General features: G+C 43.4%; 5 protein-coding genes, 1 long non-coding RNA gene and 1 other non-coding gene across 14 annotated transcripts; 3 read left to right on the top strand and 4 right to left on the bottom strand.

Moving 5' to 3' along the window:
* Positions 1 to 19,624: 19,624 nt before the first annotated feature.
* Positions 19,625 to 75,444, bottom strand: AMOT (angiomotin). Of its 7 annotated transcripts, XM_015860445.2 has the most exons (14): positions 75,254 to 75,443; positions 73,415 to 73,479; positions 53,976 to 54,137; positions 51,674 to 52,592; positions 45,094 to 45,547; positions 43,403 to 43,547; positions 41,858 to 41,950; positions 38,370 to 38,515; positions 28,643 to 28,792; positions 26,832 to 27,022; positions 24,472 to 24,594; positions 23,596 to 23,828; positions 22,545 to 22,769; positions 19,625 to 21,561 (listed from the first exon to the last, which is right to left on the bottom strand). In XM_015860445.2, the coding sequence occupies exons 4-14, from the start codon at positions 52,543 to 52,545 to the stop codon at positions 21,461 to 21,463; spliced, it is 2,733 nt and encodes a 910-aa protein (XP_015715931.1). In that variant the 5' UTR covers positions 52,546 to 52,592; positions 53,976 to 54,137; positions 73,415 to 73,479; positions 75,254 to 75,443; the 3' UTR covers positions 19,625 to 21,460. The 7 variants fall into 7 exon arrangements, with proteins under 7 accessions (XP_015715931.1, XP_015715929.1, XP_015715928.1 ...); XM_015860443.2 differs by lacking the exon at positions 73,415 to 73,479; XM_015860442.2 differs by lacking the exons at positions 73,415 to 73,479; positions 75,254 to 75,443 and adding an exon at positions 74,856 to 75,057.
* Positions 75,445 to 75,460: 16 nt separating this feature from the next.
* LOC116653325 lies at positions 75,461 to 77,839 on the top strand. Of its 2 annotated transcripts, XR_004306904.1 has the most exons (3): positions 75,461 to 75,675; positions 76,319 to 76,419; positions 77,354 to 77,839. It is a non-coding gene; the product is annotated as an uncharacterized LOC116653325 (long non-coding RNA). The 2 variants fall into 2 exon arrangements; XR_004306903.1 differs by lacking the exon at positions 77,354 to 77,839 and having other exon boundaries at positions 76,319 to 76,608.
* A 91-nt stretch (positions 77,840 to 77,930) lies between these two features.
* On the bottom strand, positions 77,931 to 88,896 carry PGK1 (phosphoglycerate kinase 1). Its single transcript, XM_015860450.2, has 11 exons — positions 88,751 to 88,896; positions 87,549 to 87,599; positions 86,282 to 86,437; positions 86,021 to 86,165; positions 84,103 to 84,206; positions 83,694 to 83,813; positions 81,696 to 81,810; positions 81,233 to 81,412; positions 80,377 to 80,554; positions 80,009 to 80,107; positions 77,931 to 78,407 (listed from the first exon to the last, which is right to left on the bottom strand). Exons 1-11 carry the CDS (start codon positions 88,813 to 88,815, stop codon positions 78,367 to 78,369), a joined length of 1,254 nt encoding a protein of 417 aa, XP_015715936.1. The 5' UTR covers positions 88,816 to 88,896; the 3' UTR covers positions 77,931 to 78,366.
* A 2,651-nt stretch (positions 88,897 to 91,547) lies between these two features.
* Positions 91,548 to 115,634, bottom strand: ATP7A (ATPase copper transporting alpha). Its single transcript, XM_015860441.2, has 23 exons — positions 115,427 to 115,634; positions 109,750 to 109,886; positions 107,644 to 108,133; positions 106,174 to 106,902; positions 105,176 to 105,385; positions 103,973 to 104,136; positions 103,265 to 103,426; positions 102,617 to 102,693; positions 102,214 to 102,439; positions 101,533 to 101,766; positions 101,013 to 101,104; positions 100,520 to 100,647; positions 100,198 to 100,352; positions 99,741 to 99,875; positions 98,693 to 98,887; positions 98,336 to 98,518; positions 97,816 to 98,029; positions 97,455 to 97,601; positions 96,888 to 97,030; positions 96,347 to 96,550; positions 95,680 to 95,797; positions 95,042 to 95,144; positions 91,548 to 94,897 (listed from the first exon to the last, which is right to left on the bottom strand). The coding sequence occupies exons 2-23, from the start codon at positions 109,855 to 109,857 to the stop codon at positions 94,621 to 94,623; spliced, it is 4,494 nt and encodes a 1,497-aa protein (XP_015715927.1). The 5' UTR covers positions 109,858 to 109,886; positions 115,427 to 115,634; the 3' UTR covers positions 91,548 to 94,620.
* Positions 115,635 to 115,759: 125 nt separating this feature from the next.
* LOC107312769 (cytochrome c oxidase subunit 7B, mitochondrial) lies at positions 115,760 to 116,805 on the bottom strand. Its single transcript, XM_015860453.1, has 3 exons — positions 116,669 to 116,805; positions 116,331 to 116,458; positions 115,760 to 115,963 (listed from the first exon to the last, which is right to left on the bottom strand). The coding sequence occupies exons 1-3, from the start codon at positions 116,703 to 116,705 to the stop codon at positions 115,889 to 115,891; spliced, it is 240 nt and encodes a 79-aa protein (XP_015715939.1). The 5' UTR covers positions 116,706 to 116,805; the 3' UTR covers positions 115,760 to 115,888.
* A 200-nt stretch (positions 116,806 to 117,005) lies between these two features.
* On the top strand, positions 117,006 to 117,121 carry TRNAL-CAA. Its single transcript has 2 exons — positions 117,006 to 117,043; positions 117,076 to 117,121. It is a non-coding gene; the product is annotated as a tRNA-Leu (tRNA).
* Positions 117,122 to 117,667: 546 nt separating this feature from the next.
* Positions 117,668 to 126,287, top strand: MAGT1 (magnesium transporter 1). The gene is made up of 10 exons (XM_015860452.1): positions 117,668 to 117,803; positions 118,015 to 118,184; positions 118,451 to 118,568; positions 119,187 to 119,327; positions 119,874 to 120,014; positions 120,280 to 120,369; positions 121,313 to 121,376; positions 122,578 to 122,652; positions 123,244 to 123,334; positions 124,659 to 126,287. The coding sequence occupies exons 1-10, from the start codon at positions 117,693 to 117,695 to the stop codon at positions 124,672 to 124,674; spliced, it is 1,017 nt and encodes a 338-aa protein (XP_015715938.1). The 5' UTR covers positions 117,668 to 117,692; the 3' UTR covers positions 124,675 to 126,287.
* Positions 126,288 to 127,636: the final 1,349 nt, after the last annotated feature.

Below are 127,636 nucleotides of genomic sequence, written 5' to 3'. Positions count from 1 at the left end.
ATACAAGCCTGCTTCTTCTTTCCCTACCTGTTAACCAGCTCCTTGGGAGCCTGAACAAGAGCTCCTTTCAACCACGCTTACCTGAGAAAACAGCAATTTGTTTGAAATAGGTAGAAAGGCAATTCAACTCGTTTCTTTTCTCTCCTGACACTCCAGAATGAGATAAGAGAAAAGGAGAGATGTGTTCAGTTTTCTTTTTCATCCAGATGAGACTGCTGAGGCAGCAGGGCTATTAAAAATAAAATTGCACCTGGCCGAAAGGAAGGAAAGCTTCATCACAGAGAATAAATATAAAAACACTTACATGTATGACTTACTTGGAAGAACACTCTGAGGCAAGATAGGCTTGGTAAAGACTGGGCTCATCCTGCGTTAGGAAAGTCTGAAATGCTGTGGCCAGACTTCCTCAGAGGATTGCAGCTCTCCAAGTCATTATTTATGAGAGAGCCATGCAGTCACACCTTGTGTCCTCAGCATAATCCTGGAAGTATGAGCGCCTTATCTCACCAGTTTAACTCCTTTTCGAACTGACCATCCACTCGCTGTCCATTCCTGACCTATTGATTGACTGCTCCATAGGAAATCCTATAGCCCTGGCTGTTCACAGACTCAGGACACAGCTGGCAGGGTTACAGAAGTGTTCGAGTGGAATAAGACTTGGTCTCTGTGTTCCCAAGCAGCAAAAACAAGTATATTACTCAGCAGTATATTCATGCTATAAATACTCTGTTTTTTCACATTAATTTCTCCTTATTTGCCACAGCAGATAACAGAACTCGGGGCTTAGATTCATGCAGCAATAAAAAAAAAAAAAGAAATTTCTACCAGATTATAAAGATTTGTCATGTTGTCACTATGTTTATTTTCCCTATTTCTCTCCTTTCTGCGCATTGTTTTATGCTCTGCAGGGCCCTCAGGGAAGGAAAAGTGGGTATTGTTTTGAAACATATAAGGTTTTTTTGATTAAGGGATACAAAATTAATTTGTTCCACGGAGCCTAGAAGCACATTATTTGACAACTGCACTATACTGTGCAAACAGAGCACACATGGCCAGATTTATCATGTTGCTTACCAGATCCTGATCTTTTGCTACTTGGACTGCGGAGTCTCTTTTGCAATTAGAGAACATGGATTTGGCAGCACGCATCTAACCACAAGTTGCTGTTTTTTCACTTGCTTACACAAGGATAAAGCAAGGATGTAGCTACAGCTCTGAGTGAATGGAAGAGCAGGCGTGCAGCACTGACCACGCTGGTACAAGACACCACACAGACCACAGCTGGAGGCTGAACCGCCTGTATCAGTGAACTTACATCTGAGCTTAATAGCAAGCGCTGCTGTCCATGCAGCAAAGCAAAAGAGCATTTGATCCTTGGGGTATTTGTCCATCAGAAAATGGGGGGCAGAAATGCGTGCAGTTGTGCTGCCCTGGGAAAGCGTCTGCATGGCATGGTCCCCTAAGGACACCGCTCCGTCGGTCCAAGCTGGGCCATGTGCGTGATGCACAGCAGTTACACTGCCTGCTATTTCTCATTTGTGCTTTGTGTTTTTGAGTGTGACAAGGAAAAGCCCAAAATTACTCATATAAGCAGAAATGTCACTATGGAAACGAGGAGACAGTTTGGTATAGTTTGGCCACCGTTGACACAGAAGCTCCAGTAGCCCAGGAGGTGCTGTGACCCCACGTGTCTGCAGCAGAGCTCCCCGAGAAGCAGATGCACTGAGCATACCACAGAGCATAGGGGTCAGTCAAAACAAACAGCCTTCAGAAGCCTCAGGTGTCAATGTTGCAAAAATCAATCCCTTGAGGCCTCTAAAATACATGCACAGGTCGCTCCAAAAGTAATGCCTCTTACTTATTTCCATGGAAACTACAACAGCTACAGAGAGCACAATAACACTGCTTGATAGAGCAAATTCTCAGCTACAAAATGTTATTTTTCAACACAGTTCTACCATTAGCTATGTATTTTTGCCAGCAAGAATCTGTATGCCAAGCTCGTAAAAAATCTGCACCAGTGGAAGCGATACACTGTGTCACAGCTGCTATGATGGCACTTTCAGCCTCACTCTGGTTCAATAGGTCCTGACAAACTTGCTTGCAGTGTTCTTTCTGTTCCTGTGTGAGCATCTGTGGGACCCACCTGGATGAGATGAGACTTGTGCAAGCTGGATCTTTGCAAAGCAAAGGCCCCATGTTCTGTTTGTCACAGCCTTTTTAAAGGATCAGACGTATAATTAGAAATTGCATTATGTTCACATGCACACAGTGGCTGGTCTGTTTTCCGCAGTCCCAGGTAGTCCTAGATGGAGAGCACACAGATCTGTCGTAGGACTGGCAGTGATGCATCAGCTGGACTCACAGCCCCAGCAATCACTTCTCATGTGTTCAGCACAACTACTTCCACCAACCAAGTGAAAATAATGTTATGAAAAACAGCTGTGCAGGGAGCAGTTGAAATCCTGCTGCTGGTGAGCCTCAGGGAGAGCCTACCCCTCCATCTCCCTCCTCACCAAGACGGTTTCCCTCCATTTGCCTCAATCCATGCAGAGAGCTTTCATAAAGATGCTGCTATAGCCATTTTCTCTGCAGATGTACTCTCTGTGGGGTCTGACTCTGCAGTCACTTGACTGAAAGATGAGTGTGAGGAATAACACAGCGATGAGGCTCTTCTGCAGCACAGCACCAGCCTTCCCTAGCAGCCCAGACTCATACTTCATGTGGTACAAAACCAATTTAAGTTGAAAACACAACTGGAGGCTTCCAGGGCTTTAAATATCCCCCAGACACCTCCGTTCTCTTTTTCAAAGCCTGAAAGTAGCTGCAAAGACTTCTGTCCCAAAGTAAGGCTAAGACTTTGAGACATTTTTTTTCACTCATTCACTACACCCAATTCTTAGTGTATCTTCCATCTCTCAGATGATGCTTTCCAGGGAGCTCTGGCAAAAGGAGAGTCATGGATTCCTCATGGCAGTAAATAAGCTATTAAAGAGAATGAACTGATCTGTTTGAGCTTCCAGGTTTGCATTCCTCACCCTTCCATCTGTGGTCACTGTGGCACTCCCAGCTGTGGGTGAGCAGGCTGTGAAGAGCACTCAGCAACCTGCCAGGCTGGGTGGTGTTTGGAGGGACGTGCATTGTGTTGGGCAGTATGACAGTAGTTATAACACACTCCCCCAGAGCTAAAGATGAAATAATTTCCTGTATGTAATACAATCTGTGCAGGAGGAAGTTGTCTGCTTCATTAGTTGTACTGAACGTGTGTTCGTTTTCCTGCATTGTGCTTTACTTTCAAGTCTTATGTCTCAGTAAGATTCCCCTTGGAAATCATTGAAATTAAAGACCGAATCAAGAATGAATTAATTCTGGTCACTAATTGCAGTGCTCCCATTCTGGGGTCCTGGACAGCAGCAGAGAAGCAGCAGCAGCTCTGCCCTGGTGGGGTTACTTCAGCCAGGGAGGAGCTCAGCATTTGCTTCCAGTGCTTCTTGTCCCTCTGCCTCAGAGAACACATCTAACAACTGCTGACAAGTGGTCCCTGTCCTGGGATAACCTGGGCAAGCCACAGGGTCCTGCAGAGCCCTGCCAAAGCATTTATCCTCTCTGTGTCAGTCCCGCTGCTGGGCCACATGGATTGAGCCAGCAATGCTGGTGGATAATCTGCCAGTGTGGAATTTTCCTGATCTCTAACCAGGTGGAAGGTTTCTATGCAGTTCAGGTGGTAGAGGAGGAGAAAACAAATCTGTATGCTGCCCACAAAGAAGTGTTGTCTCATACCCACACATCACGTTCTCCCTGAACTTCCAAGGTGCAGCTCCTCTACAGAGGATGCGTGCTGGCGAACATATGGACTGTCAGAAGGGGGACTGAAGCTTGTAAGTGTCCAGAGGCCTGGCTCGGGTCCTGGTAGCAGCACGCTTCTCTGTCTGATGTGAGTCCTACTTGTGCAGTTTGCTGTAAAAAAAAGAAAAAGAAAAAGAAAAAAAAAAAAGACTCTATGTAAAAGAAAAACGATGTCTTCAGTTGTTTGTGGCTTCTTACTCCCATCTGCTTGGAGAATGCTGACTTCCATGTGCAGAAATTGGGACATGTCCCCCTAGGAGCTCCAGAGGTTCCTCAGGGTGTCTGTGGCAAAAAACCCAATCCAGTTCTGATGTCAGAACATTGCATGCACATGCATGTAGATATATATATATATCTACTAGTATGCGTACCTATATAGGCATATGTGCTTAGGTCTATTTTCATGTAGAGACTAAACACTGTGGCAGAGTTGTACATTTGTGATGTTCTTACAGTCTCAATATTGCATAGAGAACAAGAACAGAAACAGGAAAGGAAATGGGTTTTTTGCTCCAAGCAAATAGCTACATCTCTTGACACGTATTTAACTGGGAAACGGCAGAATGATATTAAAAGAATAATAACACAGAAAAGCAAAAGCCCATTTTTCAAATTAATTAAACTTGTGTACAGCCCAGCTTCTTGGTAGACATCCTTTGAAATGCACAGAACTATTGCTCTTCCTCAAAAGCTGAATATAAAGCACATCCTTTATCTGTGCTCTCCCAGCCCACCTGCTCTTTATGGATGATTCCAGCTGCAGCCCAAGGAATTGCAGTAAAACAGTATAAGGAGGAAAGGGTGGAGGAAAGGGATGGCTCCACAGTCTCATCCCCAGGGATATCTGAGTGTAGTGCAAGTGCAGGGGCATGAGTGGAGAAGGTGCCTCAGACCACCACTTGCTGCACCAGATAACGCTGTGGTGCTTCTGTCACTCTGTGATGCTTCTGCCAGCTCCTTTCTGGCTCAACAAATGCATATCCCTGGCCTGCAGCATATTTGCAGGGGGAAATATTGGCTTGATAATGTTTTCTAAGCGTTCTGGCAGCAGATATCTCCAACAGGGTCAGTACCCGGAAAAGGCTGTAATGATCCATCGTATATTCTGAAGGTGTCATTTGTTGGAATTGTCACTTTTATGGAGAAATCGATAGCATTTTGAAAGTGCTTTTAATGTTTTACACCACATGTACAGCTAAAGGAAAATAATGGACTTTATCCTCATTTACCAGGAATGACATGTTCCTATTGGAAACCAGAGTTTTAGAGGAACAATTTCTACATTGGATTAGAAAATAGATAATTGATATACAGATATTGAGGCATTCGATGAATATCTTATTTTCGCTGCTCATAGAGCAGTGTTATTTATTTACACCAGGCACAGCCCACACTTCCCCATGTGCCTCCATTGCTGACAGGTGCCCCAGTGGCAGGGCCCATCCAGGCCTCTGCAGCTCTGAGGGACGGCTGCCCAGAATGATCGGCACAAAAAGGGCCAGAACTGAGGTTCTGTGAGGAGAATGTGCTTTTAATTCTGCCTCTTTTTGTAACAGGCCAGCTGAAAGCCCAGAAAAGTGAATAATTAATGCGTGAGTCCTGGGAGCAACCTGGGCAGCACTTGCAAGGATTTCTTGGGAAGCCCGGTTTAATTGTGCCTGCTAGCTGTCTCTCAGCAAAGTCCCAGTGGCAGCACGGACACCTTGAAGGGACAAGGGAGCAGCTTGCTGAGCTGCTTTGATGTCTGGGGCTTGTCCTGGCCCTCAGGGGCCCCCAGGGGCTCCTGGCACACAGCCGTGGTGAAAAAGGGGGTGAGGAGAGAGAGCCAAGAGCTGCATGGAGCTTTGGAGGATGAAGAACGGAGTGGCCTGAGGTATTTCCACTGTTCTAAAGAGCAAAGCTGACATCGTTTCTCTTGTCTTTCTGAAAACTAAGGTCGGTTTTCTGTGGAATCAAATAATCATCTGGGTTGGATGGGGCCTTCCAGACCCCCATCCTGACCTACCATGTCCCATCACTAAACCACATCCCAGAAACAGTTTGAGATGAGGACTGTACCACGTCAGCATTCAGCCTGGCCCAAAGCTTTACCACCTTTTCTGTGAAGAAATTCTTCCTCCCATCCAGTCTAATCCTCTCCTGGTACAAGCCGAGGCTGTAGAATAATGTAATTTTGTTAATCTTCAAGGTTTCGACCTTCTTCAAAAAAAATTAGATTCCCCATCTCCCTTTCCTCCAAGCCAAAGTTACTAGATGCATTCAGATGAGATTCACCAATAATCTTTCTCATTTACGCTTTATGATGAACAATTTCACCTCCAGAACTCTCCTGGATCCAGATGATACTCCAGCAAGGAATCAGATGAGAAGAAGCCAATCCCTTCTGGTAGTTACACCATAGTTTACGCCACACTGCATTAAAATAATTGCACATGAACACTGTTCCCCATCCTTGTTAAGAAAACTGAAGACTCACAGATCTGCCCTTCACCCAGTGGTGCTGCCCTGCCAGGACTGTGCTGCTGGGGCCACTAGGATGCTCAGTTGCCTTGCTGATGCTGGAGGACTCTAGAGCATTTGAGTCACAGAAGGAGGGTGCACATACTGCCAGACAGAGAAATCTGCATTTCTTTGCATCATTTCAGATGCAGGGGAAGGTTCTTTGCTCAGCCTTCAGCCCCCCCTGCTCATAAGCTCTCTGGAGCCACACTGGAACAGGAATCAGCTCCCAAGAGACATTTTAAGAGTAAATAGTTCCAAGTACTTTCCCAGCAGGCAGCCAGGTCTACTGATAACAGAACAGCTTTCAAGTTGCTAGTGCTGGGTTTTAGCTGTTATTTTGAGGCTTAAGCAGTGGCTAGACATGAATGTCATAAATTCAGCAGTGGCGCTGGCATGTGTGAGCTGCTGGTGGGAGGCACCGTGGGAGCAGCAGTTTCCTCTGCTCCTGTGGGTTTCTTGGCTGGTACGATGCTGTTGCATCAATATTAACTGAGTTATAGTCCATAAATACCTACCCAGTGCCCTGGCACAGAAGGCCCCTGCGACCACGGGCATTAGGATGGCAACCTGAAGGCAGACACATTCAGAGAGGTTACAACATTCAGCAGTGAAATGGGAGCAACATCCTAAGTGAGCTGACAGCCCCAGCGCTACCTGAATTCAGTCAGTGATTATTACCAATATTCCTGAATGACACCAGTCTCCAGTCACTCTGTGCTGTTTCAGATGGTTGTTAAAACCTAGAACAAGGCTGCGTATTTGAGGCATCTTTTCTGAGGAATTCAGCCATTATGACAGAGAAGGAAACAATGTGAAGGCAAAAACACTGTGCAGTTTGAACAAGAGAATATCTGCAAGATCTGGGTAAGACGTTCACTCCCCAGCGTTACTGCAGTGTGTAGTCTCCCACAGTAACAACAATATCACTTTGTATTTAAATGAGGCTTTCTTAAAGAGGAAATCACTTTAATCCACCTTCAGGAGAAAAGGGAGGTCAGTTGCCCAGGGCTTCGTGGTGAGACTCGGCAGAGATGGCAACAGATGAGGGAGCTGGGCTGCCAGCACCAGAGCCTGACTCTTGGCTGTGTCAGCCAAATTGCTGGTGATTCATTAATTCATTCAATTTTCTTCTGAATCTTCAGCAATGATGAGCTGGGGAGCTAAGGGCAGCACGGTTCCCCCAGACTGAGAGTCTAAGCAGGTTCTTCAGTTTCCAAGCTCTTGGGCAGGTTAGAAACTCATTTTTGTTGTCATATTTAGGCCCATTAGTAGCCTGTCATATAAATTATCTCTGATCCCGCTGATGATGCTTGGTTGGGCTCCAGCTCCCGACACACCACAGCGCTGCTGACAGCCGCCTGTTATTCCCAGCCAGTTGTCAGCAGATAAAAAAGTCATTACAGATTTTGTCACTGTCATTCAGTCCAGATTGGACAAATTAGGATGGAAAATATAATGTTGCATGAAAACAGAACCACTGGCTACAAGTGGTCTTTGCTTGTGCTTGCTTTCTGCGCTCACTGTAGTCAAACCAGAGGTTTTATAGACAGATAGGAGTGAAGGCAAGTTGCAGAAAAAGACCTAGGAGTCCTGGTAGACTGGTAGCACTTCTCTGCTGTGCAGGTGATTGATAGAGCCCTGGCACAAGCTGCTCAGAGACACTGTGGAGTCTCCCTGGGGATCTTTGAAAGGTTCTGGACAAGAGTCGGGACACTCTGCTCTGGGTGCCTTGGTTGAGCAGAGGATGGATCCAGAAGTCCCTTCCAGCCTCAAACATCCTGTGATGATTCTGTGATTCTGAGTCTGGGGGCTGCCTTATGGCACACACAACCACAGGTACTTCACTCTGTGTTTCAGCTGTCAGCATATGATTGCTTGCCATGGCTACAGGAGTGGGAGGGACAAAATGAAAGCTAAAAATGATGAACGTAAACATATTCTGCCTTTTAATTTATTTGTGACCAATGACTGACTCGTCATCATAATCCACTCACATTTTAAATAGCATTTTGGCATGCTTCCCCCACCTAATACAATACAGATAATTCTCTCACAATGTACCAAAGATAATGCAATTATCATGGAGTTTCCATAGACATGTTTTATATTATCTACTTAAAATAATCCGATTTCCTTGCTGTAATGTAATCTAGCTATGACTTGGTTTGCCCTAAATGAGATATATGCTTAAAGACAACTCCAAAATAATAAACAAGGGGAGGATAAATGCTGTATCATTGCATTTTGATTAAGACAATATGGATTCAGAGGAGTAGACCTAGCACTGTGTCTGGCCTGGGGAAGCATATTTGTTAATTACCTGACAGCACAGCGTGTGAGGGCATCACTGATTTCCAGGGGCAGGGAGCAGAAGTTGTACCACTGGAAGAACACGATGAGCTCTTCAGCCAGCACACAGGGGATGAGGGATGTGGGACCTGTCAATCTCCTTCTCCCCAGGACTTTTTGGGAATGAAGTTATGAAGCCTCATTCCTGAACTATTTCTTTCTGCTCCTTACCATCAGGGCCCTCGAACCAGGATCATCCTCCTGCAGCTCTTCAGCTTTTCCTTTAGTTCATCTGGCATGGTGATAAATAAGGCTCCACAAACGCCAACGCTGTCAGTGTTGGAATAAGATTTGACAATATGGTTAGCAGATTAAATAAGGATTAATAGGACTTAGCCATTGTGCTATACGTGTTTACTATGGGAAACAATCTCTTTCACAGTTAGAGACGTAGGTGACCACATAAAATAACCTGTATCATACCCAGGAGTTTCCATGCAATGTGAGAAATCCCCCCTAAAGTCTACTCCAGAAAATGGTTTGGGTTATTTTTTTCCTTTCTCATCCTCTAACAATCTGTCTGCCACAAAATGAAGTTACAGTTGGCTGAAAACTGGATGAGCTTTCAGTATCTATCCAGACTTCCCAGCCTGATGTTTGTCCTCTGCAACCACATCCATCCATCACTTTTTCCTCTCCTGTCTTCAAAACACTACACCGTGAATGAGCAGGAAGCATGGAAATTCAGAGGATCTATAGAGGAGAAAGTAAATCCCCTATTTATTCTACAGACCAGACTGTTGTGCAGCTGGTGTGGCACCTGTTGGGGTACATCCCTGGTGGGATCTGAGTACAAGATCCTGAAGGTGAGATTCCAGGTGCAAAAGGAAGAGTGAACTTGCCATGTTTTATATTGGTACAGGTGGAGGGACAACTTTAGCATCGGTTGTACCCATTCAAGCTTCTGAGTATTTAAGCATTTAAGTAAGTAGTTGGCTATATGAACATGGATCCCATCTCCTCATCTGCTAGATTTATGGCAGTACATAAAATTAAATACATCTCCAAAGTGGCTTAAGTGCTGCAGCGAGCGGGAAGGGACATCTCACAAGCTTACGGTCTTGGCCAAACTGTGTCTTTAAGCAGATTTTATGGCCCTCAAGGTGCCTGTATACGTGTTCCTCTAGCATGGACAAAGGTCTATGAAGTCGAGAGTGGCTGAATACCCATATAGCCACTCCTCATCTCCTCTCTGTCCCCAAGGGTCACGTCTGTCCCCATTTGGTTGAGCTGCCTAAACACAGCCACCCTTCCTGGGTCTCAGTTGTGTCTCTGTCTGGCTACAGGAATTGCCTGAACATCCTCAATTAGGAAGGTACAGTTTTCTGCAGTAATCTGTTTCATGTAGTTAAACAATACACACTATAACAATCTGTTTGTAGCCCCTGCATTTACTCTATTTCTCATGCATGTTGGTTTTCTATTTTTTTTTTTTTTTGTTTTTCTTTAATATTATTTTGCCACCACTGAGCTGCAGCTTCTCTAATCTGTACAGATGAAGATGCAGGAAATCCATATTGTGTTATTAATATATAGCAATTCCCAACGCAATAGGAGCTGACACATCTTGTGGCAGATACTGTTAAAGCAGCAGAAAAACCTCACATGGAAAGCAAGAGCAAACCCTATTCTGGGAAGCTTTTTGCAAGCTACCAGAGTGAAATTCAAGAGGCAGAAGTCTCTGATGGTGCAGGGAGGGTGAGTGAAATGGTGAGTGCACCCCATCCACAGCTCATTAGTGAATTAACTGCAGCCCAGCCAGGCAAGGTGCTGCCTTTAAGAGCTGTAAGAGCTAAGCCAGCTCAGATACGCTGCTTTAGCTTCTTAAATGCCAGAGACCCGCACAAAGCATCATTCACATGAGTTTTATCTCCTTAAACTCTAAACACTCTAATAAAAACGCGATTTAAAACTTTGGAAAATAGGAAAAAGAAGCACTCAAAAGCGGATAAAACAGATTCAGCTGAGCAAATCTGCGCACACATGGAACACTCATCCCGTATGTAGCTCACTGGTTTTATCTTATAAATTCTCAAATAACATGAATTAGTGCTGAATGCAGAACAAGAATCTACATGATAAAGTGCAATAGCAAAAAGAAATCCCTAGACTCTAAACAAATCTGCCTCCTGTCCTGCTCTGTTCTGCAAACACAAGCTCGTTTCACCTTTGAATTACAGCGCCTGGTACACAGGACGTCGGGGATGTGATTTCATTATTTCACCAAGGGAGGATCATAAAACCTGCTTTTACAGCAACCATATATTGCCTGAAAAATGCCTGGAGAAGAGATGGGCCCACTGCCACCTTCCCTTCTCGAGACAATGAAATGGATTTCAGCAGGTGGAGAATACTTATTAACTTCTTCTGAACAACTGGCATGGTTGGGCTGGCACAGGGACGGGCTTAGAGGGATGCTGGAGGACACGTCCTTGCAGGCAGTGTCCCATGTTGCCCAGCTCAGATGCTCCATCCCTTCTGCAACAGTCAGCGCTGCACTTATACACCATGGGGGCAGCTCTGGGGGTGCTCAGAGCCACCGCTGCTCCCCCCACAACCTTACTAATAGCTGAGGATTGATGGAGGCACTCGGTGCACGCTGGCGGTGAGACAAGCCACCCTGAATAATTCACAGCGCCTTTTCTCCAGGCATCGAGCAAAGCACCTCTTATTTTTCACTGCTTTTTATTGTGCGTGTGAGAGACTCTAAATTACAGCTACCGGTACCTTAATTTCTTTAAAAGTAACTGCCTGTGGGGTGTGATGAATATAATTTACTTTCTTTCTTCTAAGTTAAATAATCTTTGCATTGGTGCATATCTCCAGCAGAGAATCTGACACCGATAGACGAGGAGATACTTTCCACACTTCTACAAGTGCAACTCAAATATATATTGACAGTAGAAATGATTTCCAACCTGCAAATGAGTCAGAAAGACATGAAATATGCTGACAGATGTCCTGGACTTTCATATTAATGGCATTCCCAAGCTTGCTCTCGGGAGGCAACAATGAAGAACAATGTCATGGAGCATGACGGTGTTTTCTCTGAGGTTACCATTTAATCTGGGCCAGGAAACACCATCACCCAAGACTTTGGTTTCACGTTTACATACGGGCAGAAGCATGTGGGATGGAGTAAGGAGTTACAGAGACCTGAACCTGAGTCCCTTTCCTCAGCTGTTCCCCCACAGGTGGGTTTGAACAGATCCAGGCTGTGTTCCCAGCTATGAACAAGTTTTGTTGTTGTTTTTATTATTATTATTATCAGCAAACCCTGCATCCCCTGAAGCCTCATCCTTCACAACTAGATTTTCTTCCTTGCCTCAGGTCTCATTACACTCACTGCCTCCTCCTATTCTGTTCTGCGCTGCAGGTAATTGTATCAACGTTCTTACTCATAACTGCAGCACAGACAAAATGCTGCTTTGTTCCCTGTGCTGAGGACTGACTCTGGCTATTACTTCCTCATCCTTCCTTTGATCCAGAAGGTACCACAGCTCTGGAATTCATTTGAAAGAGGCATTTCTTTCCTTAAGATACATATTTGGTAAGGGGTGGGAGATGCTCCCTTTGATGGGGCATTACCATGGCACCTTTGGGGTTGCTTCACTCCAAATCAAGGCACAGCTTGAGGAGAAGCCAAGTTTAAATAATGTTGGTTGCTCACTAGAAATGGGAGAGGAACTGATTGAAATAATCTGCTAAGATGGACACAAAATTAGGGCCAGTCCATCCAGGCTATAACTTCCATGTACACAAACCACAGACAGCACCAGCAAACTCCTACCTGCTCAAGCAGGCAAACACACATCGTTATTATCAGTAATGCAGGTGACCCACATTGCCACATCGGTCAGAACCACCAAACAGCTTTTAAAAAGACATTAGCAATTTCTGGAGCAATCCTGCAGCCATATTTCTGTGTTATTTCCTTGAGCAATTGTCATGTATTTGGGCTATTTCCAGGCTGGCAGGAGTGCTGGTAAGGCAGTAACGTAGCAGGTTATCAGCTATGCTGCTTTATAAACTCTCTGCGTTATCTACAAGCAGATCTTTATTCTGCAGAGAAGCTGGTGCATGCAGGCACAGCGGGCTGCAGGGTTATCGCACGTACCGCACCGCTGCTCATCACTGCCTATCTGCTTTACCACATGGAAAGGACTCAGCCAGAACCTTCCCATAACTTTGTGTAAAGGCTGAATGCAGACTGACGGCATCTGTGAAGATGCCACTTTTAGCATGGCATCCTGTCCACAACAGCCCTGCCACTGAACCCCACGATGGTTCTTTAGCATTGCCAGACCACAAGCCAGGCCAGACTACATGTGTGCCTGTTTGGATGGAAGAAGACTGGAGATTAGATGCAGCTTACCCTTCAAGGAAGGCTACTTCTGGATTGCAAAAGCAATTAATTGCCATCCCTTCTGAGCAGGCCATGTCCTCCTGCACCATCCATTTTGTACCCTGGGACAGAAAAGGGTGAGTTAGTAGAGGGGAGCCTGGCACTCATCCTAGTGAGAAAACATATCTATCTTGTGTATGTGTACATATATACATACATACATGCACAGGTGTCTTGAGATTGATAACCATCTTTTTATGTACTTGAATCCATGCAGCGACTTTCTGAAACACCCTGGGGGCTCATACACTCATGCTCATGCCTTTGCCTGTATGTGGCATGTGTGAGATGGGATGCTGCCTTGGTGGTGCTGGAGTTAGCAATGTCCAGACACTCTATGAGTTATGGGATGACAGAGAGCAGCATCAGCACCACCAGCAGCTCACAGCAAAGACGGGCTCTATCCCTCACTCACCGACCCAGGCTCATTTTCATGTGTTCAGGAGAAACAAAAATGCCACTTATCAGCACGGAAGCCCAGCGTCCCTCTCCCTTGTGTTCCAGGGTTAAACACACACACAGAAAAGGGAGAGCAAGAAAGTGAGTTCTGGTTTTGTTGCCATAGCAGCCTGCTGGAGTATTTAGACTGATAGCATTTGTAACAATTCAACAAAGGGTACCGTATCTTTGGGAAATGGGAGCAGATGTAGCATTGCCTGCCATATGCCGCCGCGAAAAAATCTATTGGCAGAGGAGACATCGTCGGAGAGAAAGCTGAACCACATTGTGCAGTGCAAAATGTCGCTTTCCCTAGATTACAGGGTAGGGATATAGAGCAGAGCAAATTGTGTTCACGTATATAATTGTCACAAGACATTGCTGGCAGAGCCGGGGCTGCTGCTGTGGGTAAGAAGGTGCCTTAGCTGCCCTCTGCTACTTGATGGGCTGCCACACGCTCCAAAGGAAAGGCTGCTAACATTATAAGTTAATTAACCCTCCTTAACTATTAACAAAAGAAGCAATTGCTTTTATTTCAAACCCTCGCACCCCACATGGAGGAAATCCAGGTAAACCAGGTAAATGGTGGAATACCTCTTTAAGAACAATGTTAAGAACAAAAAAGCCACAGTCTCCATCAAGCCGTGCAGCGATGGTGCGTTATCTGCTCAGCTCCAGGTTCACCTGAGGTTTCGGCAGCAGCGTGCAGAGCTGCTGCCACGTGCAATTAACACCCGCCGTTATTTTTACAGACGGTTCTCTGGTTTTGTTCCCTAATTCACACACACCAAGCAGAGGTGGCAGGTTGTCCTACAGAGCACCTCACAGTGAAGACTTCTGCTTCTTTCCCTGCCACATCCCATAGGAGGGCATTAGCCTCTGAGCAGGTTGAAGCTGGGTAAGAAGCGGCTATTTTCACGTTTACAGCCATATTTCAGCCTTCTTTGTGGCACGAAGGGGCTCACGCTCCTGCCTTGGCAGCCTCGCTCCTTGGAAGCCACAGTTCAGGGCTTCTGAATTTTAAGCTGCTTGGGAGAACGGGGATAATTAGCAATGAGGCCTATGTATTAAGAACGTGCAATTAAAACGCACTGGGCTGCAATTTATGTCTAACCCTTCTGTGTACAACAATTAATGTGGAGAGAGGCCGTGCATAGCAGAGCAGTGTGCGGGCAGGGGATACCAAGACACCAAACCCAAGCATAGGAGCCACACTGTACCCCTAAACCCAAATACCAGCTCAGTAGGAAGGAGGGTGTTCAGGGATATTCCCTGTACCTGCAGTGCTCAGCAAGAGCCTCGATGCGTTTGCAATAGCCCAGCTCTCTCCTCCAGAAGCGTTGTGGTTTCCAGCCAGCTCTGCTTATAGTTGTCAGCCTCTGTTTGCCAAGGGGAGCATCCCTGCCAGCAGCTGCGGGCAGCAGGGCAAGCAGCGAGTGGTGGCCAGGGCCGGTGTCTTGGCATCTGGCTGCTGTGAAAGATGTAATTAGCAGCAATCATCACACACCAGCAGCAGCACACTGAGAGCCGGGTGAGTCTGCACGCTGGGCAAGGGGATGTCTGCCTTCAAGTGAGAGAAGCGACAGCAAAATGGAGATGAATGCAATAAGTGCTGTCAAAGGAGACAGCACTTACTGTGTTACTGGTCATTCCTCTCGCCTTGATGCTGAATGAACCTCCAGCTTCAGGGCAAACCTCTTGTGCACCAGAGAAACCCAGTCCTGCACCTGCTGGACTGCAAACATTGCTGCAAACAAACAGAGCTGCAAACAAGCAGAGCCCTGCAGGACAAGGGCCCACCACCTCCACCGCTCCGTCCCTGCTCTGTAGCCGAGCGCCACCTGGCGGCATCCGGCCGCTCTGGTGCCGGAGCTCTTTGCTCTGTCGGTGTGTTTGTTTTTGGGTTTCAGATCTCCCATAATTAAAAAAATACGGGTGATTTCAGCCCAGCCCTGTGTCTGTAAGATAAACATCGCTTTCTTTCCCCAGCGGCCCCTACACAAAAGGAAAAGAGGCAGGAGGTTGAAGCGAGCTCTGAGATGCTTTGTTAGGGGTTTATTTGCTCTGGGCGCTGGGGGACGGCTACGGCCTCCTTAAAACAAAGGCCAACCCCACACACATGTATGGGGAAAAAAGCGGCAGTGAAATGTTTAACGTTACCCTGAGAACAATTACCGCCGAATGGCACGCCCCAATTATGGTACTATTAACTTCAGTTCTCTGGAAATACGGTGATTAATAATACTAATAATTCCACTGACCTCAAAGTAATTGCAGAACATTAAGGGAGAAAACTGTTTCTCGTTATGCAATCCGCAGTCCTTCTGTTTGCTCTGTTTTTTGGAGCCGGGCTGTCCCTGCCCTGGGGATGGCACTGGCAGGGCAGGCCCAGGAAGCATCTTTTTTTCCCCAAGAGGTGACATTCCCGGAACAATTTGGTGTTTAACAATTGGTCTATGTGAGCCATCACCCCATCCCCACACACCCTGCATCCGACAGGCTCCGGTGTCCTGCTGAACGTGTTGCATGTAGCCATGCATGCAAACCTTGCACTTCAGTTGCTTGTACTTCTCTTGGCAAAGGATCAGTGGAGGTTTCCCTCAGAAGTTTTCCTCTAACACACAAAGTGGAGATTATCTCCTTCAATCACTTCCCTAGATCTAACCATCACCCTGAAGGAGCCTTTGCAAGGCCGGTCATTTGCTGCCATCACATTTTACTCTTTCTTGCAAAGTCTGGAGCAGTGTTTCAAACTACATTACATGTACCCGCTTTGTTTTTTCTTGGGGAGCAGGAAGGGAAGGCAAAAAACCCGCTCCTACAGAGGTTAACCTTTCAATCTTTTTCTCCTCTAGGCCCCAAGCCTTGGCATACTGAGGGAGATGCATCTGTGATGCACCTGAAAGACATACCTGCAACAGCCTCTGATGGATGGTGATGTACAGGAGGCCCAGTCAGCACGTTCCCTATGGAGACAGGGGGATGTGGAAACCCAAACCAATGCTGCACAGAGCCGAGTCCAGCCAGGCTCACTGCGGGCTGTTTGGCAGCAGCTTCCTCCCAGCTGGGCTGCTACCAGGGTGCTGGTTGTGAGACGTCCAAACACTCCGCTCACACCCATTTGCAGATGGGCTGCAGTTGGTTTGCTAAATAACCTGGCTATTAGCAAGTTTCTGTAGCTGCACTGGGCTTTTGTTGTGTTTTTGGATGGCAAAACAAAAAGAACAAAAAAAAAACACCCAACATCAAAGGACCAATACCTGAACAGAAAATGTGGTCTGCTGGAGGCCATCATGGAGAACATCCACGACTTCAAGCTGCTTACATGAGGTTGGACGTGGGCTTCTGAAAAGCACTGCAGCAGCCAAAGGAGAGATGATGGGCAGAGGCTCTGCAGCCTGGTCTGATGATGAAATGAGGGAAGTCTGCAGCTCTGTGTGCAGCTGCAGCCTGCTCAGAGAGAGATCACTGACAGCTGAGGGAAGAGACTGGAATGAACACATTATCTTGCAAAATCTCCTATCGGGTGAAAACATGAAGATGGATGCCATGAGGCAGCGAGAACTACATGAGGTGATTATGTTTGGTTCATGATCAATAAGGTCTTCATATCTACGAAATTAATCATAAAACAGGCTGATCAATGGGAAAAAAAATGGAGAACGCAGGGTCTGTTTGTTAAAAACACACAGGATACTTTTATAGCTAGCTGCAAACATACTGACAGACATTTATAAAGTATCTTCATACATACTGAAACTTGCTTTTTCCTTCCTAGCCTTAATCTTCTGAAAGCCTCAAAGACGGTGCTGTTGGAAGTCAGACTCTAAAACAAACTTAGAGTAAGGTCTTTTTGAAAAGAAATGTATTTTCTTCATAAATACAGTACAATTACATTTTACAATGTCTTTTTTTTAACTTTCTAGACATAAGAATGCTAGCCTTTAAAAAACACAGTTCCTATACAAATACATGGAAGAGAAGCCCGCCCCACAGCACCCACCCCAGCCCCAGCCGTGCCAGCCCCAGAGGCAGGGGATGCCCGAGCGCCCCAGGGCTTTGCCGTCCTCACTGCCCCAATTCATGGGGCCACCATTCTGTAAGCAATGGAACAGCACATCCTTCAGCCACAGTTATCAGGACTCGCCGCATGTGTACCAGCAGTGCTTCCTGTGCTGTCCTGGCTCACGGATGCGGTCAGCACGCTCAGCGCAGGCTCGTGGAGCAGGAGGTATCCTTGGAAATGATTCTGGCCTAAAGCCTCGCAAGTTCCCTTCTCTCAGGCAGCCTCAAAACCAAAGCAAAGCTAATGCTATGGCCTCGCACTCTTCCAATTGCAACTAACATGCCTGCAGAGGCACAGAGCACATTGAATTTTAGCTCTCTGCCAGCATTTGCTTACCTCAGCCACCCCCTGCAGCCTCCTGGGGAGCAGCTCAGATCCCCAGGGGTCCCCCAGACCTCAGTGATGGCTGTAGACCAGGAGCTGCCAGGCAGGAGCTGCTTAGAGTTAACAAAGGAGAACAGGCCAGCTGGGAAGAAAAGCCCCCCAGCCCCAGCCTGGCCCTGAGCATCACATCTCAAAGGAACTGCCTGAGGAAAGGACTTGTGAGTTCGGCCATTCTGTAAGTAGGGAAAGGAAAGAGGGAAAGTAACTACGTTTGATTTTCTTGTTTTGTTCTACAAAGAAGAATATGTGGCTTTTTATTTTTTTATAAAAGCTACAATTCTGTTTCTAAGATCCGAGTTTAAGAAAAACTCTTAGTCTAGAATTTTGGTTTGCAAAGAAAGTCATTGCAATCCCTGTGTTAAAAATCATGTCCTACTAGAAACAAGCTCTACCGAAGGAAAAGGAACCAGGTGTGCAGTTTGTCTCCTTAAAGCGGTTTCTCTTTAAAAACAAAGTAAAAATCTGTACAGGGAGACTGAGGACTATAGTACACATCTTCCTCGGAGAAAGCAGCGCTATTACATTCACATGAGGGTGGCTCTGAGGAAGCCCGAGGGGAGGACTACATTCCTGATGGCTGCGTTTGTCAGCACGGGAAGATGACCTCGAACTTCCCCGTTAAAAGTTTTGGGGGTTTTGTTTTTTTGGGAGAAATCAAAACCTTAAAGCAGGGTAAAGAACCCGGCTGAAGGAATGTGAAAATGCATCATCTGCTTCCAAACTGACTGCCATTGGCATGGATCACTGCACTCCTGATGGCTTGGACTGTCAGACTGCCTGGCTGCCATGTCCAGAGGAGACAGTCACTGTGCAGAGCCTGTCCTTCACTCACAGAAGGCTCTTACGTCCTATTTTTTGTTCGTAAAAATAGGATGAGGTGGAGTTCAGTTTGAAAACACTGAGTGACAGAGAATAAACAAACTATTTTACCTTGCCCAGCCAAACAGCCAACACCGACTGTGGAAACAGTCTTATAAAACACATAGTATCTGTGAATGAGCAAAATGTTCCTAGACATTGTGGAATCGATGTGGATCAGGTAAGCTACAACTGTTTATCCAGAGCCCTGCACCTGCAGAACTTCTTTCTTACTGCTAAGAAGCACTTGTAAAAATGGAATATCATTTTTCCTGACTTTAAAAGAACAGAAAAGCACTCCAGCAATTTTTCCTCTCCTCTCACAGACACCCCAGTGGCATCCCATCTCCCTTTCTGTTCAGCCTAAGCCCAAATCGCAAAATATAATACAGAAAATGATGCTGGAATGATAGAAAGATGAACATAGTGGCCTAATGAGAAAAGCTTCTCCTGCATTTCCAGCAGAGGAGGAAGAGAAATCACTCAAAATCATCAGAGTGGGCACTACTTCATATCATGGGATGAAATTAAGAGAAATTAAACGTAAAGAAGGAGAGCAAAGAGGTTGTGAGTAGTTTGTCTAGAAAGGGGTGGAAAACTAAATCAAACTGATTATTAGAATACAGTTAGGGAAGGTCTACTGTACGCTGCAGAGCAGGGTAGAGCCATTAGGCAGAGACAGTGCAAGCCTTGAAGTGCAGCTCTGAAGCATGTCACATGGCAAAGATGGAAGGGAGACTGGGCAGCCTGCTAGAGAGGCCCCTGGTAACGCCAGGCCACTTAGATTTCACCTAAATATTGTACATCATGTGTATTTTGCCACCTGTGCCTTCTGTGGGCTCAGAGTACAGGCGGAGGGATGCTAACAAGCAGGAGATTTGCTAGAAGCGATGGGAACTGTTTGCCTTGCTTTTCCAAGTGACTACCACTGGAAGACAAACAGAACCCAACTCAGGGCTCATCGTTAGGCACTGCTACGTTACCTGTGCAGCAGGGAGAAGGCACTTCCCTTCAGCTCCCACCCCTCCGTGGTAACATTCACATTACACCTGTCGAATGGTAAGGCCATTTCAACTGGACACCTCATCAGTAGTGTCAGCTAAGTAGGAATTGAGGACATTCACTAGCTGTTGCATGATTAATTGCTGATTTTCCTTTTTTTTTTTTTTTTTTTTTTTCTGAAGTGAAATGATCTGAAATAAAAATCTGGCTAGTCTAACATTGCCCAGAAAGCAGAGGCTACCCAGGTTGCTGACCTGTGACTACTGGCTAATTAAACATCTTAACATTCAAGTAAAAAAAGATTTTAATAGAAATTAATATTGAACTGTTTGAACGCAAAGACAGTAACAAAAATACTCAAACATTTAAGTCTACTGGTCTTAGTATTTCCTTACAGCATCTGCAACCAAAGCACTGCTGCGTTCTTGCTAGTCCCCAGGGATCTGAGAACCTGACAATTAGGATGTGTAACTTCCTTCTGTAATGCCTCTGGGTCTTTATTCAAGCTGCCTTCTCCAGTTAGTTAAAGAAAAAGTATTTTGGAAGGACAGAATTTGCCACCTGAAACTTTACACACAGCTCTTGTTTAAACCTCTACCTCAGAGGCTTTGCTACGTAAAAAAGAATCTATTATCTCCCAGAACCCAGGATGTATAAAGGAGGGCATGGGAAGGATAGAGAAGCCTGCTAAGGACGCAGTAGGTTAAGTCATAACACTGGAAAGCAACAGGGCTTGCCACCTGTACTACTGTAAACTGGGGGAAGTTCCACTAACGCCAATGAAATTACAACGGCAGAAATCTGACCTAACAGATCAGGACTGGGTCAGCAAAATGTCCTTGTTTAATTTATGTAAAACATGAATGCAATATATTACTTACTATCCATGGTATAAATTATTGAACAAGTACTTACGGATAAGACTACGGCAATTTTTTTCGATGCAACTGAAAATGTGAAATGTTACATTAATCACCGGAGTCTTTTTTTTTTTAAGACATAATACAGTCTGGAAAACAACAAGTTACCGTACTGAAAATTGAAGTCTTTCCAGGCTATGGATGAGAAATAACAATTCTTACTCAGAGTGAAAAGATTAAACTCCCTTCATCATAGCTCAGGTTTATGAAAGCTTCTCAGCTTGGGAACACCTGCATCCTGAAACCATCAAGTGATGCTCCCAACTAAGCCCCTGGCTCCATCACTACAAGGCCATTCTGCCCCTCTTACTGTGTTCACATTGGACAAACCACCAACAGCTGTGAGTTGGTGCTCCTGCTTGAGAGACAAGACTTCAAAAATACTGATATGAAATACAAGATGTAGTGCACCTCAGTTCTTGACTTTTATCCAGACATTACCAGATCCAGTACTCAACAAATAAGGGGGATACTTTCAAATAACAAGCACTGTGGATTTTTTTTTCTTTTTTTTTTTTATAATTTAGAACAAATTATAAATTAACCTGTCCATACTTTTGAGACATAATATACAAGAGCAAACGGCTGAGTGTTCTTTTATTACTCAGGTACTACAATTTTTTCCCAATAAAATTGTCTTTAAAAAAAAATTCTTGCTATTGAATCCCAGCTCAGATCCGGTACGGGCTTTCAGATGAGGTATTCTACCATCTCTCCATCGGGGAGGTCCTGCCCCATGGACTGAACAGGGGCTTTTCTTTCGAGAGTGCTGGAGTGGAAGAGTGGCCCATCTATGTGATGAGGGAAAACAAGAGAAACAATCACAGCTGTAACTTCAATCACAGATGAACTGTGAGCACAGGATCAGAAAAGTGAGGTTAACATTAGAAGCCATCTTCTGTCATTGGCCAAAGGACAGCAGTTAGTATAAAACCCGCAATTCTTCAAATATTTAAGATATTTTCTGAAATTCCCTCTCAGTATCTCTCATGGATACACAACAGCATGTAAAATGGGAGAAACTTCACTTGAACTAATGCAGCCAGTGTACACTTTCACCACAAACAAAACCTGTTCCCCTGCTTCCCTCAATGTAAGATGTACAGCAAACCAGCCAAATTCACTCTTCCATAAAGAACAACATAATTGTAATGTGTCTGCAAGTAGAAGAGGCAAAGTTGTGTAATCTGCATTGATTTGGCAGAGTGGACTGGAAAACGAGCAGCTCTTGCCAGCTCAGAGCTCTGTGGGAAGCAAATTCAGCTTCTGAGATAGTCACTGTCAATGTGATCGACTTGCACCACTGCTGAAGTTGGTCCTGCAGTGGGACAGTGAAATAATGAGACAGCTCTGTCATGGCAGTTACCCTTCCTTCTTCTGTCTCCCCCTTAACTGAGGCCACTTTGCTCTGAAAACCCAATAAAACATGATGGCCAGTTTCTACAGCTCATTTTCATATGCTATTTAAAGCCCACAGACCACTCTCAACTTTCTTCAGAGGTGACTTGCATATATACCGGCTCCAACTCTTAAATCATGCTGTATCTCTCTACCCAGTGTGTCCATGCTTATCGTACCACTCTGAAGGCATTATTTTTTTCTTCAGAGTGTTTGACATTTCTCAGAACAGGGCCAGTCTTGCTTCTGAAACCCACAACAAGTAAAACCCAGCTTTCCTGAACAGAAAAAGGGACAGCAGAGCCTGCCCATGGAGCAGAACTGCTAGTAAGCCAGTGGCAAGGGCCCTTCTGGGAGAGCAGCTGAGCTTCCTTACCTGTTTTCTCAGCACTAAAGGGCAGGCTGGCACTGGGGAGTCGTCCTGGTGTGGGAGCTGCAGGAGAAGGTGCAGCTTTGCTTTGCTCGTTCCCTCGGTCAGTCTGGGTGCTGCAGTCCCGGCTGCCTGTTTTAGAGTGGGCTGACAGCAACGGGGTGGAAGGAAGGACAGGAGAGGGCGTGGAGGGAATGGATTCGGAGCGATACTCTGTTCCCAGCAGAACACCTTTGTGGAAAAAGGGAAGGAAATTTCACAATCCCAAAACACTGACTGGAATCAGTTCTGCCCCTCTCTGTACTACTTGCTCTAGGATTTGCACTTCAGCTGTCAGCTCTCATTTACCTTTCCATAGCTCCTTTCACCACTTGGTGCTGAAGTACCTGGAGAGTAGCAGTGTTCTCATGTTGCTGCATGCAAAGATTAGTGAGCTGGCACTATCATCCTACTTCCCTGACTCTGAGCAGTTGCTCAGTTGCAGATGGATAAATCTGCACACCCTGAGATCAGCTGCAAGAGATTCTCATTTACTTATCAGAAACTCAGGGAAGACTCCTGGGTCCAACTTCTTTAGAGAAAGAAAAACATCATCTAAGATTCCCTTTGATACAATTTCCTTTCTCCAAACAATAGTGCCGAGCCATTCCAGACAAAAGTCATGTTAGTGCAGGCACAGCTCTACAGGATGGCAATCCTGATCTGTATCTCAGCTGGCTGAAGGAGACTTTACACCCTCAGACAGCTGTAACAGCCCAGCTGAAAGCAAGTGCCTGGGAACTCTGAAAACCAGATCTCAAATACTGCTTTTATCAGGTACCAAACCAAGTGGGAATTAAAGCTGAACAATTTTCATGACTGAGCTTGGATATCACAGCTTCCCCAAAAATGATTAAAGCAAGCAGCTGCTGCAAGTGTGTTCCATTCTGCTTGCAGGCAGTTTTCCTGCATGCTAAGCCAGTCAATCTGTCTGTCAGATATCTACTTTCTGCTGTTCCTGCCTCCCCTATAGGCAGAGACTGGTGTATCTTAATCACCACCATTATTTAAAAATTACCTAGGCTGCCTTTCCAGCTCTTGTCCTCCCTCTTCTCTTCCAGGATGGGAGTGCTGCTCAGCGTGGATGAGTGGGACAGCAAGCCCGAGCCAGCATTTGAGATTGACATCAGTGACTTGGCAGGCCTCATGGAGGAGAGCTGGTCCGTCTTACCAGGCTCCTTCCGGGAGCGCTGCTGCAGGACTTTGATCATGGCGTCCTTCTCAATGATCTGAGCGTGCAGAGTCTTGATCCTTTTTGAAAAGGACAAAGGACAACAACATGCTTCAACTTCCATCACTTTGGACTGAGGCCTCAGCACCCCACAGCTGTGACTAGAACTCCCCTGGGCATTCAGGTAGGCATGGAGAGGACACCTCGAATACTGGCTGTTCTCTGACACTACACGGCATAGTGTATGAGGCCTCCTGTACATCTACATACAAAACTTCACTGAGACACCCCCTCACCTTTGGCTACTGGAAGCTGCTCTAAACAGGCAAGGAAGATGCTCTGAAGCAAAGCTGAGAGTTATGGGTGGGACATGAGGCCAAAAAAACAACAACAAAAGAATATTCACAAAGTCTGGGGAGTCTGCAACAAAAAATCCCTGCGATTTCCCCTGGGGAAAAACAACTCTGTGAAACAATAAAGAAGTGACTGGAACTTGGGGTCTGATGAAGACGGCCTGAAAAGAGAGGAATAAGCTAGGCACTAAATTGAAATACAGGTTTTGCATTGCTGTGCAGTTACTTCCTTGGTCAAACAAATGTCTGGCATTCTACATTGTTGTGACTGGTGAAGACACGTGAATTTCTGGTTCTGAGGCATCTACCTGAATAATTCATTTAAAATCCTTGTCCTAAAGTAGTCAAATAGGGACAAACTGCATTTTACCTTCCTTCCATGTCCAGACACCTCCTGTTGGCAAGCAGGATCTCTTCCTCCTCCTTCTGAATGCGAGCTTCCAGCGAGGTGTCATAGCTAGGGTTAGGTGAGTGGCTGATCACTGTTGTGTCCCTGGGAACAAGCAGTAGAGCAGATGAAGGGCAAACTAAGCATGCTGTTTTCCTCCTAGCGGTGCTAATTGATTGCTCAAAAGTAACAAGAACATCTACTGTTTCTGAGCCTAGGCTGGCTCAATGTCTTTTGAAAATCCCACTCCCAGGCGTAATGAAAGAAGGATTATAAAAATATGCAAATAATACTAACAACAGTCAACTTGCTGTCTATCTCAGGCCAGTCTATGATCTAACTGATGCACTGTGCTAACTTAAACAGACGGATGGGGCAAATCCAAGGGAAGAGATGGGAAAAGATAATATAAAATGTTAGTCACTTCTCTTCATCTGAAAAAGTACAAACTTTGCTTCAGAAGCAAGATTTTTTCCCCTTCTCTTCCAAGAAGTGGGTATCTGAGTATCGAAGGGAACTACGCACTAAAGTTTCTTCAGCATTTCTAAGCAACTTGATCCAAAAAACTTAAGAGTGGGCTGAAAACAGTTTAAGATCAATTAGTGCCTGACGTGTACACTGTAATGGTTGTTCATTCCATTAACCAAAACATGTCATCCTACTTGTTGCTGTACAGTCAGAATGAAGATACTGTGCTATGCTTTATACCACTGTATGATTCCTAATGCTTAAGAGCATGTTACTGACATAGCTATGTGTTAACATAGTATTAATTAAAAAAACAGTTGGAGTTACCAATAGCTGCAACTCATTGTAATTAGAAACTTACTCTCTTAGACCCAGCAGCCCTAAGAACTGACTGATAAATGTACATTTAACCCTGCAAAAGTTCAGACCAGGAACAGCAACAAATGAGTCTGAAGGGCATAGGAAGGTCACTCATCAAAGAACCCTAACGTGACCTAGATTCCTGCCTGTGCTGTAAAGCATCCTTCCTGCAACCCCGTCTTCCTAAGGGATGCTATTTTTCACCACCAAAGAGAAAGGAAAGCAAATTTGTGCACAGTGTAGATGAGGTTACCGTTGAAATTAGTGAAATCCCTTACAGCCTGTTTTTGAGAAGGCTATAATAAACTGCATGTAAACTGGCAGCGGTACTGATGGAACAGTTTATTTTAAGGGAGAAGGAGCTAGAAGGAAACGGAAAAGTAGGTTTGCTCTTTCCTGACTGGAAAGCATTCTTTGTTCATTTAACAAAACCCGAACAGGCCTAACACATCCCCTCTCACCCCATGATAAACAATAGACCAGACCTCTATTTATCAGTGCATGCTGAAAATATAACATAGCCTCGAGGGCCAAGCGGTATCAAAAGCCTTTAAACAATCACTGGGGAGGCAGAAAACAGTTCACAAGAAGCATCAATACCCCAAAATAACAGCATGCTTGGGGAGCAAGGTAAGTCTTTAACTGCTAACACAGCAGATCTGCAACTTTGCCCCTGTAATTTCAGTATGATCTTATGTGCTAGGAAGCCAGCTGCGATAACATCCCCATTTGAATCTCGTCTGTGAAACAATCTAAAATAAAATCTGCTGTTAAGAAACTGAAACTAGTGATCAATGAAATTACATGTAAGCACTACCTGAAGTTAAAGAGTTGCTCTCCAATAGCAGTGCTTGTTTACAAGCGAGCTGAAGACTTGGGCCTATTTATAACCATAATAACTGCTTCTATACAGCTGCATTGGAATGTGAGCTTGTTACCCAATTTCAGACACCCTTCCCTTCCCACTCCCACAAGAACTACTCTCCACACACAGCAGAATGTTTTGAGCAGAATTTCCTAGTAGATGCTTCTGGTTAGTAACCATGTGGAGGACAATACCACAAAGTAATTTGCAAAAACATTCTGGAGAACAAGCAAGCCATTCAGGGCGAACGATGTGAATCACCAAACTCACCCCATCCCACATGACTTCAGCAAGGACTGACTCCTGTTTGAAAAGAGAAAAAAAAAAAAGAAAAAAAACAACCCCAACAACGCTCCTCACACATCTATTTTTGAAGCAATAGCTTCTAGGAATGGCTTAGGAGAACTCCAGCCTGGAATATGGCTCTTGCATGTTGGGGAACATTCCCTTGCAAAAAATTTCTTATAGTTAAGTCACACAGCTCCCAGGCAAAACAGCCAAGCTCCACTTATATGCAGAGGTTTGAGAAGATGTGCAGACCACAAGCAGAGGTATTTTGGGAGGGTGATATGACAACACTGTTTTGTGGAAAATATGACATTCAACAGGAAAAAATAATAATCCCTGTACTATGAATAGTTTAATTTACCTCTGAGCAGCCACAGTTGCAGCTGCATCTAAAGCGAATTGTCTCATCACACTCTCCTCCAGGTATTTCTGTTCCCACTTGGTCATGTCAGCTTCCAGAGCAAGAATCCTTTCTTCCTTCTCGCGCAGGAGTTCCATAAGCGCTGTGGCATTGTATTCAGAGACGTTGGCAGCCTGAGATGTGCCCTGACGCTGATTTGAAAAGCAAAGCAAAGAGAAGTTTCAGGATGCACCTGTTAGATTCAGGATTGGTTGGTGTGCTTTTCTCTGTGGGGCAGGGGCAAGAACCCCCCAGAGTGAATGTGAGGCAGACTGCGTGATCTAATGGTCTCCTTTAGAGTTGGACCTAATACACCTGCGGGGCAGCACAGCCTCCCTATGTCCAAACCTGGAAACAAGCTCATATAGTGCAAGCCAGGCTCCTTCTACATCCAAATGTTGAAGCTTAAAAGCCATAAAATACCAAAAACTGCACCAACTGTTCCCTAGAAAGACAGTTTAAGTCACAGCACTTGTGGTAGAGCGCTTCCTGTGCTACTCCAGAGCTGGTCAATACTAACAAGTGGGTATCTGAGATGGAGAATACTCCTTAAGGCCTTTTCTCAAATGCAAAGCCACAAGAGCATGTCAGAGAGCTGGATATGCTACTCAGGTCTGATGTCTCTAACCTGTCCATACTGCTTAAATAACTCAGACTTCCTTCCAACACCATTCCAGCAAAACACGAACTAGTGTACATAATTCAGCAGAGTTTTAAAAAAATCCAAAATATTTTATAGCATGATACTGAATCAATATGATCTTTGTATACCTGTGGACTAAATAGCTGGTGGTTAAAAATAATTTAGTTCTAACACAAGATCTGGAAGACAGACAACCTTTTCTCATAAATCAATAGAAAAAAAATGGAGATTTGCTGTGCTGAAAGTTCAAAGATAAAACGGATAGTTTTATATGAAAATCTTATCTGGGATTTGTGTGATACTTGACTTGAAAACAAATGGGGCACGTAACCTGTTATACATTCAGCTCAGAATTCTTAAACCATGACGATAAAGGTCATTTTTTGCTTTGACTAAAGCTCAAAGTCAAAAGTCGGGTGTTCAGATTACCTCATCTCCCAAAGGTAACATGAAAGAAAATTTACCAAATTATGTTAACTCCTACTTTTAGGAGCACTACAAAAATATGATTGTTATGTAAATATCTGTTCTCTCACAGATGTGACAGTTGAGGACCAAATTTAACCTGAAACTAAACATGAATTAGAATATAGATGAACCATCAGGTTTGTAAATTATTCTGGAAATCTGCACAAGCTACTTCTTATTCATTTTTTTCTCCACTGAAAAAGACCCACACTACAATTCCAAGAAGATATCCTACATGAAGCTCCTTTTTCCAACAACTGCATTTACTGAACTGGTTTTGTGGTTTTGGCATTTTGTGTACTTTTTTTTTCATATAAAAGCCTTCTGAAGGGCCTTTCATTTCAGTCCAGCTGTTATTGACTTTCACTTAAAATTTCAAACTGTAAATAATACTTTAAAAATAATATAAGAATGAATATAACCAGGTTACCTATATGACTCTCTTATCACAGGATGCACAGACTGCTGCTCTTTTATCTAAATCTTCTGGTTAGAATGGAATAACTAAGTCAAGTAAAAACATAGGTCAGCATAATAGTTTTCAAGAGAAAAAAATGTGCTGATTTTACAAGATGGAAAAAACCATTGCCTTTCTTTTGCACATGCTGTAGTGTCAAACCCTACAAGAAGCCTAACCAGGGCCCAGAGAAAGACAGGATACCTGCTGCATCCGGAGAGATTCCAGCTCTCGCTCTAGCCGAGTCCGCAGCCTATGCTCCAGCTGTTCCCGTTTCTCACACGCTGCCTGCAGCTGAACCAAGGCCTGCTGCATCTTCTCTACTTTCTCAACATAGACCTGCTTCTTCTTGAGCTGAAACAAAAGGGAAAAAAAAACAGCATAAGTTAAATGAGGGGAACTTTTGGCTCCATGTGCCTTAAAGAAAACAGCACCGCCAGCCAGGAGGAACATGTCCACATTACTGCTGTCAGGGTGCCCTGGATTTCAAACAAGCCCTATGTTACAAGTCCTTCCCATGTCCACCTTCCTGCTAGGTTTATTTCTTCTTCTTGTCCTCAAGCATCTCCATGCTAGTGATGAGGAAATCAAGGTATGCCAAGTCTGTCATGGGATGTCATGATCTGGAATGCTGATACCCAGACACCTACAAGTTGGGAACAGCTTTTTCAGTGCAACACTGAAAGCTACTGTTGGTATCCTATTCCAGCCCCACAGCACTAAAATAATGAACAAGATGAAAGCATGCACTAGAGGCAGCCTGGCTTATGCTGGCAGTCCTGGCATTCACTTGTCATCTTGGCCTGCTGTGAGCTGAGGGGGCCTGCTCCACTCCTGCCACTGCTATTCATCGCCCATCTTGCAAACAACTGCTATCCTACCTCACCACAACAATGAAAACTTCCATGCTGAGACCCCCAGGAACCATCTTAGAAAGGTCACTTCACAGGTCACACAGAACAGAAATTAACTAAAATATGAATAAAATATCAGAACCAACCCCAGGCCTAACCCTGTCCCAGCGGACAGAATACTGCACATTTAGGGACAGGGTTTTCTGCTATAGAAATTACTCTAATAATTGCCATTAACTGACCTTCTGCAGCAAATCCGGGGCATTGCTTTTTTAACTGTGGATGTCATCAACTCTGAAATACGATAGTAGAAAGAAGGCAACATTTCCCAGCAGCCAGAAACAAAGCCCGGCAAAGCACCACAGCACAAAACACAGATTCTCTTACGCGGGTTCAAAGAGCTGCTCTACAGCCTCATGGAAGAAAAGTCCATTGAGGGATTTTAAAGGACACTACTTTGAGCTCAGGAAGTCCTTCTTGGAAGTGGAAAGTATTCTGGGAAAGTATTATTTGTTGGTCCTATTTTTGCATTCCCTAGGAATCTGCTGGCAGTTATGGTGCAAACAGGATACCAGGTTCGTGGGGCTTTGATTGGAATGAAACGAGCTGTTCTTACATTGTGCCTTCCCTCCGGAAAGGTCTTATCACGTGTTTCTTCAAAATTTTCCCTTTTCAGACTCCTGTTCCTTGAGGCAACCAGAGACTGCGGAGAGAGAAGTCTCCAAACACTATTAAACCCAGACATGGTATCCCTTTCTTCTCTTTCTAAAGTCAGCAGGCACCTAACCTCACAGCATGAATGCTGCTGCCCTAGAGGATTTTCCCCAAACAGCTATTTTATAATAAAAGTTACAGTAACGAGTGAGTAATCCAGCCAAAGGCCTTCCCACCAGTGCATGTACAGCAGAAAGGTATTTCTATGCTTTGATTGCTCAAGATTTCAGACTCGTTTGGGATGGGAGGGACAAAAACATTTTAAAACAACCTAATAGTCAACTGCTGCTCTGCAGAAAATCAATGAAAGTGCTATATTTAATAGATCTTTTTATTCCAGATCTTAATAACACTGATTTAAGGACTCCAATAAGTATATCAGTGTTACAGCCTGATTAACAGTAGCTCCAAGTGGTTATGTAAGAAATGCAGAAATGAGTCCGCAGTAGAACCAAGACATGGCAAGTGCCCAGCACCTTGGCATTGCATGGGATCCTGCTTACCAGCACAAGAGTAAGAAATGACCCAATCAACAGAGATATACTGTGCATCGAGCAGAATAATAAGTGAAAATGAGATCTCTGCCACTCTTCTGTGCATGGAATTAAGGACGAGGTGGAAGGACAGATCTTTGGTTTCTCACTATCTACCACAAAACACTTAAAACTCCGTTCAATCTTCTAACACAATGTAAGTATGCTTTGCAAAAGGTAGCCCACAACACCATTTCGCTAGTTTCATAATTAATAAACCTGAGAACGTATAGAGGTGGATTAGCTTTTTGGCAAGCATTCAAAGAATAGCAAGCGCCCAGCCAAAAAAGAATTAGGACACAGAAATTCCGCTGAAAGGTTCACTTTGAAAGTGCTCCCATCAGCCGAACCTGCAGGTGAAACGTTGCAACACCGGCTGTTGCCCAACTTAATTGCACTGCCTGCACATGCCTAACTCATGCACCAGACCTAAAGTACAGGCACAGCTCGTTCCGTGGCTTTTCATACAGCCTTTTTATTTCCCCTCACAAAACACACTTCATCTGCATGCATCAATAGGAATTACAAACATGAGAAAACTTAGGGTTTTTGCGTATAGTTTTTTGAACACAGAATCAACTCTGACTTTATCTATCCTCTTGATGTAAAGAGAACCAGAAATAATTCTTCCAAGCACAGCAGGATTTCATTACCATAAATTGATGGTATGATCGTTTTTTCCTAAGACAGGAATTGGAAGCAGAGCTTCCTGAGTATTGTCAGTGTGCTGCAAACATAGAGAGATGGGAGGAAGGAAAAAAGCCAGCACGCTGAGGCTTGTTCCTGGTCAGCTGCCAAGGATTCCCAACCCTCTCTCACACAGCAAAGAACCCAAACTGGCTGCTCTGTGCCCAGGGCCATGGCAACATCTACCATAGGGGAGATGGCATCAAAGGACGCTGGAATTCTTTCCTCTGCAACAGACCTTGCAGTGAACACGTGCTCTAGATACGAGTTCATTCCCGAAGCTTTACAAGGATGCAGTCACACCCTTCCATCTATAATTTTAAACAAATTTGACAAGATAGTAATTTTCCTTTTGATGGTACCACATTTAACTAAGAAGCAAGCTCATGCACACATAATGTACTGTAACTCTTTTGCCTCGAAGGGTGCTGTGAAAACACAGAGCATTTTACTTATAATAATATCTTTATTATAACACCTCTGGAAGACCGTACGATCTCAAATAACCTTGGTGCACGTCAGGAAGCAAAGCAGAGCATTTTGGCGTGACTACACTCCTTCCCAACATTGCCTACAGCATACGGCACAACTCTGTTAGTGCAGATAACTTCTTGTGGTCAGTCTATGACTATTTTAGAAAACATCTTAGCGTGGTACTGAAGGCCAAGCTTTATCAACGAGATTGTCTAATTAAACCATCTAGAACAAGAACAGTCACTCTCCAGTTCACATCTACCACGATGTTTACAGGACTGAGGATGAGAAAAATAGAGAAAGCAAGGACAAGGATGCTGCAGGAGTCTATAGTTTGCAAAAGCATGAACTGATGCAGGGAATACCCCCAGAAAGATTCCTTGGCATCCCAAGCAAGCATTTCTGTTTTCATTTAATTTCCCCCTTTTCCTTGTCAAGATTGTTCTCTGCAGTTGAAAGGCAGCTGGGAGAAGCAGGATACACTTGGGACTCAAAGGCTTCGTTGCTCCGAGTCTGGCTGACCTGAAATGCAAGCTGCTTCCAAGTTAGTCAGAAAGATTTACAGTCTGAAAATGTCTGCACACCAATATCCCTGAACTGCAGGGCTTCCAGCAATGGAAAACGAATCAACCACTACAAGCGTAAAGGAATGAAATGATTAAGCAAATGTATTCACTAAACCTAGAAAACTGAAACTTGTTATAAGAATCTTTCTGCTGAAGAAAGGATTTCTTAAGATGATGTAACGCCTGGCAGGAGGTAATGTGAAGATTTTTCTGCTACGGAGAGCATTTGCGTGGTCTAAAAACAATGGTCAAGGACAAAGTGCTCCTATCAGAATTAGATAGTTATTACTCTAACTGTCCAGCCAAAAAGGCATGAACATTCTAGAAGTCTGACAAACCCTGTTCTCCTTCACTGAAGGTAGACTTCTCAGCAAAGTCTTCAGCAAACCCACACTATCGCCATTAGGGATCCTGGTCCTCGCAGAAGAAAAGGCTCTGAAGAGCATGGATGTTTCATGCACACAGTGCAGGGAACAGGGGTATGCAAGGATGAGCAATTCTCACTGCAAGTCACTGGATGTAAGGGAGGTAGAGGCTGCAACATCCTCCACACTGGAGCTGCCTCTGCAGGACAAATGTGCTCCTGGGCAGAGCAGGTGAGGGGGAAGAAAGGAACTTATTTTGCAGAGATTCACCACTTCCAGATGCGTTACCAAGCACAGAGCTTTACTGAGGAAGAAGAGACGACTTCCTGCATAGCTAGCAGTGATTCAGAAACCCTCCCAGGCACTCTGACAAACCCCTCTTCTACATCTTGGACAGCTCCTATTTCACCAAATTGGTAACACTTGCCAGCATCTGCTCATCTCCCACCCACCACTTCTGACGTCTTCAAAGTCCTTTGTTTAATATATTCATGGTGTTTTCATTACATTCTGGATTTATCCTAAAGCTGAATCCATTCATATGCAGCTGAAAATGTGTTTCCCCACAAGAATTTGCCTGCTATGGCAGAAATGTAGTAAAGAAAAAGGACAACAAGCATGTTTAAACCACCTCTCCCTCCTGCAGTTGGAATATATTCCTCTAGGATGCCTTTGAACCCCCAAGTGTTTGAATTCAGGCCCAATAAGGCGCCACTGGCTTCAGCAAGAATGCATGCTGAAGCAATTTAGTAACACTATCCTCTTACTAGGGAGCAGTGTTTGTTGTATGGGAATGTCATAACGTTGTCTCTCCATTCATTTGTGTTAAAAGAAGTTACAACTCTCAAAGCCACCTCTGGAAAATTACTAACAGACAGAATATGAGAGGTAGAGACAAGGCAATAAAAAGCCAGTTCTACATCGTTACAAGAATACAGGTCATTAGACACGCACAGTAGTTACAGGCAAGAAGGGGAGTTTTCTCTGCTGATTACCCGTCATCCACAAGATGATGACATCCAAAAAGTTGTTCCCTTTGAAAGCAACTCTGTCTGAAGCCTGAAATATCTTTTTATAGACCCAGAAGTGATTAGGGGAAAAAAAAAAAAGAAGAAAAAAAAAGAAAGAAAAAAAAAAAGACAAGCCTTCAAGCACACAAACTCTCCTTAGGGATACTTCCCTACAAGCCACAGCTCTGTTCTGAAAGTAGCTCAGATATAGTGTACAACATACAATAGCTGTCATTTGGAATGGATCTTTCTACATCTCCTCTCAAACAGAACCCTCAGTGTTATCAGACACAGCGCACAATTCCTCCTCACAACAGCCGAGTGGGAAATGAATATAGTATCTTAGCTCTGATATCAGTTTTATGTTGAACTCTGATGGCTGAAATATCTTATAGCCTCTAAATACAAGCCACATGGAGAAAAGATATTTCATTCAAGCTTCTTCCCTTCCCCTAACTCTGATCTGCAATCATAAGAGTATGCTGATTTTTTTCTATTGCAAGGTATAGGCATGATGATGGCAAAGAGTAGATATAAATATCTTCTTGGCTGTACTCATTATTTTTCAATACAGTCTCCTTAAGGCACTCGTTAAAGTGGTGTCTTTGTAAAGCAGCGAAGAGAGGGAGTACAAGTCAAAGCACTAAAACAAAACTAAAATAGTTTTCCTAAGTTGAACTGTTCTGTTCCACGGTACGAATCAAACAGGGTAAGTAGAAATGACAGAATTCAATAAAAGCTCTGAAATTCCCTTTTTTTTTCTTTTTTGAAATGTAAAAGTAGTAGCTGTTGAACTCTCTATATCCAGCAATTGTGGTTAGGCCAAATATTCTACACCAAACTCCCTGGTGCAATATTACCAGCTTGGCAAGGACTCACAACGGGGCAGCCCTTACCCAGAGCCCCTGGCTGGTCAAGACAGTCATTTCTGCCTTTGGCCCAGACCAAAGCAAAGCTGAACTGCTTTGCTTGCCAAAGGCTCTCAAGGTGTATGCTAGGAGATGCTGGTTAAAGTACTACCAGTGGTAATTAATGATTTTACAGACATGAGCCATCTTTGACCACCACCCAGCTACACATCTGCTGCACAGAGCAGCTGTTCAAATCGGAATTGAGACCATGGTGGCAACCTGTGCTCCTAAGTGAAACATTTTAGCTGCATTAGCTGCAGATATTGGCACTGGCCATTTCTGTGATGTACGTTTTTAAGCCAATGAGTATTTTACCTCACATATATTCAATGTATCTCAAAGTTCTTGCATGTACTGGAAATAATCTGAAGTTCTGATTAAAAAAAAAAACAACACAGACATACTTCACTAGCAATAATTTTAACAAGCTGCTAACTTAAGCATTACTGTGAAACATCTGTTAAAGGGAAGAATGAAAACAGAGATGTGAAAACGGGTTAATTACTGGGTATCTTTATGTATAGTAGAGAAGTAGTAAAGTTTAAAAATGAGACATATAACATATACATACTTTGCAAGCCTGTCTAGAGGCAAATCTAAGACTGTTTTAAATACCCATGATCACTCACCCCTTTTAGCACTTGGCAAAAACAAATTCCACACTATCTAATTTTAATGGCAGATTGTTCTAAACTTGACGAGTCATTTCACCACTGCTAACAGACATGCGGAAATACTCTGAATGGCTGCTTTTACTTCCAAACGCAAAGTACCTCCAAGATCATTCCTTTCCCCATTGTTTTTAGCATTCCTTTATCTCTTCCTGCTCTCTAATATGAAATCTAATGTGTTCATGAAACTCCCAAAGCTCCATAGGAGTAGAAAAGTACAAACGTTTTATATATGGGTGGTTTTGCTCAAACCCACAATTCAGGCAAAGGCTTTTAAATAGAACACTAAGTTCCAATGCTACTGCAACGCACAAATTCAGTCATTGTGATACATGGCTTATAGATCTCATTAAAACAAAAATAAGATATTCTTTTCATAAAGGTTCTGGTGAATACAAGGCAGGGCAACTCTGCTCAATAGGAAGTCAAAACGGAAGGGAAAAAAAGCCGAAAACTCGCATTACAGGATGCAACTGAAATATGCACACTCCCCTCAGGCCTTGAGCCAGAGTGGCTGCCAAACCTTAGCGTAAGAAACTCCACCCTCTTCTGCAGGACTAGGTTTGGAAATTCCTGACAATTACAGGGACTAGCAACCCAGATGAGGCTGGCAGGAAAAGAAGAAATAATTGACAAATTGTTTATATATCTTGGTCACTGAACCCCACTGACTCGGGCTGACATTCAGATTCCTTTGTGAATGGTGCCCTGAGCACCAAACAGCTTGCTTGGATGTCTGTCAGCAAGTTACCATACAGCTCAGGGATTTCAGAAGTTCCCTCAATTTAAAGCTAATGAGGCAACAAATGCTTTCTAATCCTAAGTATTTCATTAAAAAGTGATTTGGAAAATCTGCAAAAGTGAGTTCATCCCTTCTTTTTCCTTTATTCCCCCTCATCTCTAGGAAAAAGCAGAGTTAATTCCTGCTCCTTCACTGAGACACTTCCATATTCATCTACAACAGGAAGGGTGGCACTTCCTGCACACCCTGGGATCTGAGCAAAGGTCAGATGCAAATGGCCACAAACCCTCGTGCAATCTGAAGTAGGGCATTTCACTCTGTACCAGCAAAGGTGTGTTTGGGTATTTTTTTAAGCTATTATGCAATTTGGCCACATTTACCTACCTATTTCCCTGTTCTTTGCATCAGCGCTGAAATTATTATTATTGCTTCTGAAGGCTCAAACTCTACATAGAAGTTTGACCTGGCCAACTGCTACATATGCTGACCATGGCTGATTATAGCATCTCTATACAAGTCAGCTCCAAGCATGTGAATAATTCAAGAGAACCCATAAAGTTGTCTTGGGTACTTTGGTTCGTCACATGAGAGACTTCTAGAATCATTAAGTTGATGAAGTATGAATAAGAGGCAAGGATATTCCACACATCACAGGATCAATTGACAGAAGAGTCTGAAAGAGCCAAACAGAACCATCTCACGTGTTTTCCCTATACCTACTGCTCCATGTTTCCCTGAGTCACAGAGGTGCAAGTCTGCAAGGATATGCTGCAGTCCTAATGAAATCACTGCACTTGTCAGCTGTGCATGAGGCTGAATGTGGCCAGTGATATTTAAGCATTCTTCTGAATCTGATCGTCTTTCTTCACTATTACAAACTGTTCCATGCAGAAGCTGGCTCCCCCGTTTGTTGATACTAAGCACTGGACTGAACTCTGCAAGCATTCTAGTAAGGGATGCTTTTGAAGTGGTCTTGCCAGTGGTTTGCAGCAACACCGAGGGCGGTCCAGGAGAAAGCAGTGCTTGTCTGGGGGTGAGGAAGACAGGGTGATTTGAAATTGGGAACAAAGGTGGGAGTCATCCTGTCAGTAAAATCGGGAGAAGAGAAACAGGATGGCATAAACCAGGTGTGGGGGCCTGGTAAGAAAAAAGAAACTGGACGCATTTCATGTGATGGAGAAAGGAAAGAGAGGTGGAGAACGGCAGAGAAAGACAACTAAAGCATGATGGCTGGTAAACATGCATCCATATCCTGAATGGGCAGAGCAATTCCAGGAGAGGAGATACTGAGGGACGGCCTCCGTGAAGTTGTAGAGATTAAAAGGATACGGCAAGGGGAAAAATGGAGGACAGTAGGGAAAGAAACAAGAGGTTTGGGGAGAAACTACTGAGGCAAATACAAAGCTTAGAGAAGAGCAGACTAAAATTAAGAAGGTGAGTGCGTATGTACCCGGGAGAGAATGAAAGCAGGCGAGTTATGACAGGAAGATGCTCACTTAGTATTGGACCATTCCTCCTCTGTTGGCACAAAAGGATCCTGAACAGAGAGGAGGAAAAGCAGACAAGGAGAGGGGTCTGAGGAATGTCTCCAAGATGGCAAGATGCGGGTAGATGTAAGCACAGCACTCCTGAGGGTGCTGGTAGGCAGGCAGATGGCAGAACTGAAGGAAAGAACAAACTTGTAGTGAAGGAAGTCTGTCTGGTCATGAAATTTCCTCCAGGGGCTCTCTATGGAGGAAGAGTAGGAGTAGAGGAAGCAGAGGCTGGGACAAGGAAATGGAGCCTTTGAGAGGAAAGGAGTAGGCAGGACAGGCAGTATGACGAAGAAGTGCTGCGAAGTGAGAGCCGTGTGTGAATGACAGGGACAAGGCTACAAAAGAAACTACTGTGAAAGCTGTCCAGCTAAGCTGCTCAACTGCATTATCGCCACTCGGAGAAAAGGGAAAGAAAACAACCAAGGTCACGTTATGCACAGCATATTAGAAATGCCAGGCACATATAGTGATCTGCACTGTGAGCCATGATAGCCTGGTGCGGGTGGAACACCTGGCTAGGGGACAAGCTGCATTAATTTGCTATTAATTAAAAGTCCACCCAGATCTGAATTTCTGCCAACCCCAAGAATTTGCGAGGGCTGGGATTTCAGTTCCAGCCCACTTTTATCAGTTAAAACAAAAAGAAAACAAAACGTGGCTGCTTAGATGACAGAACTTCCAAGAAAATACAGATTTGTGGCTTATCTGTGAGCAGTTCAGAGGCTTAGCTGACCAACACAAAGCTAAGCTGATATAAACAGCTTTGAAGCAAGCAGATTTCCTTATTATTTGCACAACACAAACTTATTCCCACAGTCACTTTTACTGGAATGCAGATTACCCTCGTTTCTCTCTCCCTGCATCCTTACCTCCTCCTCCAGTTTCACCACCTTGGCCTGAGCATTGTTCAATGCTTGGTCTCGGATCTCAATGTGTCTTCGCTGGTCTTCATTGGTGGAGCGTGCAGCAGCCAGTTCTATTTCCAGTTTCTCCTTTTCTCGCTGTGTTTCTTTGTCTATCAAAATAAAGTGGGAGTTATCAACAGAAAGCACTCTTCTCTACTCAACTTTCAGGAGCTCTTCACTCCAGAGGTGAAGGAAAGATGGGGCAACTTGTACTGGAACTTCTCACAAGACACAGAACGCAAATCTATTGCTTAAGGGATAGAAAGTATGTGGCTTTCAAGGAAGAATTTGTAACACTGAATAACATGCATGGTACCTTCAAGTAACTATATACCACAGTGCTAGCATGGAGGAATAGAAGATGCATCACTCAGTACAGTTAAGTAATTTGCTCTGATTATACAGATGGTTAGAAAAACTTGGCACCTCTTCACCTCTGAGCTTTCAACACTAGAAAACAAATGGGTAATCTTAATATCCCAGACTGGGGAGGGTAGATGACAAGCTTTTGTACCTGAAGACCTTGTACTCCTGTTTGTGGACTTGGTGTGAAGAAAAGGAAGGCTGTTCTGCCTGGGGCAGTTGCCCACCTTCTCAAGAGAACATGCGCTCAACCCCGCTTAGCTGTCAGCTTCACCAGAGGAACAAGCAAGGAAAACTCTCTGGGCCAGTACCTAGGCACCTGTATCTGTTCTGTCACTACTCAAAACACACCTACAGTTCAACAAAGCTTTTTGCCCAGAACTGAGAGCTCACACTTATGCTCTAAAGCCACTCCAAGCACAGTAGCTGGTCTCAGAATCATAGGAGTTGGAAGGGACCTCTGGAGATCATTGAGTCCAACCCCTCTGCTAAATCAGGTTCCCTGTAGTAGGTTGCACAAGAAGGTATCCAGTTGGGTTGTGAATAATTCCAGAGAATGAGACTCCAGTCTCTCTGGCAGCCTGTTCCAGTCACCCTCTAAGTATTTTCTCATGTTCATTATTGCCCCTCATCCTGCTGCTGGCCTTCAGTGAAAAGAGCCTGGCCCCATCCACTTGAATACTGCCCACTAGACAGTTACATAAACAGTGCTGAGATCCCCACTCAGCCTTCTCTCCTCCAGACTGAACAGCCCCAGGTCTCTCAGCCTTTCCTTGTACAGGAGATGCTCCAGGACCCTCATCATCTTTGAGGCCCTCTGCTGAACTCTCTCTAGACATTCCCTGCTCCTCATGAACTGGGGAGCCCAGAACTGGACACAGTGCTCTGGATGTGGCCTTACCAGGGCAGAGCAGGGCAGGGGGGGAGGGATCACCTCCCTCATCCTGCTGGCCACGCTCTTTTTAACGCAGCCCAGGATACCGTTGACCTTCTTGGCCACCAGGGCACACTGCTTGCTCATGGCCATGCTGTTATTCACCAGCACTCTCATGTCCTTCTCTGCAGAGCTCTTCTGCAGCAGGTCAGCCCCTACCCTGTACTGATGCATGCAGTTATTTCCTTTCTGCTGCTCTCCAGAAAGAGCTGGACATAGTGGGAATATCTATGCTTTGTGTTTTGGGATCAGGTTAACTGCTTTCAATAATAAACAAACAAATAAACAAATAAATAAGTAAACAAACAGGATAAAAAAGCTTGGAACTGATGAAATTATCACGCAACAGTGTAAAGCAAAGCCACAACACAGAGCTGATGTCCACTGCCTATGCTGTCATTCCCAGCTCATGCCAACCAGCTACAATGATAACATTAACATAGTCACTGGATACATAACCACAGAATACTCCCTGCAGTGATCTACACCCAGCACTGACAACACCAGAGAAACTACATTCCAGAAAGTAATATCCCACGACAAAGGAATGAGGACAAGGAGTGGAAGGCTTGAAAAACAGGAACTAGGTTCTGGGTGTTAGGACAGACTGCATATGGAGTACACAGGCACATTTGTGCAAGCATGTGCATAACTATATTTTCAGAACCACAATTACCCCCTTCCTTCTGCCAGTAGAAAAGCCAAGAGCAAAGCTTTAGCAACGCAGAGCAGCTAAAGATTCCCTTCTGCTAGGGAACTGATGCAGCCCACACATAGGTTACAGAAGAAACCTCTCCACCAGCAGCACCTCAGAGCTCTGCATAGCAAATTCCAACTGCAGTTCAGAGCTAACCTTGGACATAAGACACAAGGATAAAGGCTAATGCCAATAGCAGTCTATTCTACTCAGTTCCCCATCTCTCCCATCCTAGCATTTCTCCTCCACCCAGGAAATGAGCTGCTGACAGAGTCAGCACGTTAAACGTATTGCAGAAGATGGGCAGAGATGAGGTAGGGTGGCATTATGCCAGAAGGTATTAATCAGTGCCAGCACTCTCTCTGTTAATCTGTAAGTGCTTGCAGCAAAGCTTTTGGAGGTTTTATTCCAGACTTTTCTCCAAATGAGTTCTGCTTCACCAACAAGAGCCTACAGCATCCCAAGAAATGCTGGGATCGACAAAACACAGCACCAAGCTTTGCACATACATCCAGCAGTAGAAATGGCACCTAAGGCTTCACAGCTTTGGCCTTCCCACCTCCACAGGCAAACCTATGAAATCCTAAAAGCCAGAGTACAGTCACAGACTTCCCACTGCCACCAGGAAAGCAGAACTCACACGCTGACAGCTTTCTGCTTGCAATGTAAGCCACAAAGAATAAGCTAAAGACAACACAAGAGGGGGATACCAGCATCTGTCAGAGCAGAAGCAGCATGCGTTACATCATAGAAAATCACTATTTTGCAACTTCATTTTCTATTGCATTACCTTTTTATATAACAACTGTCAAAAAGTAAGCAGTGTCAGAAGGGTGGAGTGCAGTATGGAATGAAAGTTGGCTCACTGCCATCAGCCTTGAGACATTTCAGTACAAAGGAAAAGCAGCATTTCACATCTGTCATTTCAGTTTGCCCTGTGATAAACCCACTGCTGCACACAGAATTCATGACACTTACGCAGCACAGCACACTGCAGGCATTTTTAATCCCCCTTGCTTGTGCTTAACTGGATAGGGTAGCAGCAAATTAAAGAGGAAAGAGATAGGAGACCTCCAGGGTTCCAGTCCCACTGTCCCTAACTCATGCCAGGATTCCTGACAGTCTGGGAAGGTTTAATTTCAAAAGCTTTCAGGGAAGAAAATAGTTGCTCAAATTGTATTACACATTATAGTGTAAATGCTATTTTTACAATGCAACTGTACACTACATTTGCTCCAAAAGCTTTAGCAAACACCACCAAATAGACTGCACAGACTGACAGAAAAAGAATTCTTAAATTTGTCCCCCTTTCTGCACTGCCAGATTTGGACCCCCAGTGCCCCAGTTTCAATCTTGGTAGGTCAGATCTGTCAGTCTCCTACATTCATCTGCTGCGTGTTTACCCCTTTAAGAGTGACCACAGCACTCCTGGTGACCCACGATGACTGTGTAACTCACTTTGTGCAAAGAGTTGAGAGATGGTTTTCCGATTGTCTTCAGACCCCTCAAATTCCTTCTCTGCAAGCTGCTTGTTGGCTGTCTCCATACGTTCTGCAGAATTATTCAAGAAAAGAAATGCTGAAGAATCAAAAAACTTTCAAGCATTAAAGACTCACAAGCTCAGGGAGCAGATCTTCTAATTCTACACAGCCAGAAGTGAAAAGACCAACAAAAGCTCAATTCTTACATGTTTCTAATTACATCCTCTAGAAAATATTTTCAAGGAGATGGAACAGATTAAATAGAGTTCTCAAAAAATTACTTTAAACAACTGTAGCCTAATTTATTTGGTTTTTTTTTCCCTATATTTCTAGATGTTGTGATTCCCTATAGAATTCAGTACAAAGCACTGATATATTTCAGTCTTCTGCGTCACAAGTTTTATAAAGAACCGTTTCAAAAACCTCTCCAAATAAACTCATTTTTCCCACCCAAACAAATCTCCCCAAGTAATTAAAAGCTTCCCTTATAATCCTCTACTAAATAGTTCAAATAGTCGTCTAATTACCTGACTTCAGAGAAAAACATAAAATCCCAGGGACAGCTTAACAGTTCTGCTGCTGTAGGCTACTAAAATTTGTATCAGTCTATGAAAATAGAAATGAAATATTTATGCTGCATTTTATTATGAATAAAATCATTTAATGCAGGCCTTTGTGTACTGTCTTTCTCACTAGCACTGGGCACTTCATAGCCTTATATTTGGATGCGAAAAACTTCTGAAAACATGGTCTTACCCCGAGACTACAGACAGAGAAAGAAGATGACAGATGCGTGGGACAATCAAATGGCTTTTTGAAAAAAAAAACTGAACTTACATTTTACAAGACTGATTATACAATTTCACACATCTAAAACTGCAGTTGTGTTTTGCCTTTCAAACTAATGTTTAAACTTTGACTTATGTTAAGGTCAAATACCATTCAACACCACACTCCACTGCCAGCCATTGTGCTGCCTCAGCCTCTTAGCAAGAACAAGACACTAACAACAGCTCACTTTGGAAAAGAAAGGGGATCCAAAAAAACAGATGCCTACATTGATAAGGAATGACAAGACCTTCAGGAAGAACAGACACTCTGCAATTTGTATGTCAGTGCAGAGGGGTCATTGGACAGGAAATAAAGTGAACATGCCTGGCGTGGGATTAGGCAGTCAGCAAAGCATCTTCCCATTTGGATAAACTGAACAAATTGTACAAATTGTGTCTAGGATAATAAGAGAATTCCAGGCTTGCATCTGGTTTATGGCATTTGGCTTATCACGTTTCTCCTCAATGAGAAACAGGCTGGAAATAAATGAGACAACAGCACTCTTCTAAACCTGTCTTCTCATACTCTAAGCAAATGCTTAAAATCCCAGACTACTGAATATACCCGAGTATGCTGTCACATCCAATTGCAGCACCAGACGCAATGACTCCTGTGGCAACACACTGGCTTGGTGAGTAAGTACAACAGTAAAAAAAAAAAAACAACTGAAGAAAAGTTTTACTTCATTCACCTCTCAGATCCCTGTTGAAATCATGAAGCCTACGAATTTCTCCTTCCAGCTTGTTTCTCATGGCCTTCTCCAGGGCATCCCGCTTAGAGGATGATTTCTCCAGGTTTTTGTATGCCTCTGAAACTTGCTGAATTTCTGTTTCCAGCTGCAGTGGAAGTGAAAACAAGCACATACTGTTTTATCAATCCATTTTACTAAGTTGGTTGAGTAAAACAAAACAAAAAAGTCAAACTATAATTAAAAATGCTCGTGGCAGATCCTGCACTGCTGATGAACTCTGCTGATTTGTAATTACTACAGTTCAAAATTCACAATAAAACTTCCCAACGTTTTATGCTTATACTTCCACAACTTAGTTGTGTTTTAAAATATTCCATCTACTTGAGGAGATTGTGGAACAGAGACATACACAAACAATTGTACTAAAATAAGTCTTCTCCTTCCTGCTAGCCTTTAGTGTAAAGCTGTTTGATTTGAGCTGCAGCAAGCAGCTGATCACCCAGAGCAGGAGAAAATTCACTTCTAACTGTCCTTGCCAGGCACAGCTTTACACTGCTACAGAAGTGTGGATGCACACACTAAGCAATCAATAGGGGCACAAAGGGAAGTTCACTGGTATCCTTCTTTCATTATCAGGAAGCTGTCAAACATTTCTCTAAAGCATTTCCTGGCGAGGGACCTTCCAAATAAAATACAACACACTGAACATATGTCCCTGGAAAGAGGTAATGTAGGAAATAAATCAGTGTGGGAAGCCACACTGGTCATCTGAACTCAAACAAGTGTTTTAATCAGACACACATTTTTATGGTTCTGGAGACTGCTCAGTACAAAGAGCACAGGAAGGCCCACACAGTCCTAGGCTACAAGCAGCATTAGCCTTTTCACAGCTGCAAAGCAAAGCAAGGCTGACCGGCTGCGCAACTTTAAACTGCTGGTCATCCAGAAGTTATTTCTAGAAGGCTGCAATGAAAATATCTCTCACGCTTATTAGTGATGGCTCTCACTGGAATTTTTTATTACTGTTTTTAATGTATGGGAAAAAGGCTTTATCATCACCTATCCTTGTTCCATAAAGCCAAAGCTGGTAAATAGCTTGATCCAAAGAGGCTTCTAAGTTTTCGAGGCAGTTGTGCAGCATTGAGGGAGGGCTATTTAAGTGACTTCAGTGACAAAGTGCTAGTTTCAGTTCTGCAATCCAAATGTCTCTAATGTAGCCATAGCAGCAGTACTTCTCCTGCAGCATGTCCTGCCAGCTAGTTTTGCAGTCGTGCTCTCTGCTGTCTACTTGTATGACCACGTACTCAAAGTCAGTTCAGACAAACCCTTCCCACAGTCTCTAAACTCTTTCAGACCGATGGGAAAATGAAGTCTGCTGCTATCCTGGAAATAAAAACACTAGCTTTAATTTAGCAAGCCAAGCAGCCAGCCTCTTTGAGACAGCTGATGAGGATGCTCTTTTGAGCACGGTCAATTAGCTGTCAGAATAAAACTGAAGGCTTTGATTCTATCTTCCGATTAAGTTAAGGACTGCCCAAAGGGACAGGATACAATTAATCTATCTACATATAAAAGACTCTGAAGCAGATAAATCAATCCCTTAAGCAAGCAATGTAACAACTGCAGATTAGATCATTCAATTATGGATGATACCAGACACAGGAGAGTGTCTGACATTCAAGAACACCCACCTTCTGCAGTCGGGCTACCTTCTCATAACACCCATCCAGCTCCTGTCGCAGAGACCGGTTCTCTTCCGACAGGATTTCCACCATTTGCTGGGCCCTGGAAACTATGGCAAAAGGATCTACTTGCATCTGCTGATATGGGGAAGGTATCTGCTGAGCCCGGGACATCACTGAATAGGAATCGCCTTGCTGCTGCTGCGGGCCAAGGAAAGGCTGGCATAGTCGGTACAGATCTCCCTGATGGACTTGGTTGGACAAGAATGGCTGCTGGGTCCGTGGCAGAATGCCAGGATCTCCCTGGCTTGGAGTCAGGGGTTGCTGGTGCTGGGAAGGAGACAGTCTGGATGGCGGTGGAGACTGAAGCAAGGTCAAAGATCCCAAAGATGTCAAGGAAGAAGTTGGACTGTGGTGGTGAGGTGGTCTCTGTTGTAACTGCAGCTGCACATCTGGGTTTTGCCTGGAAGACAGAGAGCAGAAACTCTGTCAAAGTCACACAGACAAATGAACCAAGTGATAAGGCATGAACTGTGTAGCGCCTATTCACAGGTATTTCCACACAAAAAACCCTCATGTTCAGGGCTCTGAATTTACATTCATTTAAATAAGTACTTTAAAATCAATCTGTTACCACAAAATCAATTATAAGTATCTATCAAGCATCAACCAACACACCTGGTCAAATCAGACAGTCAAAAGACATGAAAACAAACCTGAGAGTCAGAAGGAGCCCTCTGTCCAATGGAGTAAATATGCTTGTTGTTCCTAACAGCAATGTCTAGAGGATATCAAACACAGATCCAGACATCTGCAACATGCTTGCATGAACTAACTCCGGTTCACATTTCCTGGGCTCTGGAGATCCCCATTTTAAGCTCTGCTATGTTACCACTGAAGAAACCTTCTTTAGAAACCATGGATTCACCATACTTGGATGACCTCAGAGGGCAGGCTTTGCTTCTTCCTCCTATCGCATCCAATCTCTAACTTCTCTAGACATTCTTTACACTAGAAGTTGCAATCTACCCCCTCCAAGCGGTAGCCAGTCCCTTCTCAAGCACAGAACTCAGGCTGATGCAAACCCACTCTGGCAGTTCAGCATGTTCTGGTAAAATTTCCTATCCTCTGGGCTGCAGTTGAACCCTGCAGCTGGAAAAGCATGTAGGGTTCCACCTGGCTGGAGCTGCTGCAGAATACCCCCATGGTTGTCTATGTTCACAGTAAGGACCCTATGGGATGGCTGTGCTGAGCACATCAGGGATACTGATGCTCACAGCAGCCCCCAGCACTGCTCTCCCACCAAGCCAATAGCATTAGCAACGTGTCAGTTGAAAGCAGCAGATGTGGATCTCAACTGGAAGCCAAAGGGTTACATACCGGGCTTCTCGGCCTATGTGCAAACACTCGGCATCATCCTTCCTGTTCTGTGCAGAGCAAATGCATCAACTCTTCATACCCGTCCAAAGAGGAAACGTCTGTATTACTCACATCTGGCTGCCAGTGCATGTAGGAGTCGACACGTTCTCAGGCAAGGTTCACCATTTCAGAGCTACATCTCATTTTCCCTGCTTTCCAGCAGAGAAGGTGCAGAGGAACCCCCAGGGTGACACTCAAGTTGTTTAACGGGGAAACAAATCTACTCATTCTCACACTTGGGAAGAAACAAATAATTCCTGCTCTAGTTACTGCTTTTCCCTTCCTCCCACTCAGGTGACTGTGTTTCCCAACAGCATCATCATTCCAGGAGCTGTGTTTTCCCAGGAATGATTACATGTGGCACAAGGATCTCGGGGGTCATGTAGAAGACAGATGTACAATTAATTTCCTCAGGAATGTTCGATTTAGTAGCAGCAATCTGGTTCTTCCTCTCCTGGCAGGTCAGCCCCACTTAATGTATTTATTTCGTTACTTTTATTCATCGGTTCTGACAATGAAGAATAAGGCAAAACCAACACAGGACGTTCTTAAGGTCAGCTAGTTTGTCTCAGGTGGTTTCCGACACTTTTCTCAGCTCACTCAGGTTACAAAGTTAAAACTCTGCGTCTTCACAAATTCCCCAGCTCCTCCAACTCTCACTTTACATTATGGCATGTTCCTCTGTTTGATTTTACAATTAATTGAGGACTGACCTTGTCGTGACAATTAATCTGTGATGGCCTGCAGAGGTTAGATCAAAACAGATATGTTGCCAGTCTGCCTCATAGCTGAAAACAAACCTTACCCATTTTGAGTCCACAAAATTCTTTCTGAAAACAACTTGAAGCAGTTACTCAGATAGGATTAATCCCACCAATCTGCGTGTGCTGGTAACATAAGCATTGGGACTCTTTAGAATTGGGATGCTGACAATCTGGGCTATTTCAATAAGCGCATCTCATCATCCTGCCATCAGAACCTTGCTGTGTCCACAGGACCCGAGCCCTAAAGAGAGGAACTCAAAACAAAGGAGGTCAAAGATGTGATAGTGGCAGCTAAACTCAGAAGAGACCCTCCTTGTACTGACATGTCCAATAACAACCTTTTTTTTCTTTTTTAAATCTCTTGTAAAGAGGAACTCCAGGAAATCATGGCCAAGTATTTCTAAACAAGATGTATTTCCAAGATTTCCAGCATTTTGGCATTCACATCCAAAGCCTCTCACAGCTTCAAAATACACCGATCTCACAGGTTCAAGCTACAACATGGGAGCTGGGAGCCCCAGTTTTGTTGCACTACCAACAGTTTGAGAGCTTCCAAAATGGCACAAATTCCCAGCAAGATTATCCAACAGGGCTAATGCAGCCCATGCTTTAAAAACAATATTTCCCAGAAACCCCACAGTGATGTTTCAGCCTTTTAAGATCTTGTATGAAAACCTTCACGTTCACAGAGCTTTTCAGTATCCCCACTACTTTCAACTTGGTCTCACTAAATACCCACGTATATTTTGTGGGTTCCAAACACCCAGCTCAGAGACCCCTCAGATAAACGTGAGAATTACGGAGTTTATTGAGGAAGGCAGATGAACCCAACGGCACCACCTGAGACTTTTAAAGTCAGAATCCTAAATCTTAAGGTATAAATCACTCCTGGGGTCACCTAACAGAGCTGTTGATAGAAAGGTATCAGGAACATTTCTCCATGAGAGAAACTGTCCCCAGGCAACCTGCAGCAGTAACTGCAATTATATCACGCACAAATGCAGACGGCCTCTTGAAGTACTTGGAAAACAAAATTACTCAGTATCTCTCAATTTGCTTTGCTGTCACAAAGACCTCAAACACTGAAAACAACCCTGCAATAATTCCTAGAAATGTTTAAGCTTGAGAAAATAACTTTAAGGGCCACTTCTTTTGAATGCTATGACACAAGAATCTCCGCTTCCTTTACAGTCCCTGGCAAACATTGGAGAAACACGCCACACGGGCCAAGTACAACTGTGGATTTATGGCTCTGCAACTACAAGGGTCACGTTAGCTTTTAAGTCACAAAGATAGAGATATGGTGTAAGGGCAGCTCTGCAAGCAAATCCAGCCAACAGGAGTGCTGAGGCTGCCAGGATTGCAGGAACCAAGCCATGCATAAGATCTACATGCTGAGGAGCAAAGTGGGGAGGGCAGAAAAATGAAGAGATCAGGAAAGGTCTCTGGCTTGTTAAAAACCATTTCTGCCTTCCCAGCTTCTGCTATGTCAGGATCAAGCCATAGCGGGTCCCCGCTGCCCCCAGCCCTCCCCATGAGCCAGAACAGAGTGCAGGAGGGAGCAGGCTCCGCTCGGCCAGGCGGCTGAAATCAAACTGATGTGGTTTTGTTCTGCCTCCCCACCATACCTGATTATCCCCGCTTTGATGCTGCTTAGGGGAACGTGGGACACAGAAGGGATTTACTAATTATGGGACAAACTTTCCAAAAGTTGCTGTGCAGTCAGCGGGATTAATCCCAGCAGCACTCGGTCACTTGGGCAGGGCGCTGCAATTGGAGGCAGCAAGGCTCCTCTGTGCACAAGGCTGAATCCAACCAGCCCCTTCGCCCCAGTTCCACCACAGGGGACACGACTGCAGCACGTCGAGGCCAATTAGCAGCTTATTTTTCCCTGAACTTCTTAGTATTCTTCCCTGACATTCTTAGTATTCTAGTTAGTCATCTGAAAGGGTTTAGAGGTAGTACCTCTTTGCTGTAGAACTTTCCCAAACTGAAAGTTTAAAGTTTATATTATTGCCTTCTTATTGACTCCTCTTAGACCTGAATGCTTGTGGTATCACCGGTGCTGAGGTACAATCGAGATGAAGGAGAAAATGGGATCCTGGAGCTTTGCATGCAGCCAGTCCTCTTCTGAACTTTACAATTTCCAAACAGCAGCGCAGATGCCTCTGGCATGCCCAGTATTTACATTAAACCAACATCGCTATGAACACATACGTGTTCCCAAACTTACGCCGCCCAGGAGCAGGTGAGGCAAACTGTTTGCAGACTGGTTTAAACTTACCACACAGCCCATTCCTTTCCCAGAGCGGGGAGGGCCAAGCATGAGAATGCTGTGAATTCCCCAATGTTTATCTTGCTCAACGGGTTTTATTTAACCGCATCGTTAGGTCACCCTCAAATTCCCCTGAACAATGAGGGGAAAACCCGCAGAAAAGGGTGTGGCTTCACCAGCAGAAAGAAGGGGCTTTGTTTCCTTGACGTGCAGTTCAAAAAATGCACACGTTTACCAATCCCAATTAATCCCGATAAACAGAGCTGCAGCGCAGGAAAGCTGCAGCGGCTGAGAATACTTTATCACTGCAGAGAGGCTGCAAAGATGCACTGCCCGGTGCCAGGGAAACACTCCTCACAGTCATGTGCCTTTAAAATGCTCGTGCCACTGCCCAGCTGCACCTTTGGTGGAAGTTTCTTGTCTAAATGACTGTTTCTCTCAATATGGGAGAGGGAGGGGAAAAAGAGGACTCGCTCCCTTCCTTCACTACCCTGCTCTGTAATTTATGGATTAGTCTTGCAATTGTCCTACTGCTTTAGCATTCGCTTGCAAAGGAAACTTCTTCTCTGTGTAGCTATTTAGGTTAAAAAGTAACCTCATTAGATTCCCAGTGCTTTGAAGACAAATTTCAGTTGCTTCCCCTACTGGAAAGCTCACCAGCTGAACCTTTCTCCTCCTCCCCCCCCTTTTTTCTAAGCAGCCAGGATCCATCCAATACAGACAAAAATCACCCTGTCTAGAGGAGCTGACTGTTGGCATGCTTTCAAATACCTCTCCCTTGCACAGCAAGCAGGCAACGTCTCAGACTCACTATATTTAATATCAGGAGCATTTCTGATGCAGCACAAGCATTAAGGATCTGCTTTCCTTCCCCGTGTGCAGATTTGAGGTCTTTGAATTTTCAAAAAGATTTGCAATGAGCTTTGACAATCATTACCGCCCCCCCCCCCAAACCCTTTACTTCCCCTCTTCCTGGCCTCTTTATTATTTATTTAGCCAGATCAAAGGGCCTTTTCATCAGGCTTGTATGCTGCTGAAGTCATTTCAGATCACAAACAATGGTGGACAAACTCTGAAAATAGCTCCCCATAGGACTAAGAAGATTCTGAGCAGATTCAAATTCTCCAAAGCTCAGACTGTTCCCAAATACAGGCTGGTTTCTTCCTCGCATTCCCCTCAAAACACAACACAGTATGTGCAAACACAAATGCACAGAGACCTCACCGTTTTCCTCTATAGCAGTGCCCTCCTGTTGCTCCTTTGTATTACTCTTTTAGTTTCAAAGCCAGGCCAAAATCATAATACCAAAGTTCCCTCTCCCCAGCCTTGGACAGAGATGAGACAGTAAGGAAGCAGGTAAAGGAGAGCCGTATTTTCAATCCATCTGAATAAAATTTCATCTTCACCCACGTGGCCATCAGCGTTTGGCTCTTGCCAAACCTACTTTCTAATCTAGAGGAAACCAGAACAAGCTGGGATTTCAAATTGTGCAAGGAAAATTAACAAAAGCCAAACAAGCAAGTCTGGAATGAGGAACAAAGCATACACCATTCTCCACTCCTACGTGCTGGCCCACAGAAAAATCTGGAAAACTCTAAGGGAAGCTCTGGCCATTTTTGTTCCCCTCACTATTATTGCTTTCACTCACTTTCTCCTTTCCTATGTGGCACTTAGGTGCAGCTTGAACCTTAAAAAAGAAAAAAAATCTTTTCCCTTGGCAGATGCAATTAAAGCACAGCTTAAGAACTGCAATAAGTAACTGCAAGTTTCTAGAATGAATCACACCACAACCTTTTTTTTCCCCTTTCTTTAAAGCAAGCCTTCTGCAAGGCTCTGGAGCAGCATTAAACTTCACCTTGCCATAAAAATCAAGCTGGTCTGTTGTTTTTTAGTTTTTGTTTTTTTGGTGGTGCAGTTTTTTCCTCTCTAAAAGGCGTCAGGTCTCTCTATCTAAGTCAATGAAAGAACTTACAGTTCTTCCAGACACCGTCTGCAGCTGAACACAATACGTAGTCTCATATAAAAGAGATGAGATCTCTGCTGAAAGATAATCTACCTCGGGAGTGAAAACAGTGGACTGAGTCTTATGCTTTCTTTTCTTATCTGGCTGCCATTTTAAGATCTTGCTTACCTGACTGACCCATACTCAGGGGGATGCTGATACCTCATCATAGGCCCATCGGATCTTCCCTGCTGGCTCACACGATGATCGCTATAGAAATGCCCCGAGTCCTGAGGTTTGCAGTTCATAGATGGGGTGGACACATTTTTGTAAGGATACTCCGGAGGAGGACCCCGCTGTTCCATCCCTTTCATGCTGGGCTGGGAAGGGGGCTGCACTGAGTTCTTGTAGAACTCACTGGAGCCAGAATTTTTATAAGGGTCGCTCGACTGCTGAGGAGAGAGAGGAGACAGAGGGGAGAGTGGAGCGCTTGTGACAGGCGCGTGCGCCTTGACACCGCTGGTGGCCAAGGACAGCTGCATCAGCCTCTCACTCAGGGAGCGGACGTGTCCTTGCTTGAGGTCCTTAAGTCCTTCATCCTGGTGGACCTTCCCTGGGCTCACCCGCTGAACCGTGGGCCGCCCTTCAGTCCTCATTTTTTGATTGGTCACCCCCGTTACATAAAACGCTGCCCCGACACTAGCATGCGGCTGGCCCCTGAAATACTGCGACTGCACTTTGGCTTCCTCATAGGTTGGGAGATCCTCACTGTTCTGGAGTCGCGGAGAGAGCTGCTTCTCCATGATGCTGTTGTCCACCTGTATTTCCTGGCCCTGGGGCTCCTGGCGGGCAGCATGAGTCACAAGCTGGTGGTCCTGGGAGCTCAGCCCTTCGTTCTGAGATGCTGGACTCCCAGTGCTGTTGAAAGGGGGGGCATTTCCTGTGGCTTGCTGGTGTAAGGCAAGAAGGTTACGGTTGTCATTTGGGTTTCCGTATCTGAGCTGCTCCTGCAGCAGGCGTTGTAAAACTGTCGTAGCTGCTTGCTCTTCTGAATTCCTCATCTCAAACTGTGGTGCCTTTTGGGTGGAATGTAAAAGCTGCCCTTGACCTAAGGAAAGGAGACACGGTTATTAGCGCCTGAGTAGATCAAGCAGAAGACATTTAAGACCAATAGCTTAAAATACAGAAGAAAAAGGCAGGTTAGATTACCAAAGGTTCCCATAACAATAAGGGTCATTAAGGCCCTTAGACCTAAGAACTTGAATGCTAGGGGGCAAAGACTCAAAGGTGATGAAAGGTGACTTGCAAGTTTATAGGAATATCAATCGACTGCAAGCTGCAGAGATACAGGCTGAATACCTCAGACAGCAAGGCTGCTTTCAGGAGAAAGGAGACCCATAATTCATAGCATGACGGTAAAAATGCCTGAGCCCTGTTTGTTTTGTACTTACAGCTACCAACAGTGAAATAAGTTTCCCATGTTTGCAGGCAGGCAAAGATAAAAGGGTGAAATCAGCAAATTGTCAGCTTTAAGGAAGGGGAAAAAAGAAGTTCTGTTGAGACTGCATATGGTTCACAGGAAGCAGATGCATCTCTTAGTTTAGATCAGTTAAAGCAAGTAATGAATACCTGGATAGCCAGCAGACTTTTAGAGTTAATAAATATGCAGAATGAGATCAGTACCTAGTCTCCCTACTACAGAAAACAGTACATAATGGGGCAAGTGAGGACTCTGTAACTTCCTGCTATACAAAGGTAACCAAATCCTAACACATCTAAATATCATCAGCTGAACACATGCAAATGCAAGAGGAAAATAGTTGTCTGATCTAAGGCACAGAAAAAGATCTACAAGTGACAGGAAAAAGCACTGTGAACCAATGAGAGAAATTCAAAGAGCAAACTCAATGCGCAAATTCAACAGGCAGTAACCAACAGCAGTTAGCCCTCACTCAATCTCCCAGTAGAGTCAGGAATTTGTCAAGGAAACGCATAGCCATTGGCCTTGCATAAGCTGAAATATCCAAAATGAGTAACATCTCTGAGGCATTTAACTAAAAGCAGAGCTACCTCTTAGCCAGAACAGTTCAGAACAGAGCCTGCTTTACAAACACACATTGGTGTTCTGGCACTACCTTCTGGCACCTTTTTTTCTGTACATTGTCCCTTAGGTAGTGGCAATTTGCACACACTAGCTCGTTCTGTGGCAAACCCAGGGATGAGCTGCAGGAGTCAGGAGACCTGGAGGTCTGCTTCACTCCAGGCCTCCACAACCAGCCAGTTTCCTCCCTCAGGACTGCCTACCACAGGAGTCTAACACTGGAATACAAGGCCTCAGTGGGTCAGGCAGACAGAACCCTTCCGCAAACTTTAATGAAGGGAAAGTTAAAATCCACCTCCGCCCAGGCTGCCTTATCAAACTACAAATTTGGGTTCTATTGAACGGCCAGAGAAGTGGTTCTTCTGAAATCCTGTTTGAAGTGGCACATACCTACGTCCTTCACTTTGACTTCCTTGGTAAGGAGGAGCGGTTCTGGCACATGGGGGGATACAGCCTTCCTCCCGCACGTCCAAAATTTCCACTCAGAGATGGCTTCAGTCTCCTCTTCAGTGGAACAGATCACTTGATACTCTCCTCGCTTCCAAAATAATTCTGAGGAAAGCATTGAAAACATCATTTTAATCGGCAGATGAGATCCTAGAAATAACAAACCTTGGCCCATATTTACTATTTTTCTTTGTAGTTTCTTGTTTTCTCCCAGAGCCCGGCAATTCTGATCCCTTTAGGATGAATGAGCCCCCACGTCCCTAACAATCTACTCCAGCTGCTGCTTTAATCACGACAATTTCTGCTCCAAGATTAAATGTTGCCAAGTAATGCTCTGTTCCATCTGCGCCTCCAAGTGAAACAGTGATTAAAACCCTCTAATTCTTTAACTCCATTGTTTTATTTTTTTGCTAAGAATGAAAGCTGCAGCACAGATGACGATACTCTGCACTTTCAGCTCCTTTTTCAGTGGTACTGTATATTGCAAATTAGAGCAGAAATCCTTTAACGAAAGCTGCTGTGCTTACGTGCTTCATAAACTCACTACAAATTATGCTTCAGAAATGACTGAGAATGATCAGTATATAAGCATTAGCTTTATTTTACAGACTGGGAAAGTGAGAGAAAGAAAAAGACACTGCCAAAGTCTACGCCAGAAATACACTGCAGAGCCCAGCTCTAATTCCCCAAACATTCTTTCATTACGTTACTTTTCCCTTTCTGAACATAAAGCGCTAAAGAAACTTTAACCATTGAGGGGAGAATCAGAAAAACGTGTGTCTAGGTACATTATTCAAGATGCAGTTAAAACTACTACTAAAGATGTCCTAAGTGAAAAGGCAAAGAAGCAAAAGAAGTGGAACTTACTTGTGCACACTGTGTTTGTATTGTAGGGGTAAGCAATGAAAAGTAGCAAAATTAAAAATATTCACCAGGGTGCAAATTTTTATGTAATTTCCTGGAATGCTGCAAAAAATCAAAGGAGCAGACATAGCAGAGGAATGCAGACGTGGATACTTCTGCCACCGTCTCCTTACGGCACACATACACGCCCAACAAAACTTATCTCAGATCTGCAAGTTAAATACTTGAGGTGTCAACAGCAATTTCAAGGCACATGAACAATATCTAACCAGGGAACAAGGCTGTGTTGTGTGGTGTGGTACTTCAAGATGGTGGCTGAAAAAAACTTCTAATGTCAAATTCTTAACTGGTGACTTAGCTCGAGAGGGATATATTGAAAACAGCTGCCAGCAAATATGCAGCAAAGAACCTTAAACCAGGCACTAAGATAGTGCATAACTAGAGCAGTTTCTTGCCTCCTTTCCCAGTTTTGCAACAGAGGTGAAGGATTCCTTTCTCCCCCAAACTGGTAGCACTGACTCTTCTTATTTTATCTAAAAAAAACAAAAAAACAACAAAGTCGCTCTAAGCAACCTATTTTATTAGAGCATAAAAAGGCTTTTATTATGCAATATGATGCCGCCTTTCCACCCTAAGATTTCTTTTGTCTCTTCTGGAAAAATGTAAGGGGGGGGATGTTTATTTTTTTAATACAGAGATATAACCCAGCTTGAGATTCTGCCTCAAAGATTTTCTCCACAGACAAATGCAATCTGTGCACGCTTGACTCATGTAAACACTGAAGGAAGCAGAGCTGTATGTAACCATCTCTCACACATCGTTCTACCTCACAGCCACACGAGCTCATTCTGCCCATCAGAAGATGGATGGGCACAGTTCACACTGCAAGGATCCGCTGGGAATGAATACCACCAGTTTTAACGTGGATACAAAATTCAGCTCAGAAATCCAGAGGAGGAGGTGGATGGAGATGCAATCTGAAGACCCTCTGGCCAACAAACCCAGTTTCTTTATGACACGCACCATGCTGCCGTTCCACCCAAAGATTCCCTTTGTCTTAACTGTAAGACTGTTAGCACGAAGCCTCGTGTTTTTCCAATTCTACCCTATTATTTTTAATTAACAAAGAAAATCTTGTGCAATTAACTTGGGTGGCAGCATTCTTGGAATCTGCTTTCTGAGCAAGTTGGAAACTCATGGCAGAAACCAGTTAGCAGGGCTTTTTTATGTAATGAAACACAAAAATGAACAGTCCCATCGTTTCTGAAGCCCATGTGTTATTTATTTGGACACCAAATTCTATTTGTGCTGGGCTGTTCCAGCAATTTCAATTCTCAGTGTGCCAAGCACTGAAATGAGTGAGGTGCACTGGAAAAGTTGTTATGATAGAATGGGAAAGAAATTGATAGGTTCTGTAAATATTCTAACCAGACATCTCTCTGGGTTTAGCCTAAATCTATTAAGACGGACAGGGTTGAATAGTTAACTGCACTCGGTTCATTTCTGACTACCAAATCTCTGCAAAACTACTGGCTTATGCACTTCAGGATATATTCTTCATAACCACAAAGCCTATGAAAACTCTGCTTTCCAAGTGGAACATTCAGCTTTCAAACAATTCTACTCTAAGGAGCCACCGTGATGTACAGTTCCCAGGCTGAATAGATTTGGCAGTTTGCTCCTGCACGTCATCCCTCATGGATGATAATCCTACCATTTTACCCCAATCCCTATTCCCAAAATTACCCTTGGTCTGTTTGTATCTGCATGTTCCCAAGCTCAGAAATGGTTGAACTAACACAAGACCTGCAAAGTGTTGGATGCAGCCATGCTGAGGCCAAGAATGAGCATAAAGAGGAGCTTAACAGGTGCTATTCAACAAGGAAAAGACCCATTTTTGCACGGCATTGTGTAAGAGTGGAGTAACCAAAATTTCAGTGTGAAACATCCTGCAGCTGTACACAGGAACTGTGCCAGACCATCATAAGGAAGAGAAATTAATGAAGATTTTTAAAAGATAATGTTGCCAGGCTGTAGGGAACCAAAGCAGCACATTTCTGTACAGCATGCAAATATTTTTCAGCATTATAAAAATAAACAAGCTTAGACAAGCGAGGTACTCACCACTGCTTGATGAGTGGCTATAATGCTATAGCACAATTAACCTGCATGGAGCAATAATAACCTCACAAGTGAAGAGAAGCATCTCTCTAGCCTGTGAAACAAGGAGGAATGCAAGAGTCCCTGTGAGGGCAGCCTGTATGTACTTGCCCAGAGTGACTGCTTAGCCAAGAAGCTAATTAGCTTACACATCAGGTGGGATGGAAACAGGTTCATCACCTCAAAAGCTCTGTAGTACAGTTAAGCACTTTCAATTTTATTACTAAACTTCGTGTCAGTCATATACGGACAGAACAATCCAGGGACAGTCAGATTTCAAACTTGAGCAATAGAGTAGCTTCTTCAGTCAGAAAGTTTCAAAGGGGACCAAAGGTTCTGTTAAGTAATTCTGTGTTTCACAAAACATACATGTAATACTAAGCCTAGCTGCCAGCAGGTGATGGGATGCTTATCAGTTAGATGAAGTCTTAGGTTGTTGTTTTTTTTTAGGTACAGAGTTATCATTGAACACTGTAATAGAGAAAGGGAACACAAACCAGAGATAGAATGGAAAGAACAGCCTGTGAAGTCCTTGAGCTGAGTCACCCATTGTTTAACAGAAATATGCCCTCATACATGAGCTGTGCAAAACTCAGCACAGACTGCCTGATTCTGCAGAATTCACAAGACCACTGGAAACGTGGCTCTTCTGCACACAGTCCTTTTGAATGGTTAGGAGCATTGGATTCACAAAGGGTGGGGTCCAAAAATGATTTAATGAACAGCGCAGACTGTCACTTCATGCTCTTCCATTTCACTGCAGCTCTACCTTTGATGGTTGGACTAGATGATCTCGTAGGTCCTTTCCAACCTTGTGAGTCTATGATTCTACCTAAGGAGGAGGAAGGCAGAGCACATGCTGAGATAGTCTCTAAGAATGAGCGTTCCCAAGGCCAATACCCAAACCCACGAGGCAGAACACAACAAATGCCACAGTTCTGATAGTGCCTCGGTACCTCCTCCAAGCCAAAAAAAGCTCTCAGGCTCCAGCTATAAGCACTTCCGCAGCTTTCACTCAAACATCCCATCCCTGCTTGCCTGGATCTGCTGACTGCATCTCAGGTGATCTCGGAGGGTGGCACCGAGCAGGTGCATGGAGCAGAGCCAGCATTACTCATCTTCATACCAGAGGGACAGAGTCACTGGGCAAACAAGAAAAACTTCCTTCTTTTAACTTAAAAACAAGAACAATGGCACCCGGAGGGGTGCAAATAAATCCACATACCCTTTAAATTAGCTCATCTGGAAATGAAAGCGAGAGGCTACCAGAACACCCATGCACTGGTCCCAGCTCTAATGCCTCTGAGCCCACCTTGGCCCTGCCTTGCCAAAGCCACCACCCATTCCCCTCCAGTGCTTGTGGGGCCAGGCCCTGGCCACAGAACAGCACAAGGAAGCCTGGCAGGCTTTAAAGAAAAGCAGCAAGTCATTTGGTCTTGGAAAGAAGTCAGAATACCAACAGAGGAAAAGCCCCTCAAAATAACAGCACCATGGAAAAATTCAGAAGGCCTTAGAATTACTGCTGTCTCGCTGGAAAGTATAAATTTCTTCACAAAGAGGTACCTATAATCTTAACTGACATAATTTAGGCTTGGCATTAGGAAAAAGAAAAAAGAAAGAAAGACTCACAGAAGCTGGTATAAATAGGAATACTTCGTGCCTTGAGGCATTTTGATAAGAACATTAAGGAACGTCAGGATGCTCAATACAATTCTGAAAGTGGAACTCATAGAGACACTTTCTCTGAGTACGCTGCTCTAACAGGAAAACCAGCCTAGGTACATTCATCCAGCTGTACTAGGAATATTTCTAAGTGAATACACCATACCATCCCCTTATTTAAACTGCTATGCAGCACTACCAGGCATACAGACACCTATGTGCAGACTGCCCTTCAGCAGCACACGCTGCCATTTCTGCATATTTCATGAGACACCAGCTCCAAAAGAGGCAGCAGGAGCTCTGCTGTTAGCTTCATAAAGGCCAAGATCTCACCTTCTAGATGTCATCTCGATAAAACCATCAGGCTTACACCGCTTTAGTCACACCAGGTCTCATTTCAGAGGTCTGCCTCCCAGTGCACACCAAACAGGATTCATCTGTTTCAAACTTTACAGATTTCCAGTAATTACCCTTGTCGAATTTAGGATTTGTCATAAACCCAAGCCGCAATTTTAATTCAGCATAGAGCTTTGTTTTGTCTTTGTAGAATGCTCTGCTTCTCGCTCCTGCTAGCACTAAGGCAGCGCCCTGCTTCTGTTGTCAGCAGCCCCTGTCCCACAGCTATCCCAACTATGCCCTGCACCATTTTCATTGCATTGTGTGGTTTCTCCATTCCTTCGTTGATTTAGTCCAGGCCTCTCCTCAGGGCCCGCAGATAATGGAAACCATGTGAGAGTAGAATGTAATCTTCAAACATGAAAACCAGTTTCATGTGCATTATCAGAAGTGAGCAAAATGTTGACAGTGCATCATTTGTCCCTACCGATAGGATCAGGCTGCTTTAATTGCTGCAGAGATTAAAAAAAGAAAAAAAAAGAAAGATTACAATCGGCATCTGCATTAAAAATGAAGGCAAAAATCAAACCCAACAGCTTCAGCCCTGAAAACAGGAGGAAAACACTCCTCCTACAGCTGCGGCCCTTTGATGCTACTTTAAGGCTGTTTTTCCTCAGATGCCAGTTGTGACATCTGCAAATCTGTGTCACGAGTTGATACAAATAAAACTTGCAGGCAGAGGAGGGTGTAGGGAAGAAATCAGCACCGCCTAATGCCAGCATGGAATTTACTGGCTTTTTCAAGCATTACAATTTAAACTATGTTAAGCCCATTTTTAAAAGGAGGAACCTCTTCTCATTTTACAAAGCAGTTCTAGAGAATTCAGTGGGAACAGTCATGGAGCAAGGAAAGCAATCATTCTTCCAAGGGTTGCCTATTTTTCTTACCAAAGAAAAACAGCATAACCTCAGCCCATGTCCAGGCTGCCACTTACTTGACCAAGCTGGCAATGCTGCTCTGGGATGCTGTAGGAAGGGAGCAAGCCCTGCTGCAATGCAGGGACGAGCCAGGATCATGGAGCAAGCCCATCCTGTGACCTCAATGGATAAAAGACAGACTGCCTTTTTGTTGTTGTTAAAGCAAAACCCAACTGAATATCCAGACCACCACATTTTTAGAAAGCAAAGGTATTATAAAAGAGGTTTGGGTGTTGTTCTTTTATCATAACCACTTAGGTTTTTCATGCATACTTTGTAAAAATCTTGAATTACTTGTAGGATAATTAATTAAGCCTCACCACCACACTGGGAGGCAGATATTACAAAGCTCATTTCAGCACAGTGCGATTGGCTCAGCCCTGGCCTACATGGATGGTTTTGCTGCCACAACTGTGCCACTCCAAATGTGTTGGTTTGTTTTTCCATGTAACTATTCCAGCAACCACTCTAAAGCAGATGCAGCAATGCCAGGAAATAATGGTGTTGAGGTATATTACTCAGCAAAACTACATCCTTGCTAATATAAACTTCATCACTGCTAGAAGGGTTTTTCATAACGACTGAAGCAGCAAATGTTTTAAGTACAGATTCTGCCTAAACATTAAACCATGGACATCCCAGAATCTGTTCAAGCAGAAGGCAGGGAGCTCTAAATGTTCTCTACAGCAAGAAGATGCACTTGCAAAGTATTCCTAGTGGCTGCAGAAACAGAGTTGGAGCGATGCATTATTTCCCTAGTGAAAGGCACACACACATTCCAGTTGCAGTGGGGCAGTGTTAGGAGCTAACAGCACACTGTGGATGCCAAGATTTTTCGTTTATTTTCTTAAGAAGGATCCAAGTGCTTCATTCCTAATCATAATCCAGCAACAGGAAAGGGCAGGTGTTTTCATGCACCTTTGGAGTGCTTTTCCTCCTACTCTCCAAGGTTTCCTTGACTTACCCAAGGGTGGAGAGGACAACGTAACTGCTCACAGTCTCCTAAATCCTTATTATTCTGTAACAAAAAAGAGCAACACTAACATAGAGAGGATACTACAAAATGTTTCGAAGAGGAAAAAGGTATTTTATGCTTAGACAACCGACCTCAACAAGTCACTCTATGAGATAACAAGAGTGAAAAAGGCAGTAGGTATGATGGGTGTTGTCCACCCATTCCAGAGAACCAAGAATGCAGGTGGTGTGTCAGTAAAACATGGGAAGATTCAGCCCTTTGAAGAAGAGCACTTGGTTTTCCAGTGCCAGCAGTAGAGCAGCTGCTCACAACCAACCATGACAAATGGCAACTACAACCTGTGATCCTGGAGCCTTCAGCATAGGTTCTCCCTTTGCTTAAGCTATGTGCTCACATTGCCACTATTCAACTACAAGATTTTGAAGCCCTGAGAACTTTGCTTCCATGGGTCTTTTCATTTCCATCTTTGTTTTCTGCTTTGTGCAGAACCTTTTCTTTCCATTCAACTATTCCTGTTTGCTCACCAATTCAACACTGATGAACCTATCTCCCACTTAAACCAGGTGCTTGGTTTGCCCTGAGTGGCCATTTACATACAGATTCACACAGGCAAGTTTGAAATATATCATTACTTAAAAATTAAATTTGAGTATCTAGGTACATGCAAATTATAGCACTACTCTTTTCACCTACAGGCGTAGTAAGCAAGACAAATACTATACTGCATACTTGGAAATGACTTGCTCCTAGGGCCTCCTTCACACTATTCCCTCACACAAAGTTGCCGAGAGAAGATCACACATATGAGATAAGTAGAAGTCTGATAGAAAAAGCAACTACATGTCGGAAAGCAAGAGAATAAAGAATCCCAGTAAGCAGAAAACAAGCTCACAGAAATTGCTTGTGGCCCAGATTCAGCACAATGGACTAAATCATTCTGACAAATCCTCTACTGCTTCCTGTAACTTTACAGCCCCGGCAATGGGCAATTTGGAACACTTCTCTGAAAAACCAAGAGATCCAAGTTCTCCCTTGTCTTTCAGGGGAAAGAAGAGGAGAAAGAGAGCCTTCAGCCTCTTTGCCAATCACCAAGAATGGCCGTTCTCACACTATTCTAAACTTCTGGTCTCCATGGAAGGGGGATACCTACGAGCAAACATTGGCAAGTAAGGCCATTCCACTCCCGCTATATTGTCCACAATAGCAAGGAAAGAAATCTGTAATGCTGTTAGGAAGTTTCTGTTAGGAAACCCTTCAGAAAGCTTCTTCACAAGCGGCTGAAAATACCCTGCAGTTTGGGAACGCGCAACAAAAGTTGGATGGGGGAAAACAGGCATCTTACTTTATTCTGAAAGCATTTACACTTCACCCCAATGCGGGAACGTCTAATAATCCAAGAATCTTTTGCCAAGAACAAGGTCAGAGTTTTCTAATTCAGAACAGAGCCTAAAACACACCCTATTCTGCCCTGCACATAATTTATCTCCTAATTTACAGGTGTTTGGAGCCAGGTTTTAGTTAGTTTAATACAAAACTTCAACACGTAAGAACTTTCTTATACTGGGCTTCGTCCTTCCATCAGGTTACAGTTCTGCAGCCCTTTAAGAGCTGTCAGTATGAATGAAGCAAGAACTGCAATCCGGAGCTGTGCCCCAGGAGAGGTATGAACAGACAGACCTATTCACAGCTACAAGGATTTTACATTAACATACACTTGGACTGTTGATAATTCTGGAATTAAAGACTTATTTCTGTATATACATTGATATGGCAACAACCAAAACCTATGCCAGATTTTGCTCTATGTTAATAAAAGAAAGCCCTTAACGAGCTGAAATTTTACTTCATTATAGTGACAGCAAGCCAGAGCCAGGGGCCAAGACATCATGTGCTGGATGCTGTGCAGAGTTAAATAGTGCATGTTTTTCCAACAACAACAACAAAATCCACACACACACACAAAACAGCAAAACCAAACAACCCACATCACACTCAACTGGAAGCTTAAAAAAAAGAAAAAAAAGAAAAGAAGATAAAAGAGGGAGAAAGGTTTATGTTTGGAGAGTGTAAGGACTGCACGTTCTCAGTTTCATTGTCGTGGTTCAGAAAACACAGCAGTAAGGCAATGCAACCTCACTGCTAAATAAACCCAAAGAGCAGCCGGTCTGCTGGCGGACAGGAGAAAGAGAACAAGAGGACTATGAAGTTATCTGTAGATTCTTTTCTACAAAGTGAATGGCTTATGCTAATCAGGATGCATCTGAAATATATCATCGAAGCCTTCTCGTACAAATATAGCTCTTATTTATCCAGAAGGATCCCCACCAGCTGGCAATGTTTGCATACAATGTTAAACCCAACTTGAAGAGCTCATGCATTATGAGTCATTTCGCATTTAAAAACATTAGTTCTCTTTGCTGTTACTGAAGATGGAGTATCCCATGAGAAGAATTCCTGTGGAATTCCACAATGCACCACGCTTCCGTCCTACTTCCTCCAGCACAAAGAAGTTGCACGTTTTTGTCAGTTCTTTTTTTCCCCTACCAGAGCTCTGCCTACAGAATACCTTTGGAGAAGGAACAAAAGGGTTTGCACCAATCCCTTCTATATGAATCAAATATTTACGCTATGCCCTCTTCAAGCACTTTCATCTAGTAACCTGTGGAATGTGATCTCCTGACCTTAACACTCAAGCACATCTAAATCAGCCGCCCTTTGAGCTGCATTACAGACTGGAGGGAATTTTTATACATTTGTATTACAGGCATATGAAAACCTTGTGGTGCATCTGTGGCACCCTGCAGTGCAAAGCGGGCCATGCATTAGTCCAGAGTCACTCAAATATGCTTTGCGAAAGTGCAGTCCTCTGACTCCTCAGAGTTTATGGCACAATCCGATGTCGTGCATCACCACAAGCAGGTAGAATAACGACCATGGGATCAGTACATTAACCAGCCGTCACAACTCAAAGATGCTTTGTGCAAATAACACCAAAATTATGAGGTCTCGGCACTGCCAAAGAAATCCACAGCCACACATCCCAACGAATGGCCCCTGCTGCCTGTTCGTAATGCAGTAACAGCGAGCTCAGGGAGACCAGGCTCCTCCTTCTCTCCTCATGGAAATCCTTTCCTTTTCTCAAGGACAGCAAAAACAAATCATTCTGTGTTGTGTTTGAGGTTCCCATTAAAGTTTTAAGGATAGAGGTTATGTTGCAACTAAGTCTGGGAGAAAAAGAGGGAGATCAAGCACTCTCGACAAACCCCCAACCCTGACTTCTACCATAGGACTAATTTTTCCAGGGCTAGCCATGAACCAACCCACTGCTAGGAGCAGCAATCAATGAGAGAGCCCTGGTCCAAATCTAACCCAAAGATTTAAAAGGGTCGTGGACTCATTGATAAAGTTCATTTTTTTCTACTAGCCCCGAACAGCCGTCGTGGTGTTGCCACCACTCATGCAGCTGCAGCAAGCATAAGCTTGAGAAAATAGTTCTCATGACCCCACCTGCGGATTGGTAGAGAGACCTGGTCACCAGAAGAAGTCACAGGTGGCAGAAAACAGCGAGACAGCAGCCAAAACCTGCGTCCTGTCCTCTGATGGAGCCAGGTTGGACACCCACCCCAGGGCGGCTCTTACACCTCAGCTCTGAGGGTCCATCAGCTTCTGCCCTCCCTCCCAGGGTGAAACACACACCTTTTCCACTCTCTTTTCCCATCTAAGTTTCCAAAGAGGAGAGGAACAGGAAAAAAAAGAAAGAAAGAAAGAGGACCAGGGAGCAGAGCAGAGCGATATTTAGCATTTCCTGTATCATCGACAGGAACAACCCACGCAGTGGGGAAGAGCATGATGTCAAGGCTGGTTTCACTATATAAACAGCCAGATCCTCCCGCCGGGGGATGCTGCGTGCTTCCATGGGGAACAATACAACCCTCCCTGCAAAGGAGGAGTCCAACTATGAGCCATGTGAATTCCGCAGGTTCTTCCTTTGCACAAAAGCCCATCAGCGATGAAACTCTGGCCCAGGGGAAGCAGGGACAGAGACAGAGCTGGGGGAGAATGAAGGATCAGAAACTCACAGCGGTATTTCCACTTGTAAAACAGCACACATCCAGCTCTTGGCCCCTAGAGAAAGGAATATGCTCCAAAACATGTTTCCCTGTACAGACTGGGCCTCCTTCCAGTTATTATGTGCACATGTCCCTGCTGCGTTTTCAGCCTAACTTGAAAAACACAAAAAACAAAGAAAATATCTTCACGTTCACTCTGTACGTTGCCAAGCTTGTTACCAGCCATGTCCAACAGGCTGATAAGATGTGGATGCACCTTAATTACAGGCCCAACACTTCCACACCTTGTGGCACAAGGAATAAGGCACTTAATGGAAAACAAACTCCAGCACGGAATGAGAAATCCCAACCGATGGCAGCAGCCCTACTCACATGCATGCATACATCAGAGCACGTACATGATTCTCTGCAGAGCACCACAAGCAACGACAGCCTGGACACGTGGATTACAACAAGCACAACAGTGACTGCCTTCTGAAAAGAGCGCCACAAGAAACGTGGCTGAGACAGACACACTTCAGTGCCTCCCAAAAAATTCTGCTTCATCCGATTACACACAAGCCCACAACTATTAATTTTAATTAATATTTAGTGACAGTGGTGAAATTGTAAGTGTATTTTTTGTGTCCGTTTGCAAGATGAAGCGCAGTCTTTGCAGGAGAGAAATGATTGCCAAAAGCCCACAGAGCCAGTCTGTCTCCCGGCTCTGGCTACAAGAATGAAAGCTGAGTCCTGTGCCATGAGCGCGTCTCTTACCTACTGATCTGCTGAAAACAAAAGGATTTTCTTCTTTTCAGAAACCGGACACTTGGAGCTCGCTGGGGTGGCCGCACAAAGCTGCCCTGCTGCCAAGGGGATTCTTTTCCTCGGCTTTTTGTTGTTGTTTGGTTTTTTACCCCGGAGAGTAAAGGGCAGAGCGGTGGATTCAGCAGGGGCAAAGGGTGGAATTCGAGACCCAACGGGTGAGCTGCAGGGCTCTCTCCAAACGACGTCGGCTTCAAGGCGCTTTTGCTTCCAAATCCTTCTTCATCCTCAGTGTCAATAAAACCGGAGGGAGAAGCAAACTATTTTAGCGGCACAAATATACCGGGCTCCGCAGGGGATGGGACGTGATGGGAGGCGGATCCGCAGCTCCACTTTTCTTTTTATTGCAAACGAACGCGCTCACAGCCCGGCGACCGGGACGGCGAGCCAGCACTCGGCGCCTCGAGAACTGCGGGACGAGCGAGCAGGACAGCCCCGAGACACGGGCTGCGCTGTCAGCGGGGAGCGGGGGCCCGCAGCATCGCGGCCGGGGCACACAGCGGGGCACACAGACAGCCGGGCTCCCGCCGCTCCGCGCCTCGTCCCCGCGGTTACCTGAGCCGGCCGGGCAGGGCGGGGCAGGGCAGGGCCGTCCCGCGGTGCTCGCACGCAGCTCCGCTCCGTGCCTCTCCCGCCCGTGTGTACGCGGAGCGCCCCGCGGGCGGCACTGCGGATGGGCGGGCAGGAAACACGGCCCGCCCCCGGCCCGCCCCGCCCGGCCCAGCGCTCTGTTGTTCGGATGCCGGATAGTGGAAAGTGAGGGCAGCATACGTGGCTAACCGCGTAGAGGCGGGGTGTTAAAGGAGTCCCCCCTGTATCGCATTCCGATTGTTTTGAGGCTCTCTCGGCGCATCCCAGCCCCACACGGCCAAACCTGAGGGCAGGTATGAGCCCTCGCCGTTTTCCTCCATAGGAGTAACCACACAGAGATGGTTTGCACTGAAGGCTTCAGCTCCTGGAGACTTTCAGCTTAGAACATAGCGTGGCTTTACACACACATGATCCGGCTTCCCTTGTGCTCATTTCCCCACGAAGGGATAAAAGCGGCTGCCAGGCTGGGTGCAGTGCCCCTGCTTTGGAGGACCTCATGCCATAGGGCAGCATCATTCTCATGACACCAAGTCCTGCTGCTGCGTGCCAAAAGCCCTGCTTATGAAATGGGCTGAGCACCTTTACCATCTCTGAGACTGATGCTGTAAACATGGGCAAATCTCAGCCTTAAACAAGACTCATAACAAACTGGTCCTGGTTTGTGTACAAGCCATGGTACTCCTTCAGAAAGGAACCAAATGGGGATGTGAAGCAGGCACAGCAATCACAGCAGGCCAGGTACATTAAGGCCTGACTGCAAATAAGAAACCCGTTAAGCAATGCCTGCACAGTAAGGCTCGGTCTGTCAATCTCATCCATTTCCAAAGGACTCTGCATGCCAAAAGTGTCCACACGTCAAGTCCCTGTGCTGCAAAACTTGGCCTGCTGACTTGAATTCATCCAGGCTCTTCGTGTGAGAAGAGATAACCCGGTCCAGCCACTGACCCTTCAGCTGTGCAAAGGAAATGAGTCCTTTCCAACATTCACAACTCTTACCGTTCTAAAGAAGAAACTGGAAAGAAGTTCAGGAAGTCAAACTTCAGAAATCCCAAATGCAGCCAATATACAAACATTGATTCTTTCCCCCTGGAATTGATTCCCATGCACTGGAACGCTTTGGTGGAATAAATGCAGAAACACACGTAAACAACTCATTAACATCACACGACCTTACAGCTTGCAATAAGAGAAAGAAAGGAAAAAAGAGGACAGAACAAGTTAATGAAGCACATATTTGCTAGATGCTGTGGGGTGGATTTGTAAGGGCATTACACTGCTACAGTCAATTAAGGAGTTATAAACTATGCTTCAATCACACATCCTGCCTCCCTCCCACACGCCACAAGAAAAAAGAGCGGGGAGTAAAGAGAGAAGGTAGAGTCATTGGGAGATGGAAATATTGCTTCATTCAGACATTGAAGAGCAGCTAGCCTTGCCCGAAGCACCTTAACCTCAAGTCATCCGCTGCTGTTTATTCTACAGAGCACTAACTGCTCGTGCTTAACCCACACAATTGGAGATAACAGCTTTATCGGAGCTGGAAAAGAACGAAGATGCACAAAATGCAGATCCTCTCCCTAACAATCCCGTCCCCCTGCAGCTCCCTGTGCCAGGATCCTGGCGCACACCCGGCTGCCGCTGGAGGAAGCCAGCAGTTTCCACACACACATCACGCCACAATGTGGGAATTCAGGAAACGACACAAGAAAGGGGTTCCTACTAACTGTTCCAGAGCACTCGGGCCAATTTATGCAATCACACGGAGGTCACAGTCAATGTGTTCAAAGGCACAAAAGAGAAGCGTCACAACGGCAGCTATTTCTAAGTAGGAAAATCAATCTGGAGCTCACAAAGCGCTTGGATGACCTGGAATTGCTCCACCTACAATTTTTTAAGAGGTTGTCCTTCACATTCCTTAGAATTCCTCCATCTTAAAGTTCCTCCCTCCAGGAATCTCTGCCGCTCTGCGTCCTTTGTCCACAGCAGCTGGAGCTCAGGAAGCTGCTGACATTATCCCTCGTGTACAGACAGGAATCGCCGCCCGATTCCGCATCCATTCAGCACAGTGAGAGGGGTACAAATTAATCTCTGTTCATCCCTGGTCCTGCACCAATTTAACGGTGCTTTTCTTGTGGCATGTAAAAAATAAACTCTTAACAACACTGAGAAGTGCCAGGGAGCTGCTGGGACCAGACGGGGCATTCCCTCTGCCACCAAAGCTAAAGAGATCTCTCCTTAGATTCTGAAGAAATGAACGAAGAGATTCCCTAAACTTCCAAAGGATTTGGATCACAGTGACGTGCATGAATAAGGCAGAGAGGCCCTGCACTTCTACACAGTCTTTGCTCTCGATGACTAAAGAAAGTATGAAGTCACATGAGAGAGATGTACAGCAGGTTCCGCACAAAAGCACTTAATAATCCTGATATGACCACAACAATCATGAGGGGAAAAACAGGCCTGATTTAACACCAAATATCCTAACCATTTTTGTCTCCAGAACTAATGATGGTGCCAATAACCCCCCACAGAGACAAGGGAGGGAGGCAGCGTCCCTTTCTGATCTCAAGTTTTGCAACTCGTTTTTGATAATGCCATCAGAATCAGACTGAGACATGGAAGAGGCCCAACTAAAAGTAACCTCTGGTTGGAAGAAATCTCTCATTGCTTTGGGAGGTCCTAAAATGGGTCTGAGCGATATGATGAACACCACACAGATACCAGAGCTCTGCTGTCTGCAGGAGCGGGGCCACCTCCTTCCACTAGGCAGAAGCTGAATAGTAAACAGATCACTTTGAACATGAAATAAAGAGGAGGGATAAAAGGAGAGAGAATGCTATGTAGAAAAAAGGGCAAATGCATTGGAGCAAAACATAAAATTCTGTTCAATAATTGCTTCAAAAAAGTGGCAATTACAGTTTTTCTGTGTATAATGCTCTTCTGAAAGCAGTCTTTCTCCTTTTAGTGAGCTACAGAAAGATTCGTAATTAAAGGCGGCAGCAAGATACCAAGTAACAGATAGTTCATTAGCATTTTATGTTCAAAAAACCTAAAAATAGTTTTGCAGAAAATCTGATTTGATTTTACACTATTTCAGATGCTTCTGCAGGATTCTGGAAGAGCACCAGCACTCTCTGCTGGCCATCTTTGTTCAGTAGTTAACTACAGGAGAAATGAGGCAAGAAAATGAACTGTTGGTTTTTTTTTAATGTGAAATGCCATTTTTGCTGTAAGAGGATGATTAATGAGATCCCTACCAACTGAGCAAACAGCAACTAAGAGCTAGTTATGTTTCTGGAAACAATACGGTCATTACTAAGTAGAGTATTTACTATGGTCAATCATCGTTTGCTGGAATAAATTTCGCTGTTGCAAATAAACATCTGATGTTTAATGCTTTGCTTTGCAGAAAGCACTTCTGCTGAGCTGCAGCACAAAGACAAGCTGGCGTGAGAAGTTCCCATGATGCCAGATCCCTTCCTTGGCTCCCTCCTGACTTTCCATCAATTTTAGAGCTATGCCAAGAAAAGCAGCTCTTGTTAAAGAAGTCCTAGCACAGCACTGGCATCTTCCCCTGAAGCTACCGTGCTTCAATCCAGGCAACCCTGCTCTGATTCCATCCTTGTTACACCCCTCCCCAGGAAGACTTCATTCCCTCTCCTCACACACACCCACACATTGCCTGCACCCTGTGGACTCCCTCACCATCCATGCCAGAGACTGCATGGGGCAAACACACAGGTAGCAAAAAAATATGAATAAAAGCAAAGCCAAGTACCTAAGTGACAGCTGTCCCAGTTTCCAAACTGCACAGATCAGGCATCAGCAAGAAGGGTTAAGACTGGCAAATTGAATCCATGTGCAGCTCATGAAAGTGTGGGAAACAAAAGAGACAATGTGAGTTAAGGACAGAGTATTCATTAGCAAAGGGCTCAAGTTTCTTGGCTTTTGCTGCCCTGCTTCCCAATGGCTATTTTTTTCAAGGTAGCTTTTTGTTCTTTAGTTCTGTGGAAAGACATTATGCTCAAGCTAACTAACAAACTAAGGCTCAGTACATGTGGAACTGCTTAGAGTTATTTGTCTTTTTAATTCCTGGGGACATAAGAGCAATGTCAGAGATAGTTTTCTGCTGGGCTACAGTGGGCTTTGGTCAGAGCTTTATACGACATAGCTGATCCAAAGACCCCCACCACTCATTTATAAATACTCATTTACACTATGGTATTAAGTAGGGAAATCTGATCTGGAGAAAGAGGTCCCAGACACTCAGAGCAGAGCCTAGGGCACAACCCTATCCACAGCCCACTGAGTGATAAAGGAGCACAAGGGGCATCAGTGAGTATCCATGGTAGGTCTGCACCCATCCACCACTTAGGAGACACTCAGAGAGAGCATGCCAGCCTTGTGGTGCCAGGGCTTCAGAAGCAGCTCCATGTCAGGTAGGACATAAATACCATGTTAGGATCCCTTATTGAGGTCCCTACAGATCAGATGAGTACTGAAAACTGAGCCTCCAAGTCCATTCCTTGGGTCCCCAACAAAGCTGAATTCAAGTAATCTGTACAGGGGAGTTGATTTGCTGGTGGAGTTCTGGAAAAATAGAATTTGAAACGGTAGGCTGGAAATTGAAACTAAGGTTCTGCTTCGCTGTTTGAGGCAACAGATATTTATCTACCGAGTTCAGCAAGCATGTGCTGCATTTTCTTTTGACTGTTTTACTTTATGAAGTAAAAAGTATGAATAAGGGTTCCCAAATCAGAGCAACAGCTGAGAGCCCTAAAAAGAACAAGCATGGTGGAAAACAGCAAAGTTTTAACACAATCGTAACAAAGTCAGAAATAATTGTTCTAATGCATTCGGTTCCTGACAAATCTCAGCTTCAGAAGCGCTTTGCATCCACTGAGAGTCCTAAGGAACTTTGAAAGCGTTCAGGGATCACTGACATTTGGCAGAGCGGGGCCAGCAGCAGCAGCAGCCAAAAGCCAAGCAGAGCGCCCTAAAACACCGAGTGAGGAACAGAGATTCCTGCCTAAAGGATCAGAGCAAGTTTCCCATCGTGCAAAACGGCTAAAGGTTTCAGACCTCAAGTTTTCTACTTGTTAAGGAAGTTAATAATTTGAATATGACAGGACTCAGCAGGAGATCATTGATCTACATTAAATGAGAAGATGCTAAAAGCCCCAAGAACTTGAGTAACTGTAGGAAATTAGCATGTTTTGGTTTTTTTTTAATATTAATCATACATGCCAGACTACTCTTAAACATTCTCTTTCCACATTCATATCCACACCTTTACCTTTGTACCATTCGAATTCTGTATTCAGCTCTGTCCCTTGATCATTAATGCAGACTCCTAAGCTTCAGACTTCAAAGAAACGCACGCGTAAGAGTCACAGGCGCAGGACTGGAACAGCGTCAAAGCCTCCCTGTGCAGGAACCTCCATCTTCTGTTTGACTTCACTGTACAAATACTTCGTTCTATCAAGACTGAGAAATTCAATGATTTAAGTAGGGCTTCCCACAGATTAAGTTAATAAGGGAATCCAACAGTGCCTCATCTCCATCCGCCTTCCAAACACTGGTAAATGAAAGGAAATAGGAATGTCTCCTGGGGTAAGAGAAAGACGTGAGCTCTCTACAAATGTGCAAGGGAAGAAACCAAAGGCTTCTTTGTGCGCATATGTACTTTTCCAGGAATCCTCTCCCCTCGTCTCTCCCATAAGTGGCACCAAGTTTTTCTAAGAACGTTATCACATGCAAAGGCAAAGCCTTGTCCAAGCAGCATAGGTTTAGTTTTCTCCCTACATCCTTCTAGACCTGCTCTTCCAAGGTTTTCTGTCAGCCATCTGCCCCATACACTGTTTCTAATGTTATACTTTTATATACTTCCTTTGATCCTTCCCCCTTTTTTCTGCTCTCATCCCCCCACCCTGCAGCTCCCAGTGCTTGTGTACCCCACTGCCTTACTGCTGTGGGTGTCCTCTTGCCACATGGAGCCCATGTCCAGTATCACCAGTGCTTCCCAGAGCTCCAGCCATCCCTTACTATTCTGAGCTCCATGTATATAAAACAATTACAGTTAACACAAAACATCTGGGTTTTACAAACAAAGAAATTACAGCACAGGTAGATCAAAATCAGACCTCTCCTAAGCCCAAAGGGACTCAGTTAATGTAACCTGCAGTCAGCAGCCTCTGAGTTTGAAAATTAAACCAACATCTCGTGGTTGAGACTAAACCCCTGCACAAGACAATCCAAAAGGAGTCTGGCCATTTTAGGTTTGTTCGTAGCTGCTGGTGTATTCCCAGCTTTCAAGGAAATTACCCAACACCAAACACAGGTGCGGTTTCTTTAGTGGTAAGAAAGCTGACATAGCTCTTCAGATTCTGCCATTTTCACCTACAAGATGGTCTGCTCTCACTCTGAACTAAGTTGTAGGATACAACAGTGTAATGCAAGAAGCTGTTATGGATGCACTTCAAATGCCTTATGACGACCCAGAAAACATCAGGCTAAAGTAGCAGTATTGATGGTAGAACGTATGATGACTTATGGAGAAGGTGAACTAGAAAGTCAAACTCAGAAACTTCTCTGCTAATGAGAACATTGCAATTAGGTCATCGCTAAACACTGTGTAACTAGGAATCAGAGCACAAATATTGCCACAGAATAATTAATACGTGACAGCAAGTTCTTGGAATGAGAACAGGGATTTCTCCCACATAGCCCTACTATTGAATTATACAGATAAACAGCAGCCCTGAGATAGTCAGCTTCCAAGGAGGCACGCAGGTAAAACACAGAGATCCAGTTTAGTATGAGCCTAAACTCCCAGACATGAAAGTTCACACCCAACTTTAATGAAAGATAGTGCTCAGAGTGAGTTCTGGGGTCAGAATTCTATTTAGGTCACGTATGAACTTGATCCAGGACACAACTTACTTTAACTATCTTCAGGACTCGAGTTTGAGCAGTGTTTCTAATTTCCAGTAATTATTTCTCTTTTGCTAAAAAAAAAAACCCCTACATTAGTTCCATTTTGCTCAGTTCAGACTGTGGGTTATGGTAGCTTGCTAAACACCAGACCTTTATTCAAACCAGAATGCTTTTTGTCACAGACACCCTGAATCTCTCCCTCTCTACAATCCTACACAGGCACCCAGCAGTACCTGCTGCTGGGGCACACAGGTCAGGAGGGCAAAGAGCTGCAGGTTAATGGGATGCTGCTCTGATCAGGGAGGTTAGGTTACAAGGCCGTGCCTTTGAAGACCGGCTTCTTCAGTGTGGCCCTTTGGTTTACAACTGGGATTTCTTTTAATTAGATTGTATTCCTAATTATTTATGACCTATATTATCTGCAGAAGCTGCCCAAAGCCAAAAGATATCAGCTTTAATGAGGATAATTGGAATAGGTTTTTTTCCCTTCTTTTGTAAAGCACCTTGGGCCTTACTGATTAGAGGTGCTAGGACAGGATTAGATGTTAAATGAAAAACTATTATTAAAACGTGGAATAAGAACGAGGACTGAATTAGAATGGAATTTTCTATTTTCTGTTGCATGAGGGATGAGCAGAAGATCATTTATTAGAGGTGACACAGAAACTTAACCTGAAAATCAAATGGGCATCTTCTTGATGCTCCTCGTGGTAAAGGACTCCAGGCAAGGATGCCATGGGCATGAGCCTGGGACCAGATGTTTTAAGAAGTAAAAACAGCCCCCCAAGTACCTGTGCCATGGGAACACCAGGAGGTGTCCTGGCACATAGGGGTGGTTTCGCTGGGTTCTGGCTACCTACAACATCAAGCAAAAGCAACAGCCGCCAGGTTCCTGCGTGACTGCAGATTCAGCCTTCCGTCCCTCTGCTCTACCAAAAAGATATCTTGGAATTGGCACAGATGGAACTTGTGGCTCTGCTCCCACCATATGGTGAGTCTCGCTGAGAATATTTATAGGCCAACCTGAATCAGCCTGCCTATAAAGGCCCAGTCTTTTTTACCTGGGGCAGCGCAGGGATGGTTGAACCCAGACCTCAGGGGGCTGCTGGGGGATCATTCTCTCTCTATGGGGCAGGGACACAGATACAGAGCTCCCAACACTTCTGGGATCATCACTCATAGATCAACATTTTCTTCTCTCAGGAACCAAAGTAGGAGGATTTGGAGTCCTTTCTGCTTAATTTGGGGTTCGGGCAGAGGTGGATCAGCAGGAATGGGAGCAGTGGGCCAGGCACGCACTGAGGCCACAGGGCTCCTGTGTGGGACTACAGGAGCAAAGTGTCCCCTGGCGCTACATGGACCCAAAAACAGACATGGCAAGGGCCAGCACAGCTCTGCTCTCCCCTTCACACACGCAAACCCCTCTGACCGCAGAGCAGGTACTCACGGCAAACCCTCATAGCCTTCTCGAAGCTTTCCCAGGAGTCTTCCTCAGGACTCGCGGGGGCCTGGGGCTGAGCCCCGGCTCTGCCTCCGTCCCCGGGAGGGGCCCGAGACGGGGCAGCGCGGCCACAGTACCCTCAGGCCGAGCGCGGGGCGGCGGGCAGCCCCTGAGGGAGGGATGGAGGGCAGGAGGGCCGCGGTCGTGAGGCGGGAGCAGACTCCTCGCTCCCCCTTTCCCCCAGCGGCCTCTCCACCGGCGGAGCCCCGCGCCGCTCCCCTGCACCTGCCCGAGCCCGGCATCCCGGCGGGCAGGGCGGCCGCGGGCCCTCTCAGAGGCGCGGAGAACCGGCCTCACCGCAGCGGCCCGCGCCTTCCATCGGTCCCTCCCTTCCCGCTCCTTACCCGGCGGGCGCCTGCCCCGTCGGCCGCCCGCTCATCCATCCTGCCGCTTTCCCCGCCGAGGTGACAAAGCCGGCATGGCAACGGGAGGCGCCGCGCGGCTCTGGGAGGCGCCTTGCCCAGGTTGGGTGGATAACTTTCACCAGGCGGCGGCGGCGCCCGGCATCCCCCGCTGGGCCGGGCCCTGCAGTGGCTGCCGGGAGGCGTAGTCCGCCCGCCCCTCCTCAGCGCCCCGGGCTGCGTGCTGGGCTCTGTCGGTGGCGGCACCTCAGCGAGCGGAGGGTCCGAGCGGGACTTGGTGGGGATGAAAGCTCAGAAGTCCTTCTCAAAAGGCCGAGCGAGTTGTTGTTACCGCTGTGAGTGAGGTACGCCGAGGAGAGCCCGCAGGGAGAACAAAAGGACCCGGAGCTCACCCTTACCTCCAGGTGAGTGGGGTTTCTGAGCTCACGAAATGGCTGCTGCCCACTGGAGGCCCCTCACAGAGTCACAGAACTGCAGGGCTCGGAAGGGACCTCGGGGTTCCATGGAGTCCAACCCCCTGGTCAAACAGGAGCACGCTCCCATCTACTCGACTCTTACACTTGAGATCCCCTCTCAGCCTTCTCTTATCCAGGCTGAACAGCCCTACGTCTCTCAGCCTCTCCTTGTACAGGAGATGTTCCAGGCCCCTCATCTTTGTGGCCTTCTGCCACATGCTCTCTTGAAATAGATAGTTACAGATAGACAAATAGTTACTAAAACTAAACTATAGGCAAAGGTTAAACATCTGGAAATTGTTGTTAATCAGCTGCTGGTCATCAAGCGTACAGCTCCTGCAGACTCATGCAAGGACATTTCATCCCCTTTGCTTTAATATCTGAAAAACTAAGCATGTCTAGTTCTGCTGTTGGTTTGTTCTCAGCACACAGACCTAAGAGTGGCAATAATTAGAATAAGGCATGGAAACAAACAAACAAACCATTCTAAGACATACATAGCACGAATCCAAAAGTCAGGTGCAAAAATATTTTTGAGTGCATACATCTGTGTTCATGGTGCATCACAACTCCTTGCTATATTTGATTACAGACAGCTTTGTCTTGTTGCTTTTGATGAAGAGGAGGAGGACAAAGAGGAGGTAGTGGCCACACACCGACCTTTCACTGTAAATACCAAAGGAGATATGGAGGGTAAGTCTTGTTTTTGCTCCATGGGAAGCCAGCAACACAGGATTCCAAGAGCGACACTAAAACAAGCCTTGCTCTAACAAGGCCTTGTTTGCCAGAGCCAGACAAGAACAGACTGTTATAAAACACGGTGGAACGTTTGTTATTGTAGTAGTAGATTTCCAAAATCCATAGTCTTTTTGTGGCTGACAAGCTCATTCTTTTCTTTGCCTCGTTACTGCAGCTGTGGGAGGTCTGCACCCCTGCCTGGAAAACATGAGCAGCAGCTAGAAAGCAATCCTAGCAAAAATCTGCATCATTCATGTGTAATCAGACAATGCTTGGGAGATTTACAAAGGAGGGAGGGAGAAGACTTACAGTGCTGCAATCATTTACATTATTTCTGGTTGCTTTTCAAGTGTCGCCTTTAGGTTTAAAATGTAGCAAGTATAATTTTCATATATACCTTCATAAGCACTTTAACTTGATTGGGTTTTAATTTGCATCCTGCTGTGACCAAGTACCATTTAGCAAATAGACCACGTCTGTTTATAACACATACCTCCATTTTGTCTTGGCAGTACTGTATACATTACATACTTTAACTTAAAAGCATGCTCTGTATTGCAGCTTATTGCTCACCTCAAAGATTCTCTCCACAGCTCATCCCTGCGTTGTTCAGCTCAGCCCACACCCAACACCCAGGATGGCAGTGTGATAGTACTGCAGGGAAGCCACTAGGTCTAGAGCAGGCAATCACTGCTTTATCACTGCTCAGTGATCCAGGAGAAAGATACATATTTGAATCACTGCATTCTTGTAGTTCTTCTGAGTAAAGCTTTGTATGACTGCTGACTTGATCCAAAACACACTTTTGGGTGATTTGTAGCCAATGTGATTTTGCTATATCACTGAGTTTCATTCAGAGCTACCTTGTACTTACATTTGTGTCCTGTAGCAGGTGCAGGAGCCAACCCCACAACAGCCAGGATCAGAATAATCCCAACTTCATACATTTGCACCACATTGGTGCTATTCCACTGACAACGCTTGTAGTTCTGCAATGTGTTTGATCTGTAAACAAGCCTGATTATCTGTTTTGCTCTGCTTGTTTTAGCACTTTTATGCTCACATACATGAACAAGAGTATTGCAGTTCTGTTTGTGTACATAAGGGGGAAGGCAAAAACCTTGAGTTCTTACCTGCCTGCCTTCAAAGGTTCCAGAATATTTAAGTTAGAGACATTAGCTGTCTACTGTGCAGCAAGTTTTCTCTACAATAACCACATTTGAAGCTTTGACCACTTTTTACTACACCTACTATTAAAATTTCATCTTCTCTCTTACTTGATGACATGCAAGTTTTGATGTAACACCAGATCTACAATAACTTCCTTACCAAAGTTCACATTGATGATGACTGGATGCTTACAGATCCACGGGGTAAAAAAAATAATAATGAGAAAGATCTGACTCCTAGTGCTAGAATAAGGGTATTTTAATGCAAAATCTGAAAGAAAGACTACATACCAGCTGTCAGCATTTTAAATATGTTTATTCAGCAGCTATTACGATCGGCCTCCAAAAAACTGGAGTCCCCTTTTGTTTTTGAACCGTGTCAAGTGACAGAAATGCCTGCTAGGAACATTGAAGAAGCTACACAGTGCACTCCTTTCTGAGAAACAGACATGTCTAAGAGGGATTAATCTCTCTGAGAAGGCAAAATATAAATATATACACTCTAAATCCACAACAACAGTTTAAATGCACTACATTATAATTCAAGTGGGATAAGAGTGAACACATCCAGATCATGTAAACTGCAGCCATAAAATATCTCTGCTGTCTTCTCAAATCCTGTCCAGTTTGTGTTTACATCCTGTGATCTGCCTATCGCAGAGTTGAAATACAGAAGCATAGAAGTGTTGAATCTCAGGGGCTGTGCACAGTAACGGGGGTGATACGCTGTTCTCTACGCGTTGCTCAGGGCATCCACGCCAGGAAGAACCTTACCTGTGAGTAGTTAAAAAATACCAATAAAGTTAAGAAGTACTTGGCTTTATGCTTACAACTGCAACAATTACATATTTAAAAAACAGAAACAAGCAAAATCCCCCCCCAAAAAAACACCTTAAACTATAGGTCACACTGTTTCTACATGCACTCCTGCTGATGTTTGTGGCTATCGCAACTTGTGGGTTAAGCTGTTCCACACAGTAAATACATTTTAGGGCTGCAGTGAGTATCCAGAGCATATCTGCAGACAGATTCTTAACAGCCCACAGTCATCGGTGTTCAATTAATGATAACGGTGTGATTCTGTCCAAGCTCCTGCTAGGGTCAGATCCAAATACTTTAAGATATCCCTCCACAAGTTTGATGGCAAGCGGTTTTATTATAAGACCTAGGAAGTTGCTGCCATACTTCCTTCAGTCCCTAGCAGCATGTAGATAGGATTTTGGAGTGTGTAATGAAAACTTTATGAATGAATGAAGAAAAATAAACAAGACCTTCTACAAGACTTGAGATTTTTACTGTGATTAAAACATCTATGTCCTGATAATTAGATATATCACTGCAATGGGCAAGAGTAAGGAACATGCTCATCTTTGGGTATGGCTCCCCAAATTACTCAAGTGCACTGTTTTCTAAAGCATCTTCTTAGCTTTCTGTTGTTCTTCTTTAATAATGAAGAACATAGGGGTGTTTTTTGGGGGGGAGATGGAGAAGGGGGTAAGAAAACTTTTGAATGCTCAAGCTGTACAACTGTACTGAATTGTGCCACTGTTCACAGCCCACTAGTTGTTTTAGTCGGTTTTTGGGGTTTTTTGTTTTTTTAAATCTTCAGAAGCTTCTCTAATTAACCAGACTTCCGTTACATTTAAAAGATCACACACAAGCCCACATTCTGGGCCAAAACTTAAACAATTTTGTCATTTTGGATAAATGAGTTGCACAGTGCTTCCTTCTACCCATCTGCATTCTTTCCCTTTAGCATCACTCCCTAGGCAACAGAAACAAAAGCTCCGTCTCACATACAACTGCTGGAAACCAACAGCTGCAATGCAGTTTATTGCAGTTTCCCTTCTACAGAGCAGCTGACATTATTAGATACTTTACACATACTGGGAAACAGGTAATTACCAATTTTGGATTGTCAGTACTCTTGTGCAGCTTTGTTAAGAGATCGCTAGAGGGCTCCCCAGACCAGGGGATTTCCAACAGTGCTCTCAAAAGGAAGCTTGAACCAAAATGTGACATGATTCTGATCCCTGACAAACTGAGCATTGCAGACAGTCTGGTTACCATGTCTCTGGGAAGAACCAACAAACAAGAAGCCTCTCTGAAAGCTGTACCGCTTCCTATTCCAGCTTTACTGCTGGGTGGGAGTGGCAGTCTATGCACTTTGCAAGAATGTTCCATTTTCTTTCCTCTTTCTCTAGGGGGACAAAATGAGAGCTAGGAGGATCTTATGTGCAACTCCATTTGTTGAAATAGAAAAGACACTTATTCTGTTCTGGTGCCTTCCTGTATATCAATGCAAGGCAGAGCACCCAGAACTATCTAATTTGCCAACACAAGTCAAATAAGTCAACGCAAAAAAAAACAGTTACCCTCTAGCAGTTCCAGGCTGGCACCACCTCCAGTGCTGACATGGCTAACTTTATCTTCAGTGTTCCACTTCGCACAGCATGTAGCAGTATCTCCACCACCTGTAGTACAAGAAAAAAATAAATCAGCAAGGCAAGAAATTGAATTTGTTCAGCCTAAGGGACATAGCCTTGCTACAGGCTGCTGGTGCTCCCAGATCTTCAGCATTAGTTCATATAACAGTTTTGAAAGTCATGTCTGCAAGCTGAGGTAGTAGATGAAAACATTACCATCAAAGAAAGATTTGCCAACTCTTTTTAATGCGGTTCTTAGCAGGCACAAACTTACTTGCTGCTTTTATAAAGACAAGAACAAACGTGCAACTACTCACCAATAATGGTGATGGAGCCCTTTCCAGTTACTTCCACCACTTTGTCCATCAAGGCTTTGGTTCCTTTGGAGAACTTGTCCCATTCAAAGACTCCAACTGGACCATTCCACACTATTTGTTTGGCCCTTCCCACAACTTCAACAAACTTCTTAACACTTTCAGGGCCGCAGTCCAAGCCCTACGACAAGTAAGAGAATTCAGAGATGAGCTTTCTGGCAACCCTCATCTAGGATCACCGATACCTTATTGATTGGATAAATCAATAAATACTTTCCCCCCCCTCCTCTTTCAATTGACACTGAAGTTAATAAGGCTTTTGGAAGGCCTGATGGTACTGGTTCTGCGCCCTCAGATTTGCTGCTAGTTTAGAAACAGGAGACTAGTCACAAAGCAAGAGTTACTCCAGGCACTGAATGCTAAGGAATAGAGATTTGCAAGCTGCTTCTGTGGGGTGGAGCTTGGTGTGGTGTTTGTATTCTGAGTACAAATAAGTTATAAACAAAAAACACAAAAACAAAACACAAAACCAGCAATGTCAGATGCATGAAGCCTTGTTTAGAAACTTTTGCCAACTCTAATTATGTTCCAGTCAAATCAAAGGGATTTACACTCCATTCAGATCTGAAAGTTGTAGAGAAATTTTGCTGTTTTAATCCAAATCCCACAAAAGCTACTTTAAGACTTAAAATTGTATCAGGACAAACCACAGTGTTTTCATTTGATGAAACAAAAATATTTTGTGCAGTTATACAGCCTTCAGAAGATCACAATTACTCTTTTAATTCCTATAATGAGTGTTTTTCTTAACCCAGTGCTCCCTGTTACTTTTTCTTGTCCCTTGTCTATTAAAACCTACCATCCAGCCAGCAGGAATGCCTGAAGCCACTGTGGCTTCCCCAGTCTTTGCATTCTCATCAAATTTGTCTGCAGTGATGAAGTCAACTGGCAAGGAAATCTTCACACCGTTTTTCTCGGCCTTGGTCATCAGGTCCTTGACAATTTTGGATCCCTCTTCATCAAACAGAGAGTTGCCAATCTACAAAAAAATTATGTTGGAAAAACAAAAGAAGCATCTGTTTAGCTATTGGTCATTATATATGAGATGAACAGCAGTCAAGCCATAAATACCATCCAGAAAGCAATTCTGCAGAGCTGTATTAGAGCACTAAGACACGCACAGCAAGCCAATTTTTGCAAACAGATTGTCGAGCAATTTCTGGGTGCTCCCTACTCTCTATAGGGTTTACTCTCTCTCCCCCTCTCTTATATATATGGGTCACCCTTTACTAGAAGTAGACACAGAATTGCTCTTTTCATACCTCCATGTTGTTTAGCACTTTGAGGAAGGTGAATGCCATTCCACCGCCAATGATCATCTCATTGACCTTATCTAACATGTTACTGATCAGCTGGATCTTATCCTGAACTTTAGCTCTGGAAAAGAAGAAAAGAATGAAGTGTAGTCACTGCCCCAGACTCCTCAGGCAGACCTTACCCTATCATTAAGTAAGACAACACCAAGGACTTATTGCATAAAGTATAAAGCAGAATTTTTCAACTGCTATTCAGTAATGGCAATACTGAGATATTGCAAACTCATTCTAAGAGAATGATTCAACAAGGAAGTTACGGGGAGTGAGCAGAAAGAATTTGGCAACTCAGCAAGCCAGCATTAAAAAGTATCTTACAAAGACACTCTTTAGCCCTCAGTTTTTTCCTATTGAAATATAAAATTAGCTCGGCACTTTCTGACTATCCAGCAGCACACGGCAGGGATCAGAGCACTGCCACTCACAACTAATGTCCCAGCTCTACCACAGGCCAAACTCCTGTAATCAGTTCAGGTCACATACCCAAAACTCATAACACAGATTCAAACTACTAGGATGAGCTGCTCTGCCTAAAAGCAAATGGCTGCTTTTAGCACAAGATGTGAATGATAATGGAATAACAATGCCACAGTCACTTTTTGTGGGAGTGGCAAGAGGCAGTAGTGAATAGACAAATCATTCCTCTTTTATGCCACTTTCTGTAAAAGTCAGCTTCATAAAGGCCTCAAGATATTACCCTAGGCAAAACTTTGGCTGGTACTCAAGAGACTTGCATTACAGCCTCAGTTTGGCTCTGCCTTCCTTGATGACGTTATATAAAACCCTTTCCTTTTCTTTAGTTAACTCATCTCTAAAACAATGATAACAACGCAGATTTCATTAATAAAATGCTTTCAGACCTAATCACTAAGAACACATATTGCCTCCACTCTCCCAACAGTAGCAACTGTGGGGAGCTCTGGTGTCCATCAGCCTCCAGCAAACACTGCCACTCTGTGGGACCTGTATGATAAACAACTGACAAGATGTACAGACCCAAGGCAAAAACCTGCAGGATGCAGTGTGCAGCTCCAAGCAAAAGAAACGTGAAAGCTATTTACATTTTAATTCCTTTCCTTTGTGCACAATCCTGCTTCTAGTGCTGAAATTTTTGTTTTCCAGCACCATTCATTTTCACCTCACTTATTAATACATTTGTCCTCAGTTCATCTTCTGGGTCCAGTTTTGCTATACATAAACAGTAAACAGTCTACAGCTGAATCACATACAGCTCTAAATTTTGGAAAGGTACTAATGAAAAGTAAGCATTGCTCATTGTAATCAAGATCACATAAACCTTTACAATTTGATGCAAGAATTATTACAACTTTAAAAGCATGTTCATGGGTATAAAGAGCAGGAATAACCACATACTTCATTCACTGAGGAAATGCTACAGTGTCCAAGCTTTGTGTTACTGTTCCAAGTATTTAAATTCTTTGTTGTCAGACCTGACAAACTGAAACACTTGTTTCAACATGCAGACATTTGGTGATGCCCCTTCAATTCTCTTTGTACACTTGCTGCTGCTTAAGAGCAGAAGCCCCAACAGCTACAGTAGGTCGCCACTGCATTTCGATAGACCGTGTCAACTTACACAGTGCTGAGCTTGCAGGATGCTTGTACTCTGAACCATGGAGGAAAGGTCACTGACAGTGTTTCAGGGCCATCGTGTGTATCAGCTCTTCTGGGTCAACTGTACAGCAAACTGCTATGGACTGTCCCTTATTTAGGGAACGTAAGCAACCATGAGATATGATGAGCAGACTCCTCATGGACACAGTAAGCTAGACTCCAAATAATCCATAGAGATTTCAGGAATTACCTACACATCTGAACTGTAGGTACAGTTCAAAGGAAAGTACTTGTTTGAACAAAGCCAGAACTCTTCATTTGTTACAGAGGTGCTAAAGAAAAATAAGTAGTTTGCATGTGCTTGAGTCTTACCCTCCAAGAATTGCTAAGAAGGGTCTCTCTGGTTTCTCAAGGGCCTTTGCAAAATAATCCAGTTCTTTCTTCATCAGGAAGCCAGCAGCCTTCTGAGGAAGATTAACACCTACCATGGAGCTGTAAAATAAAGATAAGAGAGAGGAAAAGAAACAATGTCGCATCTATAACAACCTAAAAAGTGAATTCAAGTCTTAAGAAGCTCAGCTGTCTCATGCTCTCAGAGAAAAACTTTAAACCATACATACTATAGACAATTACCTCCCCTAAGTACATCAGTCAGGAACAAATACAGAAAAACGATAATGGGATAGTCTCAAAAAGTTAAAATTCAGTGAGGATAAAACTTGTTTTTCCACAGCAGGCATCATTCTGCAGTTCTGTCTATGGAACAAAACCAGATACACACCTGTGAGCACGGTGGGCAGTTCCAAAAGCATCATTGACATAAACATCTCCCAGTTTAGAAAGAGAGGCTCTGAAAGCCTCCACTTTTGCAGCATCAGCTTTGATCTAAAAAGCAAAAGAATGACAAGTTTGTGCTACTCACACAAAACTGAAGTGAAACTCAGCAGTTTATAAGCAATGACCTTCTAAACCCAAAGAAAAGATGAGCTGAGAAATTCAGCTGTTCATCCTGTGGGTGTCTTTATTTTATATACTCCTCACCAATCCATTAGGAACAACAAAGACGTTTAAATGGTTTAAACTCCGTATTAAACTCTGAGAGCTTCCCATAAAAGCCCTGAGGACCATTCCCATTTCTAACTGCATCAGTAAAGCAGGCATGGACTGTAACCTTTTGTTCCCTCCAACAGATTTCTACTTATTGTACAACTTGTTTATTACAAGTTCTCACATCCCTATATACCTTCACAAGTATTTGTTTTCTAACTTTCCCATCCGCCCTTACAACTTTCCCAACCACTTTTACATGTCAACAAAGCATTCTACAAAACACTTTTCAACTGTCCATGCAGGCGCATATCCAATCAGAGCTGGGAGTCCCTTCTCCTCCTTCTAAAGGTGTCCTTGGTTCTCATGCTGTTTATCTTGATTCACAGCTGCTGCTCTGAACAGCTTTTCTTGTATTCCTAGAGGTTAACTTATTTATAAGTTAAATTAATTTAGCCTGCACGCTGCAACAGGCCACAGTGACAGCACAGATTCTAGAACAATGCTAGAACTGCTCCTTCACTTGTTAAATTGTCTGGCTGTACACGAAGAGATGAAACACTCCTGTTAAAGCCATTAACATCTGTAAGCAGAACATGAGAGACTGAATGAAGGAAACACTACCACTTGATTGGCTTTGGTCAGACATTTTCCAAGCAGCATCTGATAACCTACAGACTTGTATCTGCTCAGCTCTTCCCTCCCTATAGGCAGGACATGATGGTTAAGATGAGTTTCTCATCTGTCAGCAGTACCATCCTGCGCTGCCCAGCTGCAATGCATGCTTCTGTATGCATATTAGTCTACAAAATGAAGGGACTGTTTCTCAAAGCAAATTAAGTTCTTTTCCCATTCTTCTCCCTGCCACTACACTGGCTTTCAGTTGCACATGACTATGGTAAACTTCAAACTTGCCCAATTTCCTATTTTCATCTGCACAGGCTTAGCTACTCTGGGCTATTTTCTTAAGCTACTGGATTCCTGTATCAGCCTCTAAAGGTCACCACACGGTGTCAGCATTCCCCTCCATGCAATGAATATGAAAGGAGCCAAAACCTGTGTAAAGTCACCAGGGTCACTATCGCTAAGAAAAGCAGCCATCTGGAGCAAACATTCTTCCTGACCTTCAAGAAAATGTCAGAGGTACAAGGCAGCCTGGTTCGCAATGGTTACCGTAAGAGCAGGCAGGCTTATAACAGGGTTTGATAATTTCTATGTTGCAGAACATTCAATCAGCATATTAAAAAATTAGCCAAAGAGACAAAGTTGCAAGATTCATTGCGGCTAGTGCTGTGGGAATGACACCAACAGACCTAGAATTTTGTTTTAGACATCTCCAAGCCTAATAAGCAGCAATGAGAGTTTCCTAGACAGCCCTATTTCATTCCTTTTACGGAGTGCAGCAACCCTGGCAATGATTTACAGCCTTTCACTTAAGCTGTTTCATCTTGGATATTCAATGCACTTGTCTCAGACTTTTCCACTGCATAGTACAGGTGATGAGACTTGCTGAACAAAGGCTCTCTGGTCCCCTTTCGAGAGTGAATTCATAAACAGCAATTTGAGCAAGCAGCTAATTCATCATTAATCTGCTGCAACCAAGGTCCAAGGAGCAGAGAAGGCACACACAGAACCTAGACTTGAAGTTTCACCTTGTTCCCTGAAGCATCCTTCCCTTTCCCTTCTTCTTCTACATGGAATCGGAGGTTCTCTAGCAGGATGACGGAGCCATCTGCAGGACTAGCACAGGCCTTCTCCACCTCAGGACCAACACAATCCTTCAGGAATGAGACCTCCCTGCAAAGACAAGATATACGCTGTCATTCCACCACCTACTCTCTTTCCAAAAGGAAAGCATCCAGGTCCACTCACAGGGAGGGACTGATGCATGTTGAGCTGCTCTGGTACTTCACCTGCCCAGGAGAGCTTTAAGCTCCGCAGCTACTGGAGCCAAGGAGTACTTGTCAGGCATGGGAACTCCATCCGGGCGGCCCAGGTGACTCATTAAAACCACTGACTTGGCTCCATGATCCAAGCAGTGCTTGATGGTAGGGACGGCTGCCTTGATTCTGGAATGGCAGAGAAAAACAAATGAAAAAGAATTCAGCTAGAGTTTACCATGCAGGCAGACTTAGTAACCACTTACACAAGAGCCCTGGAAGTTGTTCTTCAAAAAAGGTAACAGAAAGAGAACACGAGCTGGGTAGAATGATTACTTAACAAGTCCATTCTACCTCTCTTGTTCTCACTGTTTAGTGTATTCTAAAGGCAGCAGAGCATCGCCAGCAGTACATCCCTAAAAGGGACACCGGGTTTCTCAGTAACTTACACTTGCTGGGACAAACATCTACAAGCCCATCATATCTCACAGAGCACAGCTGCCCTGGTATTAACCCAGCCTATTCCCTTCCCAAGGAAAGTGACAGTCCCTGAAGCACAGTCATTATGAATCATACACCAAATAATTTCCCCATCCCCGTGTGCTTTCAGGTTCTCTGCTGTGATCTTCCACGACATGTAGGAGATGGAAGTGAAAGGTACCTTGTCATTTAAATTCTGCTGATTGCTCATAGCTAAGAATTATCAGGAAACATACGAATATTACTGGGCTCCTGATCTGGTCACTGACATTGAGCCGATAAGAGAAATGACAGGAATGCTGACCAGTTGTGAACAAATCAGTTACCTGCCTACAAATGATGGACAAGCAAGATAAAAAGACATTGTATATCCCTGTTTCTAAGCCCCGTGTCTTCATATGCTCCAGAACAAATACGTAAACCAACAAGTTAACAGAGGGTAAGGAGGGCAGATGGTCTCCTGGATACTACCATCAAGTACAACAGTCAGAGCCAAATAGACTCTAATGTGTCTGTAACGTGGCCATAACGTTGCAAACATACTTCAGAAATAAAGGTTAGGACCCATACAGTTATGTGATACTTTGTATGTGTTCTCTACAGGATCTACAGTGAGAAGCTCTATAGTAAATGTTATAAAATGTAGTAAGTGTAGTAAATGCAGAAGCATTTAAGTAACCTTTCTGAGTCATTGTAATACTCTGGTACCAAAAGTGACAGTGTAATCATGATACCATTCGAGGTACTGCTAACAGAATGGGCTAAAACGAGAGAGAAAATAGACTTTGGCCCATCATTTCGGATGGAAATTGGGTCTCACCTTTGATTATTGGTTATTTTGTGATCCTTCATAGGGACGTTGAAGTCAACCCTAAAAGAAAACAAACAGAAAATAAGTTTCTTTTACAAAGAACGAGGGAACCTGAAGGTAAAGGGGCTGCCCTGAAATGCACATCAGTAGAGGCAGATTTCCAGCTGCTTTGAGCACAAGTTCCATTACAAAGCCCACCAGATATTAGCCATTTATTCTTATAACAACGGTACAACTGGAAAACGGGCATCAGGTTGCATAGCATCAATACAACCCAACTCTCATGACTACAGCATTGACAATGCCTCACTCCTCCTTTCAAAGCCATGCTCAGATCTGGCTGGGAGCTTCCTGTCCTTTGCAGCTCTAATCTCTCTGGAGCTGAGTGCTACAGCTTGTCACATCCCGTAGGAAGCCCCTACCTAGATATAGGGGCAACTTTCCCCACACACACACCAGAGTTATGGATGAAAGGGGAGGAGTTTCGGCGGCCATTTGTGGTTCTGTGCCCACGTGGTGAGCAGCAGGAAGCCGGTTGTGTAACAGCACAAATTACTCACAGAGCGGCTTCTCTCCTCCCTGACTCACGCAGGGAAAGCGCGGCCCGGCCATGGTGGCTGCACCATCTTTATGTGGCGGGGAGGAAGGCGATGCCTGACCGACTGCAACCGAGTTACCACACTGACTCAATCGCTACCTTACACTATACACAGAATCACACAATGACCCGGGTTGGAAGGGACCTCAAGGATCGTGTAGTTCCAACCTCCTGCCTAGCAGGGCCACCAAACATACACATTTACTAGATCAGGTTGCCCAGGAGACCCCATAGATCCCCATAGAGACCCCATAGATCCCCATAGAGACCCCATAGATCAGGTTGCCCATGGCCCCGTCCAACCTGGTCTTGAACAGCTCCAAGGACGGGGCATCCACAACCTCCCTGGGCAGCCTGTTCCAGGGCCTAACCACTCTCCTAGTGAAGAATTTTTCCGTAACATCCAACCTAAATCTTCCCTCTTTTAACTTAAAACCATTTCCCCGTGTCCTGCTAGTCGCTTTATCCTCCGTTATTCCACATCCGTACCAAAAACACCCTTATTTAGTAGCTCTCCTTGAACGTTTTGCCGCCTGCCCCACACGGAGACACACGGGAAGGACAAAAGCTGCGGCCGGCTCCTAGTGCAGCTCCCCGCCGCACGGCTGCTCACCTCATAACGACCCTCTTGCCCTTCACATCCAACTTGTCCAGGGTGAGCTTGTTGGAGAGAGACATCTTTCTTTACCGCCGCTCCTCACCAATCCGTCCGCTCCCTACCGCAGCCGCCCGCGCTCTGTGGCGCTACCGGGCCGACCCGCCGCTACGCCGACCGTCTCGTCCGCATCCGCCGCTGATTGGCCCCACGCGGCAGGCGCCGCGCTCCTATTGGACGAGCGTCCCGCCCGTCAGCCGTCCGCCCGCCCCCGCCCGAGGCCGCGCTGCGGCGGCGGCCTGGTCACGTCCCGCACGGAGCCGCCGCCTCGGGAGGGGGGATGTTGGGAGCGGTCGGAGCGAGCCTCGGCCGCGCGGCACTGCGAGAAGGGAGCGACCTGTGGGGGCCAGGCTGAGCCAAACAATGCTTCCAAGTGTTAGTTTAGGGCCGGGTCTACGCCAAGGGCCATTGTCCTGTACGTCAGTGATGCGCTGCAATGGGCTGCGTGCTGTGTGAGAAAGAAGGTCTCACAGGTCATGGTGTGGGCCGACGTTTGTGGTGCTGCCATTCTCACTCAACAGGCACTTGGAACATCCCATCTGCACCAGGGCTGCGGTGGGAGCCTTGGGATGTGCTGCTCCAAGAAGCCCGGACAGGCCTCAAGGTTAGAAACATCCATTCAACCAAGAGATTTGGCAATCCCTGTAGCATTATCTATCGCTTTGAAGTCGTAGTCTGTGTTCAAATTAAAATAGGTCTGAATATTCACTGCAAGGTAAATCTAGAGTGGATCCGAGGGTCCCTCATGCGAGTGCAAGTTAGTAAACCTGCTCTGAGCTTCCAGAAGGCAGCAGGGTTAAAACAGAGCCCAGAGTGCGGGTATCTATCACCAGTAGGTGGGGCAGTCCAGCACTGCTGATGCTCAGCTACTGTTCACCGAATCAAATTCTGAGCTGGCCCTTAATGCAGCTTTCCCAGAGTCCAGATTTGCTTTCCTCAGTATGTGAATTCATTCAGTATTACCAGGCCTTCTTTTGAGTGTGCCATCTCTTAGTAGTAAAGAAGCATGAAGGAGAAATGTCACGGTGCACGGCATGCTCACAGTAACCTGAGCACCCGCAGTAATACAAGATGCGAGGAGGTTTTATAGCAAAGCTGCTCGAGGAGAGGGGACACTCCACTCCACTACAAATATATCCATGTAATAGGCCAGCACCGTGTAATGTCTTCAATGATCTGAAATGAGGAGCTCAGCGCAGCTATAAGGGTGTACTGGTTTGGGCATCACTGCAGCCATCGTTTGCAAGGTGGACTCAGGTTTTATGTTTGCTTGTTTTTCTCCATTTGTTGGGAAGATGGGAGAGAGAAGAGGGAGGAAATCACATAAGAACTTCACATAAGAACTTGGGGGAGGATTAATATAATTCCAAATGCGATATGTGCATTACAAGGAAACTGAAGGAAGGAGGAGCGTTACAGATGTGTGTTCAAGAGCTCATTTCCACATTTGAGTCACCTTTCTGCCCTTCCTGCTGGTTGTGAAATATCTACATCACTGCAAATATTTGAAGACAAAATGCAAACAGCTCCAAACCCGTGCCTTTAAAGTAACTGATACAACGAACTCAGAAGGGCAAAGGATAGGTAAATTAAAATCAAAAGAAGGATGAAAGGATGTGCTGTGACTAGCTGGGAAGTCATTTCACGGAACACGAAACAGACACAGCCATCATCCACACCATCCTGCCCTTCAGAGCAACAAAAGAGCAACGGAAAGGTTTGTCTGCCTGCCTCTCATTGCAACAACTCCTCCCCAAACCGCCAGCTGCTCCCTCTGTGTTCTTTGCCTGATCATTTTCACTTTGTTTCCGCTTTGCTTTACTGTGTTTTAATACGTTTCTTTAATTGGTCTTAAGCTTTGTGATGTAATGTCTTGCTTTGTTCATTTGTTAATTGCTCACAGACTGCCCTTTTCACTGCAGTTTCTCTTACCTCTTTAATGAGGACAGTTGCTTTGAGCACGAACCAAAGTTCACATAGCTGGGGCAGGCAGGCCGTGGAAGCATGGCACAGAACAGAGGTGAAAGAAGGTAGCGCCGATTTCCTTCTTTGCTGCTTTTATGAGACTGCTCCTCTGGCAGATGAGGCCCCTCTGAGGAAGACACAATGATTTGCAGCCTGTTCTATGTTCCCTGGTGATGCCTATTGAGTTCAGTGGCTCAGCAGACTGTACCTGCTTTGAACCCAAGCATTTTACAGCAAGGAATGTTCTTCCATTTCTCAGAAATCAGCTGAGCACAATCCTGCTCTATATGTCCCCTCTTTCATCTTGCATCTGGATGTATGCACACAGCTCTCAAGCTCTTGATTCATTTATCATTGATGCCTTTAATGGGATACAAAAGCCTTGAGTTGTTTTCACTTGTGATGTAGTAGCCATGATATGAATTCATAGCTACTAAAATCATCCAGTCAAGTGAATGGAGAAAAATAACACTGACAGTAGCACAGCTCTGGTATCAGACAGGTGCTGAATTCTGCTGCAAAGCCCGACCTTCAGGGCTCTCAGACTGCTCTGCAGAGATACCTTCTAAAAACATTACTGGGAAAATAAACAGGGAAGAATGCATTTAGAAGAAACATGGCTATACTAAAAGCTATACTAAAATAGAAGCACTTGGGTGGGGATTAAAAACAAACAAACAAGTGCTGCTCCAACTTACAGAGTCAGAGCAGAGAAGAAATTCTGAACAGCTGCAGAACCTGTGATGTCAGAGTGCAAAGTATCTAAAGGAGATCACAGACCATGATTAAAGAAGTTGCTGAAGTTACAGTTTTTATTATACAATTTATAATCATCACTATAATGACGGAGGCACAGTCGTAAAAGAACAGGAATTATGAAACTGCATTTTTTTCCTTAATATAAAGAAATGTAACAGTACTAAATTAGCATTCTACAACAGCATTCTTTTTTTTCCATTCAGGTTTAAAGCATTGGGATGGAGCTTGTTTTAAGCAACATCTGTCATAAATAAAATCGCTTGCTTTCATTGCCTTCTGCAGCTTCACATTCTTTTTCATTTAGAATTTCAAGTGTCTACGCTTTTACAAGTTTACTGGTAAGATTGGGAGTGATGCTTAAAGCCTTAAGTGGGTGTGTTTATATATATAATATATATATTTAAATAAAACAGGTTTTATAAATAGTTACAGAAAATAAAACAGACGAGTAATACATAATTCCATTTGTAACTACACTTCCAAGAGATATCTGAAATTCTGCAATTCAAACAGTCTGCAGGAGTAAAGGGACTCACATACTGAAACAGTCACATCTAAGGAAACAGGTACCTCCCACATTATTTCACTTGCACTGTACATTCAAACTGGAAAATATTTTGGTTCTTCACTGTAAAGCACCTTTATAAGACACATTAATCACAAGACAAGCTTTCTGCAAGTCAGCGTTACACATCAGGAGAGTGGGAAGCAGGACTGGACAAACTGTTCTCAAAGACCTGGACTCAATTCCTTCATCACATCACATTCCAGCAATGCAACGCTCAAATGCACTGTCCTAAATTCAAGTTCAAAAGACATTTACAGACAGGTTTTCTTTCGGAGGAAAACTGGATTGAAAAGGTCTTTCAGGCTGAGTCGTGAGCAGTGTTGTTAGCACAAGGCATCGCTTCATGTAAGCTTCTTTCAGCAGTTTGGTTTCTACCCAGACCTTCTCCAAAAATACATGTTGAATGAATGAACAAATTCCTTGTGCTGATTTATCTACTGAGCAGGAATGTGGCCCTATAGAACTACTGTATCCCCTCAGAAAGAGCTCATGCACCACAGCAGGGGCTGGAGCAGCACCCGCAGCAACAAAACTCACCTGAAAGATCTGCCTCGTGTCTTTTTAATGTGATTTAGATGACCAGTTACCAGCAAAACTCAGACAATAACATGCAAAACATTTCTTGTTTCAGCTGCCAAATCTTGCTGAGAACAACACTGAGAATGAACACGGATTAACAAGGCAACTGAAATCTTTGGAAACAGTTTACATCACCTTAAAGCACAAAAAGCTGCTCGAGAACATTCTGCTGGCCTTTAGGTAAGTATCCACTCTGCAAGAAATAGCTTTGTTGCTGAGAACTGAGGAAAACATGTCATGGAATGGCTTTGCAGTTGTGCACCTCAGAATCTCTTAACACAACATGTATACGTACAACCTAACAGAAGTGAAGACCTGTATCGTGTAAAGATACTAAGAGCCTAATTCTGAAACAGAAATGTTTTGTTTCTTAAATGAGAGGCAGCAATAAATGTTGCTCTCCTCACCACAATACGACAGGTATACCTGCTAACAGCATAACCCACAGTGCGGTTCTGTTGTTTCTATACACTGGTATTTTCCTGGTAGTTAAAAAAAAATAGAAGTCAAAACTGCTCTTGAGTTCTTACACATTCACATCAGACTAAGTTAAAACTTAGAGCATTACAGAGATGATCCCTGTCCTATTCTGAATTGGATATTACACCTCCTAGCGGCACCATTTGGAATTACATGTTTACACCATTAATTGTATCTTAAAATTTAATTCAATAGCATTGAACTTAATAATTGTTTTGGATTGCTGGCTCAGCACAGGATTGAAAAACAAGGTTTACTAAGTGCCACGTAGGTAGCTGGCTACTGGGTGATGAACACCAACTTCAGTTCTCATGGAGAATATCTTTAATTTTAATATTCATGATTAAATGATCAAAACCTGCATTTCGAGATTTCAGTTCTGTAACAAATGAAGTTGGTCTTAATTCATAAAGCCCGAATCTGAACCTCCCAAACTAAAAAGGTTCAGATCAGTGGAGCAGATTCTGGACCATTCCTGGCCCACTGATCTCTATAGGCAACTGGTGTTAGTGCAGTAGCTGAAAAATAATAGACTCTTTGATAAGGTTAAGTACCCCCAGAGACTGAACTGAAATATTTCAGTGGTAGTCTGTGTGACACCAAACTGTTGTTTAAGGGGTGCCAGTTGATTCTGGCAATAAGCACTGGCTACACTGCTGCCTTTTCAAAAGCCACGCATTTCAGTGAACAGCACCTCACATTCACATACTCAGATGTTTGTTGCAAGAGATTTTGAGTTGAGAAAGAACAAGCCTCCCAACCCATTCCATCTTCAAACACACAATCTCTGTAGGAGTGTACTGGGGCAAGGACGTATGGTGTTAAACCTGGGTATGATGTCAGGAAGCAATCACTAAATCTCTCAGTCATCTGTCTGACAGAGAGATGGTTTGAAACTAGGAGCAAGAAAAGTTGGAACCAGCCGTTTATAAGAGACGGTGGCATTGGAGAGGAACGACTTCTGGTACAATGCTGGCTATGGAAACAAGAGAAGGTTTTAAGTAAGGCACATCTATCTGCAAACACAGAACTTTCAGCATTTTACAAACATGGTCATTTGTAATTCTTTTAAACACAGCATTAAATGTGACTGTGTATAAAGAAACCCATTAAAAGGGCGGAACACACATTTCTGGTTCTTTAACTGTATTCTGACATTCTGCCAGAAGATGCTGCACTTCAAGCTTTGCGTAAACCCAGCTCTGTTTGCAAGCTTCTGCCTCATTGTTTTGATAAGTCTAGTTCAAAAAAAGAAAAAGTACAGCAGAAGGCCACTAGAAATAAACTTATTTTCTACAGTACAGAAGAAATACCTGTATAGATAGAAATTAAACCCCAGAAAGGCAGAAAAGCATCTGTAACAATGTCCAGAAACGATGTTTGCTTGCACAAGCTTGTAGGCAGTTTTTAGGTTGTTTTGATTATTTTTCCATTTTGTTTCTTTCTTTCTCTTCTCCTTCTGGGGGAAAGGAGTCTTTCATAACGTCGTGTCATCATCTTCTCCAAAATCTCCCACCAACAGTGAATGCTTATCTGGTTCATTAAGAACTATGCTGTTCACTGACCGCTTATCGGAAAAGAGAGAATTTATAGAAGCTCTGCTGTAATTGATGATTTGATCCATTAAACTCAGCTTACGAGTGCCTGTCCCAGCCTCATCAATTCCAATATGGACACTGATTTCTGATGGGCTCTTCTGCTTCATTTGGCCACGGGCCCGGAATTCGAGTTTCTCAGAACTTGGCTTCTGGTACCTAAAGACAGGAAAAAGCAGCAGAAGGTCAGCATGTCTCAGGCTGAAGTAACAGACACTAGAATATGGAAAGAAGCTACCTTGTAAGTGCTTTGATCATGAACTTCACATCCAAACTACAAATAACAACACTGTTTGTACTCACATCTTTAGCTGCAAAGAAGACAGCACAACAGAAACAGAGGAGGCTGCCATTGCTGCAGATCCCATCCAGGGCTGCAAAACCAGACCAATGGGCAAGAACACACCTAGAAAAAGAAAATGATGAGTTCAGGGCAGGAACACAACATTCTCCAAGTATGAATCCAATGTCTTCTGTAAAAACACAGAACTCCACATAAACTAACTGTAGTTCCATTCCAATTATGTTTATGAATATAATTTTAGTTTAGTGCTAAATGACAAATACTTAATGCAAATATTTATATTCTATCTCAGGCAGAGCCCATAAGTGAATACATCTGAATATGTTGTTTATATAATATGAAATACAGAAGCAGACGTGTCTTGCCAGCCTTCAAGTAAAATGTTTATTCACAAGATTCATCTCATTCAATGAGCAGTTTATTTTCAAGTCAGTTTAGTGTGTTAAGCGCATCCATAATAGCTATAATAAGAGGGAGGTCAATGCACAAATAGGTCACTGCACACTCTGCAGGCAAAGAACTCCGCACTTACTGTCAGTCAGAAAGCAAGAAACTGGATTCTGTTCCATACAAAAATAAATTGCTGCCATCCAATGACTAAGCACAATTTTATTATCACAGGGAAACATGCACATACCAGCTGCTATGGGAACTCCAACGAGATTATAAATCAGAGCAAAGACAAAGTTGATCCGGATCCTTTTGACAGTCTTCCTTGATAAATCGATACTTGCTACCACATCCATCAAGTCATCCTGGAAGGTAACATTTATTGGGGATGTCAGAGATAAAAAGCAGACATGTGCAGCGTCACCATAATCCCATAATTTTAAAGCTAACTATCTAATTGCTGGATGTTAACAGACTACATGTACTGAACTTTCTTTAGGTTGACCTATTGTGTCTGCACAGAGCTCATACAATGAGCACCAATTTTATTCCAGACATCCCCACAACCCAAATGAACACACACAGCGCCATCTATGTGGTACAGCTCTAGATGCTTACCTCTCCATCAAGGTATTACTGATATGTGGGAAGAAGTGAGTATAACACTGGAGATATTCCCATTCACTCCTTAAGTACAACTTACTGTTGCCAAAGGTCCCCTCACTTTTTATTTCCTTTGCCAACTCCCAAGCTCTAACTGCCCCCAAATTTGTAGTCAGAAAATGAGGAAAGGTTCCTTCATAGAACAAGTACACAACTAAACAAGCAAGACAAAGACGATACCTAATTGTACTTGTTTGTGAAGGTGCTATACCAACACAGTTGAAATGATATCACACATTCTTCTTTCTTACCTTAATGAGAACCACGTCAGCTGCCTCAATAGCTACATCAGTACCCGTGCCAATAGCAATTCCCACATTAGCCATAGCAAGTGCTGGGGAGTCATTGATACCATCTCCAACCATGGCCACCCGTTTTCCTTCATCCTGTAGCTGTTTCACTTTGGCCACTTTATGAGAGGGAAGAACCTCTGCAAACACTTTAGAGATGCCAACCTATGGGGAGGGGTGAAGAGAGAGAACACAAGAAGACATTTACCACTAGCTATCACATCACTAGAGGCTGTAACTTGTGCTATAGAGGCTGAAAGCAACGTCATGCTCATGAGCCAAAGACCAAACCCATCTGATATGAAAATAAGTCTCACTTCAGAGCTAACATTGCTCCCATTCAAAAAGGATTCTTCAGCGCTCCTTTTTATTCAGTCATACATCAACATTTCTCACCATGGATCAGATCTATGATATCCACACGCAGCAGCAGCATGATACTATCTGTTCTGTAAGTGGGATGTAGCAAGCTTCAAACCACAACACACACTGAACTGCTTACCTGAGAGGCAATGGATCTTGCTGTTTTGCTGTTGTCACCAGTCATTAGAACAACTTCTAAACCCATATTCTTCAAAGTGTAGACTGCCAGCTCAGCTTCTGGTTTTACAGTATCAGCAATAGCGATCAGGCCACACAGCACTCCTTAAAAGCATAAAGGAGTTTGTAGTAAGTTGGTTGTTTTTCTTTTTTGGGGTGGGAGGAAGGAAGTAACATTTTCTTTAGTAAGACCACTTTGAGAAACACTGATATTGACAACAAAAGGTGGAATATAAACAGCTACTGGGGCAGCAGTGTTTAAGGCCACAGAGTACAGACTATCCAACAACAGAATCGTTTTTTTTCTCCTTTCTTCTGCTTTGCTCTCCTCTTAAATTCACGGCTCCTATCAACTGAGAAAGGCAGGAAGAGGTTTCCTAGTATGAAAATGTTTCAAAACTCAGCTAATCACGTCTTTTCATCCCATTAGTCTACTTCAGGTGTAACTGCTGAGGCATTACTACTTATCAGTTTCTATTTAACTCGTCACTAATCAGCCTCTGAATGACAGAGACCGCAATGAACTTACCATCAACAGCTATGAGAACCGCTGTGCGACCTCTCCTCTCATGTTCAATCATGGCTTTGTCAACATCGTTTTTAACAAGAAGGCCATTTCTATTCATCCATTCCCGGTTACCAATGAGAACAGAGTATTTCTGAGAAGTAACTGCAGCTGAAAGAAGAAAAACTCTTGCCACTGTACAGATAATGATTTTATCCAAATATGCCAAGTGATGTGTGACCATGAAATAAAGGAATGAACTTGATGCAAGTCCAGTTTTCCAAGGCAGAAAGAAAATTATCCCATTCTTAAGGATCCTGACTAAGACCCAGAACCAAAAGCGTGTCTTGCAATACATTTAATCTATGAATTAAAGTCAGCTTACTTGGTAAGTCAGCATCAATAATCAGGGCAGGCTGCACCGATTCCTCCACATATTCCTCAACTTTTACAAGTGTCACATTTTTAAGATTGTTTTCTTCAACCATTTTATTTTTCCTGTAGAGCAATGGTTCTATATTGGTGACTTTACAGCTAATGCCGCAGCCTGGAACTACCTGAAAGTCTGTACATGTCCCAAGGGTTTCTGAACACAGTTCCTATAAAAAAAAACAACAAAACAAAGAAATCTAAAATCACAGAAGAAGGCAACATTTACAAAATTCACAAGTTAAAGTGTAACCTAAGCAGGAGAGCAGAGAAACATTCAATCTACAATCAAAATGTAAATGTGAGTATCCAGTGGATCTACTATATGATCAAAGGATTTACAATGGCCTCACAATTTTCAGTATTCCATTTGAATACATTGATCATTTTCTAAATGACTCAAGACTGTTCATACTTATCAATTAATGCAGGAGTGGTTTATCTGTAATACATACAGCTTTGCCCATACAACTTACCTTTTTGCAGTATTTTGTTATTGCTGCTCCGAGAGGATGCTCACTATTACTCTCTGCAGTTCCCACAATCGCCAGCATTTTATTATGTGGCAGTCGATTACTCTCTACCAGGTATTTCACACGCATCACTTCTGGAGTTCCATGAGTAATTGTACCTGTCTTGTCAAATACCACCACATTTACCTGCAGCAAAACAGGAAGACATGTTCAATGAAAAAAGCTTTCATGTACAGCTAGCTTAGAAAACTTCATTTTTAATCAAACATTCTAATATGCTACTTAAAAAACACAGAAATCTGCTCAGGCAGGAACTGGCAAAATGCTACCGCTACATTTCTTACAACCCACATTTCTTACCTTATGTGCCATCTCTAATGGCTCTCCTCCTTTGATCAGTATGCCATTCTGAGCTCCTACTCCAGTACCAACCATCACAGCCGTTGGGGTTGCTAATCCCAGGGAACAGGGGCACGCAATACACAAGACTGTGATAGAGGCTTGGAACGCGAAGCGGATTATCACTTCAGCTGTAGAAATGCTCTTATTGTAACCCTAGTGACAGAAATTTGTTTTATTTACAAATGAAATTCAGCAATGAAAACGATGTGTTCAACTACACATTGCCTTTGATGTAAAAAGAAGGAAGTAAAAATTGCAAACATGCAAGATGAAACATTAAAACTGAATGCCCAGGAAAAATTATGCCATAGCTAAGATTAATTACAAAAATCATTACCAGTATCTAAACTTTGTTATATAGAGCATATACTCATGACTTGTTTTATTGATAAGACATTTTCTTAAATAAGGGACCACACTCTACGACAGCTCTTCTGAATGTTGATAAAATATATTTCATCAAGAGTTTATGCCACAAAGACACGAAGACTGTTCTCCTGCAACTAATAGATAGAAATGCTGGAAATCTAGTCCGCAAAAGACCTGAGAGTTAAACAACCCCAATGTACAAATCAGGATTCTCATCCTCCTCTGGCATTCACGTGGGATATGAATTCCACTGATTTTAAAGCTGAATTTACACAAAGCTATGCTAAAAAAAACTAGAGGCAGAATTGGAGCCTATGATGCAAGGGATTTTTCTCCCCACAAAGAAGGGGACACACGAACACTAAACCTTGAATTTTCCCAATTTAGTTTTTCTATTTAGTTTTTAAAAACTAAATTCCAAGAGTTGATTAATCACTGAATATTCTGTACATGAAAACGTCAGAGGGAAGTTACAGTACAGAACAGATAGAAATTACAGGGATGAAAATAATTTCATGCATTCCCAGCCCACAGCTGTCTGCAAGAATAATCTAAAATGGGACTGCTGCAGCCCAATAGATCTGTAGGCTTATTTTATGTGAAATATTGAAGAAATCGTTTAAGGAGATTGACTTACCAGAAAATATTTTTCTACTATTTCAAAATCCACAAATCCAATTATAATCCAGGCAAAGAGGGTAACCACAGAGACAACCACAATAAAAGGAACAAAGTAGCCGCTAATTTTGTCTGCAAATTGTTGTATAGGAGCCTAGGAAGAAGAAAAAACAAGTGTCAGCTCCATCAACACCATGCTGTCTTGTATGACTTCAGACATAACCATAATCATAAACAAATCTCAGCACATTAGGCAAACCACGCTTTGTAATTACATTATTTACTCTGTAAGATGATGAGATTTGAATCAGTGGATCATATCAAAGTTCCCATTCAGTAAAATAAAACAAACAAAACCAAAATTCACGGTCCAGCTGCAATTCATATCTAAACAATCCTAATCGTTTTGCAAGTGATTTGGTGTGCTGATGCCCAGCTACAACAAAACCCAAACTCTTAGGTTGATAATACTCTACCTTTGAGGTCTGGGCCTCCTCCACAAGTTTAACAATCTGTGAGAGAGTTGTGTCAGCTCCAACGTGGGTTGCTGAAATCAGCAGTGATCCATTCTGATTAATGGAACCAGCAATCACTGTGTTGCCAGGCTTTTTAGTCACAGGCATCGCTTCACCTAAAGAAAGGTCAACAAGAGATAACTGTTGGAGCTTTTGCAGCAATGTTATTTCTGATCATGACTACCAACTCTTTTATTAAAAAAAAATTTCAACTTTTATTCTTCAGATTCATTTAAAAGAAAACAAAAACATGCTTACGCTTGCAAACGAAACAGATGCTCACCTGTGATAAGAGATTCATCCACCATAGAGTGTCCCTCAATAACACGACCATCCACTGGGAATTTGCCTCCCGGCACCACTTTGACAATGTCACCTCGCTGAACCAGCTCAACATCAACTTGCTCTTCACTGGAGAGTTTGTTAAACAAGAGATTGTTAACTGAAGTTAACCAGGCAAAAGCACTAAACATAAAGCATAATTCCACTGGATGACACTGTTAACTTAAACAAAGGCTGTTTTATAGAGCACTAAACCTATTGTATGTTAATTTACTTTTCAGCTGAGAAAATCCACTTATTTGCTTACAAGCAAAAATGAGTGAGACTGCAATAAAACAAACTGCAGTAGTGTTTACTTTTCTGCATTTTAACATTTTCAAATACAAATCTGAAGTTATTTTCTTCATAGTTCTACAGAATTATAACATCTGACTGTGAATTTCATGTATTATCAACAAAAATGGAATGATAGAAAATGCAAATGATGAAGATACCTTAAGAGAATGTTATCAGGGCCCAAGGTAACAATAGTTGCTTCAGTAGCTTGTAATGAAATTAGTCTTGCCAGTGCTTCTGATGTTTTACCCTAGAATAATAATTTTCATATTTTTCTGACTATGTATTGCAAAAAAATCGTAGGGTAAACGACAACTTCATATGCTGCAATTTACTCTGTTAAGAAAATACTTTCTGAACATGGATTTGTATTATTTCATAGTTTTTACTGGTTTAGGTATTGAAAATGATTTTATAGCAACAACAACAAAAGGTTAAAAAAATATAACAAAGCTTTTGCAGCTGATTTTTTTAAGGTATGCACCATTCTGAAATCATATTCAGTGTCTTAAAGCTTGTAGATACAACGTTTTCCATTCAGTGACACCAAGAACAAATGTTTACTCTGTACTGTAGGCAGCACAAAACTTCAGCCTTCCACCATCACTACTGAGAGCCATCTGAAATACAGCTGCCATGCTCTTTTCTGCCCAACACAAGTACTTCTACTTCCCTTACCTTTGCAACGTGCTCCAGCCACCGGCCCAATGAGATGAACGCCAGCAGCATGGGAGGTGTGTCAAAGAAAGTCACAGGGTTTACTTTTGCTTTCTCAGCCATTGCAACTAGAAGAATAACAAATGAGTAGACGAACGCAATGGAGGTTGCCAGAACAATGAGCACATCCATGTTTGCAGTTCTGTGCTTCAACGCTTTGTATGCCTGTATATAGAAGTGCCAGCCTCCAAATATCTGTAACAGCAATGGCACCTGTTATATTCTGTACACACATTCGTAACACACAACAGCACTATTTTTCCAAAAGAAATAGCTCTTTTTTTTTGTCATTTGTCTTCTCCATCACTTACTGAACCAACTCCTATCTCTGCTCAAGAGACAGATCTTCCCCTTAGTATTCCCAGATTACATCACCACCATGCAGCTCTACCAGCTCCTTCCTATGCCCACTGACTAGAGCTAGACAAGCTGCCTCAGATGCTGTCAGACTGCATAGCACCCACACACGGATTGACCTACCCTTAACAGTCCCCAGCACTGTTTATGTTAGCATGGAGTGGTGGCACCTCAGAATTATTTTCCATTAGTGTAACTACAGTCACTTGTCAAATTTAATTTCTCCATTGTTTTTCACCTTACATGTTCTAACCCCAACAAACTTGGGGTCACATTGCCACCTACCTGTACTGGGACACAGAGTAAGAATGACAGAAAATTCATAACAGACAGTCCTGGCAGGAGCTGGTGTTCCAAGAACATAGAGGAGTGAATGGCCTCCATTTCCTCATTACTCATGTTGAGATGTTTGTGAGCATCTGAGAGCTGACTGTCCACAATCATCATGTAAATCATCATCGCCATGACAGGAATACAGAAAACCAGACTCACAAAAAAAGACCTTCTCCACCTTAGGTTTAAAAATAAACAAATACATTTGTTTTGCCGTCAAGTGCTGAATAACATTTTAGCGAGCAAGTCCTTACAAGCTAACAAAATGTCATAAACTTTACTAAAACAGAAAATGGACCAAAAAAGCAATCAAAGATGTTTATATAGAATCTAAATATATCCAAAGAATACTTACTGCCTTATTTCCTGTCTGTGATCCAGATGACTAGCAGATCTATCTTTTTTCACTAAAGCAGTTGTGAAATCTAAATCCTAAGGAGAAATAAATAAATGAGTGACTTTTTAAAGACTGATTGCACTCTTGAAAGCTTATGGATGTATTACTCATAGCACCAGCCCACACCACAAATCAAATTATTCATTTCATTAACACTGTCAGAGCTGACTGCTCTTATCCCTGCATGGGTTAACTTACTAAGTTATAGTCAGTCTGATGCAGAAATCAACCTTTCTAAAGCATTAAAATGCAAGTCTAAAAATGTGGCTTCCAAAAAAGTATTACAGAAAATGAGGGACAACGTCAAGTAATTTATTTAATCTCTCTTCTGCTACAGCATTTTACCCTTCTGCAAAACCACAGGCTGTTAACTTCCAGTAGCCTGGCTTTTCCAGTCTCTCTCTTTAAACACTAGGACAGGGTCCTAATGGAGCACTGTTTCTGAGCTGTGAAAACACTCACATTATCTGCAGAAGTTTGCACTAAGAGCAAGACGGTGCAGGACCAGTATTTTTTCCTTTTGATAGCTTTCCCTTCTGTTGTGGAGCATGAAACTCCAAAGGACACTGGTTATTTCACCAGATGCGGTGCCTTCACAAAACTAACCTTTATCACTTGTATAATATCTCGAGGACCTATAAGCTCAGGATCGTATTTAATGTGCGCTTTGTTGGTTGCAAGAGCTACCGAGCAGTATAAAATGCCATTAGTCTTCATTAGAGTGGATTCGATTCTGTGCACACAAGCAGCAGATGTCATTCCTCTCACCTGAAACATAAAAGTTTCCTTTAGTCATCAAAACAAAAAGTTAATGCATCTCTAGGAAAAGAAAACGTGCTTTTAACTACCCTGACCTACTTATTGCTTATGTCTGGGGCCTGAAGCAGCAAGACTGGAGGGTCACTTATGAAGGATGAGAGCGCTGCAGAGGAAGCAAGGTATACAGACTTAGTTATTAAGCTCTGCTCAACCTCTGCTGCCTCTTCATGATCAGAGCTGGGAACTCAGAGTGACTCAGCGACAAAATAATAAACAGACAAATCCTGTAACATACAGAATAGCTCCACCAAAATACAGGGGTATTTTTCTTTGACTTCAGCATAGTAGTTTGAGCCAACCCGGGGTCTGAAGGACAACCTTAAATTCAATACACAATTTGTGATCCATACCTAATGCACTTCTATGGCTTGAGTTTTACTTGTTTGTGCATTAAGCCCCATTATATTTTTTAAACGTTAAGAAGCAAGTGATTACACAATTGTGCTTAATAGATAAAAATAAAGACAAAGGTGTTGTTTTTAATTACTAACTTACAACAAGATCCAGAATTCCATCTCCTTCACCACTATCTTCCATCACAGTAGCTCCAAATCCCAGCTCCCGTATGAGCTCTGCAATAGCTGAAGGGTGTATGACAGCAGGATTATACCTCACTTCTGCCTTTCCTGCCATTAGGGCAACAAGTATTGAGTGTATTCCTAGAAAAGAAGGATGTGAAAAATAGTAGTTGATGTTTAAGTCAGACCTCCGTGTTTATGATAATGTAACAGCACAGTAGCAATACAGTGAAGTTGAGAAATCTACTGTATTTCCAGGTGCATACAAATGAAAACATAAGCATTTCTGCAAGATACATCCACAGTGCAACAAAAGCCTGAGAGCACAGACGTGAACACAAAAATTATTACTACAACTGAAAAACATGCAGCTCATGTTTACCATTTAATTACAAATAATCCTTTTACACTGTATGAAAAGATGACCCACTTATGGAAAAAAAATCTTCTAAAATATACTCCAGCCTATTTTTCTGATTTAATTATGGCATTTCAAAAATCCCTTTGCTCAAGAGAATCTGAATTAATGTGTTTCAGAAAGCATAGACCTAACAACGTGCAATCCTTCTGTACTGAGTTAAAAGTAAAGTACAAAAAGCTTTTAGGATGGAAAAACAATATTCCAGGTTAACTTGGAATATATCCGTCTGCACTACAATAATTAAATACAGTCTATAATAACGACTCCCCATTATACTTATGCAACCATTTGTTCCTGTAAATATTCACTCTGACAGAGAGACAGACATCATTGTCCTGACTTGCAAAGCTAAAATTAGCTTACCTCTCTTTAAACCATACTAACACTGACATTCTCTAAGAGTTCCCTCTGTAATACAGGCACAAATGCTTCTGCTTTTAGTTTGCAGATCTGGGCAAGTCATACCGATAGAAAAGATCTGTTTCAGTTTCAAGAGGATTCATATCTATATCTATATATTCTCTTTAGAGTAACTCGGCTCCTGCTTTTGCAAGGGCAGTCACCCACCCAGCATGACAATGGAGAACCAAGTATTATGTTCTCTTCTCATCCTATGAGCCAACTGCAAGTAAACTATGTTTTCTCTTAAAAAATAAACCAACAACAGCACTTCTCTTGACAACCCACCAACCAAAAACCAGTACAAAAGCTAACCTTGTTCTCTAAAAGAAATGCTTAGAAACGTAAGATTATACTGACCATCTTCTCTTCTTAAATTTCTCTCAATGTTGGCTACACAGGAAGCACATGTCATTCCTGTGACTTGGATGTAGCACTTTGAGGAGCTCTTGGACTCTTTTTTAGCAAAATTCTGTAACATTTTGGAGGTAGGCTCAGCAGATTCCAGCAGTTCTTTGGATGTGGGCTGAGTTATTCCCACAGGGAGTTCGGTCTTCTCTGAAGAAGAAACTGAAACAGATATCATTACAAATAGATGTTGAAATTAACTACCACCGGGTACAATGTAAGGCATAAATACTGCTGGCTAAAAAAATATAATCATGGATCATGGAAGCATGCAAAAGCTTCTCTGTTATCCTATCAGATATATGTTCACAATAGTTGAGCCATAAACAAAACCCAGTCTAGATTAATCTAGATAGAAACTGCACCCAGGTCCATTGCTAACATAGGATAGTGAACACCAGTCAACAGACTACCTCCGGTATCACATTTGCTGTGTGACTTTATGACAGCTGCTTGTTTAAAACCCTGTACTCACAAAGTACGGAACTTATAAAAATAAGTGGACCTAAAAACGAGTTCATTTAGCATTTTAATGGGTAGGTAGTAAAGTAGGTAGTGCTGAAGTAGTACAGAAATTTAACTAAACTTTGGTTATAAAGTGTTCTGGCACACTTGAATTTTCTTTCAGGATGTGACATATTTAAAGCGTTGGAATGAGCTGCCCAGAAAAGTCCCCATTCATTCCATGAATATCAGACAGCAGCAAAGTGGGACACCATTTGAGTATCAATATTCCTGCTTATATTTCCAGATATCTCAATCGTTTCTTATCAGTCTAGAGTCTTAAAGGAAGTGTCACATGTACACTTAATGCTCTCACTAACAGTGAAGATATAAAGCTTCTCTTGACATGCAGGAAGCATAATACGCTAACTGCTACTTTCATCTTCAGTGGTATCAAATCCCAAAGAGAACTGAGTAATACTTTTAGAAGTTTAATATGTCATTACCTGGCAAAGAAGCATCAAACCCCATATTTTCTATTGAGGAACGTAAATCTTCTGGGCATGTTTGCAGAGGGTCGTATTCTATAGTTGCATTGTGATTTGCTAGAGAAACAGTAATAGTTTTTACACCAGCCTTTTGGGAAATGACCCCCTCAATAGACTGCACACAAGAATTGCAAGTCATTCCTTCAATGTTTATCACGACGACTTGAGTAAGGGGCTGGCCAGCATCCTTCACAGACTTCAGTGGAGACACCAATGCAGGGAAAAGTGCTACATTTTCATATTTGTCAAGAAGGCTGACTTTAAATGTCTGTGGGGACACTGCCTGTATGGCACTTCTCAGTGCGTCTACGGTAATTAAGTTCGGGTTGTATTTTACAATAGCAGATTTATTCTCTAACGAAACAACTATATTGGTTACTGATGGGAGTGTTGATATGGTGCTTTGAATATTGAGGACACATGAACTGCAGTGCATGCCATCGACTCTGAAGACAACAGTCTTTGTATCATTCACATTCCTTGTGTTTTCTTTCAGTGCTGCTGTGTCAGAACTTTTGGTCTGAGCATTCTTCAGCCTTTCCAGGTCAACAGCATTGAGTTTAAGGGGTCTAGGCTGCTTTTTGACAGATGCTGTGAAACCCGCAGCTTCGATCTGACATTTGATTTCTTCTGCTGTAATGAGATGAGGCTGATACACAACAACAGCTTCTTGATTGTCCAAGGACACTGAAAATTAAACAGTAAAAAGAAGTGTGCATTACTGCCCTAAGCATAACAGGCATCTTTCTATAAGAGCAATACATGGTGCCAAAGGTTATTAAAAAAATGCTTCAAATGCTCAGAAATTTAATTGGAAAGGGAAGGATATTTAAGTGGCCTGGGAAATTTTGATGTGATTTAGTTCAATCATTAATTGTCTCGGCAATGTCACAATCCCTGCATTCTCTTTTTTTTTTTTTTCCTTCAGTTTTCGCTCTTTTCTCAGGATGTTCACACATGACTTCACTATTTCTTAACAGATACATTCTTTTATCCAGGGCCTGCTGCGTTACATTCATGTTGAAGCTATTTACACAGCTAACTTCCCTTTGGATACAATCACATGAGAATATTAAACTTAATTGGAAAAAAACATATATAAACTAACATTAACCGCAACACAGAAAAGACATCTGGTACTGAAGGACTCTATGACTGAAAATAAAGAACTCTACTACAACTCCAGCTTCCCTATCAAAACACAAAGCAATCACTGAATGCTATCATTCATTTAACACAGATCTCCTCACCACAGTTTGGTCCCCATTCACTTCTAGTCCAAATTAAACACACAACTATGCATGTAGCGCAGTGGGTAACTACTGCACAGAACTAATCTAAAAACAAGGTATCTCCAGAATGCCAGCAGATTACAGTATCTATTTTTACCACAAAAACCCATTTTTTTTTCTATAAGAAAAACTTTACCTTTAATCCGTTGAATTCCTTGCAATTTGCCAATCTTCCCTTCAATAGTGCTAGTGCAGGAATGACAGGTCATCCCCTCCACTTTCAGGCGCAACAAAGCACTACCTGCATGAGACCAGCTGGGATCTTCACACGTTCCTGGAGTCACCTCTGGTGCTGAAATACTTAAGTCTACCCCAGGGACCATTTGAACAATCTGCTTGCCATTTATAATGGAAGAAAGGAAAGTCACCACTGCAGATTTTTGATCAGAGGACACCTTAACATCCAGGATACCTTTGTTCTTCAGCAGTGCACTGCGAAGCTCTTTAGATGTTAGAGTTGATTGAGAAGGAATAGTAAGAAAAACAGTGTCAGGTAAAACAGGTTGTGGGTCTGAACCAGCTGATGTAGCATCAAACCCCATGTCATATATTGCTTCCTGCAGCGTTGCTGGAGTGTGTAGTTTTGAGTCATAAATAATGACGGCATTCTTATCCTCTAGAGATACCTTGCAAAGAGAAAAATAATGAAAACCAATTTAGCAAATTGCAACATTAAGAGATAGGAACTAATAACCTGCATGGGATTATGAACAGCTATTATTTGCAGATGTCAGTAATACTTGTCCACTATCATTTTATCCATCACTCCCCACTTTGAACAACGAAGCCATAACAGCCATCACACAATAACTTCTGCTCATCCATGTAACAACATGGCTAGACAATGAAGATTTTTTTCTCCCCTTGCCAATTTCAGAATCCTTTAAGAAGAATCTGTCAGGCCACATTTTCTTAAGACATCCAGACAACATCAATGCATCTTATAGCAAAACAAACAAACGAAACTTGCAGTCAAACTCTTTAATTACTCAGTGCAATTCAGTCAACAGCCAGTGAGCCCACAGTAAAAAAAATCTTAATTGTTTGCACAATTTTGCAGTTAGTAGTAATTACTCTCATATTACAATGATGGAAGAAAATGTTCTTTGAAAAATCCAAGGTAGCAGTGAAAGGAGTCCAGTAATTCTTGGCATCTTAGGTACAGGTTATTACCCTGCTTTGTGGAATAAAGCGCATCAGACTTCAGAGAGCAAAACTCAGTTTTGAAACTAGACACATGGCAAACACCAAAGAAGCTGTTTTTTATCTCTGTACATTTTGGTGATCCAGAGACTTCCTGATTTAGTACTAACCTTTCACAGTCAATGGTACAAATATCCACAATTTAATTTGCTCCAAACCGCTGATACATCAAATACAATTATTGCAGTTTCCAAAAGGAAAAGCCAACGTCTGCCAGAGGCCCAACACGCTGTCATTACATTTTATCTTTACTCTGGGCAAAGAAACAACCTGAAGGCCACATACGTAATTAAATCACACCAGTTAAATGATTTTAAGAACCACCTTTCTGCATTTTTGTCCGAATTATGAGCCTTAGCAGAATTAGGAATATGGACATTTATTGGTTTCATTGCAGTTGGAGGCAAAATTACCTAAATGCAGCCCTGCCTGTCTGTATTAGCAAACCAGCATTCACCTCTCTGCGTGACCTAGTTCATAATCACTCTGTGTTCATCTCTGACGTACCCACTAAAATGGAAACAAGTTTGACAAGACCAAGAAATACTGTTTTCTGTAGAGTAAAAAAATCAACTACTATAAAACATTACAGCAAGATTTCACAATCTAGTAATTAAACTCTGCAATTCCATGCAGCTGTAATTGTTAAGGACTGCTCCTCCTTGCACAAACTAGCCAGAGGACCAAAAGGCATCTCCTCCGCAACAAGAAAGCATCATGAAAAGTTAAAATCAAGGCAGCCCAAGGAACTCTGGATAAGGGCAAACCAAGGAGCTCCATCAATTGCTATAATTCTGCTGTTATTTCTCTTAATGGACAGCACAAAAGAATGTGAACATCTAACTTGTTTTAGTAAGCTTCTCATTATTTCACAATACTGAAATTCATACTACCGAACTGAGGCAGAATCTTACTTGAGGAGTTACAGATGACAGCTCAACTCCCTGCACAACTCAGTGCAGTGCAGTACAGTAAGCATTAGCTTTTCTCTTGCTTATACAAGAACAAAACTTTCTAACAGATGTGTAGCATTACTTACTTCTATGTTATGGATACCGTTCATCTTCCCGACATGCTGTTCAATGGCCTGAACACAGGAGTGGCACGTCATCCCCTCCACACCAATGACTACGGATCTTGCCTCCATTGTCAAACTCTACCCACGTCTTCTCATCACTGTTGGTCAAAAAGAATTATGATTTTTTTCTTAAATTAAAAAAATAAAATCAAAACAATCCGCTGCAATTAAGCAGATGATGCACCTGCCCACAAGACTCCAGTAGATTTCAGAATCTGATCAAAATATGATGTTGAGCAAGACATTGCAGGAAGGAGGCATTCAGCTACTTGCTCCTATGTATTTTCAGACATTTACAATTAGATTTCCATTATAATCATGATCATTTAATCACATACAAGAAAGCTGTGACTCACTGGTGTGAGATTAAATTACTTGGAAAAGAAAGCACTCGGAAAGCCAGATCAATAGAGGACGGGTTGTGAAGCACAGAGACAGGAGACAATTGCTTGTAAATACAAGCCCAGGAAAAAAAACCAAACAAACAGAAACACCCCACTAAACCTAAATGAAATTTGCCCATAGAGATAAATATCAATTGCTAAGGAGTTCATTAGTCCAACACATAGATAAAACAGAAATGAGGACAAAAGACTTTTTTAAACCTCTGTAAATTCACATTTTTTTTTCCATTACACGAGTGGCTGATGAGCAGGATGATAATCAGTCAAACTGGCTGTAGTGAAAGCATCAGCAACTTCAGATGACTAACCGACAGCTGAAGTTACACATGTGCTTAAGTGGTTATTACCCCGGGGACTTGTCTTTGAAACTAGATTACAGTAAGAACAGCGTTTAACAAAATTAATTTGTTCTCTCCTCGGTAGCATTTCACAACTGCGTCTGAGTGTTTCTGGCTTTGCTTTGAGACACTCTGAAGCCACATGAGGAATACTGGAACATTTCACTGTAGAACCGGGTTTACCTCACCCATACTTAGAATCTCTAACTAACTGCTGAATCTCAGCCAACAGGTGAAGACAGTACAAACCTCTGAGTTAGAGTAAGATTTCCAATAGAGGAAATAAATACAGGTATTTAATTCAAATGCATTCTATGTGAAGAGCCAGGAACACATTGCATACTTGTTGATCAGATACTAGTATGTGCAAATTTAACTATCATTACTAGGTCAAAACATTTTAAAGTAAACATGCAAACATCATAAAAGATAGTCTGAGAAGCTGATTTTCAAGATTTCCCTGGTACATTCCCCGAAACCCACAAATGACCAGCTAAGTGATATGAACTACCGCCTGAACCTTTATATTCCAGGAGACAATAACAGTCAGTTTTGTTGAAGATCCACAGAACATGCCACAAGAGAGAAGAATTAGCACACATCAATGATAAGCATGGCTAGTGGACACAAATAGTCAGCAAGTTGTTGAGAAAACCTGGTGGTCACAAGAGCTTTGAACACCATGAAGAGCTGCTTTTATAGCTGTTCAGTGTTGGAAAGTTTCCTCCTCACAGCCACAGAAGTCTCAGCAACACACCAAGAGCTGCTCAAATCCTTACCAACACCCTCAACAACCTGCAGCGCCTTCCTATGAGGCACTGCCTATTTACTCAGAATATATCACGTAGTGCTGATGTTTCACCCTGCCATCCAAATAGTGGATGAAGCTGGGAAGCAAATGCACCTTGAGGCTGTTGGCAACTGTGGGATCAGAAGCAAAAAGTAGCTTCCTGCTGCAGCTCTTCCATACACGAGTGTGAGAGGATGCAATGCAGAACATGCTGGTTCCAGTGCCGACAGCTCCAAGGGAAAGCAGCAGGCAACAAAAGCTTCAGTTATTGCTAAGCTTGGAAAATCAGCATTAACGCTTGCACTGGCTGTGCTGATTGGCTTCTGCTGACTCAGAAGATAAAACAGCAACTTATATGAAATAAGGCATCACATTATGCTGTACTCTATAGAAAACAGTAAATCAGCGTGCTAAGAACTAATAGAATAACTCTACCTGAAGTGTTAGTACAGGCTCCACTTCTTGCCTACTGCACAAATAGTTATAGGTAATATTTACACATCTACAGAAATAAAGAACTCACCTGAAGCACAAGGGAGTGATGAATCAGTAGCACAGTGCTACACAGGTTGGTAAGATACGCTGCCCTGGATGAGCTGGTGTACGAGAGTAGGGGAAGCCTGAGAAAGCCTGCTGGGGTTGAGCTACAGTAGGTTCCAGCCATTTACTACAACCAACAAGGGTACGGTGTTGTCTTTTCTACTCATCTTGTATCAAACTAACGGCAACTACACAAGCAATAGGGTAAAGTAACATTATTAAAGTGTTTGCAATACTTAACAGCATTGCTATTTATTTTAATGCGTAGGTGAGAATTAACTGTTTATATATAGAGAGAAAACACTATAAATACTTTAAAAACCCCAAAGACCTGCTATTATTACAGCATGGTGGGGAAGTATTTCCTCCATTTTCCGGGGTTGTTTCCTTCCCCATCTGCTGCTCATCCTACATACAGTCAATTCCACCACTTTTCATACAGCCTCGCATTTCCCACTTAAGAGGTAATATGTGGAAAAGGAAACAGCAGTTGCAGTTAGTCTGCCTTTCTGGCCTGTTGTAACTAAAGTTTGTAAGGTGACTTCAAATATGGTATTTATGGAAGTGGAAGAAAATTTGATGGCAGTAATTCTGAACCTGAATAGCCACATTAAGATCACAAAGCACAGTGAAATCCTGTTACGTTGAGAGGATTTGACGTGCACTGCTTTGTGAAGGCACAGCTCTCCCTTTAAAATAAAATAAAATCTGCTGGTGTTTGGATTTAAATAATAAATCAGAAACAATAAAGTTTCATTCATTTTACTGCCCTGGGGAGGGGTTTGTGTATGTTTGTTTGGGCTTTCAAAAGACTGTTCTCTGAGGAGCAACAGATCAGGGCACCACGCCATTAAGAACAATATAAACACAGTAGAGAAAATCCTCACCTTGGGGGAACTGTAATTCAAACATGCATTTAAGATGCATCCAAACCTTGCCTGCATTTCCAACATTCTTGATACTGTTTCGGGACTTGTTTTCTGAGGAGGGGATGATGTGATTACATAGGCAATGTATACACACACCTTTTTTCCTCCTGTTACAAAATTCATAGGAAAATATGTTCTTACACCCATGACAATACTGACAGTTAAATGCTATTTCTTCTTAAATGCATTAATGTTTTACCAGGTTGAAAAGAAGAAGGATGCAGTCAAAATACTCTCCATGAGGCTGTGCAGTAATCACAAATTGCTTGAGTTGGAAGGGAGCCTTAAAGGCCATCACTCCAACCCCCCTGCAGTGAGCAAGGACACCTACAGCTCCAGCAGGTGCTCAGGGCCTGGTCCAGCCTGACCTTGAGTGTCTGCAGGGATGGGGCACCTGATGGAGCTTCTACTAATAGTGACAGTTGCCACAATCCAGATGCAGGCGCTGCACTTGGGGTTGTTGAACCTCATGAGGTTCTCCTGGGCTCAGTGCTCAGCCTGTCTCTGTGGATGGCATCCCATCCCTCAGGCGTGTCGACCGCACCCCACAGCTTGGTGTTATCCACAAACTGCTGAGGGTGCACCTCAGCAATCTGTGTGCGCTACAGCAATGGTTTGAACTTAGAACCTCTCCCTTAATGCACCGGGTACTGGTAGTCCTATGAAATACATGTACATACATAATCTGCTGTGCTCTCTGTCCGCCTGCAGGCTGGGCGGCCCTTTGGCTTGTGACAATCATGGACACATTATTTTCTGCAAGATGCCAAGTTACAGATCACAGGTTGCAGAGGAGTTTAGTTGTACTCTAAACCAGGACACAGCACCATCTGCAGAACATCTCCATCATCACTATGGATCTGACACTGCAGACAAATGGCACCAACTCCCCTTCACACATACTTTGTCTAACAGCTTCATTAGAAAACACAAAGCTTCTGTTCTGGAATAGCATCTAAAGTCCATCTCAGCCTTGAACAAGCTTTGTAATAAGCACGTGTTAACTTACTGTATTCCCTAATCTATTATTCACAGCATAATATACCTAGAAACTCCCTTTCAGACGTTTTAAATCCTTTATTACTCTTCTACCTGTGTTTTGCAGTATACAAACCAGTACTACTTCCTTGTTTGTACTCCCACTTCACACCCCAAAAAACACTTCAGTGCTTCTAGTATCAAAGCCAACCCAGGCACTGCAGTGTAACAACGCACCATGCACAGCAAATATGCTTTGTGTCTATGGATCCACAGGGATATGTAACAGAACTGAGTGCGCTCCTTGAAGGGTACAACTTCAGCTTTCAACTAAGTTTTCTACTCATACTTTGAATTTATAGCTGCTAAAAGATGCCAGCAAATGGGCAGCATCAAACAAATGCCAGGCACTGAATCTGACAAATTACAGCCTTAGGGCTTAATAAGGTTTCCAAGTGGCTCAGTCCTACCTAAAAGCTTCATGTATGGCACCAGAAAGCGGAATTCCTAATTACATTAAGTGGAAGAGAGCGTGCCTAAATGTCTCCAGAAACACACAGAAGGAAGAACAAAGGACATCATAAGATGCCAAAGCCATATCACCTTGATGAAAATACTGGAGTTACAAGGGACCTGGTCTGACATTAAAGAATAGTAGCTGTTTGGTTTTTTCACTTCTCCTGACGAATGGTTACATTTAGAAGTCAGAGCAGATTAACGAGGCTTACTCAGCACGTCTATAATAAATACCTATCGCAGACAGCTATGTGAGGCTACACAGGGTAATTCATGCTGCTCCAGTCTTAAGCAACTTCTGCTTGGTCAGCAGACGGTGGAAACTCCCCTGAGGAATTTAATTTCTATAGCAGTCGGATGGGAAAAAACCCCAACACAAATAGAAAATACACCATTTCAGCTCTAAGGACAGTTCTATAACTAGTGGAGACAAGCTCTTTACAAACTGTTCCACTTGCTCATGGCCTTCCACTAACTCTTTGGAATGGGTTTGTTAAGAATGTGAATATTCCCTCAGAGAAATCATTTTGAACATCAGGAACAGAATATAATATAGCAATCATTATGAACATCAGGAACAGAATATAATATAGCAATCATTATGAACACCAGGAACACAATATAATATAGCAATCATGAGCATCAGGAACTGAATATAATGCAGCAAGACTTGCTGTATGAGCACACCAAGGTCAGCTGAGGCCTCCCATTCGTGGGCTCAGTCTCAAGGTGTGATACATAATGCACACTGCATTAGTGAAAATCGGAATAAAAGCAGTGTGTTATGTTATGCTACCTCTTCCTTTGTTTGTTCATCACCTGGCAAGGGAAAACAAGACTACATCTTCTCTCTACAAGTGGATAAAGCACTCTTTATTGACGTTATTTCTACACAAATCGCATTGGTGCTCTCAGAGTGCATCCAACACACAGACCTAACTTTGGTGGCAGCAAACTGCAGAGCTACCAACCAGCCTGCGTACATCACCATGCAACAAGTGCCCCAGCACAGAGGTGCCATCCCAGCAGCGATGTAGACTTTTAACAAGCACAGCTTTACACCAACGAGTTACATGCAGTTTCCAGCACGTCAGCGCAGAGTGGCTACACTTTGCTATACGTGCATCCTTAGAGGAAACCTACCTCAGTTGGCCACCAAGAAGCGCCGGCCCGTTTCCAGCGCGCTGACACGATGTGATCCGTGGGAGGTTCGGAAGGGAAAGCCGGCAGTGACAAGGCAAAGCGCCCCGACCCCCAGCGCTCCGTTCCGGGCTGCAGCCGCAGCCGTGCAGGCCGCGGGCTCCGAGCGCACTGAGCTGCGCAGCCACACACCGCCCCGCCCCGCCACGGCAGCCAGCGGCGCCTGATGACGTGACACGCTCGGCTGTCACATGCTCCCGGCCTGAGGGAGGAACACTGGCATATAAACTATGGCGTATAAAAGACACGACATAAAGGAAACATCAAAAAGCCAGACAGGTTTTTAAGCATCTTTATTAGACCGGGAATGCCACAAGTGGTACCCAGGGAACAGCACGTTAATACATATATGTGGTTCTTTTCCTCTCGTGGAAGCTCAGAGCAGTTCTTTACAAGCAAAGGTTGTTACTCCCTCCATTCCTTAGGAGTGATTCTGCCGACTGGCGACAAGCCCCACTCCATCCCGGATTGTGTGAGCACCTGTGGGGATGAACATCAACAGCATTAACTCTGACAGTGCAGCAGCAGTTCTGAGAGCTGCGTATTCCTACTGCTTTCAGTTTAGATTTCATGTACTAGAACATGTCATCGGATTCGTCTTTCAATAAGAAAGTGGGAAATATTTATGTTGGACGTGGCTTAAACAGTGCAGTTTCTATGTCACAGAATCACCTGTGCGATGTGGTGTACGGAGCCTGCTTTGGCAGGGGGTTGGACTCGATGATCTCTAGAGGTCCCTTCCAACCTCTACAATTCTGTGATCCTGAATAGCTTGGGCAGCCCAAGGAAACAGCTGACAAGTTAACAGCCACATCACAGCAAAGCAGTAACACAAAGGAAGACTTACATAGCCCCAGACAGAAGCAAAAACTGCCGCTCCGCCCAGCAGCACCAGGTTTCCGTACTTGTCATGGAAGTTGGGCTCGTGTTTGCGGTGATGGCTTTGTCTCACTGCAGTACGATGAACACCACGAGCTAAGGGACGTTAAAGAGAATTAGAAATACAGAAGTCAGCTCGAATATGAAATCAAGTTACTCACAACCCGCATCTTCCACTGCCAGAATAGCAACCATCAGCATTAAAAAACCTCATTAACCGTGCAGAGAGCCCTGAGGAAACGGGCTGCCCCAACAACCCGAGACACCCAGCGCAGCTTCAACCCGCAGAGCCCGCTCCTTCCTTACCCGTGAGGTTCAGAGCAGCCCTGGCCACGGGGAACATGGTGCGGGACAGAGCGCGGTACCCTTGGACAGCACTGAAAAACAAAATGGCCGCACGGGAAGTCGCCGATACATCGCGCCGTCGGGTGGAGCACTCTGGGTAATGGAGTTCCGCCGGGGCGCCACGGAGCGGCGACGGGAAAGCGCCGTGTTCGCTCCGAGGGAGCCCGAGCGGGGAGAGCTGCGTAGCTGGGGGCACACAGCGGCTGTTCCTCTGCTCTGCAGGCTCCGGACTGTCCGGAAAACAAACCCCCGATGACGCAGGCAATAAGAGCCTCCCCGCGGTCGCTCCGTACGCAGTGTCAGGATGGCCGAGTGGTCTAAGGCGCCAGACTCAAGGCGTGCCGCGCCTTCCCATGGCGGGTTGGGTATTCTGGTCTCCGAATGGAGGCGTGGGTTCGAATCCCACTTCTGACACCACTTTTTTTTCCTCCTCTTTTCTTTCTAACCGCGCTAATCCCGACCCACAGAATCCGAACAGATGAAGGGTTTTTACAACAAAAACAAATCGCGGTGAGCTCCGCAGCGCAACAACGCTCTATTTCACTTACATTCCCAGGCAGAGCGAAGCGCGAGCACTTGATACCCCTCAGCCCGTTACTACCGACTGAACGTTGTACACATTTATTTCTCCTACACCCTTCAAGTTCTCGGCACAGCGATAGACACGCGTTTATAACGGCGGGGAAGCGCACGGCTCTGAGCAGCCACGGAGTCCCGTGCATTTTTGTTCCATATTTGTTGGTTTCGGAGGGGATCCCGGCACGAAGCTCGACCCACAGCGAGGAGCCGGGCAGCCCGAGCACCTCGCAGCTCATAATGCTTGTAATAGCAGCAGCACACGAGCACTCGGTGTAAAAACATTGCCCCGTATTATCCCTGCAATATTGGGAGGGGGTGTTACTCCGCCTACCCCCATGTTGGTAGAGCCGCCCCAATAGGAAGCGCATGGGTGACGTGCTAACCCTGTGTGTGTCGGTGTCATCCAATGGGTGCGAGGCGGCGGCAGGGAGCAGTGATGGCGGCCATGCCGGTGCTGGTGTTGGCGCTGCTGTTGGCCTGTGGTGGGCCGCCAGCTGCGGGCCAGAAGAGGAAGGAGGTGAGGGGGGTCGGCATGGCCCCAATGGGGTGTGTGGGGCCGGGGGAGCTGGGAGCCGGGTTGGTGCGGTGGAGTGATAGGGCCCATCGTGTAGCCTCTGTTCTTGTAGAATATAGCACAGTGTACAGGCTTTCAAGTCTGTGCTGTGAGAGATTAGAGGGATAAAGCACCCATAGGAGAACTAACGCTATTTATCTGGCTGTCTTTTCAGATGGTGTTGTCAGAAAAAGTGAGCCAGCTGATGGAGTGGACGAGCAAAAGATCCGTGATACGAATGAACGGCGATAAGTTCCGCCGCCTTGTGAAAGCACCGCCCAGAAACTACTCGGTGGTTGTGATGTTCACTGCCCTGCAGCCTCACAGACAGTGTGTTGTGTGCAAGTACGGCCTTAATTCATCAACTGCAGCTTGAAAGTCCTCGTGTGATTTGTAGGAGGTTGAATTTAAAACACTAACTCTTCCATGTCATAAAAGTACATGATACTAAAGTAGGCCTGATGTTACATTTGGTGAAAATAAATGTGTTTATTTTATGTGGAGAGGAGGCTCCTTTCAGTGGGATGGAGGGCTCCAGCTCTTGCAGCTGCTGTTTAATCTGTGTTGGGGCTGATACATGACGCACAGCATCTCGCTTTGTGTGTTTACAGGCAAGCTGATGAAGAATATCAGATCCTGGCAAACTCCTGGCGATATTCCAGCGCGTTTACCAATAAGATCTTTTTTGCTATGGTGGATTTTGATGAAGGCTCGGATGTGTTTCAGATGGTAACGTTCTCTTTCTGTTCTGTTTTTAACTTGTGTTTTGGATGATGAGGGTAAAGACGTGTGTAAAACATACCACAACAATTAAAGATTTGTAGAGTTACTGAGCTCAGAAGTTAAAAGCTGCCACTCAGATTCAGGGAAGGAATAAATAGAACAACAGAGGGCAATGGTATTTAGCAGTAGCATTAATAGCTCTGAAAAATAGCTAATTGGCACAAAGGATATGCTGGCTTATCTGACTGTTGCTTTGGGGCCTGTCTCCTTTTAGATGGGTTCTCCTACAGTTTAGGAAGAAGCAAGGCAGAAAACACCGAAGTCCTTAGGATTGGTTACAAAAGGAGTGGTAGATTAGGCGTTAAAGACTGATTGACTCCTTAAGTATAGAGTGGTATTAATTACTGACTTAGAAAAGGCAAGAACTTGGTCTGTTTTTATGCAATACGGCAATGTAAGCTGCTGTATGTGGTATATATTGCTAAAGTAATTGTGAAACTTATTTATTGAGTACTTAAGCTTTCTAATTGATTTGGTGACTGTCGCACCATGCAGATGAACTGGAGGCATGTGTTGCTAAGTAGACCTTTGATGTTGTGTTTCCTGTGGATTTTCTAAATACAGCTAAACATGAATTCTGCTCCAACCTTCATTAATTTTCCTGCTAAAGGGAAGCCCAAACGAGGTGACACGTATGAGCTCCAGGTGCGCGGCTTTGCAGCTGAGCAGCTCGCCCGCTGGGTGGCTGACAGAACTGATGTCAATGTAAGTGTGCATAGAGAGGAGCTTTATCCCTCACCACCTCTGCAGCATTCCTTGTTATGTAATTCTGGCTGTGATATTTGTTAATTGTGTTTTGTTGATAAGTTTACTCTCAGATGGGCTAAATAGTTATGCTTACATAATCTTCTATCCCTTTTAATATGTCAAGCAAGGCTGGGTGGGGCTTTGAGCAGCCTGGTACAGTGGAAGGTGTCTCTTCTGAGAGACTGTTTGGGCACCTAACTATATCTTTAAGGTTCCTTACTTAGTGTTCTAGTATGTTGCCTGATAAGGTGGTCAAAATCACCTTTCTTCTTTCTCTTGTGTTTTTGAGGAAGGAAATTATTTCAATTAGTAGGTAAGGTAGTAGTGTGTAGAGGAGGAAGAAACTTTCTTTTTCAGGTCAGTGCTGTCTTATAGGAACTTGTGGGAGGTTGTTTTTTTTGGAGTTGATATTTTTCTATTCTAGTATATGCTGTTTTTTAGGTACAAAGATGTTACATTTAATCTTGCTAAGAGGAAAATAACGCAGTTATCTTCTGTGTGTAGATTCGTGTGATAAGGCCACCGAACTATGCTGGGCCACTGATGTTAGGACTGCTGCTGGCCGTCATTGGAGGCCTTGTGTATTTGCGTGGGAGCAATCTGGATTTTCTGTATAACAAAACAGGCTGGGCATTTGCTGCTTTGGTGAGTAATGATGATTCTTGTCTACCTGGTTGATGTGAGTTTTATTTCAGTGAAAAAAAAAATTAAAGCTTTTGTTTAAACCTGCTAGAGGACAACGAGGTGTATTTTGCTGCTCTTTTCTGTAGCCTGATAATAATTCATCTTTCTATACTAATAAGAGGCTTAGATTAAGGTGGTGTTCCAACCTGGCACTTGTTGGTATTAAATGTAAAGACATGGAGTAGAAAAGAGTTTCCTAAGGAGCATTTTATTCTTTTCTATTCAGTGTTTTGTATTAGCAATGACATCAGGTCAGATGTGGAACCATATTAGAGGGCCACCCTATGCTCATAAGAACCCCCATACAGGACAAGTGGTAAGTCTCTTTTCTCTATTTATATTTCTGCATTTCTATTCTATATAATAGTATCAGTACTAAAAGAGGGATTGCTAAAAGAAGTGCATCGCTTTCTGTTCACAAAACAAGCTTTTTGGGAGCTAGAAAAACTAATTCTTAATTGGACTAGAAGTAGTAAAATTAGTTTTGCTATCTAGCAACATGCTCAGCTTCATGTTTGAAGCTTTTTTTTTGTTTGCCTTGTTTTAATACCAAGAGAGTTCAGGGTCTTTTTGTGTGGGGAAACTTTGATTATTCTAGTAATTAAAGAAAGCTAAGAAGTTACTAAAATAATACTCTAGGGTAAGCAGTTTGGTACCCCTGTATGCTATCATCTTTGCTAATTTGGGATAGAGATTTCCCCCATGCTGCTGTAAGTATTTGTTGTTTTTCCTAGTTTTCTTTATTTCCACTCCCCTAAAGAGTAAAGGGATTCGTGTATGTAGTTAAGAAGCAGAATATTTTGGAGGAAGAGTTTATTCAGTTTATTTTCATGTTTGCTTTTCAGCATTTAGTTTCCTGTAATACTTCAGCCTTTTCTCTCGTGTACATATTGTATCCCTAGTGATGAAGAGATATTACAGTTCTAAGTAGCTAACAGAAAAATAGAGGTGTCTGTGTTGGGTCTTACATACTAAATAGTGCTATTGTTGAACACTATTTAATGAAGGTTGTAGCAGCACTTGCATTATGATATTGATTATATTATTGAACAGTACTTAGGGCTGATTGCACATGATAGTACAGGAAGTATTTCCTATGCCCAATTCTTGTTCAATAGATGAAATTGTTCATGCTAGAACTTCTGTTGTCTTGTGAAGTAATCATTGCAACATGCAGTTCCAAGCTCTATAGGTGCTGTTAATTGTTTCAAAGCTGACTCCAGTCTTCCTAAAACTCAGGTGCTCTTTGTCTCTTACAGAGCTATATCCATGGAAGCAGCCAAGCCCAGTTTGTTGCAGAAACACACATTGTTCTTCTGTTCAGTATCCTTACTGAGACGCATGTTGTTGGTGACAGTCCTGTTGGCTTATGCTGCTGCCGCTTCTATAAGTGTTTTGTCATGGCTCCTGTCTGTCTGCTAATACTGGTGAGAAGCTTGTAGAGACTGGTGACAACTACAGCTTTCTAATGACATTGATCTTTGAGTAGAAAAATGTTCTTTTATTTCTTGGCTTGCCTTTAACCTTAGCTCTTGTTCATGCTAACAAGTCAGGATTGTTTCATGCTGATATTAAGCCATCAAGAAAGGTAAGCAGAATCTTGCTGGTTTGAGGTGGCTTTTTCTCATTTGTATAAAGACGTGTCTTTAGACTGTGCATTGTCTTTGTGCATGTGTTTATCCATCATGTGTGACTTAAGTCTTCTCTCAGTCAAGCTCTTCTTGTCTTGTCATTGTACCAGCTTGTGCCTTATTTTTACTAGGCAATAAGTCTTATTTAATGCTGTATTTCCCCTTCCGCTTTGCTGTCCCAAATTGTCTGTGTTTTTATGGTACACAGATGTACTTAACAGCACACACAGGCACATGAATGAGTTTCTCTTAAACTGTGTGATTCAAAACTACTTTATAATGTACCTGTCCTCTTCAATACTGTATAGTGCTAACAAGTTTCTTGTTGCAGTGGTGAGGTTTGTAGTTACTGAGTGGCTTCATCTATTTTTCCCTTTTCTCTTAATCTTCCCAAAATCCCAGTTTCAGCAAGAGATACGTTTGTGGTTTTTTTCCTTTGTTTTTTTGTAATTCTGTGACATAAAGTAAAAAATACTTAAATACCCTGTTAAGGGTTAAAAAAAGCTTTCAACTCTGTGTATTCCATATCAAAGACTTATTTAATACTGAAAAATTCAATTCAGTAAGGGACTTACAGTCTTTTTCTTGCTACTGTTGGACTTCTGATACATTCATTTGAATGTAACATAATTATTTCTTGATGCCTGTTTGCATTAATGCTGTATGTGACATCATGGAGCAGATTTGCCATTTTGCTAAAGACATTTAAAGCAGCAGGAGTTAGCCAGGATCCTGTCATGTGAAGTTAATCGCTTTCTCTTCAATTTGTTTCTTTTTTACCCTTAGATTTGTTGATTAGACCAGAAAGCCTGTAGTTTTTCAAGGTTAAGAAATGAGGAATGTGTGTTTTATGTTAAGTATTTTGTTGATTTAGCCTTAAACAATGTCCACAGATGGTGGTGTTACTTTAGGAATGGTACTCCTCCATGAAGCTGCTACTTCTGACATGGATGTGGGGAAGAGAAAGAGTAAGTACTAATACTTCATCTAGAATCACGTTATATAAAAATTAGGGTATTTAATAGAAATGCTTTCATGCTGGTGGGTTTTTTATTTTTCAAATTGTGAACATTGGTTGATTTTAATTTTTATTATTTCCTATTAGTTTCAGACAAATGTTGGTATTCAGGGTTTCTATGGACTCTTCAACATTCCAGTTGATTGCATAATAGTAGAATAAGTTTCTATTTCACAATTGGTTGTTATTTTCTTCAAGGAAGAATTAAAGAAGGGGAAAAAAATGACTCAAACTTTAATGCTATGGTAACTAGAGAATAAGAGTAGAGTATTGCTTGTGGTCTAATATAAAAGTAGGCTGATCTGTTAGAATAAAAACAAGTCAATGTAAGTTTCTTGCTACTAAAACAAAAACAAACAAACAAACAAAAACAACAACAAAACAACCTCCAGGAAATGATCATGAGACAAAATATTCTAGATGACTATAATAGGGGTTTAGTCTGACCAAGCTTGTAAATATTGCAGGATGATTTTGTTAACTGTGGTAGTTTTGGAGAGAGCTGTCACTTAACTATGGTCTTATTCTGCATCTCTTGCAGTCATGTGCATTGCTGGTATTGGCTTGGTGGTGTTCTTTTTCAGTTGGCTACTGTCTGTCTTCAGGTCAAAATACCATGGGTACCCATACAGGTACTGCTTTTCTGCTGCTTCAGTCGTTGTTTTTGTGTGCATCACAGTACAGCTACATCACCAGAGATGGTTATGGAGAAAGTGGAGTGAATACAAATGAAGACCTTGGGAATAATAACAGAAGGCAAATCCTGAATTGCATTGGCAAAAATATGGTACTCTTTATGAGAAGCCATAATGATGGGTTATTATGTCTATTAGCATAGAGAGAGCATCAGTGGGTTCCTAGGATTCTGTAGCACACGTGAACACTGAAGGTTTTTTTTTTTCCCCAAGATTTCTGTTTATTAAAGATTACCAGCAATCACTCCTTAAACAAATAGTTGATTAGCCTCACAGTGATTAAGAGCAATATTTCTGGCTCCCAATCTATAGTACTGTGCTGCTGACAGATCCCCACTCAGCTTTTTCACATACTGTGAAAATATCTGCCTTACTTACCCTGCTTAAAAGTTTATAGTGTTGGTCATTACCTGAGGTGGTGGGGGTGTTTGTCTTCAGCAGGAGGTGGGAGTTATGGGATAGGGTGCAAAGGGAACGCCTCACCTGGATTAGATTCAAACAGTGAGGTGGAGGCAGAAGGCTACTTGCTAAAATCAGAATCGTCCTCATTATCTGTTTGCAGTATAAGTATTTATTCAGTGATCTCACCTTCTGAGACTGGGATTGTATGGATTTTGCTGTAATAAAGACAGAGGTCTGAAGATAATTTTGAATTCCTGAAATTATTGGCTGTTATCATGACTGAAATTCAAGGGCAGCTGCTGCTCTAACTCACTGTGAGACGTCTTGTGCTCCTTGCCAAACAGTTCTTAGCAAAGCCCATAGTCATGCTATGAGAAGCTAGCCCAGTACTTTACTGCTTCCGAAATTCTGCTTAAAAAGCCTCTTGTACTTTTTGGTATTCTTCCACCAACTCCTCAGAAATATCCATAACCTGTGAATTACAGAATCCTGCTGACCCACTGTTGTGCTCTTTCTACACTCACAGGTTGGGTGACTCTTTAAATTGTGGCAGTATAAATGTCTCTGTAGTAAAATGTGATTTTCACAAATACTTTTCTAACACTGGAAGAGACCTGAATGTCTTGTTGAATAACTGATTACCTTTCATCCTGTTCTTTGCAGTGGTCTAACATGCTTCTGCAAATTTGTATCAGACGTGATATTGCTGTCTTGCTTTTAAGTGACTTTCCCCACAGCTACTTACCCCTTAGTTTTTGATTCAGATATTCTGAGAATATGTGGAAAGCTAAATAGGCTGTTGCAGGCTTTTGCTTTTTATAAAATTAATGAATATTTGCTTTTCTTTTTGTTCTTGCAGTTTCCTAATGAGTTAAAGGATTCCAGAATCCGTAACATCAAGAAGGTGGTGACTATGAAACTGTGTAATAGAACAGAAGAACTAAGGATGCGTGGTTCATGCTACCTCTCTTTACACTGAATGAGATAGTTAAACACTGAACCAAAGACAACATGCAGTGCCTTAAATATAACAAGCAATGTGCGTTGGAGGACAGAGTATTAAGATGCAATCTCTCACAAGCTTTACATCTCCTGATGCAACTTTAAATCTGATGGAAGGCAAAACTTTGCATCTAGAATTACTGTTTCCTTACGCTATCAGATACGGTACTTTGAATTCTGTTGGATAATCTCTTTTGCATGCCTTTTCCCCTCAGATACTTCTTGCTCATCCTCACAGGTGACAGTAGTTTCTCTGTTGTGCCTTTGCATGGTTGAGGAAGCCTCACGTACCTGTCTGTCTCTTCCTTCAGTCTGTGTGTGACCCTTGGAGCGTACTGTGGATTCTGTTTCAGGACGTGCATACCCTAAAGGTGTATGTCTAGTTTGAGAAGAGCATTTAACTACAGTATGATTCAAGAGATTGCTTCACAGATGAAGGAAAACTTTATACCAGGAAGTAATGGCTCAAATGGTAAAAATTTCAGTCAACATTGTACAGAATGACCTACTAATGACTTTTATACTTGATATTCAGGACTGAAAAAAATCAGAAACTTAGTGTATTTCTTCTTCCTAGTAAATAGGCAAAATTTATGGTAATCTTTGCTGCCCATAATTTGAAGTCCCTATTTGTTGTAGCGCAATTCATTTAACTGTTAAAAACTCTCTTGTCAAATAATGAAACAAATCAGTTGATTTGTAAATATTGGTTCACAGCTGAATTTTAAGCATTATTATCTCAGTGATCATCACTTCCCTTCCAAAAATAACAAACCTGGAAAGCTAATGACAAAGGTAATTATCTGTTGCATAATTACAAGTTTCTAACTGGCCTTAAAGTTACTTCTCAGCATCTGCTGTCAGGATGTTGGTCACAGTGCAAGTTCTCACATTGACTGCTTTCTCTGAATTGTTTTCAGCCTTTTGTCCTTGGGAGGATATGGGAGCGGGCTGAGATATCTAACCCCAGATGTTGTTACTCTAGGAAAGCTTCCTTAGCCTTACAATTACATGGATGTGCTTTTTGCTCTTTTATCTTGTAAAGATTCTTTGTCTTAAGGATTTTTTTAGTTGAAGACCTTGTGCCTCAGCCCACGCTGTTTTGTAATTCAGCATCTGCACTACAGGAAATGTTTGTGGCCTAATTCAGCAGTACTGCCTTTTGTAAGCTATGGTGGCCTTGGCAGTTAATAGTCAGAGGGAAAATATGAGACTGGCTTCTGCCTGTCTCGAAGGGTTACAGGATGTGGATACTGTAGATTTAAGCTCAAAAAGAGCTTTATCATTCAAAGTAGAATGTTGTTATTATGCAATTTTGCTACATTAACACATCTCAAGTGCCTTACCTTTTCTAATTCAGTTGTTTGACATTTCAACTGGTTGGTTGTTGCGGTTTTTTTAACCATGCAGATGAGAAGTTGTAGTGGATTGGATAAGTTGTGTGGCTGCATTTTGGACAACTTTCAATAAATTTTTTTTAATCCACGCTCCTGTGTCTCTTGAACTTTCAGGCTGGAAGAAGAAATGACAAATCTGTTTTCTTTCACTACTGCTTCAATGTGTTAAGTGTATATAGTAAATAAGCTGAGCATGGCTGAGTAGATGAGATGAATAGTGTATGTGTGTTAATGCAGGAAATCACAACCTGAAGCATCACTGCTGGAGGTCCTCTAAGCCAACTAACAGCACAAGGGCTGCATATTTTCCCCTTGTACCTCAGGACAGCTGTCAAAGACAAGTTTTGGCTTCCTGGAGTCCTTGGCAGATTCAGGTGTTCCTGAAAGTGGAGTCCAGTGAGTGGATAACTACGGTTATGGACTTAGGAACTTATTTTCCTGCCCTGTTGGAATTTTGAGAAGGCTTCCGGTAATATTTGAGATGGGTTGTGCTTCAGTTGTTAACAGTGCAGAAAAGTGATTCACAGTCTCATTCTGAAATAATGTTTTCTTTTGAAGCTTTCAGGTTTCTTTGAATGTTGTGTTTATTGAATTCTGTCCCTCTCAAAAGCATTTAATCTTATGGGCCAACATTAAATGATTGTGTGTTGCTTTTGTGGATGGTGGGGACATGTTGGCCTTGCATTTAAGATGATACACTTTTGAGAGCTGGCACATGGAGTTAAAATAATGCTTGATTTTTTTCCCCCATCCCAGTTTTTCTGCTCTCTAGACAGAAAATGAAGCATGTGGAAAAAGGGTGAAGTGTGATCACTGAGTAGAAGACTGAGTGCTTCCACAGACCTGTAGCAGATCTAGAGAGCATGTAGTGCCAGAAAAACCTTATTTGGCTTGCAGAGCAGTTGAGGTAATAGTTGGCTGTATGCATATGCATCTCTCCTGACTGGTTAGTGTAATGCACTTCTAGATCTCCACAAAAGCAGAGGGTGCAGTGCATGAGAATCTCCAACTAGAATGTGAAAACTGAGAATTTGAGGCCAACTCCTTTAGCAAGTGTGCAATGTAAATAGCTCAGGAATAGCTCCTCTTTTGGAGAATGCATTTTTATAATAAAAGGAGGAAATTGTATAGTTCATAGTTGCAAATGGACTATGAAGTTTGATTAATATGGCTATCCATGAAGATGGTTGCTTTTGAGAAGGGATCTGTGGTATATTGAGGAGTGTTTTGTATGCGTTCATCTAGATCCCTTCTGTCTTCTCCAGCTTCCTCTGCCTTTCCTTGTAACAGATGCTCCAGTCCACGTTTCCATTTCTTACCACACTTATCTTCTGACAAACAAACAATGAGTTTCACTGCACGTTATCTCCTCGACTTACTATATCGCATCAGCAATTTCAGGGGGGAAAAGCCCAGCTCTTCCCCTGCTGTGCCTTGT

The sequence above is a fragment of the Coturnix japonica genome, chromosome 4 (assembly GCF_001577835.2).
Source record: "Coturnix japonica isolate 7356 chromosome 4, Coturnix japonica 2.1, whole genome shotgun sequence".
Taxonomy (NCBI): domain Eukaryota; kingdom Metazoa; phylum Chordata; class Aves; order Galliformes; family Phasianidae; genus Coturnix; species Coturnix japonica.
This window is presented reverse-complemented; position numbering and strand designations above follow the sequence as displayed.

Coding starts and splice junctions, on each gene's coding strand:
- AMOT (XM_015860442.2), bottom strand. Junction 43,548..45,093: donor AGGTAGCCCGACTGCAGAAG/GTGGGTGTTCTT, acceptor CTTCCACTGCAG/CTGGAAACAGAAATTCAGCA. Junction 41,951..43,402: donor TTTCAACAGGGATCTGAGAG/GTGAATGAAGTA, acceptor ATAATTCTGCAG/AACGTATGGAGACAGCCAAC.
- PGK1 (XM_015860450.2), bottom strand. CDS start 88,815: ATGTCTCTCTCCAACAAGCTCACCCTGGACAAGTTGGATGTGAAGGGC. Junction 83,814..84,102: donor ACTGCCCACCGTGCTCACAG/GTGTGTATCTGG, acceptor TTTATTTTACAG/CTCCATGGTAGGTGTTAATC. Junction 81,811..83,693: donor TTCTTAGCAATTCTTGGAGG/GTAAGACTCAAG, acceptor CTTCTTTTCCAG/AGCTAAAGTTCAGGATAAGA.
- ATP7A (XM_015860441.2), bottom strand. CDS start 109,857: ATGGAGGCAAGATCCGTAGTCATTGGTGTGGAGGGGATGACGTGCCAC. Junction 104,137..105,175: donor AAATTTAAGAAGAGAAGATG/GTCAGTATAATC, acceptor CTTCTTTTCTAG/GAATACACTCAATACTTGTT. Junction 101,105..101,532: donor GGCTGGAGCACGTTGCAAAG/GTAAGGGAAGTA, acceptor TTATTATTCTAG/GGTAAAACATCAGAAGCACT.
- LOC107312769 (XM_015860453.1), bottom strand. CDS start 116,705: ATGTTCCCCGTGGCCAGGGCTGCTCTGAACCTCACGG. Junction 116,459..116,668: donor GGCTGCTCTGAACCTCACGG/GTAAGGAAGGAG, acceptor AACGTCCCTTAG/CTCGTGGTGTTCATCGTACT. Junction 115,964..116,330: donor TTGCTTCTGTCTGGGGCTAT/GTAAGTCTTCCT, acceptor TCATCCCCACAG/GTGCTCACACAATCCGGGAT.
- MAGT1 (XM_015860452.1), top strand. CDS start 117,693: ATGGGTGCGAGGCGGCGGCAGGGAGCAGTGATGGCGGCCATGCCGGTG. Junction 120,370..121,312: donor ACCCCCATACAGGACAAGTG/GTAAGTCTCTTT, acceptor TGTCTCTTACAG/AGCTATATCCATGGAAGCAG. Junction 122,653..123,243: donor GGATGTGGGGAAGAGAAAGA/GTAAGTACTAAT, acceptor CATCTCTTGCAG/TCATGTGCATTGCTGGTATT.